The sequence below is a fragment of the Bos javanicus genome, chromosome 5 (assembly GCF_032452875.1).
Source record: "Bos javanicus breed banteng chromosome 5, ARS-OSU_banteng_1.0, whole genome shotgun sequence".
Classification (NCBI taxonomy): Eukaryota; Metazoa; Chordata; class Mammalia; order Artiodactyla; family Bovidae; genus Bos; species Bos javanicus.
In genome coordinates this window covers 103,621,908-103,758,329 of record NC_083872.1, presented here as the reverse complement: position 1 = coordinate 103,758,329, position 136,422 = coordinate 103,621,908, and the positions used below count along the sequence as shown (strand labels likewise).

At 48.8% G+C, this 136,422-nt stretch overlaps 4 protein-coding genes and 1 pseudogene across 23 annotated transcripts; 3 read left to right on the top strand and 2 right to left on the bottom strand.

Moving 5' to 3' along the window:
* Nucleotides 1-15,035: 15,035 nt before the first annotated feature.
* C1RL (complement C1r subcomponent like) lies at nt 15,036-34,711 on the bottom strand. 13 transcript variants are annotated; one of them, XM_061418041.1, is made up of 12 exons: nt 34,172-34,709; nt 33,397-33,477; nt 32,973-33,252; nt 28,815-29,058; nt 27,281-27,406; nt 27,071-27,145; nt 24,675-25,433; nt 21,035-21,186; nt 19,684-19,754; nt 17,026-19,012; nt 15,393-15,561; nt 15,038-15,117 (listed from the first exon to the last, which is right to left on the bottom strand). In XM_061418041.1, the coding sequence occupies exons 1-10, from the start codon at nt 34,252-34,254 to the stop codon at nt 18,985-18,987; spliced, it is 1,899 nt and encodes a 632-aa protein (XP_061274025.1). In that variant the 5' UTR covers nt 34,255-34,709; the 3' UTR covers nt 15,038-15,117; nt 15,393-15,561; nt 17,026-18,984. The 13 variants fall into 13 exon arrangements, with proteins under 13 accessions (XP_061274026.1, XP_061274025.1, XP_061274024.1 ...); XM_061418040.1 differs by having other exon boundaries at nt 15,050-15,561; nt 17,026-17,239; nt 18,915-19,012; XM_061418042.1 differs by lacking the exon at nt 15,393-15,561 and having other exon boundaries at nt 15,036-15,117; nt 18,915-19,012.
* Nucleotides 34,712-51,293: 16,582 nt separating this feature from the next.
* On the bottom strand, nt 51,294-56,724 carry RBP5 (retinol binding protein 5). Of its 3 annotated transcripts, none has more exons than XM_061418034.1 (5): nt 56,415-56,724; nt 55,832-55,954; nt 55,349-55,527; nt 52,115-52,216; nt 51,294-51,660 (listed from the first exon to the last, which is right to left on the bottom strand). In XM_061418034.1, the coding sequence occupies exons 2-5, from the start codon at nt 55,902-55,904 to the stop codon at nt 51,607-51,609; spliced, it is 408 nt and encodes a 135-aa protein (XP_061274018.1). In that variant the 5' UTR covers nt 55,905-55,954; nt 56,415-56,724; the 3' UTR covers nt 51,294-51,606. The 3 variants fall into 3 exon arrangements, with proteins under 3 accessions (XP_061274018.1, XP_061274019.1, XP_061274017.1); XM_061418035.1 differs by having other exon boundaries at nt 55,832-55,912; nt 56,387-56,723; XM_061418033.1 differs by having other exon boundaries at nt 55,832-55,912; nt 56,415-56,716.
* An 889-nt stretch (nt 56,725-57,613) lies between these two features.
* On the top strand, nt 57,614-87,517 carry CLSTN3 (calsyntenin 3). The gene is made up of 18 exons (XM_061418032.1): nt 57,614-57,969; nt 60,338-60,460; nt 60,897-61,092; nt 62,531-62,739; nt 62,996-63,145; nt 63,612-63,797; nt 64,936-65,217; nt 66,008-66,120; nt 69,205-69,367; nt 70,231-70,287; nt 70,974-71,131; nt 71,257-71,405; nt 78,084-78,310; nt 78,592-78,762; nt 79,753-79,898; nt 80,178-80,313; nt 86,347-86,549; nt 86,643-87,517. The coding sequence occupies exons 1-18, from the start codon at nt 57,630-57,632 to the stop codon at nt 86,781-86,783; spliced, it is 3,150 nt and encodes a 1,049-aa protein (XP_061274016.1). The 5' UTR covers nt 57,614-57,629; the 3' UTR covers nt 86,784-87,517.
* Nucleotides 87,518-92,586: 5,069 nt separating this feature from the next.
* On the top strand, nt 92,587-93,357 carry LOC133248957 (TP53-regulated inhibitor of apoptosis 1-like; annotated as a pseudogene).
* A 19,758-nt stretch (nt 93,358-113,115) lies between these two features.
* PEX5 (peroxisomal biogenesis factor 5) lies at nt 113,116-130,638 on the top strand. Of its 6 annotated transcripts, none has more exons than XM_061418026.1 (16): nt 113,116-113,223; nt 114,751-114,913; nt 115,214-115,249; nt 115,562-115,694; nt 116,129-116,260; nt 122,222-122,327; nt 122,848-122,938; nt 123,331-123,441; nt 123,693-123,785; nt 124,536-124,655; nt 127,173-127,316; nt 127,503-127,573; nt 127,920-128,132; nt 128,360-128,525; nt 128,840-128,997; nt 129,281-130,638. In XM_061418026.1, the coding sequence occupies exons 2-16, from the start codon at nt 114,767-114,769 to the stop codon at nt 129,480-129,482; spliced, it is 1,923 nt and encodes a 640-aa protein (XP_061274010.1). In that variant the 5' UTR covers nt 113,116-113,223; nt 114,751-114,766; the 3' UTR covers nt 129,483-130,638. The 6 variants fall into 6 exon arrangements, with proteins under 6 accessions (XP_061274010.1, XP_061274013.1, XP_061274011.1 ...); XM_061418027.1 differs by lacking the exon at nt 113,116-113,223 and adding an exon at nt 114,048-114,128 and having other exon boundaries at nt 124,560-124,655; XM_061418025.1 differs by lacking the exon at nt 113,116-113,223 and adding an exon at nt 114,048-114,128.
* Nucleotides 130,639-136,422: the final 5,784 nt, after the last annotated feature.

The window sequence follows — 136,422 nt, the reverse complement described above, 5'->3', positions numbered from 1 at the left end:
TGGAATCAAGATTTCCGGGAGAAATATCAATAACCTCAGATATGCAGATGACACCACCCTTATGGCAGAAAGTGAAGAGGAACTAAAGAGCCTCTTGATGAAAGTGAAAGAGGAGAGTGAAAAAGTTGGCTTAAAGCTCAACATTCAGAAAACTAAGATCATGGCATCTGGTCCATCACTTCATGGCAAATAGGTGGGGAAACAGTGGAAACAGTGTCAGACTTTATTTTTTGGGGCTCCAAAATCACTACAGATGGTGATTGCAGCCATGAAATTAAAAGACGCTTAGTCCTTGGAAGTAAATTATGACCAACCTAGATAGCATATTGAAAAGCAGAGACATTACTTTGCCAACAAAAGTCCGTCTAGTCAAGGCTATGGTTTGTCCAGTACTCATGTATGGATGTGAGAGGTGGACTGTGAAGAAAGCTGAGCGCCAAAGAATTGATGCTTTTGAACTGTGGTGTTGGAGAAGACTCCTGAGAGTCCCTTGGACTGCAAGGAGATCCAACCAGTCCATTCTAAAGGAGATCAGTCCTGGGTGTTCTTTGGAAGGAATGATGCTAAAGCTGAAACTCCAGTACTTTGGCCACCTGATGTGAAGAGTTGACTCGTTGGAAAAGACTGATGCTGGGAGGGATTGGGGGCAGGAGGAGAAGGGGATGACAGAGGATGAGATGGCTGGATGGCATCACCGACTCGATGGACGTGAGTTTGAGTGAACTCCAGGAGATGGTGATGGACAGGGAGGCCTGGCGTGCTGCGATTCATGGGTCGCAAAGAGTTGGACACGACTGAGCAACTGAACTGAACTGAAGTGGAAGCAATGAGTCTTAACCACTGGACCACTGAGAAAGTCCCATGTTCATCCCCAGTGTTTTAAAGTAAATAGAATTCCCTAAAAAATGGGACTGTAAACTTAATGATTACACACATCACATACTGTTTCTCTTTCATCACCTCACCAAGACACTAGATATGGTATGGCACCATTTTATGCAAGTTTGAAGTAGCACAACAAAGTCTCAGTTTAGATGCTAATTACAAATTATTTTTTAAATATCAAGAATTGTGTCATTATTAAAAGTTGAATAATTTCTGAGTTGGTGAGCAAGTAAGTCTCTTTATGTTTTTGTCACCACAGCTGCTCAACAGAAATGCTGACCCAACTTCCTGATCATTCCACTTGTATGGCTTGGAATGGAATAATTTTCGTGACTATTTTTCAGATTTACACTTGCCATTATTTTAATGTAAAACTATTTTTAATAGCTCAAACCATCCATCAAGTACTGACATTTATATTTAAAAACTCTCTCCCAGGGACTTCCCAAGCTGTCCAGTGGTTAAGACTTCACCTTCCAGGGCAGGAGTGTAGGTTCCATCCCTGGTTGAGGAGCTAAGATTCCAGATGCCTTGTGGCAAAAAAAAGCCCCAAAACATACAACAGAAGCAATATTGTAACAAATTCAATAAAGACTTAAAACGTGGTCCACATCAAAACAAACAAAAAAACCAAATGAACAAAAAAACACAGCTCACTGCCATGTCAATAACTCTGGAATAGATGTTAATGTAATAAATTGCTCTGAAGAAGGCCAAACCCCACAATATCCAGCATTGTTTGTTTAGAACACTTCTGAATTTGAATGCATCTTGGAATCAATGATATGGGACAGTTTATTTGGCAACTTAAAAAATTCCTAGGGGTATGTCAAATAAGGGGGCATTTTCAGTGGATGAAGTTTCCTTTTCATTGGAATGCAGTCCCTAAGACAGGGGTAGAAAGTGACAAAGGACAGGAGGAGAGCTGGGGGAGTCGGGAGGCTCTGATGAGGAGGTGAACAGGTCCACCACCCCTTGTTCCCTTATCTGAAGCTCTAAATTCCAAAAGGCTCTGGAATCAAAGTGTTTCGTTTTTGTTTTTTTTCCCCCATGTTTGGCACCAAAACCTAACCTAAACTGACTTAAAGTAATTTATAAATAGAATGTGTAATGATAACTAATTGGTAATTTAATTCTACATATTGTGAGGATCAATCTGTTTAGCTGCAGAGATATTAATGTTTGATGATGGAGCATTATTCCAGCCCCTTGGGAGGAAGTGCAGGAGGAGATGTTAGCTATTGGGTCTCTATACCCGGGGGAGTCTTTTTTGGGGGGGGCATGTTTTGAGGCTTGGGAATCTTAGTTCTCCAACCAGGGATTGAACCTGAGTTCTCAACAATGAGATCTGGGGTCCCTACAATGAACTGCCAAGGAATTCCCTGCACTGGTTTTTCCAAAAGCCACAAAATCCTGAGTTTTGAAGCATATCTGGACCCAAGAGTTATGGGTAAAGGACACTGGATTGTATCTGAATCTCGCCTTGGTGGGTGGATATAATTTGGATGTGTAGCGACGTGGAGGGGATATCAGGAAGAGGACAAAGCATCATTTCACACAGTCTCAGTGTAAGTCAGTGTAAGTCAGTATCCAGTGTCCAGATCTCAGTGTAAGTCAGTATCCAGCCACTACATTTGCTTTAAAGGCGGAGATGGCCTGCATTTCTTTCTTTCTTTTTGTATTTCTAATTCTGTGTATTTTTCTTTTTTGGGAAAACTATTTATTTTATTTGTGTATTATTTATTTCCTTGGCTGCTTGGGGTTCTGACTGTGGCAGGCAGGGTCTTCCATCTTCGTTGAGGCATGCGGGATATTTCATGTGGCATGCGAACTCTTAGTTGTGGCATGTGGGATCTAGTTCTCTGCCCAGGTATGGAACCCGGACACCCTGAATTGGGATCAAGATCCCAGGGAGATGTTCTAGGGGTGGGTGCGGTGGGTGGAAGGGGCGGCTGCTCTATGCAGCCACTGAACTGGGGGCTCCTCCCTGGGGCGGTGTCCAGTCCAGAGGTCATCACACTCTGCCCACCTCTCTCCCCAGCCTCCTCCCTGCTCTGTCCCCTCACTCCGTCCCCTTCGGGGATTGGGCTGGCTTGGGACCAGTTAACTGAAGGTAAGGGTCTCCAGTCATGGTCTCTGAAAGGGCTCCCATGTGCTCAGCAAGGCCTCTGGGAGAGACCACCTGTGGAAGAGGGTCTCAGGCACAGAGGCTGACCCTCCAGGCCGAGGGACCCCCCGCCCCCACCTTGCTGCTCCCTATGAGCTGGAGGAGGAAGGCAGTGTGGCCTCACCTCCTGAGTCTGAGTCTCCTTTCTCCCTGGGAAAAGGGATGGGGCAAGCGTTTGTGAGTGTGCATGTGTGTGCACACGGGAGGAATAAGGTGTATGGGGAGGGGCAGGGTGCTCCCACCTCGCTGAGTAAGTCTGGGCACAGTGGTCCTCCCGTGCCCAGGATTCTTCCCTCTGGTGTCTCCCTCCCTCCTTGGTCCCCATCAGGCTTACTCACATTTCTCAAGGCCTGTTGTTGGATCCCTGACTCTTGTGACAAGGTCTTCATCCACTCTGCATCCAGGGAGAGCAGGGTCATGCAGAGGAGGGAAGGGGGAGGGACGGACTTTGGAGAAGGAAGGGGGGAACCATTCTGGAAGGAAGATTGTAGGGAATGAGCTATTTGCATCCAGAAAACCCCCCAAAATTTTTCCCTGTTTAATTTAGTTTTGAAATCCCTGATTGTGCTGCCACCTGCTGGCCCACAGAGGGAAGGGCTAGAGATGCTTCCGCATTTTTAGGGACAGAAAAGCCTTGGGTTGGAGGACCGGATGTCCCTTTCTAAATCTGATGGGAATCCCCTCCTTCCTCAAGGCCCTTTCTGGTGACTGCGGCTGTGTTCAGGGTTCAGGCTATGTTCAGGGTTCCTACTCAAAGAACAGTGGAAATGGCAGTCTCTTCTCCCTTAATCCCATTCTCCCTGTCCTTAGTCTGCCAGCAGCTCTGGTCCAGGAATGACCAGGGTTCAATGCCCAGGATAATGGGACAGGAACAAGGACTAGAGACCGGGAGTGCGGGGAGTACAGGATGGTGCAGAGGAGAGAGAAACTTGGTTGACCTGGGGCCCTGCTCTGCTTCCCTCAGCAATGACAAGTTGAGGAAACTTACCTGGCGGTATAGTGGCTAAAAATCCATGTTTCCGATGCAGAGGGAACAGGTTTGATCCCTGGTCAGGGAACTAAGATCCCACATGTCATGTGGTGCTTCTAATAAAGAAATTTTAAAAAATGACATGTAGAACTGGGACTGCCATGACCCCAAAGCACCACTAGAGTCTATCTTAAGACAGGACTTCCCTGGTGGTCCAGTAAGAAAAGGCAAAGAGACATGACACTGAAAGATGAACTTCCCAGGTCGGTACGTGCCCAATATGCTACTGGAGAAGAGCGAATGGACAGCTCCAGAAGGAATAAGCGGAAGAGCCAAAGTGGAAACAGTGTCCAGTTGTGGATGTGACTGGTGGTGGAAGTAAAGTTCAATGCTGTAAACAACAATATTGCACAAGAACCTGGAATGTTAGTTCCGTAAATCAAGGTAAATTCAGTTCAGTTCAGTTGCTCAGTCATGTCCGACTCTTTGCAACCCCATGAATGCAGCACGCCAGGCCTCCCTGTCCATCACCAACTCCCAGAGTCCACCCAAACCCATGTCCATCGAGTCGGTGATGCCATCCAACCATCTCATCCTCTGTCGTCCCCTTCTCCTCCTGCCCTCAATCTTCCCCAGCATCAGGGTTTTTTTTCAAATGAGTCAGCTCATCGTAGGGTACTGGAATGCAAAAGTAGGAAGTCAAGAGATACCTGGAGTAAGATACAAGTTTGGCCTTGGAGTACAAAATGAAGCAGGGCAAAAGTTAACAGAGTTTTGCCAAGAGAAAGCACTGGCCTTAGTAAACACCTTCTTCCAACAGCACAACAGATGACTCTTGGACATCACCAGATGGTCAATAGTGAAATCAGATTGACTATATTCTTTGCAGCTGAAGATGGAGAAGCTCTATACAGTCAGCAAATCAAGACCAGGAGCTGAGTGTGGCTAAGATCAGGAACGCCTTATTGCAAAATTCAGACTTAAATTGAAGAAAGTAGGGAAAACCACTAGGCCTTTCAGGTATGACCAAAATCAAATCTCTTATGATTGATTATACAGTGGAAGTGATAAATAGATTCAAGGGATGAGACCCGATAGAGTGCCTGAAGAACTATGGATGGAGGTTCATGACATTGTACATCAAATCCATCCCCAAGAAAAAGAAATGTGAAAAGGCAAAATGGTTGTCTGAGGAGGCCCTACAAATAGCTGAGAAAAGAAGAGAAGTGAAAGGCAAAGAAGAAAAGGAAAGATATACCCATCTGAATGCAGAATTCCAAAGAATACCAAGGAGAGATAAGAAAGCCTTTCTCAGTGATCAATGCAAAGAAATAGAGGAAAACAATAGAATGGGAAAGACTAGAGATCTCTTCAAGAAAATTAGAGATACCATGGGAGCATTCCATGCAAAGATGGACACAATAATGGACAGAAATTGTATGGACCTAACAGAAGCAGAAGATATTAAGAAGAGGTGGCACGATTACACAGAAGAACTATACAAAAAAGATCTTCATGACCCAGATAATCATGATGGTGTGATCACTCACCTAGAGCCAGACATCCTAAATGTGAAGTCAAGTGGGCCTTAGGAAGCATCACTATGAACAAAGCTAATGGAGGTGATGGAATGCCAGTTGAGCTATTTCAAATCCTGAAAGATGATGCTGTGAAAGTGCTGAGTGCAATATGTCAGCATATTTGGAAAACTCCATCAGTGGCCACAGAACTGGAAAAGGTCAGTTTTCATTCCAATCCCTAAGAAAGGCAGTGCCAAAGAATGTTCAAACTAACACACAATTGCATTCAATTCACATGCTAACAAAGTAATGCTCAAAATTCTCCAAGCTATGCTTCAACGTATGTGAACCGAGAACTTTCAGATGTTCAAGCTGTATTTAGAAAAGGCAGAGGAATCAGAAATCAAATTGCCAGCATCTGCTGGATCATAGAAAAAGCGAGAGAGTTCCAGAAAAACATGTACTTCTGCTTTACTGACCACGCTAAAGCTTTTGACTGTGTGGATCACAACAAACTATGGAACATTCTTAAAGCGATGGGAATACCAGACCACCTTACCTGCCTCCTGAGAAACCTGTATGCAGGTCAAGAAGCAACAGTAAAAACTGGACATGGAACAACAGATTGGTTTCAAACTGGGAAAGATGTATGACAAGGCTGTATATTGTCACCCTGCTTATTTAACTTATATGCAGAGTATATCATGCGAAATGCTGGGCTGGATGAAGCATAACTGGAATCAAGATTGCTGGGAGAGATATCAATAACCTCAGATATGCAGATGACACCACCCTTATGGCAAAAGCAAAGAGGAACTGAAGAGCCTCTTGATGGAAGTGAGAGGAGAGTGAAAATGCTGGCTTAAAACTCAACACTTAGAAAACTAAAATCATGGCATCTGGTCCCATCACTTTATGGCAAATAGATGGGGAAACAGTGACTGACTTTATTTTCTTGGTCTCCACAATCACTGCAGATGGTGACTGCAGCATGAAATTAAAAGATGCTTATTCCTTGGAAGAAAAGCTATGACCAACCTAGACAGCATATTAAAAAGCAGAGACATTGCCAAAAAAGATCCATTTAATCAAAGCTGTGGTTTTTTCCAATAGTTATGTATGGATGTGAGAGTTGGACCATAAAGAAAGCTGAGCACTGAAGAATTGATGCTTTTGAACTGTGGTGTTGGAGAAGACTTTTGAGAGTCCCTTGGATTTCAAGGAGATCCAACAAGTCCATCCTAAAGGAAATCAATCCTGAAAATTCACTGGAAGGACTGATGCTGAAACTGAAGCTCCAATACTTTGGCCACCTGAAGAAGAGCTGACTCATTAGAAAAGACCCTTGTGCTGGCAAAGATTAAAGGCAGGAGAAAAGGGGATAACAGAGGACGAGATGATTGGATAGCATCAGCCACTCAATGTATATGAGTTTTAGCAAGATTGTAGATGGTGAAGCACAGGGAAGCCTTCCTTGCTTCAGTCCATGGGGTCGTGAAGAGTCAGATATGACTGAGTGGCTGAACAAAAACCAATGGTTAAGACTCTGAGGTTCCAATGCAAGGGATATACGTTTGATCCCTTGTTGGGGAAGTAAAATCCCACATGCAGTGCAACTGAAAAAAAAGAAAGAAAACTTTCCTCCTCCTCACGATGGACTCAGGCCTGCTGATGAACTTGTCCCTTAGGGAAACAAGGGCAGCGGAGGACGGGTTGGAGACATCCTGTTCTCCTCAGCATCTGGTCCAGAGTGTGAGCCCCTGAGGGTCACGGCACCTGGGGCTGTGCAAACACTGACTGTGAACTACCATGACTTGGTCTTTTCCGAGCAGAAACCAGGCCCTGGGAGGAGAATGGGCTCCTGTCTCCCTTCCTCCAGGCCATCGTGTTCTGTATTAAATGTCTGCTCTTTGGGGAAGCCTTCCTTCAACTATCCAGGCCTCTGGGAGAGACCACCTATGGAAGAGGGTCTCAGGCACAGAGGCCGACCCTCCAGGCCAAGGGACCACCCCCCCACCACCTTGCTGCTCAGTATGAGCTGGAGGAGGAAGGCAGTGTGGCCTCACCTGAGGTCTGAGTCTCCTTTCTCCCCAGGAGGAGGGATGGGGCTTGTGATTGTGAGTGTACATGTGTGTGCACACTGGAGGGATCAGGTGTATGGGGAGGGGCAGGGTGCTCCCACCTCTCTGAGTAACTCTGAGCACAGGGGGCATCCCATGTCCAAGATTGTCTCGTCTGGTGTCTCCCTCCTTCCTTGGTCCCCACCAGGCTTACTCATATTTTTCAAGGCCTGTTGTATCTTCGACTCTCATGACAGTGTCTTCATCTACTCTGTGTCCAGGGAGATCAGGGTCATGCAGAGGAAGGAAGCGGGAGGGAGGGACTGTGGAGGGGGAATGGGCAAACCATTCTGTGAGGATGATTGTAGAGAATGAAATATTTTCAAAAAGAAAACCCACAAAAAAAAAAAAATCTGTTTCCAGTTTATTTTAGTTTTGAAATTCCCGATTGTGCTGCCACCTGCTGGCCTGGATGGGGAACTGCTGTGCTGTGCTTAGTCACTGGTGTCTTTGCAACGCCATGGACTGCAGCCCACAGGGCTCCTCTGTCCATGGGGATTCTGCAGGCAAGAATACTTGAGTGGGTTGCCATGCCCTCCTCCAGGGGATATTCTCAAACCAGGGATAGAACCTCTGTCTACCGCATTGCACGTGGCTTCTTTACCCTCAGAGCCACCCTGGTAGCCCAGGAAGGGCTAGAGATGGGCTTTTGGGGACAGAAAAGCCTTGGGTTGGAGGCCCAGATGTCCCTTTCTAAATCTCATGGGAATCCACCCTTCCTCAGGGCCTTCCTGGGAACTGTGGCTGTGTCTTCAGGGTTCCTACCCAAAGGACACTGGAAATCGCAGTTGAGGGGGGTTGTTTCCTGGCCTTCTCTTCTCCGTTAGCCCTGTTCTTCTTGTCCTTAGTCAGCCAGCAGCTCTGTTTCAGGAACAACCAGGGTTCAATGCCCAGAATAATGGAACAGGAGCAAGGATTCGAGACAGAAGTGCATGAGGGTGCAGAGGAGAGACAAGCTTGGTTGCCCTGGTTCCTCCTTCAGCAATGACATGTAGAGGAAACTAGCCTGAAGGTCCAGTGGTTGAAACACCATGTATCCAATGCAGGGGGTGTGGGTTCCATCTCTGGCCAGGGAACTAAAATCCCACATGCCATGTGGTACAGCTAATAAAGAAATTTACAAAAATGACCCATAGAGCAGAGGCTGCTGTGACCGCAAAGCACCACTAGGGTCTGTTTCAAGACCCTCCCAGGACTTCCCTGGTGGTCCAGGGGTTAGGACTCCCAGCTTCCAATGTAGGGGACAGGGGTTTGATCCGTGGTCGGGGAACTAAGATCCCAGCAAGAATTAAAAAAAAAAAAACAAAAACCCTTCCTCCCCCCTCAATGGACTCAGGCCTGCTGATGAACTTGTCCCTTTGGGAAACAAGGGCAGCTGAGGATGGGTTGGAGACATCCTCTTATCCTCAGCATCGGTCCAGAGGGTGAGCCCCTGAAGGTCACAGTGTCAGGGGCTGGGCAAACAGGGTGGCTGTGGACCACCGGTGACTTGATCTTTTCTGAGCAGAAGCCAGGGCCCTGGAGGAGAAAGGGCTCCTGTCTCCCTTCCTCCAGGCCATCGTGTTCTGTATTAAACATCTTCTCTTTAGGGAAGCCTTCTCTCCAGGGCTCAGAGACCCCACGACAATGTGTTCCCCTGGGAGGCTCAGATCTAGAACGGCCTCTGAGTGCTCAGGCCTCTGTCGTCTACCCTGCTTGTTTTCCCTATTGGATGAGTCCCTCCATCTGTCCACCTGCCCGCTCACTTATCCATTTGGAAGCTACCTATTTAACGTGGCAGGCGCATTCCCAGGCCCTGGGGCAGCTCCCTGTGAGGCAGTGAGCAGGTCATCACTGAATGTAGTCTGAGACCAGGCACATGCAAGAGGCCAGGTGGTTCCAGGTTGGAGGGTTTCACTAGCAGGCTTGTATGTCAGAGCCAAGGAGTGAACCTGCTGGCAGGGCTGATCCATGACATGACTCACGACATGATCTGTGCCCTTGTCAGCTGAGGAAGGACAGAAGATAGGGAAGAGTGGGTGAGGGCCAGATCCGAGGCAAAAAGAAGGGCCATCTAGGGACTTCCCTGGGGGTCCAGGGGTTAAGACTTCACCTTTCAATGCAGGGGCGAGGGTTTGATCCCTGTTTATGGATCTAGGATTTCACATTCCTTGCTGTCAAAAATCCGAAATATAAAACAGAAGCAATATTGTAACAAATTCAATAGACTTTAAAAATGGTCTACATAAAAAAAAAATTCTACAAGAAAGAATGGGCATCTGGTCTAGCGAATTGCACATTAGTATCTGGATGGCAGTGTGGGTATATGTATGTGTGTGTGTGTGTGTGTTGTGTGTGTTTACCATGGAGGTAGGATGGCAAGCCTACAGGTAGGACAGGAGGTCCAAGAAGGTAAGTCTTGGCAGGAGCGCTCCCATGTGGCCTAGGGGATCCGAGTTCTGTCCTGGTAGCATGTAGCATGACTGGACCTCATTAGCTCAGCCCCAGCCTGACCCCCTCTCTGCCCAACCACACACGACAACCTTGACTTATACATAGTGTTGGGCTTCCCTGGTGGATCAAATGGTAAAGAATCTGCCTGCAGTGCACAAGACCCAGGTTCTGTACCAGGGTTGGGAAGATCCCTTGGAGAAGGAAATGCAAACCCAGTCCAGTATTCTTGCCTGGAGAATTCATGGACAGAGGAGCCTGGAGGGCTACAGTTCATAGGATTGCAAAGAGCTGGACATGATTGAGTGACTAACACTTTCACTTCCTTTATACTTTGTGGTATACCCTTGACTTACATCCTGGGCAGAAAGAAGAAATGGCTATGTGATGATTTCTCAGACACTTGTTTTGAAACCAGTATTAAAGACATTGTTACATTGATCATGACTTTTAAGATTTGATTCTGGGGAGAAAAAAGTATCTCTCTTAAGGCAATGGAAGTTTTCCTTCTGTGGATATATTTATATCTATACACCTGCACCTATATCTGTTTTTACCTCTATCTATATCTAGACATATAGATACAGACATATAGATTCCACTATTTGCTAAATTTTATTTAATGAGTATATCTTACTTTTATCTTATTTATTTTTATTATTGAAAACAAGATGTAAGTTTCTCCCTGCCAAGGTAAAAAATATATATCTAGATGTGTGTCTAGACATAAAAATAAAGATAAATAAAACTAATATATTCTCATTAAATAAAATTTAGCAAATAATGCAGAATAGAGGAAAACAAACAGCCAAACTACCACTAAAAGTAACTCAGTTTAATATTTTGAGTGTTTGGTACCACGTATAGTTTTAAGCTATCTGTGGCTCTGGAGTAAAACCTGATACACGAGTAAGACTGGGTTAGAAAGGCAATGTTTGACTCAAAAAACATGGGCTGTTTCATTCTCTAGGTGTGTGACTCCATTCCTGCCCTGTACCATTTTCTAGATTCCACATGAGTGTTTTAATATATGCCATTTGTTTTTCTCTTTCTGACTTACTTATCTGCATTCTTGCAGGGTGCTGCCCTGGATGCTGCTGTAATACACTGATACTACATCACACAGACAGTATACCGCATTTCTGAAACCTGTAAAATGATGAACACTGAAAGCCACTTGGACTTGAGGGTGTCAGATAAGGGATTGTGGACCTACATTTGGTCTTACAAACCCATCATTTCTTGGGAATGTTTTAACTCTGCCTTGATATTCTTAATTTCAGGCCTGTGTGAGTCAACTTGAGTAAAGTTGTTCAGACAAGTCCAGCAGAGTTGGTTGTGCAATAATATCATGATAATATTCTAGCATAAATACTTATAATGCTTATCCCAAGCTTTGGGCCCTTCTCTGGCCTTTAAATATATCTTAAAGAATATGAATTATTTGAAAATATTGTTAATGCACTTCCCCAGCTGTCCAGTGGTTAAGACTCTGCACTTCCACTGCAGGGGGTGCAGGTTCCATTCCTGGCTGGGGAACTAAGATCCCACATGCTGCCAGGAGTGACCAAAAAATAAATACATACATATGTAAATAAATGATTAAAAAGATAAAAGTCCTATTAGTGACTCAGTTTGGGAAAAACATTTCATAGCATTTTTCTCTTAAGGAATATTTAGAGGTTGGACAGTGAGCTGTTAAAAAAGCTCTTATATCTGCAACTATGTATGTGGGAAAATAAGGATTTTCTTTGTAGTGTATAATCCAAACAAAATACAGAGATAAATTATCTGCAACTCTAATGGTAAATGTGGGCAGCACCTTAATTGTTCTCATTGCCTTCCTAAGTAAATATTTCACAGATACTCTCACTAAATATTTTTTTGAATTAATTAATTCATTTTGGGCTACGCTGGGTCTTTGTTGCTGCCTGGGCTTCTCACTGCGGTGGCTTCTCTTGTTGCCCAGCACAGGCTCTAGGGGACGCAGCTTCAGTAGTTGTGGCTGGAAGGCTGTAGAGCGCAGGTGCGCGGGCTTAGCTGCTGTGCCACACGTGGGATCTTCCTGGATCGGGGATCAAACCCTGCATTGGCAGGTGGATTCTTTATGGCTGAGCCATCAGGGAAGTCCTGAACTCACTAAATAATTTATATTTATTAAACACTCCTTTTAATTCATTTTACACCATGGGCTTTCTCATAAAACTTTATCTGGAAGGGCCCAGGGTGACGCTATTTTCCAGCTCCAGGAGGGCGATGTTCCCCTCGAAACTGTGGGACTCTTCCTGGCAGTAGTCTGGGTGGATTATGACCCTACGGACCGGGTGGTTGGACAGCTTGGTGATATCTTCCACATTGATGTGGCCCAGGAACACGTCTAAGTTGGGGCTGCCCTGCGCCTCGTGGTCCTTGGGGTTGATGGTGTGCGCGGCCGTGAGGATCCAGCGGTCCCCCAGCAGCGCGCCACCCCCGGGCCCGTGGATGTTGGTGTAGGCCTGCCAGGGGAAGTTGCCCAGCTTGGCCTTCTGGCTTCCAATGATGCGCTGCCTCTGTTTGACAGGGTGGATTGGCTCCCCGCACACTGGGGAGGAGAAGATGGGTTCAGGGAGAGAAACGTCAGTGTCCGTCTGCCCACCTCCCACCATGGCCTTTCCCTCCCCTTTGCCCCTCTTTTGGCTCAGGGCCCTTTCCTCTCCCTTCATCCTCCCCAACCCACCATCTTTGGCATATTGTCACCACCTCTCCTCGTTCTTATTTATTCTTTCCTGGGGCTTTTCTTGCCCTTTTTATTTATTCTTGGTCTCCCATCTGCTCAGTGAAAAGTCCAGGACTGTCAGGACAGGGCCAGCTCTCTGGGTCCCTCTGCCCTTCTCCTGGGGCATCTCCTCTCCTTTCATCAGATGCACCATGTCCGTCTTCAGCTTCAGGCTGGACTGTCTCTCTCTTGTCTATGCCACCCCTCCTCCAGGCCCTGCTTGGCTGCCAAGGCCACAGAGGACAGTGGCGGGCTTCCACTCACCTGGCAAACACCGAGGCATCTTCTCTCCTACCAGCTCGTTCTTCCAAATGCCCTGAGCCGTGCAGGTGTACAGCCCTGAGGGGAGAGGGGGCTGAGCTCAGGCTGGGGGGGTGTGGGCAGGAGCCAAGAGCACCAAAGCGAGGACAGAATGGAGGAGGAAAAAAGGGAAAGGTTCGAATATCTGCAGGTGGGATACTGAAAGTCTAAGGGGCACCATGTGTATGCTTTTGTTTTGATGCTAAATGGAAAAATCAGAATACTTAACTCATATTCAGTGTGATCCCTGTGTTTGAAAGTTGACACAAAAACTGGAAGGAACTTATCAGGAAGATCTCATCAATGATTGCATCTTGGTGCTGAGTTGTGGATGATAATGGGAGCTATTTTTTGTTTGTTTGTTTGGAGCGGGGAATTTGTTTGGCCGAGCAGTGCAGATCTTAGTTCCCCAACTAGGGACTGAACTTGAGTCCTCAGCAGTGAAAATGTGGAGTCCTACCTGCTGGATTGTCAGGGAATTCCCCGTAGCTATGTCTTCTGATTGTGGACAATGAACCCTGCTTGATGCTCAACACTTTATCTGTGTTATGTCATTGAAGCACCACGGTGATGCTTTTCAGCTTCCCAGGCGGAGCTAGTGGAAAAGAACCCTGCCAATGCAAAACACGTAATAGACACAGGTTCAGTCCCTGGGTTGGGAAGACCCCCTGGAGGGAGATATGGCAACCCACTCCAGTATTCTTGCCTGGAGAATTCCATGGACAGAGGAGCCTGGTGGGCTATAATCCATGGGGTTGAAAAGAGTCTGACACAACTGAGTGACTAACACTAGAGACGAGGAAACTGGGTTTAAAGTTTTTTGCACAAGGTCATATAACTTCTAAGTGCTAGAACCAAGATGCAAAGGGATGATTGTCTGACTTCAAAGCCTAGTTCTTATATAATACCCTATAGAGCATATAAGTAAGATTGTTTTTCTGTTTTGCACATTTCAAACCTACAAGGCATGTGATTTCTTTTATTTAAAAAAAGTTTTTAAGATAACCATAGATGAGTTTGAGAGTAATTTAGTAATGCAAAAAGTCACAACACAGCAACCTGAGAGGGGATGTGGGGAGAATGCTGAGGAAACCCCACTGATAAGCCTGTAGTACGGGTGCTGGAGAGGGTGCTGGCGGTGGTGATGGTTGTGACGGTGATTGTGACAGCGGTGTAATGACGGTGCTGGTGGTGGCGGCAATGCTGATGGCAGTGGTAGTGATGGTCGTGGTTTTGATGGTGATGGTGGTGATGAGAGAGCTGTTTATGAGATTCAGGTCTTTCTATCAGCTCAAGTGTCTCCATCTTCAACCTTATTAGAAGCCTCTTGGCACCCCCGAAACCAGTTCCCTGGCTAAATATCTTAATATTCCCTCCTTGGAGATTCTGTTGGAAGAAATCGCAGAAGATTCCCAACAAGAGGGAGAAGACAGCCATTTGTGTGGGTCCCTACCTCGCTCAGACTCGCTCGTGCCATCGTTGCTGTGCATCTTGTAGAAGGGCTCATGGCAGCAGTACTGGATACGGGCCTCGTAGGTGTTCACCCCCTCTCTGGTGGTGTAATTGAAGGCCCCGTTGGGCAGGCTTCGGGGCTGCCCGCAGTCCTTGACTTGGAGAGAACACAGGGCCATGTGAGAACTGAGAAGGACTGTACTGGAACTTCAGTGGGAGGGGTGGGAACCCGCAGGCCAGGCTTCCCGCTTCTTCGGATTCAAGAATCCCAAATTCTATCTTTCATTCAGTACGAGGCCAGGAGCCCAGTACAGGCACCACTCACCCACGGCTTGGTAGTGGGCCTGGAAGCCCTTGTAGAATATGTCAGTGCCGTTCTCCTCGTTGGAGAAGTCTGTGTGGAAGGTCAGCAGTATCCTGTTTCCTTGGGACACGAATTCCATCCTTTCAGGGGGGTTGCCCAGGGGAGAGCCCAGCTGCCCACAGAACGTCCCTAGGGTCTTCTTATCAGTAGAGATCTGTGGAGGAGGGACCGGGGGACAAGCTGTTGAAGGGACACGTCACACGTGGAACATCATGAAGGTCAATGAGGGTCATCCTTCTCCTGAACCACAGAAGTGATCCCGCCTCTTTCTGGACAGCCTCCAACTGCTCTCTACCTGATGGGCTCTGGCTGTTGCAACTTCCCCAGGGGCCTTTCCTCTGTCCTCTGCATCCCTACTGGCTGACTTTGCACATTATCCCGTGCCTGGGACATCGGCCCTCCCTTTTATGCCCCCCATCTGTGACAAACCTAGGTAGCATATTAAAAAGCCGAGACATCACTCTGCCGACAAAGTAGTCAGAGATATGGTGTTTCCAGTATTCATGTATGGATGTGGGAGCTGAACCATAACGAAGGCTGAGTGCTGAAAAATTGATGCCTTCAAATTGTGATGCTGGAGAAGACTCTTGAGAATCCCCTGGACAACAGATAGATCAAACCAGTCAATCCTAAAGGAAATCAACCCTGAATATTCATTGGAAGGACTGAGGTTGAAGCTGAATCCCCAATACTTCAGCCACCTGCTGCAAAGAGCTGACTCAGTGGAAAAGACCCTGATGCTGGGAAAGATTGAGGGCAGGAGGAGAAGGGGACGACAGATGAATGATGGTTGAATAGCATCACCAACTCAGTGGACATGAGTTTGAGCAAACTCTGGGAGACAGTGAAGGACAGGGGAGCCTGGTGTGCCACAGTCCATGGGTTTGCAAAGAGTCAGATACGACTTAGTGACTGAACGACAACGTGTGTCAGACCGTTCTTCACCCCCTACCTCCTCCTGTGTCCGCCTCCCACTGGAATCCTGGTTACCTCTTCCCGGTTTCTATCATTCCTTCATCCCTAGAGCCTTGATGGTATGCTTAACCCTCTGTCCTGTCCTTCCACCTTGTTTTGGTCAACCCATTCCTGTTCAGGCATGACTCCTGATATTCAGCTGAATGTGAGCATCTGGGACCTGCCAGCTTAGAAGGCATCACTGAGCTCTCCTTACCTCTTCCTTCACAGATTCCTTAACTCCTGCAAAGCAGAAGATGTCTCTCCTCCTATCTCATCCCCACTTTGCTTACTACCAGCACTGCGGACATCTCAAGTCCTCTGGGCTGGGAAGATATGGCATTTTCATGGTATTCTTTTTATACCCTCCAGGGGATCTCCTGGAAATAGTATTTATGGGTTGTGTGTAGGCTCTATCTGAATCCCGAATCAAGAGCCTCATTTTTTATTTTTTTTATTTTTAGGCTGTGCTGTGCAGCATGTGGAATCCTAGTTCCCCACCTAAGTTCCCCAGGAATCAAACCTGGGCCCCCTGCGTGGGAGCACAGAGTCTTAGCCACTGGACCACTGGGGAAGTCTCCAGGAATCTCATTTTTACTGGATGTAGAAAGAGGGACTGGGATGGGGCCCTTGGTCATGACAGAGGAGATGGGACTGAGCCCACTGTCCTGGCTAGATACCACCCTTGAGCCACCACCACACACATGCCGGTTCCCCACGTCCCTGTGTTCCTGGTGAGGAGGCAGCCATGGTGACACTCTCCATGGCAACAGGGAAACCGAGGCATAGAAGTTTCCAAAATCCTCCGGGCAAGTAAGCAGACAGGGAAGGTTTTTCTGATTCCTGTGGACAGTGCATTCCCCAAGAGCAGGGCCTGTCCCCTCCCTCTCTGTTTCTCCCCTCTGTGCTCCACGAGGGTCTCTCAGAGCAGTGGCCTCCCATCCTCGACACCCCTGGACTTCCAGAACCCCACCTGGCCATCAGCTTTCACCGGCTTGGGGCTGTGTCCCCAGGCAGGGTGTCCTAGCCAGGCCGGTCAGAACCCGGGTCCCCCGATTCCAGAGACACTCAGTTCTCCCTCTGCCCACCCCCCTAATCTGCCCCCTACCTTGACATAGTCATAGAAACAACCTTGCGAAGGCTCCAGGTCAAACTGCCAGAACTGAGTTTCACCCTGTACCCCATGGGTACTGTGACCACAGTGGTCCTCTCAATGCTTGGAGAACAGAGGGGATGTCACCTGCCCATAGAGCCTCTGAGGGATGGGGATGGCGCCTCCCACTCCCTAGAACAGGACTGGTGGCAGAAGGTATAAGAGCCACCTGCCAAAAGGAAAAAGGTGTCTGTAGGGCGGGAGGGGTGCAGACACTTGCTGTCTGGTAGGGGACAGGATTGCTGTACCCCCAGGCATTTTCCTCTCGATCCATTCTAGATCTCAGGGAGATGTCCTAGGGTGGGTGGGGAGCGTGCAGCGGGGAGGCTGGTCTCTGCAGCTGCTGCATTGGGTGCTCCTCCCCCGGGCAGTGTCCAGTCCAGAGGTCATCACGCTCCCCCCACCTCTCTCCCCAGCCTCCTCCCTGCCGTGTTGCATCACTCTGCTCACCTTCCAGGAATCGCGTGGCTTGGGACCAGTTAACTGAGGGTGAGGGTTTCCAGTCATGGTCTCTGAAATGGCTCCCACATATTCAGCAAGGCCTCTGGGAGAGACCACCTATGGAAGAGGGCCTCAGGCATGGAGGCTGACCCTCCAGGCTGAGGGACTCCCCACCTCGCTGCTCCCTATGAGCTGGAGGAGGAAGGCAATGTGGCCTCACCTCCTGAGTCTGAGTCTCCTTTCTCCTGAGGAGGAGGGATGGGCATGTGTTTGAGTGTGTTCCTGCGTGTGCACACTGGAGGGATATGGCATATGGGGAGGGGCAGCGTGCTCCCACCTCCCTGAGTAATTATGGGCACAATGGTCCTCCCGTGCCCAGGATTCTTCCCTCTGGTGTCTCACTCCCTCCTTGGTCCCCATCAGGCTCACATTTCTTAAGGCCTGTTGTTGGATCCCTGACTCTCGTGACAAGGTCTTCATCCACTCTGCATCCAGGGAGAGCAGGGTCATGCAGAGAAGGGAAGGGGGTGGGAGGGTCTGTGGAGGGGAAGTGGTGACCATTCCGGGAAACCATTCCCTGGAGGAAGGTTGTAGGGAATGAGCTATTTGCATAAGCAAAACCAGAAGGAAAAAAAAATTCTGTTTCCAGTTTAATTTGGTTTGGTTGTGAAATGTCTGATGGTGCTCCCAACTGCTGGCCCACATGGGGAAGGGCTAGAGATGGTTCTGCATTTTTAGTAGCAGCAGTGAAAGTCGCTCAGTCATGTCTGCCTCTTTGGGACCCCATGGACTAAAGAGTCCATGTAATTCTCCAGGCCAGAATACTGGAGTGGGCAGCCTTTCCCTTCTCCAGGGGATCTTCACAACCCAGGGATCGAACCCAGGACTCTTGCACTGCAGGTGGATTCTTTACCAGTTGAGCCACAAGGGAAGCCCAAGAATACTGGAGTGGGTAGCCGATCCCTTCTCCAGCGGATCTTCCCGACCCAGGAATCGAATTGGGCTCTCCTACATTGCAGGCAGATTCTGCATTTTTCGGAACAGAAAAGCCTTGGGTTTGAGGCCCAGATGCCACTTTCTAAATCTGACGGGAATGCCCCCTTCCTCAGGGCCCTTCCTGGGGACTGCAGCTGTGTGTTCAGGGTTCCTACCCAAAGGGCACTAGAAATCACAATTAAGGTTTTTTTTTTTCCTGGCCTTCTCTTCTCCATTAACCTGTTCTTCCTGTTTTTAGTCAGCCAGCAGCTCTGGTCCAGGAACGACCAGGGTTCAATGCCCAGAATAATGGAACAGGATCAAGAATCAGAGACGGGAAGTGCAGGACAACACAGAGGAGAGAGAAGCTTGGTTGCCCTGGGCACCCACCCTGCTTCCCTCATCAGTGACACACAGAGGGAACTTACCTGATGGTCTAGTGGTTAAAACATCATGTATCCAACGCACGGTGTGTGGGTTTGATATCTGGTCAGGGAACTACGATACCACATGCCATGTGGTGCGGCTAATAAAGAAATCAAAAAAAGTAGAGTGGGGGGCTGCTGCCACTGCAAAGCACCACTAGGGTCTGTTTCAAGACCCTCCCAGGACTTCCCTGGTGGTCCAGGGGTTAGGACTCCCAGCTTCCCATACAAGGGGCATACGTTTGATCCCTGGTTGGAGAACTAAGATCCCACACGCAGTGCAGGAACAAAACAAAACAAAACCAAACAACCCTTCCTCCCCCCTCAATGGACTCAGGCCTGCCAATGAACTTGTCCCTTAGAGGAACAAGGGCAGTTGAGGACAGGATGGAGGCATCTTCTTATCCTCAGCATCTGGTCCAGAGTGTGAGCCCCTGAGGGTTATGGCAACTGGGGCTGGGCAAACAGGGTGGCTGTGGACCACCAGTGACTTGGTATTTTCCCAGCAGAAGTCAGGCCCCCAGAAGGAGAAAGGGCTTTTGTATCTCTCATCCTTCAGAAGGCCACTGTGTTCTGTATTAAACATCTGCTCTTTAGGGAAGCCTTCTCTCCAGGGCTCAGAGACCCCACGACAATGTGTTCCCCCAGGAGGCTCAGACCCAGAACAGCCTCTAAGTGCTCAGGCCTCTGTCGTCTACCCTGCTTGTTTTCCCTATTGGATGAGTCCCTCCACCTCTCTACCTGCCCACTCACTTATCCATTTGGAAGCTACCTATTTAATGTGCCAGGCGCTTTCCCAGGCCCTGGGGCAGCTCCCTGTGAGGCAGTGAGCAGGTCGTCACTTGCCGGGGTCCTGCCCCGGCTGATCCAGGGTATTCGAAGCGGGGACGGCGTCGGCGACCTATTTATTTAAATATTTTATCAAAGATATAAAGAGTAATAGGATGAGGATAGCTCAGTAGGAAAATTCAGTGGAGAAAAGAGGCTGAGTAGCTTGGTTTACGCGGGAGACCAATAAAACTTCAAGACAAGAAGTTTGCACCACTTACGTAGGCCGCAGGCGTCCTTCCGTTCTCCCGAAGGAGAGGAGACACTGAGGCCTCCCCGGTCGGATCTTAGAAGCCCAGGCATAATTAGTAAGCATGGTGGGTTCCGCGCTCCAGATGGAGACTCAACCAGAGGGAGAGAGAGACATGGGGAGACCAGTATTTTGAGAAACTGATCCCCATTCTTTATTTTCCAGAGTCTGTTTTTATACACTGAGATGTTATACAAAAGTCACGTGGGGACAGCAGTCCTGACTTTTATTAAAGTCAGGTGCTTCACACAAATGTATACAGAGGTCTTAGGGGTGTTACATCATCTTCTGGCCAGGGGGCCTGCTGACAATTTACGACCCTCTCCTTGTGACAGCGGTCAGTCAATCAGGACACTTATTTCTCCAGGGCTGATTAGTCTCAAAACAGATGCCACCCAAATAAAGTTACATTCCTACAGGGTGAGGGTGTAGTGGGTTTTAGTTAAGGAAAGAATTTACTTAGCCTAAGGTCTAACGTGATTAATATCAAAGGTTAATACTTATTCCTTCTATATATTCATTAATGTGTGTAAGGGCAGGGGATATGGAGACTTAGCAACAAACATTGGCTCAACAAATGAAAAACCCTTCACCAACACAATTTCTAATTAGCCCACTATACTTATAGTTTTCTAACTTCTCTAAAGAACCTGTTTTAAGAGGGTTTAAAGCATCTTGTGCCTCTCACGGTTGGGAGGCTGTGAGCAATCACATGTGGCCGGAGGAGCCTGTCAGGCAGGCTAGAGAACCTTCAGAGGAGTTTGTAGGTTAAAACACTCTTGTCACACCCAAGAGTTTTTATTGACTGGAGCACTAGGTTAACTCCTTCTCCGAAAGAGGTGGTGGGGGACAGCCCCCTGTAAAGTCAGAGATGTAGGAAAGAGCACAAAGTAGTAAAGTAGGCAGGCTCTGGTTATGGGGGTAGACGCTCGAGGATTTCCAGGGGGACTTCTGAGGCTCGATCCCGCCTTTGCGTATGTCGAGCCTCCTTCCTCATGACCTTTGCCATGGGCGGAGTACCTCACTCTGGCCCCCAACAGTCACTGAATGTAGTCTGAGAGCAGGAGCACTGAAGAGGCCAGGTGGATCCAGGTTGGAGGGTTTCACTAGCAGGCTTGTATATCAGCGCCAAGGAGTGAATCTGCTGGCAGGGCTGATCCATGACATGACCCACGACATGATCTGTGCCCTTGTCAGCTGAGGAAGGACACAAGATAGGGAAGAGGGTGAGGGCCAGATCAGGGGGCAAGAAAGAAGGGGCACCTAGGGACTTCCCTGGGGGTCCAGTGGTTAAGACTTCACCTTTCAATGCAGGGGACGAAGGTTTGATCCCTGGTTGGGGAGCTAGGATCTCACATGCCTTGTGGTCAAAAAGAATCAAAATATAAACAGAACCAATATTGTAACCAATTCAATAGACTTTAAAAATGGTCTAAATAAAAAAAGATCTTAAAAAATAAAGAAGGTGTATCTGGTCTAGTAAATTTCACGTTAGTATCTGGATAGCAGTGTGTGTATGTTTGTGTGTGTGTGCGTGTGTGTGTGTGTGTGTTGTGTGTTTACCATGATGGTAGGATGGAAGACGTACAGGTAGAAGAGGTGGTCCAAGAAGGTAAGTCTTGGCAGGAGCGCTCCCATCTGGCCTAGGGGATCCGAGTTCTGTCCTGGTAGCATGTACCATGACTGGACCTCATTAGCTCAGCCCCAGCCTGACCCCCACTCTGCCCAACCACACACAGCAACCTTGACTTATATGTAGTGTTGGGCTTCCCTGGTGGATCAAATGGTAAAGAATCTGCCCACAGTGCAGGAGACCAGGGTTCTATTCCAGGGTTGAGAAGATCCCCTGGAGAAGGAAATGGCAACCCAATCCAATATCCTTGCCCGGAGAATTCCATGGACAGAGGAGCCTGGCAGGCTGCAGTTCATAGTGTAGCAAAGAGTCAGACAGGACTGAACAACTAACATTCACTTCCTTCATATACTGTGTTATACCCTTGACTTACACCCTGGGCAGAAAGAATGAAGATTGCTCAGGCACTTGTTTTGAAACCAGTACTGAAGACATTGTTATATTGATCATGCCTTTTAAGATTTGATTCTGGGGAGAAAAAAGTTTCTCTCTTAAGTTAATAGATGTTATCCTTCTGTGGGTATATTTATATCTATATAACTGTACTTATATCTACCTCTAGACATATCTGTCTAGATATAGATATAGAAGTATAGACTCCACTATTTGCTAAATTTTATTTAATGAGTACATGTCACTTTTATTTATCTTGTTTTTATTATTGAAAATGTGGTATGAGTTTCTCCCTACCAAGGCAAAAGATATATTCCTACATATTTTAACATTGTTTTGGTAGGGGGAAAACTCATATCATGTTTTCAATAATAAAAACAAGTAAGATAAATAAAAGTAACATGTACTCATTAAATAAAATTTAGCAAATAGTGGAGAATAAGGGAAACAAAACTGCCACAATCACTAAAAGTAACTCAGTTTAATATTTTGAATATTTTATACTATCTATAGATTTAAAAATGGAACTAACCACATGTATGTATAACTCTGAATTCTGCTATTTTTTCAAAGATAAATTCAACCTTTAACCATATAGCTAACTTGACCTTGAAGGCTAGCAAATTTGCTCTCTTCTGTTTTACAGTATTCATTTTCTATTTCCATGTGAAAAACTGCATTTTATTTGCTTCTTTTACTGTGCATCAGCTCAGTTCAGTTCAGTTCAGTCGCTCACTCGTGTCTGACTCTTTGCGACCCTATGGACTGCAGCATGCCAGGCCTCGTTGTCCATCACCAACTGGAGTTTAGTCAAACTCATGTCCATTGAGTCAGTGATGCCATCCAACCATCTCATCCTCTGTCGTCCCCTTCTCTTCCCACCTTCAATCTTTCCCAGCATCAGGGTATTTTCCAATGAGTCAGTTCTTCACATCAGGTGGTCAAAGTATTGGAGTTTCAGCATCAGTCCTTCCAATGAATATTCAGAATTGATTCCCTTTAGGATGGACTGGTTGGATCTCCTTGCAGTCCAAGGGACTCTCAAGAGTCTTCTCCAACACCACAGTTCAAAAGCATCGATTCTTTGGTGCTCAGCTTTCTTTATAGCCCAACCCTCACATCCACACAGGACCACAGGAAAAACCAATAGCTTTGACTATGGACCTTTGTTGGCAAAGTAATGTCTCTGCTTTTTAATACTCCGTCTAGGTTGGTCATAACTTTTATTCCAAGTAGCAAGCATCTTTCAATTTCATGGCTGCAGTCACCATCTGCAGTGATTTTGGAGCCCCCAAAAATAAAGTCTCTCACTGTTTCCATTGTTTCCCCATCTATTTGCCATGAAGTGATGGGACCAGATGCCATGGTCTTGTTTTCTGAATGTTGAGCTTTAAGCCAACTTTTTCCACTCTCCTCTTTCACTTTCATCAAGAAGCTCTTTAGTTCTTCTTCGCTTTCTGCCATAAGGATGGTGTCATCTGCATATCTGAGGTTAGTGATATTTCTCCCGGCAATCTTGATTCCAGCTTGTGCTTCTTCCAGCCCAGCGTTTCTCATGATGTACTCTGCGTATAAGTTAAATAAGCAGGGTGACAATACACAGCCTTGACATACTCCTTTTCCTATTTGGAACCAGTCTGTTGTTCCATGTCCAGTTCTAACTGTTGCTTCCTGACCTGCATACAGTTTTCTCAGGAGGCAGGTCAGGTGGTCTGGTATTCCCATCTCTTTAAGATGAAAAAAAAAAAAAAAAAACATCAGCTCAAGTCCTTATTAAAATTAAAGAGTTGGTCTTTTCAGGTGGAGCAGTGCTTGATGGTGGGGACAGGGCCCGGGCAGTCCAGCAGTGCTGGGAACGCCTACAGGAATGTCCACCCAGGGCTGGGCTCACCAAGGACTCTGCAGTAGCGGGGCCAGCAGGAAGGTGTGAGCACCTGTTGTGATCTTCACCAAGGGAGTGCCTGAAAGGATGTGGAGACTGGGGAGTGGGCGATACAGTAGGTTTTTAGGACACCTAGAGGTGTTGAGGTGTGCTGAAAAGCACGTCTTCACTGTCCTGTATCAGCTGTGGGGTTTGCAAAAGTCCCTTATCTCCCTGAGCTTCAGTTTCCTTTGTGGTAAAGCAGCGGATAACAACTCAACCTTTGCAAAGTTGGTGTGAGGAGTCAATGAAGTAACATGGGAAGCGCCTGGTTTTTTTTTTTTTTTTCTTGATTTAAAACAACAAAAAGAGCTATGACTCCAAATGCAGCCATGGGTTGTGCTTGGTGAAGCCAAGAGTTTGAGTATTTGAAGGTGGACTACAGGGGCTTCGGAATGTTCCAGAAATGAAATGAATTGAGACTACTCCTTCACAGCACTTGAACAGGGGGATGAGAAGGTGACTGTCTCCTAAGAGAGTACAGAAGAAGCTGCATCCGCAGGAGATGGAGTTCAGAGCAGAGATTAATGGGGCTTCCCGGGTGTGGCACAAGCCCCCTAGGAAGATGGAGGGTGAGGAGGAGGGGCTGTGGGAGGCAAGGATTTCTCTGGCTCTGTGGCCTAATTAGGTCTCCCTGCCTCCACCCGCCCACGCCCAGGGCTCAGTCCTGAACCCAGACCTCTCCCTGGGCTCTACAGTGGGCGCCCAGCCCAGCCCCTCGGGGTCAGTCCTTCTCACCCATCACTCCCCGGATCCAGTCCACATAGTCGAGCACTTTGGTGTAGAAGCCGTACCCCTCGCCACACCCGATGCCCCAGGACACGATGCCCGTGGCCACCCAGCGCTGGGTGCGATCGTCCCACACCACGAAGGCGCCGCCGCTGTCCCCTTGGCAGACACTCTGCGGCCGCGTCTGGTCCCCGGCGCAGAACATGCCATCGGTGAATGCCTCGGGCCTCTGCCTCTCCCGGAGCCAGGCCTCGCAGGCTGCCCTCGGGGCCACGGGCAGCCGTGAGTACTTGAGCTTGGTGCTCAGCCAGTCCATCTCCACGCCGAAGCCGCTGACGTAGCCCCACTGGCCGGGCCGGTACAGGGCCTCGCGGTCCGGCAGGCAGACTGGGAGGAGGTGGGGGCCTAGGGGAACGCTGCGCTCCAGCTCCAGGAGCGCGATGTCTCCGTGGAAGTCATGGGGCTCCTCCTGATGGTAGTCTGGGTGCACGACCACGCGGCGCACGGGGTGGCGGCCCAGCTCCAGCATCTGGTCTGTGTCCGTGTGGCCCAGGAACACCTGGGCGCTCCGGTTCCTCCCGAGCAAGATGCTGTCCTTGGGGTAGATGGTGTGGGCTGCGGTGAGAACCCAGCGGTCGCCCAGCAGGGCCCCGCCGCCCCTGCCATAGATGCTGGTGAGGGCCTGCCAGGGGAAGCTGCCCAGCTCAGCTCTGGAGGCGCCAAGGGACTCCCGGGTCTGGGAAATGGGGACCACCGGCCGTCCACAGACTGAGAGAGAGGAGGGGTAAAGTCAGCGCTGTATCAAGAGATGCTTATTGAAAACCTGCTTCTGCAACCTCCTCTTCCTCCTCAGGCATTTTTAAAGCTGCTTTTTAATTTTCACCTTTATTTATTTACTTATTTGGCTTCACCATGCAGGCATGTAGGATCTTAGTTCCCTGACCAGGGATCAAACCCGTGCTCTGTGTAGTGGAAGTGCAGATTCTTAACCAGTTGCACCCCTTTTTTCCTAAGCCACTGTTTTAGACTTCCTGCCACCTTCTTTGAACAATATCGTGCAGCAAGGAGCATTTGTCTGTGGTGTCTCCTGTCTATTTGTGTGTCATTTCTGTATTTTTGACATCTCCCCCTCCCAGAGCACGAGGTCAGGCTGCCCCTAGAGCTTTCTGTGGCTCTGGAGTAAAACCTGACAAAAGTACTAAGATTGGGTTAGAAAGGCCATGTTTGACTGAGTTTCAAAAATGGTGGATCTGAGGGAATTCCCTGGTGGTCCACTGGTTAGGCTTCTGTGCTTTCACTGCCATGGCAATTCCATTCGGTCCCTGGTCATTGAACTAAGATCCCACAAGCTGAATGAGTCAAAAAATTAAAAACAAAACCAAATAGACGACCAGCCAACAATGCTAGATCTGAACCGTCCTCTATTGCTGGTAGGAATGTAAAATGGTTCAACTGCTGTGGAAAACTGTGTGGCCATTCCTCAAAAAGGCAAACACAGAGTTAGTGTGTGAGCCAGCAATGCCACTCCTAGGTCTATACCCAAGAGAACTAAAGGTGTTCTCGCTGTGGCAATACCCATAAAAGGCAGAAAAGTGTAAATGACCCAAATGTCAACCCGCCGCTGAATGGATAAACAAAGTGGTTTGTCTGCACAGTGGAATTCTATTCAGCCATGAGGAGGAACGGGATCCTGACACGCGCTGCAGCGCGGGTGAACCTGGAAAGCATCACACTAACTGCGAGAAGCCAGGCACAAAAGCCATTATAGGATTCCCTTGAGATGCCATGTCTGGAACAGGCAAGTCCACAGAGACAGAAAGTGGTTAGTGGTTGCCAGAGGACTGGGAGAAGGTAGAGTTGGAGTCTCTTTTGGGGATGATGGAAACGTTCTAGAATAAGTGCTAACGGTTGCACAAATCATGAACATGCTAAAAATGACTGAATTGTGCACTTCAGTGATTTTTGTTATATGAACTTTACATTACACACACAAAAAATGCTTTAAAACTATGCTAGGCTTTCAGGCACTATAGCATCAAGGTAGGGAGATATTTGGGGGAAGAGAGCCTGTCGTGTATCCTTAAAGCAGACCATATCTGCTTTATGAAAACCCAATAGAGGGTTTTCTCTTATTTCAGCTCATCTGTTTCTCTTCCTCTTTCATTTTCCATCTGATTAGCTTATTTATGGCTTTTCCTTTCCGGGTTGTCCTTTGACCCTCAAGATTAAGGGGTGAGCTCCTTGCTTCTCCTTTTCTGGGCCTTCTTGGTTTCCCTTTCCTTCCTCACTTTCTGCTTTTCCTTCCCCCTTTCTATTCTAAGGCCGTCTGGCACCCACAGGCCCAAACGCAGCTGAGGCCCTTCTGGGAAGCGGCTGTCTTCATGGCACCACAGGTGCCCACTCACCAGGCACACAGCGGGGAGCCTCCTCCCTTTTCTGGGTCTGCTTCCAGGGCACCTGGGCAGTGCAAGTGAGTGTCCCTGAGGAGTGAAACGAGGGAGGCAGAGAATAGGCTCAGAGCTGGGAGGTAGGGGCTGAAAGAGGCCTCAGGTCTCTCAGGGGTGGGAGGGGAGTAAGACAGGTAGGAGCTGAATCCTCTGCAGATGGGGACTCACCTGAGGGCTTGGCCTCGTAATAGGGCTCCTGGCAGCAGCTCTGGATCTCAGTGGGGTTGTCTCCAGGTGTGGGGATGGCCTTGGGGCCCCCAGTGGCCTGGTTGATGGGCTGAGTATAATTCACAGCTATAGGAAAACAGCAGTCATTAGTACGGAGAACAGAATTGCAAACTGGCAACCCAGGGATTGAATCTGGTCTGTGGCCATATTTAGTTTGACCTGCACAGTCTTTTGGAAATTTTTATTTTTTTATTTATTTGGCATTGCATCACAGCTTGGAGGATCTTAGTTCCCCGACCCGGGATTAAACCCAGATCCTCAACAGTGAAGGCATCAAGTCCTAACCACTGGATCACAGGGAATTCCCAGCACAGTCTTTTCTTTTTTTAAACATTTGAATTATTTGAATTGTTTTTCACCAATCAGATTGTTAATGCTAAAAAGTTTGAAAATAACTGTGAAATTAGGGAAGGGGAAACAGACATTTTTCATATGTGGTTAGTGGGAGTGTAAATTAGTAAAACTTTTGTATATATAAGAAGATATTCAGAGCAGTACTCTTTGTAGGATCTAACTATCTATCAGTGAAAGACTGATTAAATATACTATGATGCATCAATAAAGGAATATTGTATGGTCTTTATAGAGAACCAGGCAATGCTAATTGCCTAAATCCTGGTGGTGCAGTGGTTCGGACTCAGCACTTTCACTGCCAGGGCCTGAGTTTGATCTCTGGTCAGGGAGCTAAGATCCCGCAAGCTACAAGGTATGGCATATATGTATATATATATATGTTTAATTGAATGAAAAAGGGCAAATTTAAAACATCGTGACTAGTATGCAACACACACACACCACAGTACTTGTATTCGAGGAGCCTAGAATGCCTTTGGAAGAATACCCAGGGAACAGAACAGGGTCATTTTTGGGCAAGGGAGCCAGGGACTAAGGGCCAGAGATCAGAGGAAGATTATTTTTATTGAAAATTTTACTCACGGGCATGTCTTATGTTTCAAAAAGCCTGAGGTTACCATTTGTAAATCTAGAATTTCACTTAAAAATCTGAATTTTCAGCTTCTGTTAAAATATGAGATGATCTGCCAGCACTGGGCCTGTCAATCTGCAAGGAAAAAATGGAGCTGAGCTGGTGCCCCAGGTACCAGGCTACTCACCAGAGGGCAGGCTGGGCAGCAAGGGGCTAAGCCCCAGTGTCCCAAACCCCCAGTCTCAGCTTCCACTGGTCACTTCAAGATACCAGGGAGGGCTTCCCTAGTGTTCCAGTGGTTAAGAATCTGCCTTACAATGCAGGCAACATGAGTTGGATCTCTGGTTGAGGAAGATCCCACATACCACGGAGCAACTAAGTCCATGCACCACAACTATTGAGCCCATGTTCCTTCCACAATAAGAGAAGCCACCGCAGCAAGAAGCCCAAGCACCGCAACTGGAGAGTAGCCCCCCTCGCTGCAACTACAGAAAGCTGGCATGCATCAGTGAAGACCCAGCACAGCCAAAAAAAAAAAAAAAAAGATACTGGGGCCAGGGCTGTGGGCAGGGACTTCCCTCCCTGCACCCTGGGGGGCACCCTCACCCACGGCTTGGTAGAGAGCCAGGAAGCCCTTGTGGAGGCCTGGGTTCTTGTCTTCAGAGGCTGGTGCACTGAAGGTCAGCCGCAAACTGTTCCCTGAGGACACAAACTCCCTCTGACCAGGGGGCCTGCCCAGCAGGGAGCCCTGTTGCCCGCAGAACTGGCCAAGATCCATCCCACTGGCTGTGAGCTGCAAGGGGAGGGGGTAGGCATGTGTGGGGTAAACCTGACCACCCATGGTCATAGGGTCATGTCAGAGTGTGGACCCCAGCCCCACTTTGAAGGTTCTGCACACTGTTGGGGTTTGGAAGCTGTATCACCTCCTGGAAACTTCCTTAACTCAGTTCCTGTTCCATTTCTGATTCCCAAGTTTCTTCAATCTATGATCATATATCTAGCCGATTTCTTTAGCCTGCCATAGTTACATCATACAGCCCACCTTATTTCAAGAATTGAAATGGAAACTTAATAACTGGATTGTACAATGTTATGGATGGAAGTTCATAACATTGTACCAGAGGCTGTGATCAAAATCATTCCCAAGAAAAAAAAATGCAAAAAGGCAAAATGGTTGTCTGAGGAGGCCTTACAAATAGCTGAGAAAAGAAGAGAAGCGAAAGGCAAAAGAGAAAAGGAAAGATATACCCATCTGAGTGCAGAATTTCAAAGAATAGCAAGGAGAGATAAGACAGCCTTCCTAAGTGAAGAATGCAAAGAAATAGAGGAAAACAATAGAATGGGAAAGACTAGAGATCTCTTCAAGAAAATTAGAGATACCAAGGGAATATTTCATAAAAAGATGGGCACAATCAAGGACAGAAATGGTATGGACCTAACTGAAGCAGAAGATATTAAGATGAGGTGGAAAGAATGCACAGAAGAAATATACAAAAAAGATCTTCATGACCCAGATAACCATGATGGTGTGATTGCTCACCTAGAGCAAGACATCCTGGAATGTGAAGTCAAGTGGGCCTTAGGAAGCATCACTATGAACAAAGCTAGTGGAAGTGATGGAATTCCAGTTGAGCTATTTCAAATTCTGAAAGATGATGCTGTGAAAGTGCTGCACTCAATATGCTAGCAAATTTGGAAAACTCAGCAGTGGCCACAGGACTGGAAAAGGTCAGTTTTCATTCCAATCCCAAAGAAAGGCAATGCCAAAGAATGCTCAAACTACCACACAATTGCACTCATCTCACACACTAGTAAAGTAATCCAAGCCAGGCTTCAGCAGTATGTGAACCGTGAACTTCCAAATGTTCAAGCTGGTTTTAGAAAAGGCAGAAGAACCAGAATCTGCTGGATCATTGAAAAAGCAAGAGAGTTCCAGAAAAACATCTATTTCTGCTTTATTGATTATGCCAAAGCCTTTGACTGTGTGGATCACAATAAACTGTGGAAAATTCTTCAAGAGATGGGAATACCAGACCACCTCACCTGCCTCTTGAGAAACGTATATGCAGGTCAAGAAGCAATAGAACTGGACATGGAACAACAGACTGGTTCCAAATAGGAAAAGGAGTACGTCAAGGCTGTATATTATCACCCTGCTTATTTAACTTCTATGCAGAGTACATCATGAGAAACACTGGACTGGAAGAAGCATAAGCTGGAATCAAGATTGCTGGGAGAAATATCAATAACCTCAGATATGCAGATGACACCACCCTTATGGCAGAAAGCGAAAATGAACAAAGAAGAACCTCTTGATGAAAGTGAAAGAAGAGAGTGAAAAATCTGGCTTAAAACTCAACATTTAAAAAAATTAGATCATGGCGTCCGGTCCCACTACTTCATGGCAGGGACTAAAAAGCCTCTTGATGAAAGTGAAAGAGGAGAGTGAAAAAGTTGGCTCTTTTTAAATGTTAAAGCTAAACATTCAGAAAACCAGATACCAGATAAGATCATGGTATCTGGTCCCATCACTTCACGGCAAACAGATGTGGAAACAGTGTCAGACTTTATCTTTTTGGGCTCCAAAATCACTGCAGATGGTGATTGCAGCCATGAAATTAAAAGACGCTTACTTCTTGGAAGGAAAGTTATGACCAACCTAGATAGCATATTCAAAAGCAGAGATATTACCTTGCCAACAAAGGTCCATCTAGTCAAGGCTATGGTTTTTCCAGTAGTCATGTATGGATGTGAGAGTTGGATTGTGAAGAAAGCTGAGCGCCGAAGAATTGATGCTTTTGAACTGTGGTGTTGGAGAAGACTCTTGAGAGTCCCTTGGACTGCAAGGAGATCCAACCAGTCCATTCTGAAGGAGATCAGTCCTGGGATTTCTTTGGAAGGAATGATGCTAAAGCTGAAACTCCAATACTTTGGCCACCTCATGCGAAGAGTTGACTCATTGGAAAAGACCCTGATGCTGGGAGGGATTGGGGGCAGGGGGAGAAGGGGATTACAGAGGATGAGATGGCTGGATGGCATCACCAACTTGATGGACATGAGTTTGAGTGAACTCCGGGAGTTGGTGATGGACAGGGAGGCCTGGTGTGCTGCGATTCATGGGGTCACAAAGAGTCGGACATGACTGAGTGACTGAACTGAACTGAGGCATCAACAGTATGTGAACTGAGAACTTCCAGATGTTCAAGGTGGAGTTAGAAAAGGCAGAGGAACCAGATATCAAATAGCCAACATCTGTTGGATGATAGAAAAAGTAAAAGAATTCCAGAAAACCATCTACTTCTTCTTTATTGACTATACCAAAGTCTTTGACTCTGTGGATCACAACAAACTCTGGAACATTCTTAAAGCAATGGGAATACCAGACCACCTTATCTGCCTCCTGAGAAACCTGTATGGAGGTCAAGAAGGAACAGTTAGAACTGGACATGGAACAATGGACTGGTTCCAAACTGGGAAAGGAGTAAGTCAAGGCTGTATATTGTCACCCCACTTATTTAACTTCTAAGAGTACATCATGTGAAATGCCAGGCTGGATGAAGCACAAGGTGGAATCAAGATTGCCAGGAGAAATATCAATAACCTCAGATATGCAGATGACACCACCCTTATGGCAGAAAGCGAAAATGAACAAAGAAGAAGCTCTTGATGAAAGTGAAAGAGGAGAGTGAAAAATCTGGCTTAAAACTCAACATTTAAAAAACTAAGATCATGGCATCCGGTCCCACCATTTCATGGCAAATAGATGGGGGAACAATGGAAACAGTGACAGATTTTATTTTTGGGGGCTCCAAAATCACTGCAGATGGTGACTACAGGCATGAAATTAAAATACGCTTGCTCCTTGGAAGAAAAGCTATGACCAACCTAGACAGCATATTAAAAAGCTGAGACATTATCTTGCCAACAAAGATCTGTCTACTCAAAGCTATGATTTTTTCCAGTAGTCATGTGTGGATATGAGAGTCGGACCGTAAAGAAAGGCTGAGCACCGAAGAATTGATGCTTTTGAACTGTGTTGTTGGAGAAGACTCTTGAGAGTCCCTTGGACTGAAAGGAGATCAAACCAGTCAATCCTAAATGAAATCAAACCTGAATATTCATTGGAAGGACTGATGATGAAGCTCCAATATTCTGGCCACCTGATGTGAAGAACTGACTCATTGGATAAGATGCTAATGCTGGGAAAGGTTGAAGGCAGGAGAAGAAGGGGACAATAGAGGATGAGATGGTTGGAAGGGATCACTGACTCAATGGACATGAGTTTGAGCAAGCTGAGGGAGTTGGTGATGGACAGGGAGGCCTGGCGTGCTGCAGTCCATGGGATCGCAGAGTCCGATGCAACTGAGCAATTTAACTGAACTGAACATCCGGCTCCTGAGCCCGACAGTGCAGGCACACAACATGCTTGATGATGCACTTTTAATGACTGATGTGTGAGTTCTTGCTTTCAACTCTAGGGATTTGCAGTGTTTGTGTGTCCCTTGGTGAGGCTTCCTGACCTGTGGCCTTCTCTCTCGTTGGTGGGGCCCAGATGGCAGGGTGCACAGGTAAGCATGGGCCCTCAGCTGGGAGACCCGGCCTCCTGGGTAAGCCTCGAGTTTCAGGCCCTGGCCCCCTCCCACTGCCCTGGGCCTCCAGCAGGGGCCCTCCCCATGTGGAGTCCCTCCAGAACCCCACCCAGCTCACTGTGACAGAGTCCCGCTCACAGTCCGGGGATGGCTCCAGGTCAAAGTCCTGGAACAGGAGCCTCACAACATAGCCCTCTGGAGCCTCGATGTCCGTGGAGCTCTCCTGGCCTTTGACGTATGGCTCCGGGTACCCAGGGGACGTCAGCTTCTGGGGCAGCCACTGGGCCAGGAGCACCATGGACCCCTGCGTGGGGAAAGCCTGGAGGACGCCCCAGAGGAGGAACCACCACTTGGGAGTGGGCCAGGGCAGATGGGGCTGCGTGCCTGTGGCCTGCGGCCTGTGGAGACATGAGGGGGCAGGCGGTGCTAAGAGCTGAGAGGCCTGGGCACCTCTGTCCACACTCTTACGGCTCCTCCTGCCCCAATTCCTTCAGCCCCTGGTCAGCCTGTACTTGGACTGTGGATTTTCCACTACTGCCTACCTCCCTGGAGAGGCCCATCCAAGCAGGGGCTGCTTTCTGTCTGCTTCAGCGAACCCCAGCCCACCCTGGCGTCTGATGAGCCTAGAGGTTACAAATGAGAGACATTTAAATATGATAGTGTCCTGGCTGGAGCTTTAGCCAGCACACCCCAGGGCAGGTTGCTGGAGGCTATATGTGTGTGTGTGTGTGTGTGTGTATGTGAGCATGCACATCTGTCCCGGGGTGCCTTGCCCATGTCCCCAAACTTCTCTCAGCCTCTCTGGCCTCCAATCTCCTCAGCCTCTCCAGCCTCCCCAGCCTCCTCTGCCTCTCCAGACTCCCCAGCTTCCTCTGCCTCTCCAGCCTCCTCAGCCTCCCCAGCCTCTTCTCCCTCTCCAGCCTCCCCAGCCTCCTCAGTCTCTCCAGCCTCCCCAGCCTCCTCAGCCTCTTCAGCCTCCTTAGCCTCCCCAGCCTCTTCTCCCTCTCCAGCCTCCCCAGCCTCCTCAGTCTCTCCAGCCTCCCCAGCCTCCTCAGCCTCTTCTCCCTCTCCAGCCTCCCCAGCCTCTTCTCCCTTTCCAGCCTCCCCAGCCTCCTCAGTCTCTCCAGCCTCCCCAGCCTCCTCAGCCTCCCCAGCCTCTTCTCCCTCTCCAGCCTCCCCAGCCTCTTCTCCCTCATCAGCCTCCTCAGCCTCTCCAGCCTCCCCAGCCTCTTCTCCCTCTCCAGCCTCCTCAGTCTCTCCAGCCTCTCCAGCCTCCTCAGCCTCCCCAGTCTCTCCAGCCCCTCCAGGCACACTCACATGTTGCCTGGGCAGCGGGTGGAGTGAGGCTTCCCCAGAGACAGTTCCCGCAACTTTGAGACCAGGCATCTGGAACTCGACATCTGAGCCCTGAGAGGACTTGGCCCGAGCCAGGGAACAGGAAGTGGGGCTTGAGAAGGCCTGTGGGGGAGGAGGGAGAAGTTACTGGAAATGAGTTGAGTAATTCTCTTCAGTTCCCTTTTCTCTAGTTCTCTGGGTTGAGCGCCACCTTCTGTCTGATTCAAGAATAGCTCACCTACCCCAAAGCAGAGGAAAAACAGCTACACAACCGCCCTGGCCCGGAGAGGCCTTCAGGGGTGGGTGGGTGCACTCACTCTAGTCTTTTTCGCACTGTTTAATTTTTACCGTGTGCGTGTCTCACACTCGGTAGGATGGCTCCTTCTGAGATAGCCTTTCGCCTTTAACCAGCAAGACTTCTCCCTCCCTGACCTCCTGCTCATTCTGTAACCAGCCAGCCTCTTGTACACATTGAACTTTATGACCGCCCTACCTCCCGCCTCCCCAAACATGTCTGGGCGGGGGGCGGCGCACTGAGGGAGTCCTTGAATCCCGCCCACAGGCCCCTGACACTGCTTGTCCAGCAGGCTCAGGCTGACGCAGGGCAGGGTCAGTTTCAGGCCAAAGTTTCTGTAGGGAGGTGGGGGCGGGGGTGGCAGGGGGCGTGTCTGTGGACAAAGGGCTGCCCTGTCTGAAAGCCCAGGGCGTGTCATAAAGCTGATTCCTGGTAGGTCACCGCGCAGGGATTCTTCCTGTTAATTCAAATACCTGCAGGCTCCAAAGCTCTTAAAAACTTGAGGGGGTGGGGCAAAAAAAAAAGTCTAGCGGAGTAATGGAATTTTACCTTTATGCTAGAAAGGAGAAGAGAGTCCCCAAAGTATCCGTCTGGTCTAACAAATAAACCACAGTCTCACAAGTACTTATGCTTTCTGGAAACGGAAGAGGTTAATTAGTTAATTTACTATTATTTTAGGGACCATTTTAAAAATCTTTATTGAATTTGTTACAATATTGCTTCTGTTTATGACTCAACTAGTAAAGAATCTGCCTGCAATGTGTAAGACCTGGGTTTGATCCCTGAGTAGTGAAGATCCCCTGGAGAAGGAGGCTACCCACTCTGGGATTCTGGGCTGGAGAATTCCATGGACTGTATAATCCATGGGGTCACAAAGAATCGGACACGACTGAGCGACTTCCACTTTCACTTTTCTGTTTTCTGTTTTGGTTTTTTGGCTGCAAAGTATGTGGGACCTTAGCTTCTGGACCACGGGTTGAACGTGCACCCCTTGCATTGGAAGGTGAAGTCTTAACCTCTGAACCACCAGGGAAGTTCCTGAAGAAGTTAATTTAAATATCGGTCTCAGAGGAATAAGTTATCAATGGCTGACCAGAGTTGCAGCCTTTCGTTTGTTTGTTTTGGGGCTGTGCTACACAGCAGACAGGATCTTAGTACCCCAACCAAGGCTTGAACCTGTACCCCAAGCAGTGGAAGCCTGGCATCCTAACCATTGGATTTCCAGAGAATTCCTGAGTTGCTGCCTTTTAAAGTTTATAGATGCCATTGCACTGTTCCTATTGCAATCATCTCTGAAGTCTGAATATCTTAAAAATATTCCTCCATACAAGTTACACTCCCAAAGATGACAGAAGTATAACAGAGAACAGGATTACCTATCTTCACTGAATGTTCTTGATTCACCCCTTTATCAGGATCAACTCTGTGAAGAAGAATCATGTCTGATTTTCTGCAACTCCAGGATAAGAAGGATTATACTCTCATCTTCCTGAGATTTATTTCATGAGCATTTGTGGGCTTGCTTTCTAAAACCAAGTACCAGCATTTCATTATAGAGTATTTAGAGGGGAAAAAAAGACAGCTTAACATGTTCAAAGGAAAAGAGAAAGTTAAATGGATATTGGACACACTGTGTTTTCCATCTTCAGGTGGGAGAATGGTCCTTTCCCTCCAAGCGGAATGTGAGGGCTTGGCCCAAGCGAGGCTGTGGGACTGTGTCTGGGGAAGGCTAAAGGAACAGGTACAGTGGAAAGTTCCTGGAAATATAGTGATCGTCAGCATGACCTTAAAAAAGTCTCTAGAGTAGATACTACTGCTGTCTGACTCAGGGGTAAATATTGGAGATGGTTTATTTTTATTCTCTTTTTTGGCCCTGCAGCATGCAAGATCTTAGTTCCCCAACCAAGAATCGAATCCTGGCCTTCCTGGGTTGGAAGCTCAGAGTCTTAACTGCTGGAGCACCAGAAAAGTCCTGAAACCTGCCCTTTTATTGATATATAACTCTTAGGGTTACAAGGAGCACCTGGGAAGCCAGAGACACATCCACAGGCATGAACAACAGTACCGGCCCATGAGCCATCTGGTGGGAAGAAACCAGCTGAGGCTCCCGTGGGGGCTGGGGATCCTCCTCTAGTCTTCCTTTGGAGCGTCATTCCCTGTTCCCTTGGACAGTCTGTGTGGGCTGGGTTGTACTCTGCTCCTAAGCTTGTGCTCCCTTCCTAAGAGCAAGATTTAGTGGAGTACCTTGGTTAGCCCATCGTTCCTGGAGACATTCTGGAGGAGAGGAGGACAAGGCCCTTGAAAGAAAACCCCAAAGCAGACAGAACGCCAATTTGCATGGGACTAAAAGCCTTCTTGGGATGTAGGGCTTTCAGTTTTAAAACTGGGGAAATTCTGGATGAACCAGGACAGCTGGTCACTCTAAATGGACAGGGGTAAAGTGCTGGGTGGAGACTGGGTGGGAAAGCAGGCAGGGGACCAAGAGGGTGGAGGGGAGTGACCTCTCCTGCAGCTGGAGTCTGGAGAGGCCCAGGGCCTGGACATAGTCCCCATTTTGGTGAATCTGACCCTTTGCACAGGAGAACCTGACCAGGGCCCACCTGGATAGTGCAGCGGTAGTGTGTGTTGGGGTCAGGGGAGAAAGCCACCAGGGACTGAGGACTGAGAAGGAGCCTCAGCTGGTGACTGCAGGCCCATGTGGGACTAGGGGGGCTAGTGAGGCAGGCCCATGTGGGGCTGTTGGGGGTCAGCAGTTCCCCAGTCCTGCTTCCAGGATCACCTCCCCTCTCTAGGGCCTCCTCTCTAGCTGGCAAGGAGATAGAAGCAGCTGTTGCTCTGCAGATTGTAACCTGGGCAGAAGAAGCAGAAGTAGCTGTCCCATCGATTATAGCAGAGATTTAGGCATGGGGGGTCCTCAGGGTTAGGAGTGGGGAGGTAGGGGAGCCTTGGGAAAGGGAGCAGGTCTTAGGGAGAGCAAGCATGTTTATCTTAATTTCTGCACCACTGGGTGCTTTTGCTCACCTTGACCTGCATGTGGGCACAGGCTGTGTGAGGATAAGAGGTGGGGGCCATAGCACTGAGCCTGACCCATCTTCCTGAGCTCCAAGCTCAAGTGCATCATTCTCTTGCTGTGTGATGCTTGGCTCATAATCTGGCTGTAAGCTACTTGAGTGTCTCAGATATTTCTACATCATTCCCCTCAACAATGGGTGCTTAGGGGCAGGCTCCAGGAAACCCAGCTAGGACTAAAAGAAGATGACTTAAATTTGGGCTATTGCTCATCTCAAGACAGTCTACAGGTTGAGTGAACCAAGTTAACTGCCTACTTGAAAAAAAATCAATAGTTTTTGGAGGAACATCACAGAACCCACAGACTTTTTAATGTCCAGTATATAATCCACTCCAAATAAGAAAAAACAGGAAAACACAAACTGCACTCTAAAGAAAGACAACAGACCAGCCACTGAGATGACCCAGATGGTGGAGTCAGAGCCCAAGGACTTCAGCACACAGAGATGCAAAGCTACAGTCCATTGGATAGCAAGCTATGCTCCTTTGAAAGAAAAAAGACAGGAACACAAGCAGAGAAACAGAAACTTAAAATATAAAGCCGCAGAGAGGCAGGATATGAAATTAAAAAAAAAATCACTGGCTTAATAGAAGGATGGAGATGGTAGAAGAGTCAGTGACCTTGAAGATAGATAAACAGAAATTAACAGATCTGAAGGACAGAGAGGGAAAAAAACTTTCAAAATGAGCAGAAACTCAGGGGGATGATATTAAAAAAAACCCTTTAAGATATATATTCTTGGAGTCCCAGAAGGAGAGGAGAGAGAGAGAGTGAGGCAGCAAAAATATTCAAACGAATAATGACTGGAACTTTCCGGCTTTTGTGAAAGGCATATATCTTTAGGTTCAAGAAACTTCAGAAACTCCAATCGGAATTGAAAGTAAACAAAAAGGCACATCAGAGTCAAACTGCTAAAAACCAAAGATAAGAAGGGAATCTTGAAAGAGGCTGGACAGAGATAAAGGACACGCTGCAAACAGAGAACAACATTCTCAATGTCACTGCTTTCTCATCAAAAACCACATAGAAGCAAGCAGTGTTGCAGCATCTTCAGAACACCAAAAGAAAAAAAGTCCTCAGCTCCAAGTTACTTTGCCAGTGAAAATGTTCTTCAAGATTGAAGATGAAATGAAAGCATTTTCAGATAAAAGAAAACTTCAAGACTTTGTCGTGAGCAGAGCTGCTGTAAGAGAGATACTCCAGTTTGTAGAGTTATGGGCAGGAATCAAGGTGAATGAGCTACTGGAGGACAGATCAGGAGAGACGCTACCCTGATGGCTCAGAGGGTAAAGAATTGGCCTGCAATTCGGGAGACCTGGGTTTGATCCCTGGGTCGGGAGGATCCCCTGGAGGAGGGCATGGCAACTCACTCCAGTATTCTTGCCCAGAGAATTCCGTGGACAGAGGAGCCTGGTGGGCTACAGTCCATGGGGTCGCAAAGAGTCGGACACGACTGAAGCAAGTTGGCACATAGTTGATTTATAGTGTTGTGCCAATCTCTGAAGAAATTAAGGAAGGCTATCAACAAGGAATGCTAGTACTGCAAAAAGAAACTAGAAACTATAAGGAGGAGTCAAGGAAAATTAGAAAATTCATTTGCCGAGACAGAAGCTGAGTTAAAGGCCCTGAATAGCAGAATGAATAATGCAGAAGAAAGACGAAATGATCTCAATACTTTTCAAGGGTACAGAGTTTGAGAAAAGTTGCCTAGAGCAACCACCAAAAGTAAATTTAAAAATAAGATAAAAAAAAAAAAGAAGGCAAAGAGGTAGAGCTGAGGCCAATCTATGGCTTGAAATGAAACTCTGAACTCTAACTCCATTTAGTTTGGGAAGACTTGCTTCTAGTAGGGTGACCTATTAGAAATCATCCTGGTTTGTCTGGGACATGGGGCTTTCAATCCTAAAACGGATTCAGTCCCAGGCAGACTGGTGATTTCTTGTCTTTCAATCATCTATTCTGTCCCCCTTCCCTTAGTCAAATGTGAGCCCCTGAAGAGTAGAAGCACATTTGCTCTGTGGAGGCCCCCTCCCTCAGCAGGAGAACTGAATAAAGAAAACAAACTATGAAATTCTAAATATACTATGTCCACAAAAATAGAAAACACAGGAACAGTCTAAAATAAATACCCTCTAATATACAGGAATAGTATATTAGAGAATAGGGCTATGGATGGTTTAAAAAAAAATGTTACTCTGTTTAGTGAAATTCTTGTAATGTTACTAAATGACTTTGATAATTACAAAAGGACTTGGTAATTATGGAAGGACTGATGCTGAAGCTGCAGCTCCAATACTTTGGCTACCTGATGCAAAAAGCTGACTCACTGGTAAAGACCCTGATGCTGGGAAAGATTGAGGGCAGGAGAATAAGGGAGTGACAGAAGATGAGATGGTTGGATGGTATCACTGACTCAATGGACATGAGTTTGAGCAAGCTGCGGGAGTTGACGATGGACAGGTAAGCCTGGCGTATGGTAGTCCATGGGGTTACAAAGATTCCGACATGACTGAACGACTAGACAACAAAAGTGATCATTGTGACCAGACAGCCCTTTCTAAGCCAGATGAGATTAGAAGAATGAGGCCATGGATCCTGAAGACAATGATAGACCTTGGCTCTGGGGGCATCTTGAATCCATGGGATTAATGGAGAAGAACTTTTGGTCCTTGGCTACCAGCTCAGGCCACACAGATCCTTTCAGTCCTGGGAGCTTATGCGGTATGTTCAGTTGCTTCAGTCGTGTCCTACTCTTTGTGACCCCATGGACTGTAGTCTGCCAGGCTCTTCTAGGTTTCTCCAGGCAAGAATACTGGAGTGGATTGCCGTGCCCTCCTCCAGGAGTTCTTCCAGACCCAGAGATAGAACCTGGGTCTCCCGCATTGCAGGCAGACTCTTTATTGCTGAGACCACCGGGGAAGCTCCTGGGAGTTTATATCGCAAGGCAAATCCTTGAGATATATCCTGCTGTCTTTACTCTGCCCTTATCTCCAGTTCTCACTTACACCTTCTGAGCCAACTTCTGTGTCTACTGAGTTGTGTTTCTCATTAACTGAGGAAGGCAGAGGGCTGAGGCAGGGAGGGGGGCAGTCTTTAAAGCTGTGGTGGGGGATGGAGACAGAGCAAGGGGAGAACATGGCCACCAGGGCACTAAGTACAGAGACTCATTTTCAGTTTGGATTTTTATTTTTGCTTTTATTTTTTTAAGTAAATAAATAAATTTACTCATTTTTGGCTGTGCTGGTTCTTTGTAATAGTGCACGGGCTTCTCATTGCAGTAGCTTCTCTTGTTGCAGAACACGGGCTCTAGAGCATAGACTCAGTAGCTGTGGCACAGGGGCCTAATTGCTCTGAGGCATGTGGGCTCTTCCTGGATCAGGGATCGAACCTGTGTCTCCTGCATTGGCAGGTGGATTCCTAACCACTAGACAACCAGGGAAGTCCTTTGGTTTTATTTTTGCAATTCCCGTTGGTGCTGCCACCTGCTGTCCTGTGTGGGGAAGGGCCCACGGGGGCAGGGATGGCAGGGTGGTGGGTGGAGGTGGGGTGCTGGGTTTTCCAGATCAGGAAGGTTTTTCTGCAGCCTTCATTAGATCTCAGAATTTAAAGAGGGTTTTGCTGTCTCTTGGACTCCAAACAACCTCAGAACACCCTGGGCTAAAAGGGTGGGGCAGTTTCCTGTCTTTAGACAGCTCGCCCTGGGTCAGGACAGGTTCCATGCCCAGAGTCAGGTGAGGAGAGGTACAGGAGTGAGGTGGAGAGCGGATGGGGCTAAGGAGGCTTGAGTCAGGGATCCTGGGCTTCTGCCCTTAATGGTCACTATAGATGTGGGCAGACCAGGGATTTAGAGGTAAGAGTGACTCTGCTGGACATGGCAAACCGACTTATGGACAAGGGTTGGGGGGAAGAAGGAGAGGATGAGATGAATGGAGAGAGCAGTGTGGAAGCATATACTCTACCATGTATAACAGAGATAGCCAATGGGAATTTGCTGTATGACTCGGGGAACTTAAACGAGGGCTCTGTAATAATCTAGAGGGATGGGATAGGGTGGGAGGTGGAAGGTGGGAGGTAGGTCCAAAAGGGAGGGGACATATGTACAGTTCAGTTCAGTTGCTCAGCTGTATCCAACTCTTTGAGACCCCATGGACTGCAGCACACCAGGCCTCCCTGTCCATCACCAACGCCTGGAGTTTACCCAAACTCATGTCCATTGAGTCAGTGATGCCATCCAACCATCTCATCCTCTGTCATCCCCTTCTCCTCCTGGGCTCAATCTTTCCCAACATCAGGGTCTTTTCAAATGAATCAGCTATTCGCATCAGGTGGCCAAAGTAATGGAGTTTCAGCTTCAACATCAGTCCTTCCAATGAACATTCAGAACTGATCTCCTTTATGATGGACTGGTTGGATTTCCTTGCAGTCCAAGGGACTCTCAAAAGTCTTCTCCAACACCACAGTTCAAAAGCATCAATTCTTCTGTGCTCAGCTTTCTTTATAGTCCAACTTTCACACCCATTCATGACTACTGAAAAAACCATAGCCTTGACTAGATGGACCTTTGTTGGCAAAGTAATGTCTCTGCTTTTTAATATGCCGTCTAGGCTGGTCATAACTTTCCTGCCAAGGAGCAAGCATCTTTTAATTTCATGGCTGCAGTCACCATCTGCAGTGATTTTAGAGCCCCCCAAAATAAAGTCTGCTACTGTTTCCTCATCTATTTGCCATGAAGTGATGGGACTGGGTGCCACAATCTTAGTTTTCTGAATGTTGAGCTTTAAGCCAACTTTTTCACTCTCCACTTTCACTTTCATCAAGAGGCTCTTTAGTTCTTCTTCATTTTCTGCCATAAGGGTGGTGTCATCTGCACATCTGAGGTTATTGATATTTCTCCCGGCAATCTTGATTCCAGCTTGCGCTTCTTCCAGCCCAGCATTTCTCATGATGTACTCTGCATATACATTAAATAAGCAAGGTGACAATATTAGCCTTGATGTACTCCTTTTCCTATTTGGAACCAGTCTGTTGTTCCATGTCCAGTTCTAACTGTTGCTTTATGACCTGCATACAGGTTTCTCAAGAGGCAGGTCATGTGGTCTGGTATTCCCATCTCTTTCAGAATTTTCCAGAGTTTATTGTGATCCACACAGTCAAAGGCTTTGGCATAGTCAATAAAGCAGAAAGACATATGTACACTAATTCATGTTGATTCGCAGAAATGAAACCATTGGCAGAAATGAAACCAACATTGTAAAGAAATTATCCTTCAATTAAAAACAAATAACATTTTAAAAAAGAGTGACTCTGTTGGAGTTGGATCTGTCCTTCTTGCTCCCCTACCCCTGAGTCATCTCTGGTTTCAAGCTAACTTCCATAGCCTAAGGGTATTTGGGTGGGATTGAGTCAATCTGAGAGCTTCCCAGGTGGTGCTAGTGATAAAGAACCAACCTGCCAATGCAGAAGACTTAAAGAGATGAGGGTTTGATCCCTGGGTCGGGAAGATCCCCTGGAGGAGGTCATGACAACCTACTCCAGGATTCTTGCCTGGAGAATCCCATGGACAGAGGAGCCTGGTGGGCTATAGTTTATAGGGTTGCAAAGACTTGGACATGACTGAAGTGACTTAGCACATGTGCACACACACACATACACACTCATGAAACAATCTCAAAGGCAGGTCTGCCACTAGCCTTGCCCCTCTTGTCCACCTTCCCTACTTTGTCAGCTGTCTGTCTACAGTATCCACTGATCACACTCCTCCCCAGTTTAAAACTTTTCAATGACTTTTCTCTCTGATCCTCAAGATGGAGACCAAGCTCTTTCTTTATCAGGGCACCTTCTTCATTACAGGCCCACAGAGGTACCTATCTATATATGTGGATGAGCTCTTGCTGGGGGGCAGAGCAGGAGAGCAGGCACCAGGTAGGTGTTGGAGTTTTCAAGGCAGGTGCCCAGGGAGGAAGGGAGGCCATGGTAGACAGGGGCGTCCAGGAGCTGGGGTTGGCAGTGGGGGCAGATGGTCAGGGAGAAGGTGCCTGAGCATCCTTCCTGTTCTGATCCAGCAAGGGAGGCTCACCTCCAGTGTAACCCCACGCCCTTCATTGCTCTGAAGTGAGAGTTCCAGCCTTTGTCATGAGACCCCACCCCTGAAGCTGTGTTGTTGTTGTGTCTAACTCTTTGCGACCTCATTGACTGCAGCACACCAGGTTCCTCTGTCCTCCGCTGTCTCTCGGAGTTTGCTCAAATTCATGTCCATTGCGTCAGTGATGCTATCTAACCATCCTCTGCCGCCTGCTTCTCCTACTGCCTTCAACCTCTCCCAGTACCAGCGTCTTTTCCAGTGAGTTGGCTCTTTGCATCAGGTAGCCAAACAACTGGAGCTTCAGCTTCAGCATCAGTCCTTCCAATGAATATTCAGGACTGATTTCCTTTAGGATTGACTGCTTTGATCTCCTTTCAGTCCAAGGGACTCTCAAGAGTCTTCTCCAACATTCCAGTTCAAAAGCGTCAATTCTTCTGTGCTCAGCTTTCTTTATGGTCCAACTCTCATATCCATACATGACTACTGGAGAAAACCATAGCTTTGACTAGATGGACCTTTGTCAACAAAATGATGTCTCAGTTTTTAATATGCTGTCTAGGTTTGTCATAGCTTTTCTTTCAAGGAAAAAGCGTCTTTAATTTCATGGCTGCAGTGACAGTCCGCAGTGATTTTAGAGCCCAAGAAAATAAAATCTGTCACAGCTTCCACTTTTTCCCTTCCACTGCTGGGTACCTTGCCCTTTGTTAGAGAGAGCAGTATTGTGGATGGAGGGTGTCGTTGAGATGGCTCGGCAGGTCCTTACCTGGTGGCCTGGCTAATATCCACTCTGAGTCTTCATTTGGTTGTAGCGCTCTGGCACCGTGGTGGATCTGGCCTGGTGAGTGTTCAGAAGTCACAGTGTGGCTGGCCAGGGGGCTGCTTGTAGTCTCTGACCTTTGGAGAGAATACAGGGAAACAGAGCCATTAAGACACATTCCCTAGTGACCTCCTCTTTCCTGTCATCAGATTTGGCTAAACCCACTGGCATCTGCTTTGAGTCTTCTTCTGCTCATGTTTCTCCATCTCACCCTCCCTCTTTTCAGCAAAGAAGTATCTGGCTCTAGGATCACTGTGCTGGCCCTTGTGGGCTGGGGAGGATCCCAGAGATTCCCTACTCGGCGAGGTATCCCGAGAGTCCAGGTGTAGGAATGGCTCTTCCCAGACATGTCTGCGTGGATACCACCCCCACCCCCACCCACATTGCTGCTGGCCTTCGGGTCTTTGCCTCTCTGTCCTCTGCAGAATTTGTCAATAAGCTTCCCACCAGCACAGACGTGACTCTAGCTGAGACCCCCTCCCTGCCTCTGGATGGGCATGCTTTCTAATGATGTGAGACTTACCAAGGTGGACTATGCTGTGCTATTGAAACCACAGAGGAAGGTCACACACCTGTCAAAGGGGCAGGGTATCACCTGAAGATGCTGGATGTTCTTTGTAACAATTACCTCTGGAAGAGGTGGGTTCTCAGATAGTGGTCCAGCAGGTGGGCCTCTAAGAGGAAGAACAGACAGGCAGGTCACCTACCTCCACTCTTTTTAGACTTCTGAGGACTGGACACTGAGATGTGGGCCCTGGTTCTGGGTGCTCAGGTGTCTGAGCTTAGGGCTAGGATGGAAGGGCCTATGACACTGGATATGGATATGGAGCCATAGCTTTTTGAGAATGGACAGGTTTTTATTGCCCTAAATCATCTTCCCCCAATTCTTTAAATTTTTTTTTTATTTTTAAATTATGAAAGTATGATAGCACATTTATAGGAGACTTGGAAAATACAGAACAATGTCAAATGTGTTGTTGTTGTTCAGTTGCTAAGTTGTATCTGACTCTTTGCGACCCCATGGACTGCAGCACACCAGGCTCCTTTGTCATGGGATTCTTCAGGCAAGCATACTGGAGTGGGTAGCCATTCCCTCCTCCAGGGGATTGTCTTGACCTAGGCAATGGCACCCCACTCCAGTACTCTTGCCTGGAAAATCCCATGGACGGCAGGGCCTGGTGGGCTGCTGTCTATGGGGTCACACAGAGTCGGACACGACTGAAGCGACTTAGCAGCAGGGATCGAACATGAGTCTCCTACATTACAGGTAAATTCTTTACCACTGAGCCACCAGGGAAGCCTGAGAAAGAGCAAAGTGGGGGCCCAAGTGGCTTAAATTAAAAAAAAATTATTACGGAAGAGCTCTTGACCTTAGATGTACCCTCTTAACAAAATTTTAAGTGTACAAGGGTTAGCTATAGGCACAATGTCTCACAGAAAATCCGAAATGTCTTTTATAATCTGGCCTCGGAAGTAACAGAGTATCCCCATTGCCATGTTATATTGGGCCCACAGACCAACTCTGATACAATGTGGGAAGAGACAACTCCAGGAAGGGAATTCAGAGAAGCAGGGATCCTTGGGGGCCAGACTGGGGGCTGGCTATCACACAAGTAGACAGATTATTTCATTTTATGCTGTTTCTTTTTTAAAAATTAATTAATTAATTAATTTTGGCTGTGCTGGGTCTTCCATCGTTGTATGGGGGCTTTCTCTAGATATGGTGCCAGAGGTCTACTCTTCTTTGTAATGCTTGGGCTTCTGCTTGCAGTGGCTTCTCTTGTTACAGAGAACGGGCTCTATGACGTGTGGGTGTCAGTAATTGGGGAGCATGGGCTTAGTTGCCCTGCAGTAAGTGGAATACTCCCCACCCAGGGATTGAACCTGTGTCCCCTGCATTGGCAGACAGATTCTTAACCACTGGACCACCAGAGAAGTCCAGAAGTAGACAGCTTATTTTAGTACAATAAATGCAGAGGATCACCTAGCAGGATGTCATTTTTGCTACATATGGTTGTATTTTACATGCGGTAACCTGAAGTCAGAGTGCCTTTCAGGGCTCTGACCCTTTCCTTCTCACCCTTAACAACCAAAACACTCTTTCATCCACCCCATCAAGGACTGCAGAGATCAAAGTATGACCTACAGGGACCAAACATGAGAGGAGACGGGGCTTTGGGAAGACAGCCAAGGGTTAAAAAAGGACCAAGAAGCTGTTTAAAAGGAAAGGGATGGGTAAGGAAAGAGGAGCCCCAGACAGGACGCCCTTTCCAACCTTGGGAGGGTAAACATAGCGAGAATCTAGGACTGCGGTCCCCCGCCAGCAGATCGTCCAAAGAGACGAGTTCAGAGGCTGGAGGTTTCAGTTCCAAAGCTCTTACCCCCTTGGGGGCTTTGTGCTGACTCTCAAGCCTGAAATAAAGTCCTTTAGTGAAGGACTCTTTAAACATAGTGTGTATGTGCCTGGGTTGCTAATGGGCAGGCGGTTCTGCTGTAGCCAGCGCCATCCCTTCCTTTGACAATAAGGAGTCTGTGGGCAAGGCTGCACTTGGACCTCAGATGATCCACTTCTGTCATACTCTCTGTCCTAGCTCCTTTTGTTTTCTCCAAGACTTTAACAAACCCTTATTCCAAACAGTGCCCCTTGTTGCATCTGTGCTGCTCACAAAGAAAGGAAGGGAGGGGAGTGGCAACAGAGGCAGGGGAGCCCTCCCCAGAGGAGTTGGGGAGTGCTCTGTGACCTAGCTGCCCTTCCCTTTTTGGGGTTCTCTCTCCAACTGGGACCTCACACATTAAGAATGACAACAGGTTCCTCACAGGTGGGTCAAAGACAGCAGTGGGCAAGGTTTGTCTGCAAACCGCTGGGAGGAGAGAGGAAGCCAAGGGGAGAGGCAGGTGTGGAAGGCAGGATGGTAGATGCTACAGAGCATGGAGGCTGAGCGGACAGGTCCTGTGAAGAGACCAAGGCTCAGCAGTGAAATGGTTTGCCCAAGGTCACACAGTGAGGCAGTGACAGCACCTTGGAAAGCCGTGCTTTTAGGTTTGTCTTGCCCAGAACATGGAAGAGAGAAGGGCTGGCTCCCAGCAGTCCTCTAGAATGTGGGTGACAGGCCACACAGATGGGAGTTCCCTGGTGACCCAGCTGTTGAGAATCTGCCTTGCAATGCAGGAGATGTGGTTTTGATCCCTGGTTATGGAACTAAGATCCTACATGCCTTGGGGCAACATGCCGAAGATACAGAAAACCCCCTGCCACAATGAAGAGCCTCACAGCCATCCTCCCCCACCCCCTACCAATGGAAAACACACATCCATGGCTCATCTGCCGGGCCTGAAGGACTGGGTAGGCCCAGCACAAATGGAGGGATGGCTGGAGCCTCCTTCCTTCAGAGGATAACATTTGAGGGGAGGGGATGGGGCTAGAACTCTGCTCTCTCTTTTGGGACTCCAGGGTTTGCAGTGGCCTCTAAGGGTCCCCTGACAAAGTAGGGGTCCCGCTGAGTTACGGGATCAGCTCCAGGTTGGGATGCCTTTGTGTTCTGCAGGTGAGGACTTTCCTGCTGCTCTTTAAACCTGCAAGTCTGGGCACATGGGGTAGCTGCATGGAGATGGTGGCTAAGGTGAGGGGCAACCTGGGAGATACACAGTTTAGACTTTGTCATTCCTGCCCCCTGTGGAGCCCCAACCAGAAAGCGGAGTCTGATTTCTTGGGCAACGTGGGATTGTCTGCTTCAGGGCACATGTCCACTCCTGACCTCTCGGCCAGGTTGGTCAGTTTCTTCTGAGCAGAGGGATCTGGACTGACCTAGGGTAGCTCAGCTGGTAAAGAATCCACCTGCAATGCAGGAGACCCTTGTTCGATTCCTGGTCAGGAAGATCCCCTGGAGAAGGGATAGGCTACCCACTTCCTGGGTTCAATCCCTGGGTTAGGAAGATCCCTTGGAGGATGGCAAGGCAACCCACTCCAGTATTCTTGCCTGGAGAATTCCCATGGACAGAGGAGCCTGGCAGGCTATAGTCCATGGGGTCACAAAGAGTCAGACACAACTGAATGACTAAGCATAGCACAGAGAATCATTTGGGGTTCAGTTGCTTGTGACCATTCGGTGCTATCTGGGTCTGGTGGATGGGGAGGGGTCAGGGGCCTGGCATGGGGCTGGGTTAGAAGGGTGCAGTCACTCTATGTCACATGGAGATAAACATCCTTGATTCCTGATCATTTCCCTGGGCGCTAAGACTCTGGTCAACAAAATTAAAGCTGGTCTTGGGATCCACAACTTTGTGATCCTGGAAAGGCTGGGGTGGGACCACTTGTCCATAGCTGTTTTGCCCGCATCCCAACCCTTGCCTTTGCATCACTCACCCATCAGCGCCCCTGGTGACTAACTCCTCCATCTGAGAGTGAGTGGTTCAGCCTGATTGGAATGAGGGGTAGGGCCTTGGCATAGTGAGCCCATGTGAGCTGAGAACTGGACTGCGTGTGTGTGTGTGTGTGTCTGGCCAGAGCAGGGATGGAGTGTCTATCCAACAGGGTGTTGGAGGAGGGACTGAATTTGGTGGGTAACTGGCTCCCACTGCAGCAAGCAGCGCCCCCTGCTGCCCACAGGGGAAATAGCAGCCCGAATCTGGGTGGATCCACTTCTACTTGGAGGTACCCCGAAGCCGCTCAGTCCATCCTCCTGTGGCTTGTGTTCCTTTGGTGTCTATAGGCCTCTTGTTACATTCTGGCTCCTGGAGGGGAGGGGTCCAGGGGAGGCTACAGACCCGTGGGTGGGGCGGGTGTGGGTGCTTGCATCATAGGAGTCCTGGGGGACGAGGCTGCTTCTGCTGGGGTCCAGTGGTCACTGGGGAAGCCAATGTGCTCCCAGGTCAGGCCCTCTGGAGAGACCCCAGCCAGGGACCGACATGCAGAGCACAGCGGGCAGTCCTGTGCATAGAGGCCTGGACATGCGCTGTGAGCTCCGAGTGGCGGGGACCTGGTGAATACACACCCAGAGCATTTTTCCCATGGCTTCCCTGCGCTCAGAAGGGAAAGGTAGGGTCCCCAGTTCTCGGAGGGCTCTCCGCTCCCCATTCTGCTGGAGGCCCTGCAAAGAGTCTGTGCAGGGAAGAAGAGGCTCAGGTCTGCTCTGAGTTCTTGTCCTTGTCTTTTCCAAATTTGTTCCAGGCTGGTGCGGGGGTTGAGTGCTGCAATCCTAGTTTGTGGCCAAGCCCCAGAGACCATCTTGAATGTGCAGGGGCCCAGCCATTGCAGGAAGAGGAGGCAGGGGTGGGCATCCAGTGAGCACTGGCCAGGGACTTTTCAGCAATCCCCTCCCCTGCCCCAGCCAGGCACTATCCTCACTCCACCTGAGCCTTCTCTCTGTGCTCTTGCCCCATGGGACTTTTATTCTGAAAGAGCCAAGGCCTCTGTAGGTAGGGAGGTGACCAGAGGCTGGAGTTGGCCTGGCCTCTGGACAGGCCCTACCCTTCTGGGCTGTTTTCTAGGGCAGTGATTCTGGGCCCCTATGGGAGGAGCCATGCTGTCTTCAGTTGTCCTTCTTACCTTCTGTCCCCAGCCTTGCTGGACTGTAGGCAGAGGGTCTTTGAGGCCTGTTGCCTTCACACCGACTATTGCCTTCACACCTTCATGTCCTTCATCTTTCAAGTCCTTGGCCTTGAACCCTCTGAGAATCGTAGTGCATGCCTGCTCAGTTGTGTCCGACTCTTTGCCACCCCATGGACTGCAGCCCACCAGGCTCCTCTGTCCATGGGATTCTCCAGGCAAGAATACTGGGGTGGGTTGCCATTCTTATCTCCAGGGGGTCTTCCTGACCCAGGGATTGAACCTGGGTCTCCTGCAGCTCCTGCTTTGGCAGGTGGATTCTTTACTACTGTGCCACCTGGGAAGCCCAGCCATATCATTAAACAAGGATGTCACGGCCAACATCGAGTCTGGCCCTCCAAAAGTGAATTTCTGAGCCCAGAGGGTACCCAGGAAGAACAATGCCTGCAATCCAGCAGCTGTCAGGCTGCAGTGACTCCTTACGGTCCATCAATTGAGGAACTAAGGATGTGAAAATCAAATCAAATCAAATCAAATTGCAGGATGTTGCCCCCAGATAGCTGAGCTGCATATGAAAGGAATGCTTTCAGTAAGCCCAGGCTCTTGCATCTTCCCATACATAGAAAAGGGCTAAATTCCTTAACTTGAGATATCTGGTTTTCCTTAATTAACAATAATCTTTTGATGTTCAGACTACCTGCCCCTTGTTGCAAAACTTCTACATAACCTGACTGACAACCCCCACACCCCAACAGTTCTCAGGGTCACCTAAGATGCTGTCTTTTGGGTCTGAAGTCTTAAGAATTCTCACCAAATAAAACATAACTCTGAACTTTCAGTGACTATTTTTAAGTGGACACCTTCATCTGTTTTCCTTTTCAGTCCTTTTTGACCCTCTTGTTGCCTGTCCTTCCCAAAGCAGACGTGGAGACCAGCTCACTATTTAGAAACTTTCCGCCTCCCCTGGCACCAGATAAAGGTCTCACCCTGACCCATTCCTCCTCCCCAACATGTAGGATGCAAGCATATGATTGGCAAGGCTCATTAGGTGTCAGTCAACATGTCTGTTGAACTCTGTGTGGCTGGGGCCATGCCTTGGGCCTGGTTCTATTCAGCCCAGGGAATTTCTCAAGAAGAAGGACAAGGAACTGGACAAGAGCCCCAATAGCTCCTGCTTAGATTCTTGAGAGTCCAGTCACTCTTTCTCAAAAGCTCCACCAGGATGGAGTTTCCACTAATGCTCCAGTGCATGAAGCTGAGTGCTTTCTTAGATGGAAAATAAGAGGCCAAATGAATGAAAGAGAGTGGAAGTCCGTTATTCTCAAAGGCCCTTTCCCTTTGTGTGTTTCTCTCATCCAGGAGGCAGACCTTGAGCTCGATATGAGGTCACTTTCGGGCAGTGGAATGTGAGAAGGAAAGTACTTTGGCCTGGGGGCTGCAAGTTATAGATTAACATGGGGCGGGGGAGGGGGACGCAGAAGCAGGGTGAGTGGCCTGGGACAGGGACTGCTGACCTGGGACCATCTGGGCTTGAAGGGGACACAGGAAAGAGGAATCTGGGGACTCTTGTGGTCCAGGAGGGGAGGAGGGCCCTCAGCTCCTCTCCGGCTATTTGACCTTCCTGAAGACACACTGGCACACTGCATCCCGTGCCGTCACTTCCTGGGGGCAGAGTAGGAATAATAAGGACAGAGAAGATTCTTACCAGCCACTCCCCTTTCTCAGTTTCTTGACCTCCACTGAATCCTTCAGGATACATCAGCTGGAGTGTGTGATATATGGGGAACTGTAACCTTTTTCCAAACCCTCAACTTTCCATCCCAGAGGAAGGAAGGGATCTGGTCAGGGAGCTGAAGTGGCTAAGTCTCCATGTCTCCGGTCATGATTTATGGACACGCATCGGACCTGCAGCCAGGGCCCACCATGGCCACTTGACTTCTTCCCCTCTCCACTCTTCCCAGGGCTCCCATGTTCCTTCCTTCCTTGCCTTCTTTGGCAGGGAGCGGGCTGGAGTAGTAGACTTACTTGATTTGGGCAAGGGAATGGGTCCTAGCTGGAGGCCCCCCTCCCAGACACACCCTCATGCATCTCCTCTCCCAGTCCCCACCCCTCTCACCTGATATAACATCTCTTCCTCCAGCCAGAGTCGCCAGCCCCGGTTAGGGACCTCTCCTTTCTGCACACAAACCAGCTGCTCCTCTTCCCAGGTGACTATGGTCTATGGAGAAAGCAGGAATAAAGGAAGACTGGGGGGGGTGTTGTAGGGTACCCCAAATGCATCGCCTTACTCTGCTGGGCTGCCCCCACGCCCTGCATCATAGCAGACGCTGTCTTGCTCCAGCCCCTTCCTTCTGAGTGACTCAGCAAAACTCCCCTCCCCTCCTACTCCTAAAGGCCACTGGAAGGGGCCCCACACTGTGTGACAGTGCCCATTTGGGTAGAGGGGGATGAAGCAGGATAATCTCGGGGTTGGGGGAGATGAAACTGGGGGTTCAGTGATGAAGAATGGAGAATTTGTCCTCTGATACTTCTGGCTGACCTGGAGGAGACTTTGGGAAAGAAGGGAGATTGGTTGGGAGACAACCAGGGAATCTCTTTTCTCCTCTTTCTCAGTCTCAAGGGCAGCTGCAATGTCCTTGAGAATGAAGGGTCAACTCCCCAAATCAGAGCTGAGTGGACCAGAGCTAGGCATTCCAAGCAGCGTTATTTGGACCCCCAATAGTCTATGTGTGTGCTTAGTTGCTCAGTCATGTCTGATTCTTTGTGACCCCATGGGCTGTAGCCCGCCAGGCTCCTCTGTCCATGGGACTTTTCGGGCATGACTACTGGAATGGGTTGCCATGTCCTCCTCCAGGGGATCTTCCCAACCCATGGATCGAAACCCCGTCTCTTGTGTCTCCTGCTTTGGCAGGTGGATTCTTTATCACTAGTGCCACCTGGGAAACCCCAATAGGATAGGCCCTACCCAAACCAGGAGTTCAGAATCTTATGTGTGTTTTTTTTTGCCATGGCTTGTAGGATCTTAGTTCCCCAAGAAGGGATGGAACCCAGGCCCTCAGCAGTCAAAGCTCGGAGTCCTAACCACTGGACCGCCTGGGAATTTCCAAGGAGCTCAGAATCTTGATCGGTTAGAGGAGAGGTCAGTAGGTATTATATCTGTGATGCCAACAAGACTGTTGGTGATGGGAGCAGAGAGGGAAGAGCTGAGTCTTCAAGGAAGGGAGTTAATTAGATTGGAGATAATGGGAACTTTCTAGCAAGTAAAGAAACAGAGGTAAGGAAGACGAGTAGATAGTTGTGAGGGGGCTCTAACCTAGTGTTTTTGTGGGGAGGCCCTTGGATGCTACATGGAGCGTGTGAACCTTACCTGGAACATAGCAGGTTGTCTGAAAGGGTTTAAGTTAGGGAGTGACATGGTCACTTTTACATTTTAAAAGTACTGTGGTTATGATAGGCAGAGTGGATTAGAGGAGAGTCAAGAATGGGAACCAATTTGGGGCACCAGATGAGAAATGAGGGCCTGAAATAAGGTGGTGTTAGAAAAGCTAGGAAGAAACAGATGACAGCTGTGTAAACAACTGATTCTCAATAGAAATGTAGTGAGACCTAAATGCTAGCCACATATATAATTTTAAAAATTTCTAGTAGCCACATTAGAAAAGCAAAAAGAAACAGGTGAAATTAATTTTAGTATTATATTTTATTCAACCTAAAATATTATAATTTTATTACATGTAATATATTATATATATTTTTAAACCTAAAATATTATAATATTTCAGCATGCAATCAATATACAATTTCTGATGTGTCTTATACTCTTGTTTGGTATTATCTTAAAAATCCAGTGTGTATTTCATACCGATAGCACATGTCAAATTTGGACCAGTTACATTTCAAATATCTTTATATGGTTAGTAGCTGCCATATTGGACAGCACAGAACAGTTATAAAGGCTTCTTGACTAATTACATGTGGTCCACATGTGCATGCGTGTGTGTGTGTGTGTGTGTGTGTGTGTGTGTGTGTGTGTGTATACACTCATTTGTTGGGAACACAGAGGTAAGGGAACATAAGGCAAAAACTGTGACTCCCAGGCTTTGTTCCTGCTGGTTGTTGCCATTGATGGAGACAGTAAATATAAAGGCAGGAAGAGGTCTGTGTAGGAAGATAATGACTTGGGCTTTGACCTTGGGGCATCCAGATGGAAACATTTTGCAGGCAGTTGAAACTTGGCCATGGAGCTCAGGTGGCACCTCTGACTGGAGAGTTTGTGTCTAGAGCAGTTTGTAGATTTCATTGAACACATGGGTGTATATGCTTTAGCCCATGGATAGTACACAGACAAGAGGGAGAAAGTCAAGACAAGATACTAGGGGATTGCAGCACTATTTGCAATAGCTAGGAAATAGAAGAAACGTAGATGGCCATCAACAGATGAATGGATAAGGAAGTTGTGGTACATATACACAATGGGATATGACTCCACTATAAAAAGGAACACATTTGAGTCAGTTCTAATGAGGTGGATGAACCTAGAACTTGTTATACAGAGTCAAGTAAGTCAGAAAGAGAAACACAAATATCGCATATTAATGCATATATAGAGAACCTAGAAAGATAGTACTGATGATCCTACTTGCAAGGCAGCAAAGGAGACACAGAGATTTTGGACACAGTGGGGGAAGGAGATGGTAGGATGATTTGAGAGAATAGCATTGAAATATATACATTGCCATAAGTAAAATAGATAGCCAGTGGGAGTTTGATGTGTGATGAAGGGAACCCAAAGCAAGTGCTCTGTGACAACCTAAAGGGGTGGGATGGTGAGGGAGGTGGGAAAGGGGCTTAAGAGGGAGGAAACATATGTTTACCTAATGTCGATTCATGTTGATGTATGGCAAAAAACATCACAATATTGTAAAGTAATTATCCTCTAATTTTAAAAAAAGATACTAGGGGAAAATCTCAGTTTAAGGGATTAATAGGGGAACGAGGGTCTGCAGAGGAGGTCAAAAGGAACACGAAAGAAGCAGAAAGGACAGCCTAGGAGCGGAGTTACAGAGGTTGAGAGAAGGGACTGTGGTGTCCACAGGGTCACAGGCTAGAGGGTGAGCACAGGCTTGCTCATTGGCCTGAGGGTAACCTGTTCCTGTTGCCCTTTTGGCTGGTGCTCAGAGTGGGCAGAGGAGACGCTGGAAAGAGTCAGGGATGGGTGGGTGACATCCCAGGGCAGGCTGCTGTAGTCATCGTTTCCTCTTGCTGCGACAGGTCATTTTATTTCACCCCCAGTTGTTGAGAGCCCCCATGCCCATCCACAGCCCCTTCCCACAGGCCTGAGAAAAGACACCTGGCATTTGCGTCCATCCACGGTCCTCAGGTCCTCCTCAAATTCCACTCCCACCTCGAATTCCAGAACGTAGTTCCGGAAGGTGCTGAGGGTTTTCACTGTCATGTGGTTGCCCCGCTGGTCAATCTCCTTGTCCGGCTTGAGCAGCAGGGCGATCTTCCGCAGAGCCATGTTGACATCTGTGGGGACCGTCTCTGAGCAAGGGTCTGAGTGAGGGTCCTTTTAGCGGGCCGGGGGCTTCCCCACCCACATCAGCAGCCTAGGGCTGGGAGCATCCCCTTGCCTGGGTCTAGGACTGTGGATTTACTCCCTCCTAGCAATGTCCCTGGCTAGTAAAGGGACCCAAGGCAGGTGCCAGCACCCCCTACCCCCTGCCTGTCTATAATGTCCAGACCCCAGCATCACCCCCTCCTCAATGGATTGGAGGCAGGAAGGGGGAGGGGAGGAGGGGAGTGAGAGGGTTGAGAGGGGCGAGGACATTACTCAGAGCTTGCAGGTAGTCCTCCAAGTTCTTCTGCGAGACAAAGCGGTAGTAGCCGGTGAGGTTGGGAGGCATGGTCCAGGCTGGCCAAGGTGGAAGTCAAGATTTCAGGAGAATGTAAGAGACTGGGGGAGGATGAAGTGGGTGTTGTCTGACAGGTGGGGCTGGGAGTCTCCCAGCCAGGCTCTGCACACATTGAGGCAGCCTGTGTAAGGTCCTAGCTACCAGGGTTTTTATAGCGCTGGGGGCCCTGCTGCAGTAAGAGCTCCTGCCAGACTTCCTCCCCCCTTCCCCCACGATGAGCGTGAGGCTGGTGTCCACAGCCCCAGAGATGGGCAGGGGACTTGGCAAGGCTGTGCTTGACCTCGGCTTTTCCTGAGGAAGGAACCTGGACCAGGACTGGGGGCTGTCAGTCAGGCAACACTTGAGCCTTTCCGAAGGTCAGTTCTGGCTTCCAGCCCAAGTGTGGAAGGCTTGGTCCGGAGGACCCCGGGGGCAGACTCCCCGGGGAGGGAGCCGACCTTACTGGATGGCGGGGAGGGACCTTTCGGACTCACCCAAGGATAAGTTCTAACAATGTCTCACCAAGGATTCCAAAAGGTATGAAGGGGAGGAAGAGGTGGGGAAAGAAGTGCAGACAGCCAGCTTGCCAGGAGCCCTAGTGAAGAAAATCCTCCAGCGCTGGCCCCCACAGCTTCGTCACACAGCTCTGCTGAGCTGGGGTCCCGACGCTGGAGCTCAGGACCCTGTCCTGCAGGACCGTGAGGAGGGAAGCAGAAAAACTGCAGAGGGGGCTGTCTGAGTTGCTGAGTTCAAAGTCTGGAGCAGAAGGTGAGGGAGGAGTTTGGCTGGCTGTTCTGGAGAACTCTACACTCTTTGGCTTGGGACCCAGGGATTTCCCCTCTCCCTCTGGAGTCGTGGATGGCACCATCAGCTACCCTCATTGCACAGTCCATGCTTCCCAGATGTGTTCCCTTGGAGGCGGAGGTGGTGTGCTCTAGCCTTACCCTCCCCCCTCCCCACCACACTACACCGCACTCTTCTCTGCCTCTCAGACCTACCAACTTTTCTGGCTTCTGAACCAACTAGGCTGGTTTGGGTCAACATGGTTTAAGATGAGAAATTTGGGGAGAGGGAGGCAGGCAGGGTAGACAGCAGGAAAAAATTCCACCTGGTGGTGAACTGTCCCGACAGGTGCCTGGGGGTGAGTGGGGGAGGTGGGGCACAGACATCTCGCTTTTCCTCGGGTCCCAGAGCTCGGTCCACCGACTTGCTGACCACCCCCTGGCTTCCTCAGAGACTCGGGGCTGGGACCTGAAAGGCTAGCATCTCTGGGGCTCAGGTTGTGGGTTTTACTTGGCGGTTCCCAGGAGGCACCCAGCAGGGTCCTGCTGATGGAATGGGCTGTGAAAAGAGGTTAATGCAGAGTTGGTGGTGGTGGTGGTGGTGGTGGGGTGACGTGGATACTTGTCCCTCCTCGCCTCCTTCAGATCTCCGTTTGACGTCTCCTCTTCCCACCCCCGGGCTTCTAGCTGCGCGATCCTCTCCCTGTCCCTCTTTTCCCCCACCTCCTCTACGGCTTTCCAGCTTCCTCCCCAGCCCCCGCAGTTCCCTTGCTCCCCCAAATTGCAGTCAGGGGAAAAAGCCCTAACACGTCCTCCCGCCCCTGCTCCCCAGTCCCATTGGCTCCCTCCCGCCCTGCAGCACCTGGCCCCCCCAGCCACCCGATTGGCCAGCGGCCCCATCAATCCTCGCCTGGCCGTGCTGACGTCATCCTGCAGTAGAGGGGATGGGGTGGGAATGAGAGAGAGAGAGAGAGTGAGGACGCCCGGCTCCAGAAGGAAGGAGCAGCAGCCACTGCCGGTTCCCCCCTGCCCAGCCGCCCAGGTTGGGGTCTGCCCGGGTCTGCCCTATGGACTAGGGTGGGCGGCAGGCTCCTTTCCATCTCTGCCCTGCTCTCTGCCCTCTCCCCTCCCCTCTTCGGAGAGCCCCTGCATCCCTTGCCCAAGGTGGAACAAGCAGGGCTCCAGGCTCTGGGGGCGAGCAATCGGGGCCCTGCCCTGCCTACACCACGCCATGACCCCCTTGCTGTTTCCCCTCTTGCTGGCCTCCCTGCTCCCCTCCAGCTCCTGTAACAAAGGTGAGTGTGGTGGTAGGGGGGTGGGGGCACAGAAGGAGGGGGTCTCAGGCCCCGCGATGTGGGGGTCGAGGCGGGCAGGCGCCCTTTAAGGCTCCCTGGGACACGACAGGTGGTTCTTCGCACCATCCCCCTTCCCACCCATTTTCTCAGACCTGTCCCCTTCTCTTCTCGCTGGCATCTCCAGAACCTCTCTCTGGTCCCTCCTCTCTGGTCCGTCTCTACCCATGTGCTTCTCTTGCTCCCAGGTTGGTCCCCATTCCCATCCTGGGGTCTGTATCTCCCCCCCCCCCCCACCATTGCTCCCTGCTGGAGCGATCTCGGGTCTCAGAAGGACCTGTTCCTGAGGGGGGTGATGGACCTCTCTGGGCGGGTCCCCGTTTCACGGGGTGTGCCGGCGCTGAGGGTGTGTGGCCACATCCATCTGATCCCTCTCCATCTCATCCCGGGGAGGAACTGTTCCCACAGTTCAGCAATTCGGAGCACGTATGTGTTGGCGTGTTCCTCTGCATCCATCCCCTTCCGCCTGCATACAGGGCTGGGCTGAGGGTTACCAGAGCTGCCCTCTCTGGCAGACGGCTGATAAATTTAGCTGGGTGAGGCTGTTAGAGGGGCCAGGAGAGAGGGAGGGGGTGAGGGCCAAGGGTTTAGGTAGGTGAAGACAGCAGGAAAGGGCAGAGGTGGGTGTGTGTGTGTGGGGGGGGTGCTAAAGAGTGGGGAAAGGGGAAGGGAGAAGGAGAAGGGAGGTGAAGCGTTGGAGGAGATGAGCAGGGGATGGACCAGGGTCAAGGTGGAGGCAAAGGAGAGGGAGAGAAATCAGGAAGAACAGGTGAGGAGAGGGCGAGGGGAAGAGCTCAGGAGGGAGGAGGTAGGGAGTCCAGGAGTCAGTGAGAGGAGATGGACACAAGGAGAGAGTCAGGGGTCAAGAGGAAGGAAGTGGGAAGACACAGGGCGAGGGTGCAGGGTGAGGAGTGGTGGTGAGCTGTGTGAAGCCTCTCCATCTTCAGCTCAGTCTCTGACCTCAGCTGGGCTTCTTAGCTTCCCAACACATCCTGTGCTGCCTTCTAGGCACCATCTGTGGCTTTCTCCTCTGCCCTAGGGAAGGGGGTTGTGGTGGTCCTCAGCGAGGAAGGGGCAGGCATACCAGATACCAGAAGGCTTTGGGGGTGTCACTGGAGGAAAGAATGGAACTCAGGATTTCTCGCTTACCATGACAAGCTGGGGATGAGTGTCCTTTGGGTGATTCAGTTTCTCTCTGATGATAAGTCTTCAGGTCTCAATGATGGGCCCTTGTGAATGTGCTTTGGGAGCTTGGTGCTTTGGCTTGATGGGATTCGATAGAGCAGGCAGTGGAAGTTGCGGTTGGGGGTGAAGTAGAGGGGGCTGGAGCCCACTGAGCCTTCCCCAGAGCCCCTCAGTGGTGAGTGGGCACTTGGTCCTGGGAGGAGACGGGATTGAGTTGAGTCTGGTAGTGGTTGAGGAGACATGGAGGCTGAGTGGGTTGCACTCCTGTCGTGGATTGGCTGGTGGTTGAAGGGAATAGGGGTGGGATAGGTGAGAATTAGGACTCAGCCGTGACTCTATAAGAAGGGGGTTCAGGGCGTGTGGGGTTTGGTGGCCTTCTGGGGGACATAGGAGTCAGCTGGTTATGATTATGAGTGTGTTCTTTTGGGTGTGAGGGCGAGAAGCAGGGAGGGGATTTGTCGAGTTTCTAGGCCAGTTCGATAATCCCTGAGGATGCCAGCTCTGCTGGGCCCCATCGTTTGGCATTGATTCCTCTGCTCCATCCCTGCCCCTCTCTGTCCCCCTCCCTCTGTCCTATATATCTCCCTTCTCCCTTCTCTCCTCTTTCCTCTCCTCTGGGAGAATGGCCTTAGGATGGGGCTTAGCCAGGAAAAGAAGGGAACAGGACCAAAATGGGGTGGTGGTCGTGGTGGAGAGGATCAACAACCAGGACCTCAGGAAACATCTAGTTTTCTTTTCCTAATCTCCACTCTGCCCTTAATCTATCCCTTCCCTTTCCCAGGGCCCTCTAATGGCCCATTGCTGCTCCCTGGAGGCCCAACAGCCACACTCCAGCACTTGAAATGCCTAAGAAAAGTCTCTATCCTCTGACCAGCTTTCCCAGGGGAGATGGCAGGACCTCTTCCTCCCCACAGGGCAGGCTGTTGCCATGGAAACTGTCTATCCAGTGACCTCTGACTCCTTTCATGGCTGATTTCTTGCCCTCAGCCCTTCCCGCTGTGGGTGCTTCTGCAGGGGCTGAAGAGGGTGGTGAGCCTGGAGTGTGCTGTCTAGGTCAACAGGGTTGTGTGGCCATGGAGGGCCAGCTCACAGGTGCTTCCTCTGCTCTCCCTGGGGGTGGGGTCAGCCAACAAGCACAAGCCATGGATTGAGGCAGAATACCAAGGCATCGTCATGGAGAATGACAACACGGTCCTGCTGAACCCACCGCTCTTTGCCTTGGACAAGGATGCTCCCTTGCGCTATGCAGGTAAGTGGGGCTGGGGCAGGGCAGGGTGGGTGGGACAGAGAGAAGTGGGCGGGAGGGCAGGGGCAAGGGAGGAGGGGGGAGGTCCTGGGAGGGAGAGCAGTACTTGGGCAAAGTGGAAGACGGAGGCTCCAGGAGGGAACCCGGCGATGGTGAAGAGCAGTCGCACAGTAAAGTGAGTCAGCGGAGGATGTGGGCAGGCAGGGGTTAACACACCCAGATTTTGCCAGCTCTCAGAGCTGGTGGCTCAGAGGTTGTGCTCAGGGAACCTGGGGTTGGAGTGAATGTTCGATAATTAGTGCTTTTCCATGTGCAAGAAAAAGGACTGGGTCTGGGAGGAGAGGTGAAGTAGGGGCCTGGGGGGAGGTTGGCGAGTGATGGAAGGAGACCCTGGAAGTGGAGCAGGAACCTCATCCTTGTCCCCCCCGCCCCCGGCCAGGTGAGATCTGTGGCTTCCGGCTCCATGGGTCCGGGGTGCCCTTTGAGGCCGTGATCCTGGACAAAGCGACAGGAGAAGGGCTGATCCGGGCCAAGGAGCCGGTGGACTGCGAGGCCCAGAAGGAGCACACCTTCACCATCCAGGCCTACGACTGCGGCGAGGGCCCGGATGGGGCCAACACCAAGAAGTCCCACAAGTGAGCACGCCCTGCCCCTGCCCTTGCCCTCTGCTGCAGGTCCCCCCGCCACGGCCAGGCCCCTCACTTCCCTCTGTCCTCACCATCTTGACGATCTATCCCCTCCCCTCTCTGTTCATGAGGTTTAGGAGCCTTCAGCCAAGGGGGATAGGAGCATGTGGTGAAGCTCAGTGGGACCAGTCTGGGCTCTGTCTCTTTTGACCGTGGACAGCTTCTTAGTCTTTCTGGATTTGCTTTCGCTTGTCTGTAAAATGGAGCAATGATGATGCCTGCTTCTTCAGGTCACTGTGAAGATGAAAGGAGATGGTTTGTGTCAAAAGCAGGCACCGCAGTGCCTGCCAGTTGGGAGAGGATCCAATACACAGAGACAGGATGCTAAGAGAGCGAGGAGGAGGATGGCACTTCAGTACACACCCGGATTCCTTCCCACTGCCCGGCACTGTGTGTACCACACTCACACACAGAATGTGCACTATGCACGTGCACAGCAGTGGGTGAGAGTGGGCAGGAAGGAGGCTGGGACTCGGGACTCCTACCTCTGTCTGCTCCCAGCTCACTTCTCACTTGAGAATGGTGGGAAGGTGGGCGGTCTGGTCTCCCGGGCCACTGTGAGGCGCTGGATATAAACTGCTTTACGTGATGACTCAATTTCCCATTTGGAGATAGGACCTTTGCCTCTGGGCTTTGGGTGCCTGGATCTGGGCTGGGGGCAAGGCTCAGCATGAAGGGTTTAGCCCCAGCCCCAGCTCCTCTGCTTGCCCCATGGGGGCAGGAGTGGGGAGTGGCCACAGCTCACTGCACACATCAGATGACTTGAGACTTTGGTACAAAACCACTTCCCTGAATATGTGTGTGTGCTCAGTTGCTCAGTTGTGTCCGACTCTGCGACCTTATGGACTGTAGCCCCCCAGGCTCCTCTGTCCATGGGGTTCTCCAGGCAAGAATACTGGAGTGGGTTGCCATGCCCTTCTCCAGGGGATCTTTCAGACCTAGGGATCGAATCTGTGTCTCCTGCTTCTCCTGCATTGCAGGCAAATTTTTTACCGCTTAGCCACTGGGGAAGCCACTTCCCTGAATATGGTTGGTTTTATTTTGGCTTTTACTCTGCATCTGCCTTGACTGGACCTGATTTCATGAAAAAACAACCTGCCGGATTCAGAATCCTGTCTTATGCATCTTGCCATCCTATCCTTTAATATTCTGTACAGAAGTCATCAAAACCAGCCACTGATGGCCCCCAGGGTCATTTTCACCCTGTACATCAGTCACCCTTTCTCCTGAGGTTCCTCTCCCTTTGTGGTACCTGGTACCCCTGAATGGGGGACGGATGAACGTGACCAGGCTCTGGGTCACACTGGTTCCATCTCCTTGGCTTCTGGTGTGGACTCCCATCTGTGGCTGACCCTTCCTTCTTCTCTTTTTGCTCTGGCACCCGCAGGGCCACCGTACATGTGCGGGTCAACGACGTGAACGAGTTTGCCCCGGTGTTTGTGGAGCGGCTGTATCGCGCGGCAGTGACCGAGGGGAAGCTGTATGACCGCATCCTTCGGGTGGAGGCCATTGATGGCGACTGCTCCCCCCAGTACAGCCAGATCTGCTATTACGAGATCCTCACACCCAATACCCCCTTCCTCATCGACAATGACGGTGAGTCCAGCCCCTGCCACCCCAGCTGCTCAGCCCTGGGCGCCCACATCCTTCGTGATGCCCTGGGGCTGCGCCCTCCACTTGTTCTGCCCCTCACCTCCTCATTCCTCACCCTGCTTCCCAGACATGGAACTTCTTTCCCCAGATTCTTTCCTGCCTGCTTCCTGCTGCCTAATTCACCTGCCCTAAAGTTAGCTCCTGAGTCCTCCCCCGGACCTCCTCTAGTGCCCCTGATCCTCTCTGTCCCCTACCCCAGGGAACATTGAGAACACGGAGAAGCTACAGTACAGTGGTGAGAAGCTCTACAAGTTCACAGTGACGGCTTATGACTGCGGGAAGAAGCGGGCGGCGGACGATGCTGAGGTGGAGATCCAGGTGAAACCCACCTGTAAACCCAGCTGGCAAGGTGAGGAGCTATGCTTTGGGGCCCATGATCCATCCTTCACCTTGGTTTCCCTCTTCCTCCCTTCTGACAAACCACAGGGGCCAGGCTAGGAGCTCGGGAGGGATATATGGGGGGCCACCTGATGCGAAGAGTTGACTTATTAGAAAAGGCCCTGATGCTGGGAAAGATTGAGGGCAGGAGGAGGAGGGGATGACAGAGGATAAGATGGTTAGGTGGCATCATCGATTCAATGGATATGAACTTGGGCAAACTCCGGGGGATGGTGAAGGATAGGGAAGCCTGGTGTGCTACAGTCCATGGGCGTGGACACGACTAAGCAACTGAACGACAACATTTAGGGGGCAGACTTGTAGCTGTCTCCCCTGGCTGGCCATTTTCATAGGAACCCAAGACCATCAGCAGAATGGGTAGGAGGGGCTGCCTTAACCGGCTCTGCTCCACTGCCTGCTCCCTCTCACCCCTGCAGGCTGGAACAAAAGGATTGAATATGCACCAGGCGCCGGGAGCTTGGCTCTGTTCCCTGGTATCCGCCTGGAGACCTGTGATGAACCTCTCTGGAACATTCAGGCCACCATAGAGCTGCAGACCAGCCATGTGGCCAAGGGCTGTGACCGTGACAACTACTCAGAGCGTGCACTGCGGAAACTCTGCGGTGGGTGTGATCCCCTGTGGCCCTCCCCCCATCCTCCCTGCCTGTGCCCATTGCCATTCCCCAGCCTTTTCCTGACCCTCCTCTACCTCTCTTAGGAATCTGTCGTGGGACTTCCCTAGCAGTGCAGTGGTTACAACTACATGCTTTTCATTGCAGAGGGCACAGGTTCAATCCCTGGTTTGGGAACTAAGATCTTGTAAGCCATGCCGTGCCACCAAAAACAAGAAGAATCTGTTTTACATCTTCCTTTGCCCATCCATAAGTGGAGTGAAAGTTGCTCAGTTGTGTCCAACTCTTTGCGACCCTATGGACTTTATAGTCCATGGAATTTCCCAGGCCACAATACTGGAGTGGGTAACCTTTCCCTTCTCCAGGGATCTTCCCAACCCAGGGATCAAACCCAGGTCTCCTGCATGGCAGGCAGATTCTTTACCAGCTGAGCCACAAGGGAAGCCCAAGAATACTGGAGTGGGTAGCCGATCCCTTCTCCAGTGGATCTTCCTGACCCAGAAATGAAACTGGGGTCTCCTGCATTGCAGACGGATTCTTTTTCAACTGAGCTATTAGGGAAGCCCATCCATAGATGTATATATATCAGAGCTTCCCAGGGAGCGCTAGTGGTAAAGAGCCCACCTGCCAATGCAGGAGACATAAAAGAGACTCATGTTTGATCCCTGGGTGGGGAAGATCCCCTGGAGGAGGGCACGGCAACCCACTTCAGTATTCTTGCCTGGAGAATCCCATGGACAGAGGAGCCTGGTGGGCTGCAGTCCATGGGGTTGCAAAGAGTTGGATACGACTGAAGCGACTTAGCATAGCACACAGAGACGTCTATATCTATGGGGGTTGTGGTGTGTGGTTGTCTCTTGTGGCCCAAAGAGCACATAAACATGTGGTTGGCAAAGATGCATGATTATGGCCCAAGAAAATCACCAGATACAATACGGAACAATGGCAGGGAGCAATGAAGAGCTGGAGGAGCTGAGGTCACTGGAGAGCTATTCCTAGCCCTTCCTTTCTCGTCTGAGAGGCCAGAGGAGGTGGTGGAAGTAGCTGTAGGGGGTCTTTTCCTGCCCGCATCCCGTCCCCCATCTGCTGCCTCTCGGCTCCGACACCTGTGCTTCTGGGGCTCCTGCAGGCGCAGCCCCCGGGGAGGTGGATCTACTGCCCATGCCTGGCCCCAATGCCAACTGGACGGCGGGCCTCTCGGTGCACTACAGCCAGGACAGCAGCCTCATCTACTGGTTCAACGGCACCCAGGCGGTGCAGGTGCCCCTGGGGGGCGCTGCGGGGCTGGGCTCCGGGCCCCCGGACAGCCTCAGTGACCACTTTACTCTGTCCTTCTGGATGAAGCACGGTGTCACTCCCAACAAGGGCAAGAAGGAAGAGGAAACCATCGTGTGTAACACCGTCCAGAACGGTGAGCCTTCCTCGGGGCGCCCGTCTGAGCATGGGGAGGACTGGCTTTGTGTCCGGCCTCTGTCACTGTCCAGTTGGTGGCTGTGGGTGGGTCATTTCTCTCTCCCTTCGTACGTAAGATAGCAGTGCTCGTTTCACAGTCCCAGTAGGACGAGCTGAGATCCTACTGCTCTCTGCGTGATAGGACTGCTCACCGCCCTTCTCATTTGTAGCTGCCCAATCGCTTTACATCCCCTGTGTAGTAGACTGCCCCCCAGTCTGCTCCCTATAGAGCCCCCTATCAGAATGGAAGAGCCTGAGTAATGCTGTGCTTCATTCTTTCCCTTCCACCACCACCCTGGCCTCCTCGTATAAGGGCTCATGAGCTCCAGCCTCCAGAACCCCCTTCTTTCTATGGCAGGGGGATGTCCCTCTCAGGGGGGCTCGGCCTTGACTTACTCTTTCATTTCTGCCTCTTCTCAGAGCTCATTTCTCTTGATCTGAAAAGGATCAGTACCCATGAAGTTTGTATTAACCAAAGGAACAGTAAAGATCTGGGTAGGGACAGGCTGGTCACTGTCTCACCTCAGCCAATCAGAGTGCCTGAGAAAAGCCCAACATTGGACTCTGTGTGTATGTGTGCGAGTCTCAGAGAGAGCTGGAGAGAGAGTGACAGATCCTGAAGAATTAGAGAGAGACAGAGAGAACCTGAAGGAATAAAGAGAATCCAGGGAGCCCTCCCTTCTGGCACTTTGAATCTGTTCTTGCCTCCAGTGCTGTGTTTGACTCCTGTCCCCATCCTCTGCCCCCAGAGGACGGCTTCTCTCACTACTCACTGACTGTCCACGGCTGCAGAATTGCCTTCCTCTACTGGCCTCTGCTTGAGAGTGCCCGGCCAGTCAAATTCCTCTGGAAGCTGGAGCAGGTGAGGCTGGAGCCAGGCTCCTGGGAAAGCTGGGTGGGTGTAACTTGCTTTCAGGGGAGGAGGTCCTAGGGCAGGGCTGGGCATTTTCTGGGTTGCCCTGTGCCCCTTTTTTCAATCTCCACTTTCAGTTCCTGACTATTCTTACATCCCCCTGCTCTCAGCCCCGGCTCCATTCTCTGGTTCTCTTTTCCTAAGGCTTGTCTCCTGCAGAAAGCACTCCTGGGTTAAAAGCACATAGGGAACAAATTACTACTAGCACCAAACCAACCAACCATCCATCTCGCTTGTTTTATTTCATCTCTTTCTTATCTGGAAACTTAGTAGTGTGGATTCCAAACTCTCAAGCAGTTAGCATGTTGTAATCAAGGAAATAAGTAACCTAGGGTACACAGATTGGGTTTTGGGCTTCCCTGGTGGCTCAGATGGTAAAGAATCTGCATGCAATGCAGGAGACCTGTGATCCCTGGTTTGGGAAGATCCCTTGGAGAAGGGAACAGCTACACATTCTGATATTCTTGCCTGGAAAATTCCATGGGCAGAAGAGCCTGGCAGGCTACAGTCCTTGGGGTCGCAAAGAGTAGACACAACTGAGCGATTGAACACATATATGTATATAAATTCTCACTATTATTCATGATTATGAGGGATAAATAAAATGAGCAAAAAAAGAAAAATCTTCTGAGCTAACAGTTGCAGCCTCTTCTTTATTCATCTCCAAGCTGACCACAGGGACCATAGGGACTAATTGAGTTTCCATCTCCTTCTGTTTTTCTTGTAAGCCCTGGTGGAGTGGCTGAGTAAGCAAATGGCTGAAAAAAGGCAGGAAGTGGAAGAGAGAGAAACGGGAATGAAAACCCACAAACTCAATAATTGAGGGCTACCTACAAAAGCTTCTGTTTTCTGTGGCACTCTTTTAAAGAGATAGTCTGCCATCTGCTTCTTCTTGATCTTTCCCCCGAATTGCTAATATTGGTAACATTCCTCTTTCTATTTTTATTTTATTTATCCTTATTTATTTAACAAAGATTTAGAAAATACAAGTACCTTGCCATTCTGCTAGGTTATGGAGATACAATGCGATCTAAGATGGAATGAAATCTCTGCCTTCATTGAGCTTACATTTTAGTTGGGGAGATAGATTTTTAAAAGTAAGAAGACATGTAGTAAGAGCTTCCCTGGTGGCTTAGATGGTTTAGAATCCACCTGCAATGCAGGAGACCCAGATTCAATCCCTAGGTTGGGAAGACCCCTTGGAGAAGGGAATGGCTACCCACTCCAGTATTCTGGCCTGGAAAACTCTATGAACAGGGAAGCCTGGTGGGCTACAGTCCATGGGGTCGTAAAGAGTCAGACATGACTGAGCAACTAACACTTTTACTTTTCAGACATAATAAAAATGATAAATTGTGCTAATGCTCTGAAAGAAGAAGCAAGGACCCGAGGTAGAGAATAGGAGGCAAGGAGAGGGGAAGTCATCTCAGACTGGACGTTCAGGGAAGGCCTGATGGAAGTGAAATGTAAGCTCATCCTGAAGAGTCCGGGTAGAGGGAAGAGCAGATGCAAAGGTCCTGAGGCAGAAAAGTGTTCAGCATGTTTCAAGCATGGGAAGAGGGCCAGGCAGTTAGAGCACAGTGAAAAGGGCAGACACCGGATTTGAGGCTGGTGAGTTGGGCAGTGATCAGGTGTACGGTGGACTTTGTTAGCTAAAGTCGTTTGGATTTTGTGCTATGAGAGATGGGAAGTCTTTTGAAAGATTTATAGCTGGGATGTGCCTGATCAGACTCACATGTTAAGAGGATCCTTTTGTATATGTATAACTACTTTACTTTGCTGTACACCTGAAACTGGGGCTTCCCTGGTGGCTCAGTGATAAGGAGCCTGCCTGCCAGTGCAGGAGACGTGGGTCCAATCCCTGGGTGGGGAAGAACCCCTGGAGAAGGAAATGGCAACCCTCTACATTATTCCTGCCTGGAAAATCCCATGGACAGAGAAGACTGAAGGGCTGCAGTCCATGGGTCTGCAAAAGAGTTGGACATGACTTAGTGACTAAATAGCAACATCACCACCTGAAACGAATGCAACATTGTAAACCAACTATTCTCCATATTAAAAAAAAGAGTTCTAAATTTTGAAGGTGTTGCTCCACCAAATTTGGGATGTATTTCTCAATTAAAGATAAATTTCTGTTGCAAAAATATTAATAATTTTTCTAATTATGCATCTGAAAAGATTGGTTACAAGTAATGTATTTAATTTGCAATTAGCTGTGATTTTTCTATAATTGTCATTTATATTTGGGAACATTTGTGAAGTGAGGAGAATCCAATCTTTTCAAGAATAATGACTTGTTAGTGAATACTGTTTGACAACATTAAATTTGGTAGTGATTTAAACGTTGGAAAAAGGAAGGCAATCCCTTTGGGAACTATGAGAGGAGGATATCAGAGAGAACTGAGTGTAAGTGCTCAGGTGAGGGTGTTGCAACAGTACACACGAAAAAGGTTGGGAGGACTTCCCTGGTGGCCGAGTGGTTAAGACTTTGCCTTCCAGCACAGAGGGTGCAGGTTCCATCCCTGGTGGAGAAGCTAACATCCCACATGCCTTGGGGCCAAAAAACCAAAACATAAAACAGAAACAATGCTGTAATAAATTCAATACAGAGTTTAAAAATGATCTACATAAAAAATAGTCTAAAAAGGAAAAAAAAAAGAAAGACAGGATGGGAATGATGTGTGGACATGGAGACTGAAGAAAACTGCACAGAAACCCATAGCTTTTAGTTCTGCTGGACTCGGGATGGGCAGCACCTGCCAAAGGACACTGTGGTGCTCCTCTTAGGAATGTTGATGGAGTTAAAGGTTTAGAGAAAGAGTGGAATTTTAGGTAGTTTAGGTATGAGGTTGAGCCTGGTCCATTCTGGGCAAGGATTCCTTGAGCTGGGTCTGCAGCAATTCACTGCAAGCCCTGTTGATAGACCAGGGAATATGAAGGACTGTCTCCTGCCCCCCAGGGGATGGGGCAGTGCCTGGGGCTCCTTCCTGGGGATGCAGTAACCGAGGGCTTCCTGCCCTTCCCCGTTCCCAGGTCTGCGATGACGAGTGGCACCACTATGCTTTGAATCTCGAGTTCCCCACGGTCACACTCTATGCAGATGGCATCTCCTTCGACCCCGCCCTCATCCACGACAATGGTCTCATCCACCCGCCTCGAAGGGAGCCTGCGCTCATGATTGGGGCCTGCTGGGCTGGTAAGTCCCCCTGCCTCAACCCCAAGCTTCTCCACGGAGGCGCTCATGGTAGAGGGGCCCAGTGGTTGGTGGAGGAGCAAGGGCAGCTTGACCTTATGACCTCGTCTCCCTGAAGTGGGGCAGGGAGGCTGGGAAAGCTCTCCGCTGGAGGAGACCACCGCCCCTCTGGTCTCCTGCCTGCTGGACTAGTCATCCCCTCTGACTCGGCCATCACCAGCATCTCACTTTCTGTACCTGCAGCCAATTCATACTATGATCCGTCCCCGTCATAATTTCACAGCCTGTTCCTCTGCTGGAGGAGGAACCCTGCAGAGAGTCAGCAACCTTCCAACTTTTAAGCTGTTTCTTTCATTTTTTTCCTTCTGGGATGGTGTGTGTGTGTGTGTGTGTGTGTGTGTATGCGGTGTGTGTGTGGTGTTTGTGTACATGTAGTGTGTGTATGTATGTAGTGCATATGGTTTGTGTGTATAGTGTGTGTGTGGTGTGAATGTAGTGTGTGTGTGGTGTGTCTGTATGTAGTATGTGGTACGTTTGTGTATATGGTGTGTCTAAGTGGTGTGTATGTAGTGTGTGTATGTGGTATGTTTGTGTGTGTGGTGTATGTATGTATGTAATGCATGTGGTTTGTATGGTGTATGTGTGTGTGTGGGGGGTACCAGAGCCCTTGTATTTCCTCAGCAGCATATTTGGGTTTTGTCTACAACAGAGGCCCGAGATAACCTCAGACAAGACAAAAGAAGGGTTGGGACTCAGTTAGAGGTTCAAGTCCTACATGGCCAGGGGCAGCCCGAGGAAGACCTCCCCAGCCTCCCTGTCAGTCTGGCCCCGCCTCCTTGGGCTCACTGGCACTCTTTCTCCCCCAGAGGAGAAGAACAAAGAGAAGGAAAAGGGAGGTGACAACAGTACGGACGCCACAGCAGGTACTTCCGTGTGAGACCCGAGGCCGCTGAGCTCGCGTCTCAGCCTGGCGCTCTGGGCTCCGCGTCCGCGCGGTCCTACCCGGCCTTGCGCTTCACCGCCTCGCGCGCCACCGGGGTTACAGCCTCCGAGCGGCGTGGCCAGGCGGAGAGAGTGCAGCCGGATGGAGCCGGCTGGGAGCCGGTGTCCTCTTCTGTCCACAGAGTGACATCCAGGGTTCCCGTGCTGGCTTTCCGCGTGGCAGAGCACAGGGGGCAGGAGACGGCCACGCGGCCGGGAGAGCTGGGCATCCCTGAAGCTCCCACGCATCCCTGCCGGCGCCCCCCGCATGCACCGTGGAGATCCTCTCGCTTACTCTCCTCTTCCGCCTTGGGTCTCTTTCCTCCCTTTGGTCCTGCTTTCCTTCTTCTCTTTATCCTGGAAGCCTTTCTCATTCTGTGGCTTCTATTTTTCGCCTTCCGTCCCTCTCTGCCCCAGTTTTTATTCGTCTTCTCCCTCTCCCATCTTCCCTTAGCCTCACTTGCCTCTCATCCATCCTTCTTTTAGCCCTATCTGGCTTCTTTCCGTCTTCTTTCCCCAGCCTGCTGCTCTTTTTCTGTCTTGTTCTCAGCCTCTTCTACCTGGGGCCTCCTCCGCCCTCCCCTCTGACACCTCTTACCTCCCGCCCACCCCTGTGTTCCTGCCCTAGGAGACCCCTTGCCGATCCACCACTACTTCCACGGCTACCTGGCTGGTTTCAGCGTGCGCTCAGGCCGCCTGGAGAGCCGTGAGGTCATCGAGTGCCTCTATGCATGTCGGGAGGGGCTGGACTATAGGGATTTCGAGAGCCTGGGCAAAGGCATGAAGGTATCGCCCCTTCCTCTGGCCCCCTCCCTCCGGGCATGCTCCCTGCCCCCGCCCCGCCCCACCCCACCCCCTTGGCTCCCTTCCTCTCCGTCCTGCTCTCAGCCCTGTCTGTGTCTGGGGCCCAGGTCCACGTGAACCCCTCGCAGTCCCTGCTCACCCTGGAGGGGGATGATGTGGAGACCTTCAACCATGCCCTGCAGCATGTGGCTTACATGAACACTCTGCGCTTTGCCACGCCTGGCGTCAGGCCCCTGCGCCTCACCACTGCCGTCAAGTGAGTGTCTGGTGGGTGGGCAAGTCACAGAACAGAGCCAGACAGTGTCAGAACTCCTTGGCCTTAGATGCCACCAACGGCTAGGCACATAATGCATCCCCTCCCCTCTGGTTTTAGGGATGGAACACTGACCTTCCCAGTTGACACAGCAATGCAGCAAGAAGAGTGTGGACTAGACTCAGATTTTTCAACAATGAGTTCATTACTCTTTCCACTTGTTAGCTCAGATGGTGAAGAATCTGCCTGCAATGCAGGAGACCTGGATTCAATCCCTGGGTTGGGAAAATCACCTGGAGTAGGAATTGGTGACTCACTCCAGTATTCTTGCCTGGAAAATCCCATGAACAGAGGAGCCTGGCAGGCTACAGTCCATGGGGTCACGAAGAGTCATACATGACAGAGCAGCTAACACATACTCTTCCCACCAAAGCACACTTCCAGCATTTAGGAGTTTTAATCTCTATACGTCTGTGCTGATATTCGAAAGGGGACAGAGGAAGGTCCTGGATTGGGCGCCAGGAGTGGTGGTTTGATTGCTCAGTCGTGTCCGACTTCTTTGCAACGCCCTGGACTCAACCGCCATGTTCGTCTGTCCATGGGATTTTCCAGGCAAGAATACTGGAGTGGGTTGCCATTTCCTTCTCCAAGGGATCTTCCCAACCCAAGGATTGAACCCATGTCTCCTGCATTGGCAGGCGATTCTTCACCGCTGACCCACCAAGGAAGCCCTTAAGTATATTAGTTATTTAAGAATACAGATTGATTTAGGCTCATGAAAACACTAGAGTTATAGATACAGAGTTTTTACTTACTAGCCTTTTTAGTACCGAGAAAGTACCATCAAGTAGAGATACAGTAGAATCTAACTCATGGAATTGTGAGAGTAAACGATACGAGTCCAGATCAAATGCCAGCAGAGTGCCTTTTCTGCACACTTAATGAAAGTGAAAGTGCTCAGTCAAGTCTGACTCTTTGTGACCCCATGGACTGTAGCCTACCAAGTTCCTCCATCCATGGGATTTTCCAGGCAAGAATACTGGAGTGGGTTGCCATTTCCTTCTCCACGAGATCTTCCCCACCCAGGGATTGAACCCGGGTCTCCCACAACGTAGGCAGACGCTTTACAGTCTGAACTACCAGGGAAGATTATTACCTGAAGACATTTTCACCACTTATTACCTGAAGGCATTTTCACCCTTTATGCTTGTAGGGAAGTTTTAAGAGCTACTGCCCTCTAGTGGCTGCATCACACAATGCAGGGGTCAGGGTTTCTGGGTTCCCTTCTCCACTGTTCTGCTGCTGCTGCTAAGTCGCTTCAGTCGAGTCCGACTCTGTGCGATCCCGTAGATGGCAGCCCACCAGGCTGCCCTGTCCCTGGGATTCTCCAGGCAAGAACACTGGAGTGGGTTGCCATTTCCTTCTCCAATGCATGAAAGTGAAAAGTGAAAGTGAAGTCGCTCAGTCGCGACCCATGGACTGCAGCCCACCAGGCTCCTCCGTCCATGGGATTTTCCAGGCAAGAGTACTGGAGTGGGGTGCCATTGCCTTCTCCGCTCCACTGTTCTGCGTTTGTTCAAAAGCTGTCTGAAGAGAAGCATCTCTGACTTGCCCTTATCCTGGCAGGAACGGGTTTGGAGAGAAGGCTCTGAGCCCTGGAGAGTGATGGGCATGGTTGTCAAGCCTCCCAGTTAAAGCTGTGGAAGACGGGGTCGGGTTTGGGGAATTGGACTACTGGTCCATGGTATGGTCCTGGTGTGGAGCTGAAGGCTATGGGCAGATGAGTTCTCGTGGACAACGATCAGCGCTCAGGATGGGCCCCGCCAGGTTCCAGTGAGAGCTCTAGCTGTTAAAGGGCTCTCAAGGTGCCAAGGGCTTCATCCCTCAGGGACCAAGAACTGATCTCATCTCTTTCATAGGCTTAGGGGCCATGTCAGAGGGAGGGCTCTGTCTTCTGGCTTAGGATGGAGCTTTGCAAGGGGTAGCCCTACAAGGTGGGAGTTGATGCCCTCTTTGTTGACTGGCTCATCTGGATTCCTCTGACTTATTACCTGCCCAGGGAAGAGACTTATCTGAGGGTTGGGAACCTGAGCTCTTCCTTTAGTAGAGGGGAGGGGCCTTCTTCCTTTGTGAGGTTAAGAGGGAGGGAGGTCTCATTTTTCCATTTCAGGGTTTCCATGTTGTTAGTTCTACACTAACACCTCACTGAGGGGCTTCCCTGGTTGCTCAGCTGGTAAAGAATCCTCTTGCGACCCTGGCTCCATCCTGGGTGGGGCAGATTCCCTGGAGAAGGGATAGGCTACCCACTCCAGTATTCTTGAGCTTCCCTAGTGGCTCAGACAGTAAAGACTCTGCCTGCAATGTGGAAGACCTGGGTTCGATTCCTGGGTCAGGAAGATTCCCTGAAAGAGGACATGGCAACCCACTCCAGTATTCTTGCCTGGAGAATCCCATGGACAGAGGAGCCTGGTGGGCTACAGTCCATGGATCCACAGAGTCAGACATGACTGAGCACTTTCACATGCAACTGTTCAGTCAATGCAGATTTTCCCTAAGGTTTTTTTTTTTTTTAACCTTTCTGGAATTCTTGGAAAGCCCATCTCCTCATGGCATTGACCACTGAACAGATGGGCACCACATCTTTTTCTCTAGCTCTGTTCGCTCTCCCTAGTTTTTGAATTTCTACGTGCTTGCTGTAATCTCTGTCTGGGAAGTTCTGCCCACACCTCAAACAAATGACCTAAAGCTTAATAATGAACTTCAGTGCCTGAACCAGCCCTGCCCCCGAATTCTCTGCCTCTGTGGCGGTGTCTCTGTCCTTGCAGTCACCCTGGCTTGCAGCCTCTGACCTGCCTCGGAGCCCTCCCTGTGTTTATGCGCCACGCCCTGTCAGTCATCCGGTCACCCAGACCCCTTTCACTCGTGTCTGGTGTCTGCTTCCTCTTTCCCCATGTCTGTGTTATGGCTCCAGCAGGCTGTCATGCCCACTCCTCTGGCCTCTTGAGATAGCCTCCAAACTAATGACTGTCTAGTATTCTAACTTCAGTTCTGTCCCCACCCAAAGGCTAGGTTAGTGATCCGAAATCCAAATGTCCATCCTCACACTTCCCTGCTGAAGAAGACGTCTGTGGTTCCCTCCTGCCACTCACAAAAATTGCACTCGGAGCCCTGAACCATCTGTCCCAGCCTTTCCTGCTTCGTGTTCCTCTACTCCCCTCCGTGTGCTCCTCACCATCCACTCTAGGGTCAACTTTCTACCTCCTTCAAAGGCTGGGTCACTTGCTACTTTTTTCCAGTATTCTAACTCTCCCTGACCAAATAACCCTACTCCCATCTTAGCCAGAATAACCTCTCCCACTTTGAACGCTCTTGGTTTTGTGTGTGCTCCATTTATGTGATGGTGACCACGTTGGCTCTTGTTTGAAGGTTTGTGTAGAAATTCTAATTTCTTGACCAGATCATCAGCGCCAGGGCCAGCCCCCTGGTCCCCTTTGGGCCTCTTTTGGATCACCCATCACAGTGGGAATATCTGCTGGAGGCTGTGCTTCCAGAGTCAGCTGGACTTATTTCCCAGGAGGCTTTGATTGGGGTTTCTCTGGGACTGTGCAGACTGTCTCAGGCCCTGCTCCTTAGGGCACAGAACTCAGCAGGTTGTGGGTTTGGTCCCTTCAGGGGCTCTGCATTCATGGTATCCGCTGAGATTATGCCTTCTCCCTGTTGGCTCCAGTAGTCAAGCTGCACTCAGTAACACAAATGACAATCCTTTTAGAAAAATAATTTCTCTTAGCTGAGGCAGGTGGACCACAAGCCCTGCTTTGGAATTACCACCTCCCCTGTGAAAACTGCATGTTCAAGGGGGCACTTTTTTTTTTTTTTTTGCTGCACCATGCAGCTTGTGGGATCTTAGTTCCTCAACCAGGGATTGAACCCAGGTCCATGGCTGTGAAAGTGCCAAGTCCTAACCACTGGATCGCCTCGGAATTCCAAGGAGACACTTCTTTATAAATAAATTTGATTTGTGCAAACCCAGGTTCCACATGGTGGCTGTGGGTTAGTGGGAAGGCGTGTACTTGGAATGAGAAGAATGGGTTCAAGCCTGGATTGGGATGCATATTTCTTATGCGGCCAAGATGCTTGACCCAGGAGCTTTGGCTTCTGCTGCTTCTTCCAACAGCAGTGAAAGAAGGTTAAGTGAAAGCATGTGGGCAAAATGCTTCACAAAGCAGCAAGTGCTCTGGGGATAACCCTCAGATTGGCTGGAGGAGATCCTGGGAGTGTGTTCTGGAGCGGCTGTGATGTTGGTTGGTCAGGACTTAGTCTTCTTGGGAGGGTTTGTCTGGCACCAAGGTCAGAGAGGTTTCATGGGATGGTGGATGCGGTCTGAGATGGTCAGATTAGCTTGCCTACCGAAGAGTGTTTCTCTGGTACTGGACGAAATGCGTGGAAGATGCACCTGGGAGGAGGATGTCCTTTTTTTTTTTTCTTTTTTTTATTGTGGTTGATTTACGGTGTTGTGTTAGTTTCTGCTGTACAGCAACGTAATTCAGTTATACGTATATACACATACCTTTTTAATATTCCTTTCCACTATGCTTTATCATAGGATATTGAATCTAGTTCTCTGTGCTATTCGGTAGGCCCTTGTTTATCCATTGTGTATATAAAAGCTTACATCTGCTAACCCCAGCCTCCCACTCCATCCTTGCCCCATCCCCTCTCCCTTGGCAACCGTCAGTCTGTTCTCTGTGTCTGCGATTCTGCTTCTGTTTGATAGATGGGCTCATTTGTGTCATATTTTAGATTCCACGTATGAGTGATGTGCGTGCGTGCATGCTCAGTCTCTTCAGTTGTGTCCAACTTTGTGCGACCCTATGGACTATAGCCCTCCAGGCTCCTCTGTCCATGGGATTCTCTAGGCAAAAATGCTGGAGTGGGTTCCCATTCCCTTCTCCAGGGAATCTTCCCAACCCATGAGTCAAACCCAGGTCTCTTACATTTCCTGCATTGGCAGGCAGGTTCTTTACCACTAGTGCCGCCTGGGAAGCCCATACATATAAGTGATATCATATGGTATTTGTCTTTCTCTTTCTGACTTACTTCACTTAGTATGATACTCTCTAGTTGCATCTGTGTTGCTGCAAATGGCATCATTTTGTTTTTTGATGACTGAGTAGTATTCCATTGTATATATGCACCACCTCTAATTTATTCATTCATCTGTCAGTGGACATTCAGATTGTTTTCACATCGTGGTTATTGTGAATAGTGCTGCTATAACACAGGGGTGTATGTATCTTTTGAATTATAGTTTTGTGGACATCCTTTGACACACTTCCCACTCCCACCCCACCTTTGTTGTTGAATATTTTTTGACACATATCTACCAGTCCAGTAGTTAAGACTCCGAGCTTCCACTGCAGGGGTCATGGATATTGATGAACCAGGATCCCTGCATGACTTGGTGTGGCCAAAAATATAAAAAAGAAGGTGATAGATTCCACATATAAGTTATATATATGGTATTTGTCTTTATCTTATTTCACTTAGCATAACACCTTCAAGGCCCTTCCATATCATCACAAGAGGCAGACTGAATAGTATTCCATTGTATATATGTCATATCTTCTTGATCCATTCATCTATGGATGGACACTCTGGTGGTCTCTGTGTCTGGGCAACTGTGAATAATGCTGTGGTGAACATGAGGGTAGAGCTAGTGCTCTGAGATAGTGATTTCATCTTTAGTATATACCCATATATACTCATACTTGTTTTCTTTAGATATATAACCGACTGTTTGTGGCCCAATGGACTACACAGTCCATGGAATTCTCCAGGTCAGGATACTGAAGTGGGTAGCCTTTCTCTTCTCCAGGGGATCTTCCCAACCCAGTGATCGAACCCAGGTCTCCCGCATTGCAGGCGGATTCTTTACCAGCTGAGTCACAAGGGAAGCCCAAGAATACTGGAGTGGGTAACCTATCCTTTCTCCAGTGGATCTTCCCGACCTAGGAATTGAACTGGGGTCTCTTGCATTGCGGGAGGCGGGAGGATTCTTTACCAACTGAGCTATGAGGGAAGCCCTCACATCCCCAGGAAGGGAATTGCACTGAATGTGTGCTCAATCACTCCGTCGTGTCCGGCTCTTTGTGACCCCATGGTCTATAGCCCACCAGGATCCTCTGTCCATGAGATTGTCCAGGCAAGACTATTGAAGTGGGTTGCCGTTTACTTCTCCATGAGATAGTGATTTCATTTTCTTTAGATATGTACCCAGGAAGGGAATTGTACTGAATACACTTCTTAAAAATCAAAGAAACAAAAAAGCTCTTAGATGAAGAGCTGTGTATGTATTTACATTTCTGTATGTTCAGTTTGTAAAATACAGTTCTATGGTCTTGGGATTGGGCATTGGTGATGTCATAGGTCAGGGTTGCCTGACCTTTTGCCCCTGCCCCTTCTCTGCAGTGGCCTCCTCCTGGGAAAGGGAATCTCCCCCTCCAGCTTTGCTGTGTGTGTGGTGGGGTGGTCTGCAGAGACACTGTCCCCCTTTCCTCCCCTTTTTCTCCCGACATGGGGGCTCTCTGCAGAGGTAGGGGTCCAGAGTGATGGCCAGACTACAGATTATCAGGGAGTGGTTGCTGGGCTCACAGGCTGCCTCCCTCCCCTCTCCTGATGCAGGTGCTTCAGTGAAGAGTCCTGTGTCTCCATCCCTGAAGTGGAGGGCTATGTGGTGGTGCTACAGCCGGATGCCCCCCAGATCCTGCTGAGCGGCACTGCTCACTTTGCCCGCCCAGCTGTGGACTTCGAGGGACCCGAGGGGGTTCCTTTGTTCCCTGACCTCCAGATCACTTGCTCCATTTCGCACCAGGTGGAGGCCAAAAAGGACGAGAGTTGGCAAGGCACGGGTAAGCATGCCTCTCAGGGAGGGGTCGGTGTCTGGAACCAACGTGAAGGAGAAAATCTGGAGCTGGACATAACAATGTCACCCCATATTCGCTTTTCGAGAATACCTGGCTATTGGGAAGGAGGGCCAGTGGGAGGCCCCCAGGTATAAGGAGGTTGTCAGGTAGTGACCTTCTTGACAGCAATGCTGGCAGCTCTCAGGGGATGACCTGGGAAGGGGAGGAGGAGTGGCCAGGAGGTGGGCCCTTCAGCTCTGACCCGGACCCGACTCCCTCCCGTCCAGTGACAGACACTCGCATGTCAGACGAGATCGTGCACAACCTGGACGGCTGTGAGATCTCCCTGGTGGGGGATGACCTGGATCCCGAGCGGGAAAGTCTGCTCCTGGACATGGCATCCTTGCAGCAGCGAGGCCTGGAGCTCACCAACACATCTGCCTACCTCACCATTGCCGGTCAGTGGAGCCCAAGAGCCGGTCCTCTTTTCTTGGGATGCCCCCGTCCACGACGGAGTCTCTGGGGAGCCCAGAGGGTCCTCCTTCCAGGCCCAGGAATGTGACCAAGTGTCCCCTTGCACCTTCTCCACCTGGGGTCCTCTGGCTTCCAGATTGTCCCTAGAGGCGGGGGCTGGGGCTTAGAATCCTGATGGTTCTTTCTCAGCGTCTCTGTCCAGCCCGGCTCACCTCTGCTCTGGGCTCCACTCTTCTCTGGCTCAGTCTCTGACTAGCTTTCTTATTCTCTGGCCATTTGCTACTCATTATCTTCTCTGTCTTCCATCTCACTGATCTCTGGGATTCAGCATAGCTTTTCTTTTGTTCTAATATTTATTTATGTTGCTGTGCTGGGTCTTAGTTGGTGGCACGTGGGGTCTTTAGCTGTGGCATGCAGACTCTTTAGTTGTGGCATGTGAACTCTTAGGTGAGGCATGTGGGACTTAGTTCCCTGACCAGGGATGGAACCCGGTCCCCTTCATTGGGAGCATGGGGCCTTAGCCACTGGACCCCCAGGGAAGTTCCTAAGTGCTCATCTCTTAATGTTTGGTGGTAATGACTTGGGAAGCCTGCTCCTCTCCAAAGGACCCTCTGTTGGGGAGAATAGAAGATGGGGTGGCCGGTCCCCTCCTGTTTCCATTCCCTTCCAGAGCCTCATGGAGGGCTTCTGTGTTTGCCCCTCACCATCTCCCCGCTGCTGCCTCCTCCCTCTGTCCTGCATGCGTCCCTGTTTTCCTTCTCTCCATCCCTCCTCAGCTTAAAGAGGAGGGCAAATGGAGCCTCAGTTTCTCTGTCCCAGTCAGGCAGAGCTGGCGGGGTGCTGGGGAGCCTCTCTCCCTCTGAGGACTCGGGTCACGCACCTGTTGAGTTGAGGGGCGTCAACAGGTGGGAGTTTGGGAGAGAGACCCCGGGCCTCCTCGCTGACTCCTGCTCTGAGCCGCCTCCGGTTCCCAGGGGTGGAGAGCATCACCGTGTACGAAGAGATCCTGAGGCAGGCGCGTTATCGCCTGCGACATGGAGCAGCCCTCTACGCCAGGAAGTTCCGGCTCTCCTGCTCAGAAATGAATGGGCGTTACTCCAGCAACGAATTCATCGTGGAGGTAACCCGAGCTCCCTCCCTTCCAACCGCCGCCCCCCCCCCGCCCCGCCCCCTCCCCGGGCGAGGAGCCGGGATGAGGGAGCGGACTGAGCCCCCTGGTGGTTGGGGATGGAAACTGCAGCCCAGGCAGGGGACTCCTGGATCCGAGCTGTGGGTAGAGGAGGGGAAGCTGAGGCGGGTGGGGGGTGGTGAGGGGGCAGGGGTGAAGAGATGGGCCTCCGAGGGCTGGAAGAGGACTGGGGAGAAGCGAGTGTGCCCACTGAGCCCGTCCTCGCCCCAGGTCAGCGTCCTGCACAGCGTGAACCGGGTGGCCCACCCCAGCCACATGCTCAGCTCCCAGCAGTTCCTGCACCGCGGTCACCAGCCACCGCCTGAGATGGCTGGACACAGCCTGGCCAGCTCCCACCGCAACTCCAGTACGTAAGGCTGGATGGGCCAGCGGGCAGGTGGGCACAAGCATCCTCCGCCCACCTCTGGGGTGGTGGGTGAGGAGGAAGGGATGGAGCCATGGATTCTGTGAAACCTGGCTTGGTTGATGGTTCCAGTCCCTTCACCCCTGGCTCATTCACTTTCCCTAGTGGAGAGTGCGAGCCCTGGGTCATCACAGGTCACTCATATCCCGGCTGATGGTCAGTGCAGGTTTAGTCTTTGTTGGTGCTGCCAACAATATCAAGTCAGCCCCGGACTTCGGGATCCTCAGTAGTGAAGCTATCACGTATTAAGCACCTGCTGCTGCTGCTGCTAAGTCGCTTCAGTCGTGTCCGACTCTGTGCGACCCCATAGACGGCAGCCCACCAGGCTCCCCCGTCCCTGGGATTCTCCAGGCAAGAACACTGGAGTGGGTTGCCATTTCCCTCTCCAACGCATGAAAGTGAAAAGTGAAAGTGAAGTCGCTGAGTCATGTCCGACTCTTAGCGACCCCCTGGACTGCAGCCCACCAGGCTCCTCTGTCCATGGGATTTTCCAGGCATTAAGCACCTACTGTATACTAATGCTGTCGACAATATCATTAAGAATACAAACAATTATAAGGTAGATACAGTTTCTATTCTAAATAAGGTTGGTGCTATTGCCTGTCAAATTATGTGCTATCTATAAAGTCATAAGGCTATTTCTGAAACAAAATATGCAAACATGTGAAGCGTTACATCCAAATGGACTGATGCCCTTCAGAGCCATCTTGTTCTGTGGCCAGGGTTGCTTACTAGTGATGCAATTTTTAATTCATAATTTGAGCTGCTTAATTATAGAAAAATTAGAAACTATAAGTGTAAAGAAGAAAAGTCATCCATAATTCCACCACAGTTGACCCATTGTTAATAGGGTCTCAACCCAGTTTTTGCCTATGTGACTGTTTTCTTTTCTTCTTTTAACAAACATGAGATCAAACTATTTTTTAACCTAATAGTTACACCTAATATTATAAATTGAGTCTTCACATTGTTAAAAACTGCAATGATTCTGATGTTGCTGGAAATGATTTTTGGAATGCCTTTTTTAGAATCGCTTTCGAAGTCAGTTCATGAGATGCATTTATTTTTGTTACTTTCAGGACATACCTTACTTTTGGCCTAGTTCAGTATTCCCCACATCAGAATCCACTTTTGTCAGAGTTGGCTCTGGATAGCATTTTGCGTTTGTACATGTAAAACCCACTCTGGAAAGGCAGAGAGGTGTCACGTATTAGAAAAAGTCAGGGACTTCCCTGGAGGTCCAGTGGTTAAGACTTTGTGCTTCCACTGCAAGGGGCACAGGTTCGATCCCTGGTTGGAGAACTAAGATTCCACATACCACATGGCATAGCCAAAATAAAAGAGATTAAAAAAAAAAAGTCAAAAGGCGAGTTGCAGGCTCTGAAGGCAATTCCCTAAGGCGTTCCAAACACGCTTTCTTGGAACAAGGTCATGGTCACTCACTGAGCCCTACCCTGAAAGGACAGCTCTCTTGTCAACCATGTAATTATTAAGAATAGTAAGCACATTGGTGTGCCAAGCACTTTGCCCGTGAATTTTACACCTATTAACCCAGTGAGTCATTACAGACAACAGATGAAATAGGCGCTAGAATGATTCCCTCTAAAGGCAAGGAAACAGAGACCAGAGAGGTTAAGTACCTTATCCAAGATCACACAGCAAAAATATGGTGGAACCAGGATTCGAGTCCAGCCAGCAGAATTCCAGAACCCGTGCTCTAGCCATCACACTTCATATCCTCTCCATGTTAGATGCTTAAACAAAAGTCTTATCACTTTATAGTTGCACCTAATTTGGGGGAGCCTTGAGGGCTTCCCAGGATGTCTCTGACTGAGACTGGCTCCTGGGTACCCCTTAGAATTTAGTCTGGTTTCCTCTCCTTGGGTAGCGGCCTCCACTGTACTGTCTCTTGTGTTTGCTTTTCCCTGGGACTGGCTCCCCTCATCCTTGCTCTCCCTGAAAACAACTGCAGACACCTTTTAATTGTTTTCCTGTGATGCCTACAGCAAAGCAGATGGAAGTAGGGGTGAGGAGGGAGTGTAAGGCATAAGCAAGTTGCAAGGTTCTAGGAAGCTTCACACAATCTTTAGAGACATGTGAGTGAACTCGACCTACTTTTGTTAAATAGACTTCTGAGGCCATGACTCCCTAGCTCTTCTTCCAGTTCTTTCCTTGGCAATCATTCCACTCAGCCTTGTTGGGGTTGGATACTGGGTCTACCACTCAGATTAGGCTCAAAGTGGGTCTTGGTTGGCATTGCTGTTGAGCTCGGTAACTCTCATCCTTGTTTTCTCTGCTTGCTCTGAGATCCCAATTGAGAGCAGCAGCCTGCTTTTCCTTTCCCCCGATTTTGGCCTGAGTAGGGTACAAAATTCATAGTTCACCCGAGGGCCTTGGTGATTGACATCTCCTGAACTTATCAGGAGATCCATTTTGTCCGTGTATCTTTCCTGACTCTTCAAAGTGTCCCCTTTCTCTCCCTTCCTTCCAGCCCTGAGAGTGGAGTTACAGAATTGTGGTTTAGCGATTTCAAAGTATTCTGACCATGCAAAAGAGGAAGAGATAGAATTCTCTCCAGTTGGATGGGAGGTTCATTTCTCTGTAGTGCCTAAGTGCACCAGGAAAGAGCTCAGTGTGAACTGGCACAGTCAGTCAAGGAAGGTCTGCTGGCACATTCAGACCTTGACCTTGAACTTGGAGAGTGAAGGGAGTCTGGATGGACATGAGAGAGAACAAGAGTGTGAGAACTGGGGGTGGGTGGGTGGCTCCGGGTATTGTGTTTGGAGAGAACGAGGCTGCCTGAGAAGGGTAAGATGAACGATGAAGACAAGATTTATCCAGTCCTGCCAAATTTTGATGCATATCAGAATCACCTAGGAGCAGTAAAAACCCTTAGTGCCTCAGCCACATCCCATACCAATTCAATCAGAAGGTCTGGGGTGGGGAGCCAGGCTTCAGTGGGTTTTTAAAGATCCTCAGGTGATTCCAACGCGCAGTCAGGTTAGGAATTATTTCCTTGCTTTGTTACCTACAAGTATTTGAGACTTTGTGGAGAGACCCACAGTGCAGTAGGATGAGAATAGAAAATGAAGTTGGACGTGAGGCAGAAAGGACAATGATGGAAGAAGATGAAGCCAGGGAATAAGTCAGTTCATAAAACACATGCTGTGAGATACTGCACAATTGCTTGAGTGGCCAGAATTTGGACCTGAGCTTCCTTGGAGCTGAAACGAGAAAAACTGAGCAGTTAGGAAAGTCATATGATAGGACCCACCAGTGCTTCCGGTTGGAGGTTTCTCCCCAGACTCTTCAGAAAGGGGGATCCACGCAGGGCTGTGGACAGGGCATCCACGGTGCCTTACACGAAGCCAGGAGTTTCACATGGGCTACTGGCTAGAACTCAAACACTCCTTCCTGGTGGCCTTGGAGGTCACTCGAGGCCAGAGTCAACTACTTGGAGCTAATGCAGTAGGAAAGGTTGATGATGTTCCCTAAACTCTTGGTTTCTGTCTGTAGCTAACTTAAAAATCCTCCCATCTCCCCGGCCTCCTGGCTCAGTTTAAACTAATTAACTGTACTTGTTTGCCTGCACATGCCGTGTCTGCACTTTGTCTTTCCTGTGGTCATTTCTGATGGCCGGCAGTCAGCCGGTCACTTCCTTCAACAGGCCAGGGGCTTGGAGGGACAAATGCATTTGATTAAGGCACAGAGCAGAAGCTCTGGCTTGTCATCATTGTGGCTGTGGAGCCAGTTCACCCGCTGTGGCCTCCACCCCAAGGAGGGGTTTCTACTTCTACAGCCTAGGCTTGACTACGGGGGCATTCTGCTGGTGGGGGTCACTGTTCTGGGATCCTGGCCCACCGACCTGGAGACCCAAGAGGGGCTTTTTCCTGCAGAGGAGCCGACAGGCCAGCTGGGCCTCCCCTCTCCTCCTCCTCCATCCCCGGCAGTTGAGAAACACTCTCATCTCTCCCCAGGCCCATTTCTCCCCAGAGCCGGCGCCCAGGGAGCCTGCCTCCCTTGCTCTGCAGAGTCAGTTGTCATTGGCCCCAAATGGGCTATGGGTCGGGTCAGACTGGGGACCGACTTGGCAGAGCACCATCAAGGCGGCCTTGGGGAGGCGTGAAGCCAGTGCGGCTGCTCCCACACCTGCTTATGTTTCCACACCTGGCTGGCTCTGGAGCGTGTGGCAGCGTGTGCATGCACTCTCTGCTGGAGGACAGGTGTGCACCAGGGTGTACCCCACGCTGTGTGCTTCCCTGTGCTCTGCTCCGTCTCTGGCCATGTGAGTCTTGGAGGCTGTGGGTAAATTCGTGTGTATGTGCGTGTGTGTGCGCGTGTGAGTGAGACGCATATACTAACAGCCCCTCAACAACGGGACTGCCCAGGGTGTGGGTCCCACACACCCTCTCTGGTCAGTGAGGCGCTGCTCCTACGTGGCTGGCAGGAGTGGGCACCCATGTGGGGTGTAGTCACCCAGCTGCCCATGAGGGCACTGGGCCTGGGGGCACGCCTGTGGGGTCTCTACCTCCATTTGCTGTCCGTGGGGCTGTGGGCTCCTCTGTTTTGCCTCCTCCTGCTTCTCCGTGTGCTGTCCGTGTGTGTGCAGGAGGTGGGCAAGGCTGTGCTCACGGCTGCTGCCTCCGTGGCCGTCTGGGTCCAGGTCTGTGGAGGGTACATTGTCCTGCAGGGGCTTGCCTGGACTGCCCAGCTGGTGGGGAGCTGGGTGGAGCTGCACGTGTGGCTCTGCTTTGCCTTGCTGGAGACTCTCAGGCGCGTCCTTTCCATCCTGCCGTGTGAGAAGGCTGTCGGGTGGCTGATGCGGGCAGGCGTGCTGGCCGGCAAAGGCCTGGCGCGGGTGCGGGGCGTGGTGACCCTGGTCCGGGTGTGCACCCACACACTCTTCCTGGGCGTGTCCCTGTGTCTGCACATGTGCTTTGCCGCCATCAGCTCCAAGGTCCGAGTGAGGGTGCACGCCCCGCTCTGGGTCTCTCTGCCTTTTAGGGTCCATGCCCCACTGAGCCTGGGCTTCAGAGTGAGGCTGCAGGCCCAGAGGCATGACAGGGCCCAGGGGACGGGGGGTGCATCCCAAGGGGAGCAGAGCCCCCCAGTGTCCAGGACGCCCCCGGTGTCCAGGACGCCCCTGGTGTCCAGGAGGCTCGAGCCCACAAGGAGACGGGAGGCATCACGGAGCAGGGGTGAGCTCTGTCCAGGTGGGTACTTGAAGGGGCTGCTTTCTACCTCTTGGTCCTGTCCCCAGCCTTGGGTGTCAGGCCACGCTTGGAGCCCACTTCTCCTCTTCAAATGAAGGAGAACATTCTCTCCTCTTGTATCATCAAGCCTGTGTGGCCACCTCTCTCCTTTCCCCTCTGGGCTCCCAGGACCTCCTTCCTGGGCTGCATGGTCCCTGGGAAAGGCGCAGGCAGAGGACCTGGGCAGAGTCCAGGCCTTGCCCTCTGTCTGCCGAGCACAGAACCGCTCAGGGCAACGTTGGGCTGAGGGCCCTTTTCCCCCTGCCCTTCCTCCTGTGCAGACCTCCTCCCTCCCTCAGGCTCTCAGTCCCTCCAGCCGCCCCCTTCCCTCCCCGTCTCTGCCCTTCTCTGGGTGAAAGTGAAAAGAAAAAGTGATAGTCACTTAATTGAGTCTGACTCTTTGCGACCCCTTGGACTGTAGCCTGCCAGGCTTCTCTGTCCATGGGACTTCCCAGGTAAGAATACTGGAGTGGGTTGCCAGTTCCTGCTCCAGGGGATCTTCCCGACCCAGGGACTGAACCCTGGTCTCCTGCATTGAGGGCAGATTCTGTACCCTTGGGACTCTGCTTCTCTTCCAGCTTCTACAGTGGAGACCTCTATTCCGGGCCATCATGGACCCTCTCTTTTGCTCAGGGATGCCCTGTTCCCAGGCCCCTGACCGCCTCCTGCCATTCCCCTCCCCCACCAGCAGAGTTGGCTCAGGTGTGCCTGGCTCTCTCTGCAGTGGTTCCCAGTGCGGCGACCCTCATCATCGTGGTGTGTGTGGGCTTCCTGGTGCTCATGGTCGTCCTGGGTCTTGTGCGCATTCACTCACTGCACCGCCGCGTCTCGGGGGCCAGTGGGCCTCCCGGGGCCTCCAGCGACCCCAAGGATCCCGATCTCTTCTGGGATGACTCAGCTCTCACCATTATCGTGAACCCCATGGAGGTGAGTGGGGGGCCTGGCAGAGTCAGGGTGCAGCTGGGACACACTCCCAGCAGGAAGACTCCCAATGAGCACCCCCTCGCCACCCTTCTCCAGTCCTACCAGAGCCGGCAGGTCTGCGTGGCGGGCGCTGCAGGCGGCCAGCAGGACGACGAGGACAGCAGCGACTCGGAGGCGGCCGACTCACCCAGCAGCGATGAGAGACGCATCATCGAGACCCCCCCTCACCGCTACTGAGGCCTCCGCCCCTCCCCAGACAGAGAATTCCATCCCGGTGAGACAGACACACCGAAGATACAGAAGGACCTTCTTAGAGGAGAGAGACCTGGTGGGGTGGAGGAGAGAGCTCTTAGAAGAGTCCTCTCCTAATCTCAGAATCGGGGGGCCCACCAGAGCCCGACCCTCCCCCTCAGCTCCCAGCCCACCCCTGCTCCATGCCTCTGGGCTCCTACTCCCGGGTGGGGGAGATTCTGGCTGCCTTCTCTGTCGCCAGGCAGCCACCCCCTTTGCTGACCCACATCTGTCTCTTCCCCCACCAGCCATGTGCTATATGGTGGGGGGGGGTACTGAAGGAAACCTGGTCCCCTGCCCTTACCTTCTCTCCTGTCCATGGAGCCCCCTGGCCAGGCATTCTCTGCTTCTCTTAACGAGCCCCCCCTTTCCATTTCACTCCGGGGATCCCCTCCTCTCCTGGCCCCCTTCCCTCCTCTTCCTCTCCTGTCCCCCCCTCTCCGAGGCCTGGCTGTGGCTGGGTTGTAGGGGTGGGAGTGGGATGGGGGCCCCGGCTGGATTATACATAATGTATATTTTTTCATGTCGTCGTGAGCGCAGCCCCTGTGTTCCGTGTGCAGCTCACAACCTTGTGTGCGTGTGGCATTGTCACGTCCTGGGGTGGGAGTGGGGGTCGGGTGGTGGGTGTGTGAGGGAGGGGACACACCCTAGGGTTTTCAAATAAAACAACTGGAAAAAAGCCTGGTCAGCTGCCTCTGGCCTGCTTGATCCCTGGTGGGTGCTCTGTGGGTGGCCGCTCTGGGGTCTCTGAGCTGAAGTGAGGGGCAGGGCTGGTTTTCTGGGTGCTGTCGCCAGGATCAGATGGCTTCCACTGCACCCCGGGAAGAATACAAACAATTGAGGGGATGTTGCATACGCCAGGGCTTTGTGGAGGACATTGTTATCACCCCCATGTCTTGAAATTTTTCACCTGGGGTGCCTGTGTGCCCAGCCCCAGGGGAGTCGAGGGGGAGAGGGCAGGCAACTCTGCTATTTGTTTTTTAAAAAGGGGTTTTCCTTTTAAAAATTAATTAATTGATTAATTATCGGCCATACCTTGCGGGATGTGGGCTTAGTTCCCCCACCAGGGATTGAGCCTGTGCCACCTGCAGTGGAAGCACAGAGTCTTAACCACTGGACCAGCAGAGAAGTCCCAGTCCTGCTGTTTGTAATAAGAGAGAACGGGCTCTGAGAGGTGTTCCCCAGGTAGAAGGGGCAGGAACCAGATGGGGTTATTTCAGAAGAGTACGCTGTAGACGGAGCATCCTTCCTATGGTGTCCTGGCCCCAGGGAATACCAGGGACCCAGGTCTTAATTACTGTGTGTGAGATGAGGGGCTTAGAGTATCAGTCATGTTACCTCAGGTGGCACAGTCAGTAAGGAATCCACCTGCCAGTGCTCTCGGGTTTGATCCCTGGGTTGGGAAGATCCCTTGGAGAAGGAAATGGCAACCTACTCCAGTACTCTTGCCTGAGAAATCTCATGGACAGAGGAACCTGATAGGCTATAGTCCATGGGGTCACAAAGAGTCAGACATGACTGAACACATACGCGTGTGCACACACACACACACACACACATGTTATCCCTACTTCTCGGTGGTCCTTGTGGACGCAGTGGGGTTGGGGTGGAGCTTACTGGCCCACTGCTCTGCCACCCATGCCTGGTCTTACCTCTGCCAGGCACCCATCCTGGCCCCTGGCTTCAGCTACCGGCCATGTGTTAATGTCCATGTAGACCTCCCACCCAACTACCTGTTGGCAGCTCCACTAGGGCATCCTGTACTTCAGATGCAACCTTGGCCCAGATTCTGCTCTGTGCATTTCACCTTTCTCCCCGTTACCTGAGCCAGAGACCTGGGAGTGGGTTGGGATTTCTCCCTCTCCCTTAACCTCATGTCCACATGGTGACTAACCCTCTCATTTTTACTTTTTACCCCTTAAAATCTCTCAAATGTCTTTTTCTCCCCAGCACCCCATTGCTGGTGCTGCCTTGGCTTATATCTTCAGTATGTGCCTGGTCTGTTGCAAGAACCTCTTATGTGTCGCCTACCTGTTGCCTACCTGTCACCTACCTGCCTCCTACCTCTCCTCCTTGCCCCCAGTGTTTTACTCCACTCCACTCACCTCTGGGTCGGAGTAGCTTTTCTAAAGTTCAGGTTCTCCTCCTGGAACCTTCCCTACTTCCAAATCACTGTCAGGGTCAAGTTTGGACACCTTGAGAGGCCCCCTCAACCCCCCTCCCCCACCTCCCTGGTCCTCCCTGCCACCACCCCTGCACACCTAGGTACCAGTCACACAAACCACTAGTCTTTCCCCAAACCTGCCCTGCTGCTTCTTGTCTCTGTCTTTGCACATACCGTTTGCTCTGTCTAGTGTGCCTAGCCATTTTGTCCTTATCACTCAGGATGCAGCGTTGCCTCTTCCAGGAAGTCTTCTGTGCCCTGGCACCTCTTGTTCACGCCTCCATCACAGCCTTCTTCACTACCTGATGGTTCACATCTGTCTCCACTACCAGACTCTCTGTGTCCTCAGAACTCACACAGGGTCTGGTGCGCAGTAGGGGCTCTGAAGGATGAATGAGATGCGTGTGGCTCTCAGATTGATTCTATGAGAAAAGATGAATTGGTAGGAGGGGAGAGGGGAGCTTCTCTGGTGGCCCTCTGGCCTGGGGGCGTCAGTGCACAAAGGACAGATGTGACCCAGCAGGTGCCTGCAGAACCCTCTCCTGGAGGGGCCTTTGTGGATGCCAAGGTCATGTTTCAATGTCTGTGGCAATAACACGTGGGAGGCAGCCTGCCTGTTCTCCCTGGAGCTGCTCAGAGCAATGGCTCAATGGGCAGAGCCTTCAGATATCGAAGCCTCAGTGCTAACAAGGTGTGAGAGTAAGATTTTAGTCTTTGGTCTTAAGCTTCAGGGAGCTCACCCCTCTCCTCTTACTGTCCCTCCTAGTCCTCACGCACCCCTGGCCTCAGGGTCCACAGCTTCCCACACAGAGCAGTGGAGCCAAGTGTTTGCCCTTGCGCTCAGTCACTCAGTCGTTTCTGACTCTTTGCGACCCCATGGACTGTAGCCTGCCAGGATCCTCTGCATGGAATTCTTCAGGCAAGAATTCTGGAGTGGGTTGCCATTTCCTACTCCAGGGGGTCTTCCCAACCCAGGGATCAAACCCGCATCTCCAGATTTTCTGCACTGGCAGGTGGATTCTTTACCATTAGCGCCACCAAATGGGAAGCCCATTTGCCCCTGGAGCCCCCACAGTGTGGCCAAGACTCAGGACCCGGGATCTTCATTCAAGTTCAAGCCCCAGCTCTTGGGAGCAGATGGGGCAAGTAAACACGTCGGCAGCACAGAGTCCATCTCTTAGCGTCTGCCCAGTCCCGGCCTCCCTGGATCATCCATCTCTGGGACCAACCAGGGTTTCTTCTGAAATGCACCTTTCTGCATTCGTTTCCTGGGGACTCTCCAGGGTCATGGATCACTGATTGTGTCTTACCGGTGCAGCCTTTCCTGTCCCTCCTGTTCATCCGTAGCGCTGACACCCCAGATGCCAGCCCATGGCTGCCGGAACCTCCTGACATGACAGCTGGGCAGGTGGCCATGTCACCATGGGGTGGGTGGGTCCTGGAGAAGACTTTGAAGCCCATGTGCCCCCACATTGCCCCAAGTGACCACACTTGCTTGTGGACTCATTCTCCTCTCTCAGTCTCTCTCTCTTTCTCTCTCTCTCTCTCACACACACATTGGAAATGGGAATCAGGAGTGAGGCAAGATGCTGACTCCCATTGTGCAGAGAAGGGGTGGCAGGCAGGAGTCCAAATGGGTTTCTATTTTGTTGCTCAAGATCTCCTGGAAAGTTCCCCAACCTCCCTCACAGAACCTCCCAAAGCCTCAGGACGCCAGGACTTGGGCAGGGCTTCCCATTTCTCTCCTCATATAATTTGATACAGCAAACATCTCCTTTGGCCTCATTTGGACCTTCTCTTTCACACTGAAAGCCTGTTTTCCTCTTAAGTCCATTCTCTGCAGTGAAAACTGATGAGCTTCCTGAAAAGTGCATGATGGAGAGCCAGACCCTTGAGAGAAGCTGTAGAGGCAGAGACAGTAACCAAGTGATCAAGAACCAAGTGTCTGTATCCTATTACTAGACCAGAGACCTGAATGCTCACCTTTGTGTCTTCTGGGAAGGTGGACATTCACGCACACACACACACCAGGGCTCTGACCACATCAGGATTCCACCACACTGCAACCTTTCCACGATCCTAAAACCTGCATTTCGGCAGCTGCCAGCCCCTGCCGCCTTGGGGGCTTTGCTGGGACAGGTCAGGCATGACATGTCTGCTCCCAGTCTCCTAGCACCCGTGGAAGAGCTCATATTACCTTCTCTGCATGTTGTCCCCCCAAAATATGTCCTCTGGTTCCCCTCGGGGTTCCTCTAGACCAGTCGACTGGTGAATCACCTAGACCCTGGCCTTTCCTGGTGGCTCAGATGGTAAAGAATCTGCTTGCAATGCATTAGACCTGGGTTGGATCCCTGGGTTGGGAAGACCCCTTGGAGGAGGGAATGGCAACCCACTCCAGTATTCTTGTTTGGAGAATCCCATGAACAGAGGAGCTGGTGGGCTACAGTCCATGGGGCTGCAAAGAGTTAGAGACGACTGAACGACCAACACACACACACCCAGACCCTAGGACCTTTCCAGGGTGCCTGTAGCATGAGCTGAGCTTGCATCCTCTGTGCTCCTCGGTGCACTGTGGGCTCCGGGCGTCCTGGACTCTGCCTCCCCTGAAGCCCTCTTCTCACCCAGCGACCTGCTGAGGCCTCCCGCTCCGGGGCGCCCCCTCCTGGAAAGACAAGGAGCGGCAGGAAGGGAGCTGGTGCGGAGGGAGATGGGTGAGTCCAGGCCGGCAGGCAGGCGCATCTGAGAGACGGGAGGAACTGGCACGCTTATTTTCATCGCGCTGGTGTCGCTGCGTCTCCCGCGGCACCACGCTGCTGTCGCTCCCTAAAATAACCTCGTTCTACAGGAAAAGGACAGATGAGGTTTAAATTTAGCAACGGTGGGTGGGAGGGGGTGGGGGAATGCAGACTCTGGGATGTGATGGGGCTGGCTTTGTCATTGAAGGAATTGGAAGCCGGTGATGCCTGCCTGAGGATTCTCACCCACAGGATAAGGGAACGTCCAGCCCGAATATAATGTCCAGTCTCGAAGACCTGCCCTAAATATCCGAGGTTCTCACCCCAAGTCTTCAGTCCCACCCACCTCCCCACCAGACATGATCTTTTCCCTTAAACAACTGAGTTGGGGTTACGTTGCCATTTCTCCATGGGCTTCTGCGTGGCTGGTTCTTTGGGAAGAGGCTAAGGGCAAAAGCAGAAGTTGAGAAAACCCCTGATTTTCAGTTAGCCTAATAAAGGGAGAGGAGTCTTCCTGTCCTCAGGGCGCCACAGACAGGGAGAAGTCCAAAAGGCACAGGAGCTGTGGAGAGACGGTGACGTCACTTGCAAACGACAGAAGGGCAAAGGCCCAGGGTACCAGGCCCAGGCGACTCAGCTGCCTAGTCCCCCTGGAAGTCCGGCGGCCCCCCACAGACCACCCAGCCAACGACCCTCCACCTCGGGGCCCTGCTCTTCCTGCATCATCTTGCTGTTTTGAGGAAATTCCAAAGCACAGGGGGCACTCCTGCCAGGGATTGGATGGGGAGGAGGAGTAAGGGAGGAGAGAAGAGGGATTGAGGAACCCCCACCCCCACCTCCCACCCCCATGTTCACATCTCAGCAACTTAGTGTTCAGCCTTGGTCTTCAGCTTCTCTAAGTGATGGCTCATTGGCTGTCAAAAGAATTGCTTACTCCAAGGGTTCAGTGAGGCTTCAATAGGATCACTTTTTCTGGCCCACGCCATGAACAGCCTAGGGGAGGCTTGCACCAACATGAAATGCGTGCACCCACCAGTGCTTCAGTCACTGGTTTGCCAAGAAGTTCCTCAGGGCGCACTGCTCCAGGGACCCATGCATTGACCTCTTCAAGCACTACCATCAGTGTGTTCAGATCAGAAAGCAATAAAGGAGAAGGAGATTCCTGCTGAAGGACTGGAGTTCATGGGTCATGGCAAAGAAAAGCCTGAAAGCTCTTCTTGACCTTGACAGTCACCTTGAAAATGGACATCTCAAATCAGGAAATTGAGGACTCTGGTTCTTGTCAGAACTGAAGATAGCATTGATTTGATTAATTTAGGAGGGAGGAGTTTCCTTTCCTCCTTGATATTTTTCTCTCACTTGTAAAAGATGATAAACTGTCACTCTTTGCTTTGAGATTTCTGGCTTTGGCATCTCAGCAGGAACTCGGTGTTCTAAATAATGGGATTTTGGGGGATTATGGTTGTAATACTTGGTCTGGGGTTAGTTTTAAATATGTCTTGTATGAAAAGACTCGTAACCTTATCAGGATGTCTAAGATTGCCTGACCCTGAGTCATTCTTTGAAGGACATTACAGACACTCTACTGGGGTTATTTGTTCTTGGAAGTAACTGGTTAAGATCTCTTTTCTATGAGAGAACTAGTGCTCCAGAAAGGGTTCCCAGCACAACAGTTGCAGTCAATGCTTGGGAGCGCCGTTTTATTTTTATATAGTAATTTAACTGTTAAGGTTGCTGGTGGACTGGGTTAGCCAAGAGGAAGATGGATTTCAGTCTTCCTGTTAAGACAGTTCCCTATCTTAACAAGAGGTGTCAGAGCTCATATTAAGATGTAAAAGCTTCATGAATGCTGCATTTCAGAGTTCATGGTGTAGTTCAGGAATTAAAATTCTTGAAGTGGCTATGGAGAAAGATCCTAAATTACAAAGATTTGGTGCTGCCAGCTTCCAACCTATGTCAATGAATTAAGTCCAGCTGTATATCGTAAAAATGCCAAAATGCTGCCTATGATTAAATGGGGGTGGGGCGGGATGGAAAAGAGGTTGCTTTGTTTGCCTTGTTTATTCACCCTGCCCTGTAATGCCTGTAATCATGAAAATTGAATAAATTGTAATATTTAGTTTAAAAAAAATCACTTTTTCTGACGCAACTCAGAATCAGCATAATATACATGAGCTATCATTATCATTAATTATTGGAAGATGGGCAGACAATGAAGGGGTCTTTGAAACATGGCCTCTAGGGGATGGCAGGATCGCTGAAGTTCCTTGCCCCTCTGCCACCGCCCCCAGACTCTGGCAGCATGGCTTGTAGAAAAAAAACAAATGGTGATTGTATTTATTTCTAATGTGTATTTATTTATTTTTTTGACTGTGCTACGCAGCATGTGAGATCTTAGTTCCCCCGACTATGGATGGAACTCGAAACCCCTGCATTGGAATCTCAGAGTCCTAACCACTGGACTGCCAGGGAAGTCCCCGGGCTTGTGGTTTTGAACACGTGCTTTGGAGCTAGACATGCCTGGGTTTTTCTTCACTTGGCAGCTTACAGAAGGTTATTGTGGCCAATGCCCATGGGAGAGTGGCTATTTTCATAGTTTTCAGGCTGATTTAAATAAGCACAGAGTTTTTTTTTTAATAGGTGGCGGATCTTAGCCACAGGAGTGGCTAAGATCTCTATAAGCAAGAGCTCACTGGCTTTCAGGTGCTGACTTCATGGTCAGAGGTGACCTGGTACTATAGTAAGGCAAAAATAGAGGTTAGTTCACCAATAGACGGTCTTTGCTCAAAATGAGCAGGATCTTAGCTATAAATGCTTTCCAGGTAAGACTGGTGGATGGAATCGCTTTTTGTTCTGTAGTGGTTTTCAGTCAGAATTTAGGTTGAGCTCAGACCTCAAAAGGAGCTGAGTTTCATGTTCACTCCTGACTCTGTGTCCGTGAGCCTTGTGCAGGCCCAGGTAGGCCGTACCTGTCCTTGTGAACTGTGTCAGTGAAGGACAAGGGAGTGAAATGTGGAGAGTTCAATATCTCAGGTCATTAGGCTTATCCACAAGCTCTCAAGAGATACCCACAACTATCTCCAGGTAGCTCTGGAACTGTAGCCTTTATCATCCTTTGGTCAAGTATATAGTCCTTGGCCAAGAATTTGAATTTTGGACTGTGGTTTTAGCTACCAAGGGTGGTATATTTTTTTCCAATGAAGATATCAAAAGGAGTGAAGATCGCTTATTTAACAGAGGATATGCCATTTTCATGGAGAATGTGGCTCAGATGATAAAGTGTCTGTCTACAATGCGGGAGACCTGGGTTCGATCCCTGGGTTGGGAAGATCCCCTGGAGAAGGAAATGGCAATCCACTCCAGGACTAGTGCCTGGAAAATCCCATGGACAGAGGAGCCTGGTAGGCTACAGTCCACGAGATAGCAAAGAGTCGGACCCGACTGAGCAACTTCACTCACTCACTCATGCCATTTTCATGTGGACATAGAAAAATAATTGAACTTATTACCCTTATATACAAGGGCTTGTGAAGGCAATTCAAGAGGGCAGTGTCTGGAATATTCTGAGTCTAAGAAACATGCTTGCTCAAGGAGTCAAGAAAGAACTGCTTAAAAACAGCAACAACAAAATAACAATATAGGATTTGACCTTTCTCCTGGAATAAGAAAGGTGAAACTTTTGAAGGAAAAATATTGGGTTGGCCAAAAAGTTTATTCAGAGTTTTTGTATAATGTTACAGAAAAAATTCGAATGAACTCTTTGGCCAATGCAATGCAAGGCTGATTGAGCTGGAGGAAGATGTCGATTTCTTTGGAAGAAAGGTCTGTGGTTTTTAAAGACAGGCTAGGCACATATGGGAGGAGTGTGAGGTCTTAGAGGTCAGGCAGGTTTGAAAAGGAATAGGAGGTTTATGTGGGTGGGTCTGATGACCCTTAATTAGAGGCTTAGAGAAAAGAGGCCATTGACAGGATCAGGTTAAAAAAAGGGTGCTCAGTTGCATCTGACTTTGCAACTCCATGGACCTCAGCCTTCCAGGCTCCTCTGTCTATGGAATTTTCCAGGCAAGAATCTTCCCCACCCAGGGATCGAACTCATGTCTCCTGCATTGCAGGCAGATTCTTTATTGCTGAGTGACTGGGAAAGCCCCCCAAAGAAAAATACAGTGGATTTAATAAGTGAAGGAAATTAGCTGACCTCTAGGTGGGAGTGTGGTAGCAGTCCATCTACCCAAGGTGGGATAAAGATGCCCTGCTGCTGTGAATGGAGAAGGCAATGGCACCCCACTCCAGTACGCTTGCCTGGAAAATCCCATGGATGGAGGAGTCTGGTAGGCTGCAGTCCATGGGGTCACAAAGAGTCGGACACGACTGAGCGACTTCACTTTCACTTTTTACTTTCATGCATTGGAGAAGGAAATGGCAACCCACTCCAGTATTCTTGCCTGGAGAATCCCAGGGACGGGGGAGCCTGGTGGGCTGCCGTCTATGGGGTCGCATAGAGTCGGACACGACTGAAGCGACTTAGCAGCAGCAGCAGCAGCAGCTGCTGTGAACTGTGAGCTAGTCCAGCTGAAAGCTCACCCTGCGGTCAGCGGAGGTAACTCCACCTGGAGAAGTCTAAGTTCACAGGGGTGGAGGTAGGGGGTTACTGTGACTGCCTATAGCCCCCTAGCTCTCCTGCTCTGCTCTTCAATCTGACAGCCAATTGTTTACGGCACTAATTTTTTGACCTACTAACCTCAGCCTTTCCAACAAGGTCAAACTGGTCTCCTGAGGAGGTGTAGAATTTAGTATAGAGACTGTGAAGTAATTGTAATATCTTGATGTTAAGGTAAGCTTTGTGTTTCCAACTTGAAATATCCGTTAATTTCAGAATTATGATTTTTAGTTGAAAGGTGTAAGACACTGCTCAAGTTTATAAACAAATAAATAAATAAACAAATTTAAACAAACAAAAAAATAAATAATTAGAACATTTAAGAGAAATCAAACAGCAGAACATAGTGAATTAAGTAATTAGATTTACAAGAGCTGCATATGTTATAAGAATGATTTTGTGAGTATTTTTAAGTCTACCTTGTCAGGCAATTGAAGTGCACAAGGGGAAAAAAAATCCGATATATCAAGCATATGAATATGGTGTAAAACAGTTATGGAAATTTTACTGACTTTGTAGATGAAACTAATTGCTAAAGAAATGTAAATCTGTTCAAGTTGATTTAAACATCAATCAAAGAACAAGTGGAAGCAATTTAAAAAAAAATTAGTACATTTAGAAATAGAATTTCAAGATTTGTAAGTTGAATGTCAAGGTTTGAGCAAAACTGTGTTTTATACTCACAATTTTAATAAATTAAACATTAATTTAAACCCCAGGTAACTGGTAATAGACTTTTCTATGCACATCAGACATCACAAATATTCACAATTATGGGGTATTTGTGGAGCTGGTATTAGTGATTGGGTCAGAAACTGATTGGAGAAGGCAATGGCACCCCACTCTAGTACTTTTGCCTAGAAAATCCCATGGATGGAGGAGCCTGGTGGGCTGCAGTTCATGGGGTCGCTAGAGTTGGACACGACTAATCGACTTCATTTTCACCTTTCACTTTCCTGCGTTGGAGAAGGAAATGGCAACCCACTCCACTGTTCTTGCCTGGAGAATCCCAGGGAGGGGAAGCCTGGTTGGCTGCCGTCTATGGGGTCACACAGAGTCGGACATGACTGAAGCAATGCAGCAGCAGCAGAAACTGATGGACCCAAAGAAATCTGTGGAGATGGAGAAGGCATGGCCCAGACAAGACAGGGTGTGCCAGAAGGGCGCTCCCAGCCAGGACACAGCCGAGTGCTGTGCTGTGCTGTGCTAAGTCGCTTTAGTCGTGTCTGACTGCAACTTTATGGACTGTAGCCTACCAGGCTCCTCTGTCCATGGCACTCTCCAGGCAAGAATACTGGAGTGGGTTGCCATGCCCTTGTCCAGGGGATCTTCCCCATCCAGGAGAGGGTCCCTCAGATCTGCAGTATAGTTCACAAGGGAACAACTGAAAACTAGATGATCAAAACAGCCCTACCAACCTCTTGGTTGGAAAATCCTTTCAATGGAGTTTAATTTCATCATCTTTGGTACAGCCTCACAATGGTAACCAGAAGCATGGACTGTTGTAGAGATCGTCAGCTTCTCAACAAACCTTAGTCCAGCCCACTGTAGGCATCAGCTAAATTATATTTCCCAGCCTCCTCTGCTACTAAGGTGGCCAAAAGGCTGAGCCAATGGAGTGTGGGCTTGACATCACATCAGCCTCCTGATTGGAGAATCCCTTCAACAAAGTTTAATTTCATTGTCACTGGCATAGCCTGACCCTGAAACCAATATTTCCCCCATTATTTATTTTCTCTTATTACTTCTAAACCTTTATTTTACTATGGGATTTGGCTGCATAGCCACAGAGTCTCTCACCTGCAATCCTGAAATCCACAAAATTTTGAAAACCAAAAGTGTTTTTAGGTAGTCTAATGCCACAATTCATCCTGTCCTGAACAGGTGAAACTATTCATAGACTTCATTTCAAAGTAAATATTCATATTTTTCTGAAGAAGTATTTTAATTAATTAATTTGATGCTTTTGAACTGTGGTATTGAAGAAGACTCTTGAGAGTCCCTTGGACTGCAAGGAGATCCAACCAGTCCATCCTAAAGGAGAGTCCTGGGTGTTTATTGGAAGGACTGATGCTGAAGCTGAAACTCCAATACTTTGGCCACCTGATGCAAAGAATTGACTCATTGGAAAAAGACCCTGATGCTGGGAAAGATTGAAGCCAGGAAGAGAAGGGGATGACAGAGGATGAGATGGTTGGATGGCATCACTGACTCGATGGACATGAATTTGAGCAAACTCTGGGAGATGGTGAAGGACAGGGAGGCCTGGCGTGCTGCAGTCCATGGGGTCGCAAAGAGGACACAACTGAGCGGCTGAATTAATTTGACTGCGCCAGGTCTTAGTTGTGGCAAATGTGATCTTTAGTTTTGGCATGTGGGATCTGTTTTTTTTTTTTCTTCACTTGAGGCATGGAAACTCTTAGTTGCTACATGTGGGATCTAGTTCCCTGAAGGGATCAAACCTGGGCCCCCTGCATTGAGAACGAGAAGTCTTAGCCCCTGGACCACCAGGGAAGTCCCCAGAAGAAATATTAATGTGCTTGATTCTGAGAGGCTGTCCCAGAGCTGGTCAGGGAAGGTATGTAATTCACATAGACTGGTGTATAATACATAGCCTATGTTTACCTCAATAAAATCTCCAGAGATCGGGATACTGAAACATGTGCTGTGCTGTGCTTAGTCGCTCAGTCATGGCTGACTCTTTGCGACCTCATGGACTGTAGCCTGCCAGGCTCCTCTGTCCATGGGATTCTCCAGGCAAAAATATTGGAGTGGATTGCCATTCCCTCCTCCAGGGGATCTTTCCAACCCAGGAATCGAACCGAGGTCTCCCGAATTGCAGGCAGATTCTTTACCATCTGAGCCACCAGGGAAGCCCTACTGAAACATAACTGGTCCCAAGAGTTTAAGATGAAGGAATGTGGACCTGAGCAAATATACGTATCTGGATTGTATTATGTATTGTTCCAAATTCTGGAATACTGCTTTGCTTGGTCCAATCATTTTGAATTAGAGACCCAGGCTGTATCCATCTGTGCCTCAGCCGTTTCCAACACAGGATTTCCAAGGTCACCGTGTACGGTTGGCTGTACCAAGCTGGAAAGAGCAAGTATCAGAGGATGGCACATTGGGGGATTTCACAGACCAGGCCTGGAAGGGGTGATTATCATTCTGCTCAGTTTCCATTAGCGACTATCCAGTCATTTGGCCACCTACACAGCTGGGGAGGCTGGGAAATGTAGTTCAGCTGTGTGGCCAGGACGAGGTGGAGTGTTTCAGTAATCAGCTGGCAGTCTCTGCAGCAGTCCATCCTCCTGGTGTTTTGGGCGCAATATCCATTTCACCCTTCTTCCCACGTGGAGAATACACACCCCTCCTTCCCAAAAGACACATTCGAGTCCCATCCAGGATTTCTGGATCGTGTATAGTCTTCTCCATATGACTCTTCATTGCCTGGTGACTTATGAGCTGAAGACACAAGTGATCTGAACACTATCTCCTCCCCACAACCTTTGCCACGACTGCATTGGAGTTCAAATTTTTTGTTTGTTTGTTTCCAATTTGGGAATATTATGGCCTTCCCAGGTGGTGCTAGTGGTAAAGAATGCACCTGCCAAGGGAGGAGATGCAAGAGACTTGGGTATGATCCCTGGGTCAGGAAGATCCCTTGGAGGAGGAAATGGCAACCCCCTCCAATATTCTTACCTGGAAAATTCCATGGACAGAGGAGCCTGGCGGGTTACAGTCTATGTGACCACAAAAAGCCAGACATGACTGAGGGATTGAGCACTACTTGGGAATACTATAGGCAATGCCATTGTGTACATTTTTATACCTGTGTACCACCAGACATATATGTGTAAGAGTGTTCCTAGGTAAGCACGATAGAAGTTTGGTCATGTATGCCTTACTGTGTAACGATAAACTGACTTTTTTTTTTTGTTTGTTTTTTGGCCACACCATGTAGTATACAGGATCTTAGTTCCCTGACCAGGGATTGAACCTGTGCCCCTTGCAGTGAAAGAGTGGAGTTTTAACAACTGGACCGCCAGAGAAGTCCCATGACAAACTGATTTCTGCTCAGTAAATCAATTTATCTGTTTGTTAGTACATTAATTTATCTGTTCTTGTATCAAATACCATATTGTTTATAACTCTTGATATCTGGTGAAGCAAATTCTCTCACCTTGTTCTTCCTTGTATGTATCTTTATTACTGGTTCACAGGGTTAGAGTATGCTTAATTTTGTCTTCCAAAGTGACTATACCATTTTGCATTTCCACCAGCTATGAATGAGAGTTCTTTTTGCTCCACTACCTCAGCAGCATTTGGTGTTCTCAGAATATTAGACGTTGGCCATTCTAATAAGTGTGCCAGTTCAGTTCAGTTCAGTCCCTCAGTCGTGTCCTGACTCTTTGCGACTCCATGAATTGCAGCACGCCAGGCCTCCCTGTCCATCACCAACTCCCAGAGTTTACCCAAACTCAAGTCCATAGAGTCAGTGATGCCATCTAGCCATCTCATCCTCTGTCGTCCCCTTCTCCTCCTGCCCCCAATCCCTCCCAGCATCAGAGTCTTTTCCAATGAGTCAACTCTTTGTATGAGGTGGCCAAAATACTGGAGTTTCATAAGTGTGTGGTAGTGTATTATTGTTTCAATTTGCATTTCCCTAATGACATTTGATGTTGAGCATCTTTTCACATGCTTATATTCCATCTGTATATCATCTTTGGTAAGGTGTCTCTTCAGATCTTTTGCTCATTTTAAAATTGGGTTGTCATCTTCCTATTGAGTTTTGAGTGTTCTCATATCTTAGATGCTTCTGTTCTGCCGCTTAGTCCTGTCTGACTCTTTGAGACCCCATGGACTGTAGCCCACCAGGCTTCCCTGTCTGTAGGATTTCCCAGGCAGGAATACTGGAGTGGGTTGCCATTTCCTTCTCCAGGGGATCTTCCTGACCCAGGGATCGAACTCAAATCTCCTGCATTGACAGGAGGGTTCTTTACCACTGGATGCCACTCCTTTATCAGACATGTGTTTTGCAAATCTTTTGTTCTAGTCTGTGGCTCATCTTCTCATTTTCTTGAAGTGATACTTTTTACAATCAGTGAATGCCTTAGGGGCCTCGATGGAAGTCAGGTTGGGAAGCTGGGTGGGAGCAGCCTCTTTTAGAATGCTTCTAAGGGCAGGAAGTGTTGTATGTGGTGCTGGTGGTGGGATAGGAAAGGTTAATGCCCGGAAGCAGGATTTAAAGGTGATGTAAGTATCTGGTCAAGGCCTTTTACCAGTGTAAATAATAAGGAATTAGGGAATTAGCATAGGGGCTTGTGTTTGATGCATATTTACTGAACTACTGAATTAAAATGGACTATCACACTGGTTTTTAGATAGGGCATTTGACATTATTCACTGAATGACAGTCACAGCCTAACATCACAGATTTTCTAGATGGAGGCCTTTTAGATATCTAACGAGTTCTATCTCCCCCAGGTTGTAAACGAGAAAATGAGGGGTCAGGTCAAAGTTATTGCAACTCATAGACAGTGAATATGACCAACCAGCAGGAGAATTGTGATTCAAATACAAGTTTCATGCTTTTAGCTAGTGCTTATTCCAAACAGCAGTGCTATAATTTTGTTTCAACTGTCAAGCACATTTTAGAAAACCCAAGCCTATTGTATTGATCCATATTTTTGCTTAGTGTATTCTTTCTTCTTTTATGATGTTCCAAGAGTTTTTCTTAGAGAACTCCTTTTAGCCCTTCATTTAAGGCAGATCTGTGGTGACATATTCTCTGTAGTTTTCCTTTATTGAGGTTGTCTTGATTTTCCCTTCTTTAAAAAAAGAATGTATGTATTTATTTAGCTGCTCTGTGCCTCGGTTGTGGCCATGTGGGGCCCTTCACTGTGCTGCATGGACTCTCTAGTTGTGGTGCCTTGGCTCAGGAGTTGCAGCACGTTGGGCTCAACTACTCCATGGCATGTGGGATGTTAGTTTCCCGACCAAGGGATCAAACCCACGTTCCCCGCACTGCAAGGTGGATTCTTAACCTCTGGATCACCAGGGAAGTCCTGATTTTCCCTTCATTTCTGAAGGATATTTTCAATAGTGTGGTGCAGAATCATGTCCCCTGAAAGATGTCTATGTCATAATCCCTGGAACCTATGGATATTTTAGGCAAAAGGGGAATTAAGTTTGCAGAATCATTAAGGTTGATAATCAGCTGATCCTAATATGGGGAGATTATCCTGGATTATCCAAATGAGCCCATGGCATTCACAGAAGTCTTTATAATTAGAAGAAGGAGGCAGAAAGGAGGGAAAGAGGGGTGGTAGTGTGAGAAGAACTTGGCATGGGCTTGCTGGCTGAATGGAGGATGGAGGGAGGAGGCCATGAAACAAATCATATGGGTAGCCTCTAGTGTCTTGAGAGACAGGAAACAGGCTTTCCCAAGAAGGACTAGAGCTCTGTTGCTTTTGGCTTAGTGGTAAAGAAAACACCTCCAAGGCAGGAAATACACAGAAGATGTGGGTTCTATCCCTGGGTCTGGAAGATCCTCTGGAACAGGAAATGGCAACCCACTCCAGGATTCTTGTTTGGAAAATTCCATGGACAGAGCAGCCTGGCAGGCTGCAGCCCGTAGAGTCTCAAAGAGTCGGACATGACTGAGGATGCACGCACAAACATTCAGATTACCTTAATTTGATCCTGGAGAGACCCGTTTCAGGCTTTTGACCTCTAGGATGGTAACATAATTTCTCCTATAGGCAAGATGTCATTTTCCTCTGGTAGTTTTTGAATAATTTTTCTTTGTCTTTGGTTTTCTGAAGGTTAATTTTGATGTATCTTGGTATATTCCTGTGGGTTAATCCTGTCAGGTCTTTGCTTCGTTTCATAATCTGTAGGATTATGTTTCTTGGCAAATTTGAGTTTTCAGCCATTATTACATTGACTATTTTTTTCAGCCCTGCCCTCTTTATCTTCTGGGACTGTGATGATACAAATATACAAACGTTAAATCTTTTGTTACAGGCCCAAAGATCCCTGAGGCTGTTTTTTTTTTTTTTTTTTTTCTTTTATTTTCTTTTTGGTCTAATTTTTTTCTGTTGTAATTTCTATGTTTTATCTTCCAGTTAACTGATTTTTCCCCCCTCTGTCCTATCCATTCTACCATTGAGTTCATTTGCTCAGCTTTTAATTTGGTTACTGTATTTTTAAGGTATAAAAGTTTTCATTTGTAATTTGTATGTATTTGCTTGTTTGAGCATATTTATCATGGCTGCCTGAAAATAACTGTAATATCTCTATCATCTCAGTGTTGGCATCTATTGGTTGACATTTTTCATTCAGTTTGAGATCTGCCTGGTTCTGGATATGATGAGTGATTTCTTACTGAAACCTGGATAATTTTGCCTTTTGTTATAGACTCTGGATCTTCACTTTTTAAAGACTGATTTATTCATTTTTAGCTGCGATGGGTCTTCATTGCTGCGCACTGGTTCTAGCTGTGCTACTCTTCCTTGCGATGTGCTGTCTTCTCACTGCAGTGGTTTCTCAACAGAGCCTGTTGTGGAGCACAGGCTCTGGGTGGTGAGCTTCAGTAGTTGTGGCACATCAGCTCAGTAGTTGTGGTGCAAGGGCTTACTTGCTCTGTGGCATGTGGGGTCTTCCTGGACCAGGGGTTGAACTTGTGTCCCCTACATTGGCAGGCGAATCCCCAACCTTTAGTACACCAGGTAAACCCTGTGTCTTCTGTTTGACTGGGTTTGAATGGGTTATTTTTACACCACTTTTGCAGGGAGAGGAGGGGCACTGCCTTATCATTACTACTTGGAGATTGAAGTCCAGAGTCCCCATTTGGCTTTTGTTGACACCTGAAGGGCTGGGGCTTCTCCTACTGCTGGGCAGACCATCCCACGGGTCCCCACTGACACTGCAGGGAATGGGGAAGAGCCTAATGACTGGTCTGTGGGAATGGGCTCCCTACCTGGCCTCTCTGACATACCCCAGCGTGGGGTGTCTTGTTACAGTCTCATGAGGTTGGAAGTCTAGGCTTCCCTCTTGGCTTTTGCTGGTGTGGATGTGAGTGGCTCCACAGTTTTTCAGTGGGCATTTGGCTGGAACAGAGTGTTTATTTTCTGTTGTGTGTGTGTGTGTGTGTGTAGACTACCCCTTTTCTGGTTTTTTGGCTAGATGGCAGACTTTATCAGAGCTTAGTTTTTGGTCTATCCATGCTAGTGCTTCCAGGTTGCTGACCTCCCTAGCATCGAGTCTGGGATGCACAAGGTAAAAAAAAAACCCATGGAATTCACTACCATCTTGTTTAGTGGGTCCTAGCCAGTCTGCTTTCTTTTTTCCACCTTTCAGAATTCTTCTTATGTTTGTTCTACATATAATATCCAGGGTTTTCAGTTGTATTTAATGGGAGAAATAGAGAAAAGTATGTCTATGTCATCTTCTCCCAAACAGAAGTCTTCCTCCAAACAAACAAGTCAACATACAAACATATTATGTATCTGTGTATGCTATAGATGTTTAGGAAAAATTCTGAAAAGGGAGCAAAACCACTAATTTGGGGAAATACTCCTAAGTCAAAAAACCTTGAACTGTTTTTTCCTTCCTTCCATTCTTTGGGGGAAAAAGGATCAAAGATTTTCTAATTGGATTTTGGCAAAGGTGACAGACCTCTTGCCTGGTGGCTCAGATTATAAAGAATCTGCCTGCAATGCGGGAGACCTGGGTTCAATCTCTGGGTTGGGAAGATCCTCTGGAGAAGGGAATGGAAACCCACTCCAGTATTCTTGCTTGGGAAATTCCATGGACAAAGAAACCTGGTGGGCTACAGTTCATGAGGTCACGAGAGTTGGACATGACTGAGCAACTAACACACATACACACACACACACACACACACACACACACGGGTGACAGATTGAGTCCTCCCTGTGTTGCTAAAAATCATAAGATTCCGCTCCAAGGAGAGATAAAGGGAATATGCACAGTCCTTATTGCTGTCTGAGAGGAATTCCCTGTCCAGGCGATGGAGTTAGGTATCCAAATGTACATTGGGTTTATACCCAAACTTAAATTGGTAGTGCTGGCTATATCTAGATTTCATTACTTGGAACACTTTTAAAGCAAAGTGAGCTTTGTCCAGGTATATTAGATGGAGACAGATAAAGCTTAGATGAATCCAGGTTTTTGATTGGCTCCATCTACACAAACAGCTTTCTTCCCTTGCCCAGTTGTCTCCACTAGTGATGTCAACTGAAGGAGAAAGGATCATGGGTAAACACACTCAATAGGCCCTTCCAATTGTACATATGTGAAGGCTGTACCTCGATTTGCAACTTCCAGAGCATGGACATTTCCATTACACAGCATCTTATGTCATCAAGCTGGTTTTAAAAAAGGCAGAGGAACCAGAGTTCAAATTGCCAACATCCACTGGATCATTGAAAAAGCAAGAGAGTTCCAGAAAAACATCTATTTCTGCTTTATTGACTATGCCAAAGCCTTTGACTGTGAGGATCACAATAAACTCTGGAAAATTCTGAAAGAGATGGGAATACCAGACCACCTGACCTGCCTCTTGAGAAACGTGTATGGAGGTCAGGAAGCAACAGTTAGAACTGGACATGGAACCACAGACTGGTTCCAAATAGGAAAAGGAGTACGTCAAGGCTGTATATTGTCACTGTGCTTATTTAACTTATATGCAGAGGACATGATAAGAAACGCTGGGCTGGTTGAAGCACAAGCTGGAATCAAGATTGCTGGGAGAAATATCAATAACCTAAGATATGCAGATGACTACCCTTATGGCAGAAAGTGAAGAAGAACTAAAGAACCTCCTGATGAAAGTGAAAGTGGAGAGTGAAAAAGTTGGCTTAAAGCTCAACATTCAGAAAACTAAGATCATAGCATCCGGTCCCATCACTTCATGGGAAATGATGGGGAAACAGTGTCAGACTTTATTTTTCTGGGCTCCAAAATCACTGCAAATGGTGATTGCAGTCATGAAATTAAAAGACACTTGCTTCTCCTTGGAAGGAAAGTTATGACCAACCTAGACAGCATATTAAAAAGCTGAGACATTACTTTGCCAACAAAGATCCGTCTAGTCAAGGCTATGGCTTTTCCAGTATCATGTATGGGTATGAGAGTTGGACTAAAAAGAAAACTGAGCGCCGAAGAATTGATTCTTTTGAACTGTGGTGCTAGAGAAGACTCTTGACAGTCCCTTGGACTTCAAGGAGATCCAACCAGTCCATCTTAAAGGAAATCAGTCCTGGGTGTTCATTGGAAGGACTGATGTTGAAGCTGAAACTCCAATACTTTGGCCACCTGATGTGAAAGCATCATTTGAGGGTCATTTGAAAAGACTCAGATGCTGGGAAAGATTGAGGGCAGGAGGAGAAGGGGATGACAGAGGATGAGATGGTTGGATGGCATCACCGACTCGGAAATGGGTTTGGGTGGACTCTGGGAGTTGATGATGGACAGGAAGGCCTGGCGTGCTGCAATTCATGGGGTCGCAAAGAGCTGGACACGACTGAGCAACTGAACTGAAGTGAACTATGTCATCAAAAAAACAAAGAATCAAACCAGATAAGGAAATTCCTCTTTTCCAACTTTTCTCTTAACAAAAAGCTACAAAGTAACTCAACACCTACAAAGTAAGGACATTCATATACCCAAGCATCAATTCTTTGGCACTCAGCTTTCTTTATAGTCCAGCCCTCACATCCATACATGACTACTGGAAAAACCATAGCCTTAACTAGACAGACCTTTGTTGGCAAAGTAATGTTTCTGCTTTTCAATATGCTGTCTAGGTTGGTCATAACTTTTCTACCAAGGAGTAAGCATCTTTTAATTCATGGCTGCAATCACCATCTGCAGTGATTTTGGAGCCCACCCCCCCCCCAAAGTCTGACACTGTTTCCACTGTTTCTCCATCTATTTGCCATGAAGTGTGGGACTGGATGCCATGACCTTTGTTTTCTGCATGTTGAGCTTTAAGCCAACTTTTTCACTCTCCTCTTTCACTTTCATCAAGAGGCTCGTTAGCACTTCTTCACTTTCTGCCATAAGGGTGGTGTCATCTCCATATCTGAGGTTATTGATATTTCTCCCAGCAATCTTGATTTCAGCTTGTGCTTCAACCAGCCCAGCGTTTCTCATGATGTCCTCTGCATATAAGTTAAATGAGCACAGTGACAATATACAGCCTTGACGTACTCCTTTTCCTATTTGGAACCAGTCTGTGGTTCCATGTCCATTTCTAACTGTTACTTCCTGACCTCCATACAGGTTTCTCAAGAGGCAGGTCAGGTGGTCTGGTATTCCCATCTCTTGAAGAATTTTCTAGAGTTTATTGTGATCCACACAGTCAAAGACTTTGGCATAGTCAATAAAGCAGAAATAGATTTTTTTTTGGAACTCTCTTGCTTTATTGATGATCCAACAGATGTTGGCAATTTGAACTCTGGTTCCTCTGCCTTTTCTAAAACCAGCTTGTACATCTGGAAGTTCACGATTCATGTATTGCTGAAGCCTGGCTTGGAGAATTTTGAGCATTACTTTACTAGCGTGTGAGATGAGTGCAACTGTGCAGTAGTTTGAACATTCTTTGCCATTGCCTTTCTTTGGGATTGCAATGAAAACAGACCTTTTCCAGTCCTGTGGCCACTGCTGAGTTTTCCAAATTTGCTGACATACTGAGTGCAGCACTTTCACAGCATCATCTTTTAGGATTTGAAATAGCTCCACTGGAATTCCATCACCTTCACTAGCTTTGTTCATAGTGACACTTTCTAAGGCCCACTTGACTTCACATTCCAGGATGTCTGGCTCTAGGTGAGTGATCACACCATTGTGATTATCTGGGTCGTGAAGATCTTTTTTGTACAGTTCTTCTGTGTATTCTTGCCACCTCTTCTTAATATCTTCTACTTCTGTTAGGCCCATACTATTTCTGTCCTTTATTGACCCCATCTTTGCATGAAATGTTCCCTTGGTATCTTCTGATTTTCTTGAAGAGATCTCTAGTCTTTCCCATTCTATTGTTTTCCTCTATTTCTTTGCACTGATCACTGAGGAAGCCTTTCTTATCTCTCCTAGCTATTCTTTGGAACTCTGCATTCAAATGGGTATATCTTTCCTTTTCTCCTTCGCTTTTCACTTGTCTTCTTTTCACAGCTATTTGTAAGGCCTCCTCAGACAGCCATTTTGCTTTTTTGCATTTCTTTTTTTTGGGGGGATGGTCTTGCTCCCTGTCTCTTGTACAATATCATGAACCTCCATCCATAGTTCATCAGGCACTCTGTCTTTCAGATCTAGTCCCTTAAATCTATTTTTCATTTCCACTGTATAATCGTTAGCGATTTGATTTAGGTCATACCTGAATGATCTAATGATTTTCCCTACTTTCTTCAATTTAAGTCTGAATTTGGCAATAAGGAGTTCATGATCTGAGCCACAGTCAGCTCCCAGTCTTGTTTTTGCTGACTGTATAGAGCTTCTCCATCTTTGGCTGCAAAGAATATAATCAATCTGATTTTGGTGTTGGCCATCTGGTGATGTCCATGTGTAGGGTCTTCTCTTGTGTTGTTGGAAGAGGGTGTTTGCTATGTATCAGTGTGTTCTCTTGGCAGAACTCTATTAGCCTTTGCCCTGCTTCATTCTGTACTCCAAGGCCAAATTTACCTGTTACTGCAGGTGTTTCTTGACTTCCTACTTTTGCATCCCAGTCCCCTATAATGAAAAGGATATCTTTTTTGGGTGTTAGTTCTAGAAGGTCTTGTAGGTCTTCATAGAAACATTCAACTTCAGCTTCTTCAGCATTACTGGTTGGGGCATAGACTTGGATTACCATGCTATTGAATGGTTTGCCTTGGAAACGAACAGAGATCATTCTGTCATTTTTGAGACTGCATCCAAATATTGCATTTTGGACTTTTTGTTGACTGTGATGGCTACTCCATTTCTTCTAAGGGATTCTTGCCCACAGTAGTAGGTATAATGCCATCTGAGTTAAATTCACTCATTCCAGTCAATTTTAATTTGCTGATTCCTAAAATGTCAACATTCATTCTTGCCATCTCCTGTTTGACCACTTCCAATTTGCCTTGAATCATGGACCTAATATTCTAGGTTCCTATGCAATATTGCTGTTTACAGGATTGGACCTTGCTTCCATCACCAGTCACATCCACAACTGGGTATTGTTTTTCCTTTGGCTCCATCCCTTCATTCTTTCTGGAGTTGTTTCTCCACTGATCTCCAGTAGCATATTGGGCACCTACTGACCTGGGGAGTTCCTCTTTCAGTGTCCTATCTTTTTGACTTTTCATACTGTTCATTGGTTTGTCAAGGCAAGAGTAATCAAGTGGTTTGCCATTCCTTTCTCCAGTGGACCACATTCTGTCAGACCTCTCCACCATGATTTGTCCATCTTGGGTGGCCCTACATGGTAGAGGATGAAATCGTTGGATGGTATCACTGACTCAATGGCCATGAGTTTAAGTAAACTCCAGAGTTGGTGATGGACAGGGAGGCCTGGTGTGCTGTAGTCCATGGGGTTGCAAAGAGTCGAACACGACTGAGTGACTGAACTGAACTGACTGAATGGAACTGAAGTTTTGTCTTGGTCTCACATCTGACCTTTAAGTACCTGTACAGTGGTTAAAATTTAACCCAGTAATTTTGACCTACCTGAACTAGTAAATTTGCTTTACAGATATATGTGACATTATGAATTTAAGTGTTTGATGTATAAGAGAATCTAATGTATTAACCTTCAATGTGGGAAGTAAAGTTTTAGACTTGAGATTTTCAGATGACTAAGATAATTTGAAAAATGTTTATATGTGATCTATTAGACTTACAAGGTTGACTATGGGTTTGGAAATTTTGCCTACAGGGTTGTGTGAGCTGTCAGGCATTTAAAGTGCTTAAAAGGGACTTGCTTGGTGGTTAAGACTCTGCCTGCTAATGCAAGGGACATTGTTTTGATACCTGGTCCAGGAAGATTTCTCATGCCTCGGGGCAACTTGGCCTATGTGGCACAACTACTGAAGCCTCCACACCCTAGAGCCTGTACTCCGCAACAAGAGAAGCCACTGCAGTGAGAAGCCCATGCAACGCAACTGGAGAGTAACTCCCACTTGCTGAAATTGGAGAAAGCCTGTGAGCAGCAACAAAGACCCAGAACAGCCAAAATTAAATACAAATTTTAAAAAAGTGCTTTAAAATATGTATATTAAATGCCATGTAATTTAAAATATTTAAGGAAACAATTGAATTTTTTTTCCCAAAGGGTAAGTCTAGTACAATGCTTAATAGCAGGGATTCTGGGAGCAGGTTTGTAGGTCAGGGATCATCAAACTATGTCCTATTGTCTGTTTCTGTACAGTCTGTAGGCTAAGAATGGTTTTGACATTTTTAAATGGTTGAGAAAAATCAAAAGAAGACTAATATCTTGTGACATTAAAAAATAGTATAAAACTCAAACTTCAGTGTCCATAACAAATTTTATGGGATTATAGCCACTTGTTGTTCAGTTGCTAAGTCATGTCCAACTCTTTGCCACCCCATGAACTACAGCACTCCAGCCTCCCTGTCCCTCACCATCTCCCAGAGTTTGCCCAAGTTCATGTCCATTGAATCGGTGATGTCATCCAACCATCTCATCCTCTGTTGCCCTGTTCTCCTTCTGCTCTCAATCTTTCCGAGCATCAGGGTCTTTTCCAATGAGTTGGGTGTTTGCGTCAGGTGGCCGAAGTATTGGAGCTTTAGCTTCAGCATCAGTCCTACCAGAGTATTCAGGGTTGATTTCCTTTAAGATTGACTGGTTTGATCTTCTTGCAGTCCAAGGGACTCTCAAGAGTCTTCTCCAACATCACAGTTCAAAATCAATTCTTCAGTTCTCTGCCTTTGTGATGGTCCAGCTCTCATACCTGTACATGACTACTGGAAAGACTAGATGGACCTTTGTCAGCAAAGTGATGTCTTGGCTTTTTAATACACTGTCTGGGTTTGTCATAGCTTTCCTGCCAAGAAACAATGGTCTTTTAATTTCATGGTTGTCACCATCCATAGCCATTCCTTTATGTAGTGTCAATGGCTGCTTTCATGCTACAACTGAAGAACTGAATAGCTGTGACAGAGACATACACCTGCCAAGACGAACATATTTTCTGCTTGGCCCTTTACAGATAAACTTAGATGACCCTGGTGTAGGTTCAAAGCACAGCTTTGCTGCTTACTAGTACAAGCTTGGCACGTCACCTAACTTCTCTGTGCCTCAGTTTCCTCATCTGTAAAATGGGGATGATAATAGTCATTATCATGAGAATTAAATCAATCAGTATTTGAAAAATGCTTCAGAATAATGCCTGGTGCATAGTAAATACAATGTAAGTGTTTAAAAATTGGATAAAATTTAGCTGTGTGTTTTTGGCCAAGTCTTATTTGTGAAGTGAGATCACAGTTCTTACTTCATAGGGGTATTATGCAGATTAGAAGTGTTAATGCACATAAAATGTTTAGTGGGATGCCTGGATTTTAGTAGACATTCAGTAAACATCAGTAATTATCATTGTTACCATTCTCCTGCAAGTGGCATACACAGTGAGTTATTGCTAATCGGTTACTAAATGCCTAGCAGAGCTCAAGGTTATGTGTGTGCTATGCTTTGAATGGTACTGGGGTCTGGTTGCCTTGATTTTCTGACATTCTACTGTATCAGTGTGCTTGCAGTTAAACATTGCTCTGTCCAGGGATCCTCTTTTTTTTTTTTCTTATTTATTTTTATTGAAGTATGATGGCCTTTCCTGGTGGCTCAGTGGTAAAGAATCCACCTGCCAATGCAGGAGACATGGGTTTGATCCCTGGGTCGAGAAGATCCCCTGGAGAAGGAAATGGCAACCCATTCCAGTATTCTTGCCTGGGAAATCCTGTGGACAGAGGAGCCTGGCGGGCTGCAGTCCATGTGGTCACAAAGAGTCAGACACGACTTAGTGACTAAACAACAACAGCAAGATTGAAGTATAGTTGATTTACAATGCTGTTAATTCCTGAGTGATCCTCTTTTTAAAGTATGCACTTTTCAAAGGGGCATCCCTTCCTCCTTGGCATGGTTTAGTTTATTTAGGTACAGGTATTTTCTTTACAGTGGCAGCCTGAGAACAGAGTCCAGGCAAGGGTTGGGATCTCAAACAGGTAAGGAAAAGGAGAAATTTTTCAGTCTCAGATTTTCCCTGCCATTCTGTTTCCCTGAGGTGTCAGAGCAGCTTCTCTACCATCAGGGACATGTTTACACAGCCTTGCCCTTACGGTCCCTTGGGGCTTCCACCTTTGAAATCTACGGAGAAGGCAATGGCACCCCACTCCAGTACTCTTGCCTGGAGAGCCCCATGGACGGAGGAGCCTGGTGGGCTGCAGTCCCTGGGGTCGCTAGAAGTCGGACACGACTGAGTGACTTCACTTTCACTTTTCACTTTCATGCATTGGAGAAAGCAATGGCAACCCACTCCAGTGTTCTTGCCTGGAGAATCCCGGGGACGGGGGAGCCTGGTGGGCTGCCGTCTATGGGGTCGCACAGAGTCGGACACGAATGAAGCGACTTGGCAGCAGCAGCACAGCCAGGAAGCAAGCCTGGCTCAGGGCGCCACCTGCTGATAACCTTCCTCTCCTGCACCCTAAGCTGGGATGGTACTCTTTTTTTTCCTTTTGGCACAAACTTGTCCTTGCTCAACTGTCCACAGCCCTGAGCACCTCCTGCCCTTCTTCATGACGTCAGGACACCCTGGGACTTGGAAGCCGGTGAGATTTCAGGGTTTGTCTTCCAGTGTCCTTGAGGTTTTGACACCAGGGTCAATTTTGTGGCAGATGGTGGGACCTGAGGGTTATTCTGTGATTAAAAATCGTTTCTTGCATTGATAGTTGTGCTTTCCCAGTCTGGGACCGTGGGAATAGGGTCACCACGGTGACCTTGACAGGTGGCGACGGAGGAAGGAGGGGAGAGAAGTGACTCACTGTGCACCTTCCCTGTAGGTTACCAGCTTGAAGTCTCAGGATGTGTTGGACCCTATTTTAGTCACCGGAATTTGTCATTTTGTGCTATTTTCCCCAATACGCAGATGTGGCTGAGGGATTCGGGGGCAGGCCTCTGTCACCATGGAAACTGTGACGCTGTCCTGCTAGGGGCAGTTTGGAAGCGGGGAGGCCTGGAAGGCTGGGGAAGGCCTGGAAAGCTGGGGAAGGCCGCTGATTTGACCTCCACCATTCCTGCGTTAGGGCCTTTCTCTAAAACCGAGACCTAGAAAGGGAGGGAACATGCCGGAGTCACAGTGCGCCCCCCGGGAAGAGGCAGAACGATCTGAGTCCACGATCCGCGTGCTCGGCTTCCCCACAAAGACCAGGAAGCCCGCCTAGCTCCATTCTTTAAGATTTACATCAAATATGTCCTAGCGTCCACGATCTTTTCGAACACTCGCCTAGTCGACGCTCCAAGACTTCCCCTTTAAGACCCATGACTCCGCCCATTACGCTGCGCCGCATACTTAAAGCCCCGCCCACTTCAACAGCTTCCGCAGGGCAGCGGCGGCCGCGCGACGGACACTGCCCCTTTAAGCCCTAGCCCCGCCCCTGGCTCCCCGCCCCCTCCGCTCCAGTGCTCTCCGGCCAGCACCAGGTGCCGGGCCTGATCGGCGGCTCCGCGCGCGGCGGTGAGCTCTGGGCCCCGAGGGGCGCGAGGACACCTTCCTGGTCTTCCCCCCGCCCTTGCGGTGTCCTCGCAGGGAGCGGGGGCGGGGCTTGAGCTGCTACCGGGGCGGGAGAGATGGGGTGCTAGGAGCGCTGGAGGGGTGGGCCACGACCGGCCGAACAGGGGGTGGGGCCCAGGTGACTTAGGGGGCGGGAATGGCCCCCCTGCGGTGCTCGCCGGGCGACAGGGGTGTGGGGGCCTGGACTGACTGCCCCGCGGCGTGCCCCCTCTTCCTTGCCCGGCCAGTGTCCGCGTACAGCTCAGCTGCGGAATGGTCCCCCTTGGTTCCTTGGGGTCCAGGCCCGTCTGTGGGCGGGCGGTCGCCGTCTGTCCCGCTGCCTGAGACCGCAGTCGTGGAGGCCGCTGGAGAGGCCCCGGCGGAGCGCGGTAGCCTTTGAGGGGGGCGGCAGGAGGGCACCGGCCCCCCGACTCCTGGCAGAGGTGGGGGCAAGCCGAGAAGGCGCAGTGGCCCGCGGCCAATCACCTGGGACGGACGTCTGCCTGCCTCCCCCAGATACGGGCAGAGTTGTGGGTTGGGGAAGGGTTTGGCTCTTGGACCTCAGTTCCAAACCTCTGCCCATCAGAGAGCCGGCGGTCACCATGGCAATGCGGGAGCTGGTGGAGGCGGAATGTGGGGGTGCTAACCCACTCATGAAGCTGGCCGGGCACTTCACCCAGGACAAGGCCCTTCGACAGGAAGGCTTGAGGCCCGGCCCCTGGCCTCCAGGAGCCCCAGCCTCGGAAGCGGTGAGTGCTTTTGAGGTGGAAACCTGGGATGGAGGGTCCAGATGCACGCTTTGGGATAACTGCTTGCTTTATTGTGTTTCAAATAATAGCAGTTACTGATGAGTCAGCTTTACTGTATTAGGCATTGAACGACTTTGTATAGAGGAAGGCAACCATTTTGTGGATGAAGAAACTGAGGCTCAGAGAAGTTTTGTCACTTGCCCAAGGTCATATGAATGGAAGAGCTGGAATTTTTACCCAGGGCTGAGTTAGGGTCTGTGGTCTTCACTACTTTACCATATCATCTCTCTTTTGTCTTAGGTCTCTAAGCCTTTGGGGGTAGCTTCTGAAGATGAGGTAAATATACCAGTCTCTCCTGTCTCATTTTTTGTTTGCTCATACTTTAAACTTGGCTCACTCTTTTTTCAGTCTGCAGGCTTCCCTGATCCAATGAGAGTTGCCTCAGCTTTCTTGTTTGTTTTTTTTAACTTATGTATTTTTTAATTGAAGGATAATTGCTTTACAGAATTTTGTCGCTTTAAGTATTCTTTGAGCGTTTCCAAATCTATGGGTTCTGGGTTTCCCTTTCCTTGTGTTTGACGTTTGTGTCCCTCATGGAATGGGCCCCTGTTTCTTGCTGGGTTCGCTTTACCATCTCTCTTCTGACAGTTGGTGGCTGAGTTCCTCCAGGACCAGAATGCACCTCTCGTGTCCCGTGCCCCTCAGACCTTCAAGATGGATGACCTCCTGGCCGAGATGCAGGAGATTGAACAGTCAAACTTCCGCCAGGCACCCCAGAGAGGTGGGTCCAGGGTCTGGTGTTAGGGAGGGGAATCACTGTTTTCTGGGCAGATGGAGACAAGGGGATTTTGTATTTGGAAGCCGCTGATATTGGGGAGCTGAGTTATAGAAGGAGACAAATAGAGTAGAGTGTTTTCGCATGTACTCAGGGCTTCCCTGGTGGCTCAGACAGTTAAGAATGTGCCTGCCAATGCAGGAGATGCGGGTTTGATTCCTGGATCTGGAAGATCCCCTGGAGGAGGAAATGGCAACCCACTCCAATATTCTTGCTTGGAGAATCCCATGGACAGAGGAGCCTGGCGGGCTACAGTCCACGGGGTTGCAAAGAGTCGGACACGACTTAGAGACTAAACAAGAGCAACAACAGGGTTCCTGAGGCCTGATGGAATGATGTGTATTTTCCTCAGTTCTCTCTCTCTCTCTCTCTCTCTGAAGCCCCTGGTGTGGCAGACTTGGCCTTGTCCGAGAACTGGGCTCAGGAGTTTCTCGCAGCTGGAGATGCTGTGGATGTCACTCAGGAGTATAATGAGACTGACTGGTCCCAAGAGTTCATCTCTGAGGTTACAGGTGAGGCTTGTCATGGGAAAATCTAAAATGGTTCCTATGGGGCAGAGTTCTACACTGTTATCCTCATTCATGTTTTTTTTTTTTTTTTTTTAAACCCTCAGCTATATAGAGTGATTTCAGCTGCTTATGACCTTTCTGAACTCGACTCTCTTCTATAGGGCACTGAACCAGGTTTCTCTTAGATGGTAAAAGGGAATTGAAACTTATATTATGCAGAGGGGTAGGTTTGAACTGGTTAAGAGACTGGGAGGAGAGAGAGAACATGAGGAGTTAGGTTTTCTTCTTTGTTACCTGGAACTTTATTATTGTAGTTTGGTGGAGAGGATCCACAGATTGGATGGGTGGCAGTGTTGCCTAGGAAGAAAGAGCTGTTCACGGCATCCCTGGGGATTCTGGCATTAAGTCGTCCTGAGCAGGGTTGGAGCCTTGGAAAGTGGAATTGTGGAGTTCAAAGGCTTGAAGTGTACGGTCTTGGTGATGATAATAAAAATTAATAATATGAGCTAATGTTTACTTCGCCATGAGCTAGGCTTTGTTTCAGTGCTTTAAATGCATTGTCCATTTAATCTCCCCGAAAACCCTTGAGGTTGTTACTGTTTTTATTCTTAGTACATAGATAAGAAAACTGAGGCTGAGGGATTAAGTAGTTTGCCCAGGGAATCATGGATTTGTAAGTGGTGGAGTTGGAATTTGACTCTGGGTTTGAATGATTCCAGAGTTGGTGGGCTTAGCCATTATGCTGTACTGCCAGGCCTGCATCTTAAGCTCTTCAGGGTCCCAGCCTAACTTTCCATTTTTGAGTTGTCCAAGGTCATCACACCCCGTGGGACTGCTTCTTCTCCCCTCAGCCTGTCTGAGGACAGGCCTGAGCAAGGGCCTTCTCTTCAGCTTTGCTTTTCCTGATTGCTCTCAAAGTGAGCACTGTTAGGCTATTTCCACTTAAGAAATCAAGAATAACAAGAGAGATAAAGGGAGAAAGTCACAAAGATCCTGGCCTCTCAGGGTCCTCCTGTCGTCATAGTTACTGAATTTTCATGACACGATTAATGACCTAATGGGTACCTCCTGCCCCCAGTCATTTTTATTGTCCTAAAGATAGGCCTTCCTCTACACACAGGAGAAAACCCCCAAAATCTAGCAACTAAAATAAAATAAAGCTGCTGGTCTCTTTTATCATGACTCCCTTTCCCTCTTTTAAATTGGAGTTTAAGGAAGAACAGTGAGTGTTCTTGGTTTCTGGGCACTTCATATTCTCAAAGCCAGTTGAACTTCACAGTGACAAAAGGTAGATATTCTGCCCGCATTTTATAGACACGGAAATTGAGTTTTGAAAGGGTTAATATTTTGTCTGATTATCATTCAGTAACAGAGATGATATTCAAACTTATGTCTGACTCCAGGCTCCGTACTTAGAACCATTACACTATCATTGAGAATCTTCTTTGGAATTGCCTCAACTGGAAAATCTGAGCTTTAACCACAAAGTTCCCTCCACCAGACTAGTACTCACCTTTTTGTACACATTTTAGCTTTAAGTGCTCTTATTTCAGAGATACTTCTGTTATAACTCATGAGCATCAGTCATTTTTGATAACTCAGGATGAGTTTTTAGTTATTATTGATGAGATTTTTGTTATTACAATTACTCAAGTGCTTGGAGCCATTGAAATCTTCCTTATCCTGTAAATGAAGAGCTACTTTAGAAAAATGTATTGGACCTGTCTTACGTGTTAAATTCTCTTTGGGAGATCTCTCTCTTCCTCCTCTTGTTTCCTGGAGGCAAGGATGTGGAAAACTGGAAAGGAAAGTTGAGCTGTGTGGGATCTATCTTCGTATAAATGCTCTGTTGCAGTAATATATTGCTTTGTATGTAATGGCCCTTCAGGATTTATTGAATGAAAAAGTTGAGATCTGGCAGAAAGAACTAGAGGGAACTGACTTCTTAGTACAGTCCTTTGTGGTATCTGCAGAGATTTGGTTTCAGGACCCCTGTGGATGCTCAAGTCCTTTATATAAAATTGCATCATATTTGCATAGAACCGAACCTCCCATATGCTTTAAATCTCTGGATTAATTATTAATATCTAATACAGTGCCAGTGCTTTGTAAATAGTCGCCAGCATGGGACAAACTCATGTTTTGCTTTTTGGAACTTTTTGGAATTCCCCTGCCCCACCCCCTCTGAATATTTTCCATCTGTAATTGGTTGAATCCGTGGATGTGGAATCCCTGGACACTAACCTCATAGCATTTATGGCTGATATTTTCAGAGTAGTGACATAGCCTGTTTCTTTGTGGATAAGTAGACTTCAAGTTGAGAGAAGGTTATATTCTTTAAATCTTTAATATTTTTAAGTCTCCATTATAAGGATTCCAGAATTTAGTAAGAAACCATTTTTTCTTGTTTTAATGTTGTATTTGGAAATATAGTGCCTATGGAAGTTGCAAAAAACATGTACAGAAAGTTTCTGTGTGTCTTTACCTCTGTTTTCACCATTGGTCATATTTTGCATTTGTTCGTTATGTACAATATCAAAATCAGAAAATTGCCATGATCCATGTTTTGAACTGTGGTGTCGGAGAAGACTCTTGAGAGTCCCTTGGACTGCAAGGAGATCCAGCCAGTCCATTCTGAAGGAACTCAGCCCTGGGATTTCTTTGGAAGGAATGATGCTAAAGCTGAAACTCCAGTACTTTGGCCACCTCATGAGAAGAGTTGACTCATTGGAAAAGACTCTGGTGCTGGGAGGGATTGGGGGCAAGAGGAGAAGGGGACGACAGAGGATGAGATGGCTGGATGGCATCACTGACTCGATGGACGTGAGTCTGAGTGAACTCCGGGAGTTGGTGATGGACAGGGAGGCCTGGCGTGCTGCGATTCATGGGGTCGCAAAGAGTCGGACACGACTGAGCAACTGATCTGATCTGATGTATCTTATTAGATTTCACCAGTTTTATGTACTTTTATTTGTGTGTTTATAGTTTCATGTAGTTTTATCACATGCAGATTTGTGTAACTATCACTGCAATCAAGATTCAGAATTATTCCATTACCACGTGAAGCTCATTTTTGAGTCTGATGTATTTCCTGACGGAACTCCAACCCTCCCCCCTTATTTAGCAATCTTGTGGGCTAAATAACTATCCATCTTGTGATTGCTCAGCTCTAGAGAAGAGAAACATCTTTAAGGGGTTTTGAGTTTAGATTGCCTCAGGTAACATGGTATGTGGGGTTTACATGACAGTCATGAGAGATAAACCTGCTCTTCATAGGAAGACCAGTGGCCAGAATTAGCAGATGGTGATTGGCGATAGATCTCCCCTTGATGGCAGCAGAAAGGCTGTGGAATAAAAGGAATAACAATCTCATTGTGATGTTTCCACTTTTGTATGGCTTTGCCTTGAGCCGACAGGAATGATGATAGTAGCTAATACTTGTTACTCTGTGCTTTACACTGGCATTATCCCATCTGGTCTTCACAAGAATCCTGGTGAGGTAGCTATTATTATCTCCATTTCACAGATAAGGACTTAGAAACTTAGGGGGTTGACTGATTCGTGGGGAGGGAGACTTGGGGCAGGAGACGCACAGTGAGTCAGTGATAGAGTTGGGATCCGTGTGCAGGTAGGCTGACCCTAGAACCTGCCTTCTTTCTTTTTTTTTATTTTTTAAATGTAATGAATTAATTTGGCTGTGTCAGGTCTTAGTTGCGGCACACAGGCTTCTCTCTGGTCATGTCAAGAGGGCTCCAGAGTGCGGGGTCTGTAGTTGTGGCACGTGGGCTTAGTTACTGCGTAGCGTGTGGGATCTTCGTTTCCCGAATCAGGGATCAAACCTGTGTCTCCCGCGTTGGAAGGCGGATTCTTAATGGACCACCAGGGAAGGCCCTAGAACCTGCCTCTAGACCACTGTGTTATTTAGCAGATGTGGAAACTTCCACAGATAGAGGTAGGAAATTCTGAGTTTTTGACTGTTGAGTTGGTGTTCATGTTTCTAGATGAGATGAACACACACTGAGAATTGAAGTGAGGTGGAGGCTCTGAGTCAGATGTCTGGTATCTAGGTTAGGTTGCTGGGTATCACTCTAGGATCTCCTGACTTTGGATAGTCCCTCCCACTCAGCAGGCCTTAGTTCCTTCAATCTCACAGGCAAGCACATGGATCTGGATTTCTATAAGATTTTCTCAAAAAGCATTGAAGGCCAGGTAGTATTTTTTTGATTATTTTATTTTACATCCTTTGTTGGAGTAGATTCCCAATGCCAGAAAATCCTGAATCTCATGGCCAGTATGGTTAAATACCAAATTATGGCTCTTTGATGGTGATGCATCTATGGGATTTTTTTTTTTTTCCTAAACTACTTCTTGTCCATTGTAGAGCCTGGGTCATTTCGTACTTTTTCTGTCGCTTCTTGTCCTGTAAAGGAGGATTGCACAGAACTGGTGTTCTCTGTAATTCGAGGGGTATTTGTGGCCAGAATATGCTTTTGCGAAACATTCCAGCTGAAGGCATGACTGGAGGGTAAGGAGAAGGGACTGGTTATTTTTCAACAGAACAGGATAGGGGTATTAGGCATTTCCTTATTAGGTCTCCAGACTTGAGCCAACAGTCTAGCTGGGGCAAAGGAAAGAGAAATGTTGCCTGTAAAAGCCAGTGAGGGAAATCAGGATATAAATGTTAGGAGCTCTTGAAATTAAGAGACCAAGTCCATGATCAAAAAAGTTGTCAACTGTATCTTTCATTTTATTGTTAATAAGTCACTCATTATTTATGATTAGGTGATATCTGTGTCTTGATTTTTTTTTTTCTTTTTCAGATTTTGGCATTGTTTTCTCAGATGTTGAGATTAGCTTGTTGAAATTATTCAGACAGAGTGTCAGTTCAATGGAATAGAAAGTTCTGTTATAAATCAATACTGAGAAGGTCAACTTGCCTCCTTGGTATTAAAAGTGGTGACAGAGCTTCCAAAGACAGGATGACCATGTGTAAGGGCAAGAGGACCGAGCAGGAAGGAAAGAAGACCACAAGCCCATCCTTCACTTCGTGTACTAATTCCTTAGGGCCCCTTTAAATCCTTTAATTTGTCTCTCTTTTTATTTCTGGCCTCAGAATAGAAAAGAGCAAAGTCCTGCAGGTTGAGAAAAGTTCAGCAGCCTCATTTGTTATGTTTATTCTGAGATTGCCTTGGTGCAACCTTTGTCACGAGAGCTTCTAAGACAATTTCTGGAATTAGACTGAAAAACATAGCTCTCAAAACCAGTCAGACGTGACAGAAGTCAGAATAGTGTTTATCCCGGGGTGGGGTGGTGGTGGGGGCCTGCGAGAACCCGAGAGGGAACAGGAGACAGTCCATGCCGTCCATGAACACACATCTGGAGTGTGTTCATAGGTAGAAATTAATGAAGCAGCACACCTAAGTCTGGCCCACTCTACGTACTTTTGTGTTTGTATGTTACATCTCAAAAAAAAAAAGACCCAGTGGGCAGAGTGGGCCCATATATCTCTAGGTCTGGCTCAGCATTCTGCTCCTCAGATTCTCTTGGTGGTACATTATGTTAGGATGAAATACGAGCCTCCTGTGCCCTGGAGGGCGTGAACTGTATAGACAGGACAGACAGAGGCTTGATTAAGGAGTGGGAGCGCTCATGTCTCCCTGGTCCCTGAGGTCCCCGCATCACCTCTGAGGAAGCTGGAGGCCCGGTGCCTGCTGTCTTAGTGAGCACTCTTGTATTTCAAACAAAAAGTGTTTGGTCCATACCCCTCTCCTGAGCCGCCTCATTTGGTCTCCTGTCCCCAGCTCAGTACACTTGTCCCCCAGGCCCCTGGGGAGTAGGTTGGATATTGAAAACTTGGTAGTGTTTTCTTTTGACCAGGGGTGTCTGTGGGATTCTGCCTTGACTTGGTTTGTGTTCTCCCCTCCCTACTCCCTTGCTGACTGCCCACCTCTCTGCTCCTTGCAGACCCTTTGTCTGTGTCTCCGGCCCGCTGGGCTGAGGAGTACCTGGAGCAGTCAGAGGAGAAGCTGTGGCTGGGAGAGCCGGAGGGAACGGCTGCCGCTGATCGCTGGTGAGTCCAGCCTCTTCTCTCTGGATGGGCCCCGTGGAACGAGCACTGGACAGTCCCCTCCCTCAACCCCCTGTCTGCTCCTGTGCCCCGCAAGCTCCTCCATCTACATCCTCAAACCTACTTGCAGCCCCTTCATTACCTACTCTAAGGCTTCCACTTGTACAATTACCCCAGTTTATTTATGTTTCAAATGTAACTGAATCAAGAACCCTAACTATTGTACCAATAATTCGTAGCTTTATCTGACGCACCTGTTTCCCTTTAATTTGGAGCCTGCTACTGTCTGTTCCTTCTCTCTGTCCCAAAGATGGTTTGGGGAAGAGAGAGGTAGAAGCACGTAGCTAGTGCTCTGCCCCTCCTGCCCAGAGGTCCTTCTTTAATGTAAAGTGGAATTTGTGGGAGTGTGGACACCCTCTCTCTTCCCCGATGAGAACTCTACTGCAGGCGAGGAGTGGGGAACAGTGAGGGCAAGGTAGTGGCAGACCCACGTGTACAGTTAGCACATCCTCGCCTGTTCCAGGTATGATGAATACCAGCCTGAGGAGGACCTGCAGCACACAGCCAGTGACTTTGTGGCCAAGGTGGATGACCCCAAGCTGGCTAACTCTGAGGTGAGCTGCATCTCACCACTGCTGCTTCATCTGAGAAGTCAGGGGAACCCTTCCCTTACCCCCGTTTAGTTTAAAGAGAAAGAGCTGGGACCCGGGGTCCACTCCTTCCTCTCTGGGGCGCAGAGACTTAGGGCCTTGCCTCTTCCCCCAGTCTTGTTGCCCGCACTTCCTTGCCTGCTAACCCTCTGTCTTTTCTGTGTCTTCTCCTATCTTTAGAGCCAGAGATCCCCCTCTCTTTGCTCTCCGCTTTTTCCAGGGTCCTTAGCATACCTTGTCTGAAGCTAGAGGTGGTCCTCAGGGGGAGGGGTCAGTGCAGGCTCCTCTGGGCATGGTCGAGAGGGCACACCTGCAAGTCCTCTCCCAAGTGGCCCGTGTATGTCTCTGTGCCCCAGTTCCTGAAATTCGTGCGGCAGATTGGCGAGGGGCAGGTGTCCCTGGAGTCCGGCGCAGGGTCAGGCCGAGCTCAGGCAGAGCAGTGGGCGGCAGAGTTTATTCAGCAGCAGGTAGGCTCCTGTCACCTCCCAGCCCCACCCCAGAGCTGCTGGTGCCCCCGGCCGTGGGCTCAGGGGTCCCAGAGGGTGAAGGGAACCTATTGCCAGCTTGTTTGGTAGCATCCAGGTCCTGAGTGGGCGGGAAAGAGATTCTGAGAATGTTCTCAGAAGTGCCCAGGTTGGTGGTATCTAATGGGTGTTCACTGGGCATTTAGTGGGTAGAAAATCGGTGGTGGTGCTATGACCAGCCTGCTTTGTTACAGGGTACGTCAGAGGCCTGGGTTGACCAGTTCACAAGACCAGTAAACACGTCTGCCCTCGATATGGAGTTTGAACGAGCCAAGTCGGCCATAGAGGTGAGAACAGCTGGCGAAGTGTGACCAAGCCAGGAGGAAATGCTCCTCTGGAGAGAGTGGGTGTCCCAGCATCAGAGATGATGGAGAAGGCAATGGCACCCCACTCCAGTACTCTTGCCTGGAAAATCCCATGGACGGAGGAGCCTGGTAGGCTGCAGTCCATGGGGTCGCTAGAGTCGGACACGACTGAGCGACTTCACTTTCACTTTTCACTTTCATGCATTGGAGAAGGAAATGGCAACCCACTCCAGTGTTCTTGCCTGGAGAATCCCAGGGACGGGGAAGCCTGGTGGGCTGCCGTCTATGGGGTCGCACAGAGTTGGACACGACTGAAGTGACTTAGCAGCAGCAGCAGTAGCAGTATTTCATAACATTCTGGATCATCTGTGTCAGAATTACTTGGGATGGGGTGTGAGTGTGAGTGATAGTCACTCAGTCGTGTCTGACTCTTTGCGACTACATGGAATGTAGCCTGCCATGCTTCTTTGTCCATGGAGTTCTCCAGGCAGGAATATTGGAGTGGGTTGCCATTTCCTTCGCCGTGGGATGGTGTGGGTGCCTGTCGAAAACAGCACTTCCTGGGCCTCCCAGCCCACTGAGTCAGGATCTGGGAACAGCATCTGGGAAGAGCAGCAAAGGAAAGCTTTCCGGTGATCTGAGACACGTGGGAAAGGAAGAGCTACTGCACTGAGAGCGGGCCGGGGCCGTCACAATGGACCTTCTTCCCTATCTGCCCTCCCTCCCTTACAGTCTGATGTCGATTTCTGGGACAAGTTGCAGGCAGAGTTGGAGGAGATGGCAAAGCGTGACGCTGAGGCCCACCCCTGGCTCTCTGACCATGACGACCTCACATCCGCTTCCTATGACAAGGTGAGAAGTGGCTGTTTTCACGTTGCAGGGTTTCCTTCTTTTATTGTCTCTCCTTTACTCCTGAATTTGAAGGGTACCCACATTTAAATAATCATTTTCTTGAGCCCCCTTCCATGAAAAGGAAGCCTGGATTACTCCCAGTGTGCTAAGTCACTTCAGTGGTGTCCAACTCTGTGGCCCCATGGACTATAGCCCTCCAGGCACCTCTGTCCATGGGATTCTCCAGGCAAGAATACTGGAGTGGGTAGCCATTCCCTTCTCCAGGGGATCTTCCCGACTCAGGGATCGAACCTGTGTCTTTTAAATCTCCTGCATTGGCAGGTGGATTCTTTACCATTAGGGTCACTCCGTGTTCTTCTCCAATCATTGAAAGTATTCTTTATTCTTGGGATATAAAAGTTAATAACAGTAATAAGTGACATAGTACCTGAAATAGGGGTTTGTACATGATGCGTTAAGAGCACAGAAGAAGGAGTTCTGCTTTGGAGGTTGGTTGAAAGCATTTTAAGAACATTGATAGCTCCTTTGGTAGAAAATGTTAGGAAGTAGGCCATCTCTGCACTCTAACGTAGTATCTATTTACTTATTGTTTTAAAAATTAATTTATTCTTTTGGCCATGCTGCAGGGCATGTGGGATCTTATTCCCTGACCAGGTGGTCCCCTGCACTGGAAGGCGGACTCTCAACCTCTGGACTGCCAGGGAAGTCCCTGTTTTTAGATTCTTGAACCCTGTTTTGACATCATTGATACCTCGGGTGGGATATTGCAAAATTAGGATTAGAAGCATTTGAATTAATGTTCCACAAAAATATGCTAAACTTTGTTATCACATATGAACAATCCGGATTTTATCTCCCTTTTGCTGTTGAATTATATGTCAGTAGTAGCGTTTTTTTTTTTTTTTTTCAGATGTGGCTCTGACTCTGTCAAGTAAATTCATGGGTCTGTGAATGTAAATTTTTTTATTTATGGTCCTTAAATTGCAAGACTGCAGCCATACCTTGAGCAGCTATTGTAGACTGTTAAAATGAAGGAGAAAATTCTGTGATGGGATATACTGTACTTAGTAGTGATCCTGTTTTTGCAGTATGATCCTATGAAAGTTTGAGCAGACCAGACAGTGGATCAGGCCTAATGATTAGACTTTTTAGGCTGCAACAGTGATCCCAAGCTTATCCTGCATCTGTAGGTTGTTATGGGCTTCCCTGGTGGCTCAGACAGTAAAGAATCTGCCTGGAATGCAGAACCAGGCTCGATCCCTGAGTAGGAAAGATCCCTGGAGAAGGGAATGGCTGCTCACTCCAATATTCTTGTCCCTGGGAGAATCTCATGGACAGAGGAGCCTGGCGGGCTACAGTCCATGGGGTCACACAGAGTCGGACATAACTTAGTGACTGAGAAACAACAACATCCCAAGTCCATCTCCCGTATGTCGTGTTTCTTAAATCGCCATTGTAATTATTTAATTTTTATCTGTCACAAATAATTTGCATCTGATGGCTTATAGTGGTTTAGAACTTTGCTGGCAGGATTTAAGCATTTCTGGTTCTTGATCTCTTTCACAATTATAATGAAGAATGGCCTCATCTATGTTCTTATTTCGTAGTTTTATTCTGGTTTGTCCTTAACTGTACTTAGAAAGGGCCTTGCCCTGTGTCTTGTATCTTGTTTTCATTCTGGTGTGTTGTTTTGTGGTGGTGACCCCTGCTCTCCTCAAAGGAGCGTTTTGTTCCCTAGTCACAGTCACATGCTTACTAGGAATCCAGTTTACCTAACACCTCTCTGCTGCGTGGACGGCCCCGGGACAGAACTCAGCACAATAGCATCCTAACCCCTCAAATGAGAACACCTCCACTAGAACAGGACGTGACTCTGAAGCCTTTTCTGCCCGCAGGATTTTGGAATTTAGCTTTCATTTATTATCAGATACAGATTAATACTAATAACTTTTAAGAATGAAACTGGAGAATAAATTAAGTTTTTCAAAGTGCTTGAATACTATCCTGTCAGTACGCACGGGACTCTGCGAGCTGGGTGAGAGTTGCAATTGAATAGCAGAGCCTCAAATCACATTTCCTTTATATATTATCTCACTATTGCAAGATAACAAGAAATGCCCTTTGAATAGCTAAAGAGAGCTTATCTCATACCCTAAGCAGATCCTGTTAAGAAATGTGCTCTGTCCAGTGCTGAGGAGTCAAGGATGTGGAAATATCAGCCGATAAAGACTTCCTAAAAATAAAGTTTAATTGCAGTGTGGATCAGAGTTTGCCAGGCTTTCCAGCTGCTGGGAGCAGGGTAGCAGCGTGGGCTGACTTCACTGTGGTTGCGGACAGTCTCCTTCATGACATGAAGTGTTTGCCAGCATTTCTCCGATCCCTTTGTGGAGGCCCTCCACTTCCTCTCCACCTCTTGCCTGTCTTGGTTGTCATCTCTCATTCCCACTGCTCCATAGCAGCTCCCTCTGAGATTCCACCTTCTGAGACTGGGTCTCACCTGGCTCCTCTTCCTTGTAGGGGTACCACTTTGAGGAAGAGAACCCCCTGCGGGACCACCCCCAGCCTTTTGAGGAGGGGCTGCGGCGGCTCCAGGAGGGGGACCTGCCCAACGCCGTGCTGCTCTTCGAGGCAGCTGTGCAGCAGGACCCCAAGCACATGGAAGTGAGTGGCTCCTCCTTCTGACCTGATTAGAGAGGGCTCCGCCAGTCTTGAGGGAGGCCCTGAAGTGGGTAGTGCACAAGGGTTAGGGTCTGGGTGGGGGCCTGGGAGTGAGATGGTGAGTCTTTGGGGAGCCAGAGGAAGGGATGATGACTACACGGGTGATGAAATCTGGCACCTTCTCTCTAGGCTTGGCAGTATCTGGGGACCACCCAGGCAGAGAACGAGCAAGAACTTTTAGCCATCAGTGCGCTGCGAAAGTGAGTACTCTGAAGAGGGGGCACGGGTCGGGGAGGAGTGAGGTGGTCTTGGAGCTCTGCAAACAGTGTTTAGAACGACATGTCCTGGTCTTCTCTCTGGCCACTAACAAGTGTTTTCTCATGATGAAACACTAAGGTTTGGAGTGAACTTGGGAATAACTGTCTCCATACCCTGGCTGATTCCTCAGCTGCTGAAATGTCCCCTTTCTCAGATCTGTGACTTTATTAATGACCCACCAGTAGGGGATTCCTCTGTATCTGGATGGAGGGAGTTGGCAGGTAACTCTCGGCTTGGATTGCAGGGTGCTGCTGCTGAGACCAGCCCTGTCCCTCTTGGTCCAAACAGGTGCCTGGAGCTAAAGCCAGACAACCGGACGGCCCTGATGGCACTGGCTGTGAGCTTCACCAATGAGTCCCTGCAGCGGCAGGCCTGTGAGACCCTGCGAGACTGGCTACGCTACACGCCGGCCTATGCCCACCTGGTGGCACCCGGGGAAGAGGGGGCCGGTGGGGTGGGCCTGGGCTCCAGCAAGCGCATCCTGGGGTCCCTATTGTCTGAGTGAGTCAGGGGCTCCTGGGGTGGCAAGTGGTGACCAGGGAGAGGGAGGACCTGAACAGTGGAAGTTGGGGTAGATTGCCGCTCAGTTCTGGAGGGTTGGGAGACTCAGGGTTGGAAGGAAGGAAGGGTGCAGGTGGACAGATGCATCGTGGGTTAGTGAAGGGAGTACTGGGAATATAGACGTATCCATCCACCTGCCTTTCTGCATCTTTGTCTTCCTCACCCAGCTCCCTATTTCTTGAAGTAAAAGAGCTCTTCCTGGCGGCTGTGCGCCTGGACCCGACATCCATCGACCCTGACGTGCAGTGTGGCCTGGGGGTGCTCTTCAACCTGAGTGGGGAGTATGACAAGGCGGTGGACTGCTTCACCGCTGCACTCAGCGTCCGCCCCGACGTGAGCATCTGGGGAGGAGGGGAGAGAGGCCCTGACTCCGTGTCCCGGGGAGAAGTCCTTTGATGGGACCTTCAGTGTCACGGGGTGTTTCCTTCCAGTTCTGCGTCCTGGTTTCCTTGGGAGAATTGGGAGGGGAAGGGCGGGAGTCCAAGCTCATCTGGGCTTAGGGGAGTCTGCAAGGGTGAGTGGTAATGTCGTGACTTGTGGAGACAGGAATGGGATCGTAACATGCTAGAGAAATAGAGTGGGGAGATGGGGCAGAGTTGGATGTGAGCCTGGCTGGTGTTTCTAACCCTTGGCCATCCCTGTCTTAGGACTATTTGCTGTGGAATAAGCTAGGGGCCACCCTGGCTAATGGAAACCAGAGTGAAGAAGCAGTAGCTGCGTACCGCCGGGCCCTTGAGCTCCAGCCTGGCTATATCCGGTCTCGCTACAACCTGGGCATAAGCTGTATCAACCTTGGGGCCCACCGGTAAGAGTGTCTGCTGAGGAGGGAATGAATGAACGAGTGAACGAACAAATGAATGAATGAATGAATGAGTGACTGAGTAAATGAATGAATGAGTGAACAAGTGAATGAATGAATGAGTGAACAAGTGAATGAATAAATGAATGAACTCCTCCCTGCCATGGGCCCTGGCTCCTCCTCTGATCTGTTACTTGACCACCAGGCCCAGCTGCTTTCTCCCCTCGCCCACTGACTTGCCTCCTTCCCTGGGTGTCCTCTCACCAGCTCTCATGCTTCTGCCCTGCAGGGAGGCTGTGGAGCACTTTCTGGAGGCCCTGAACATGCAGAGGAAGAGTCGGGGCCCTCGGGGTGAAGGGGGCGCCATGTCAGAGAATATCTGGAGCACCCTGCGTCTGGCCTTGTCCATGTTAGGCCAGAGTGATGCCTACGGGGCAGCCGATGCCCGGGACCTGCCCACCCTCCTGGCGATGTTCGGCCTGCCCCAGTGACAGTGGGATGAGCTGCCCTGCGAGTGTCTGCTTGGAGGGGTCCCTGTGCTGGACATGATTCCCTCTCCCCAAATGGGCCTACCAAGGGGGCGGGCTGATGACCACAAGCGGTACCGCCTCTCAGGGGCCACCTCCACGTAGGGGTGGGTAGTCTGCATTCTAGTTCCTGCATAATTGTGGGAAAAGGAGCCGTGTCATCGGAGCCCTTGGTAATTCAAGGGCTGTCCGTCCAGCTCCCTATCTGCTCATCATGCCCTTTCTTGGTGCTGCTTTTTGGTTAGGACCCAAAGATAGAGGGTAACTGTTGTCATCAGCTGCCGTTTCTGATGGGTCTGCCACATTTGTAACATCTGTCCTTCCCCGACCTTTCCCAGGAATTGATAATCACACAGCCTCCTCAGGCAGTGGTGTGGGGCAGGTCCTACCGAGCACCTCTGTGATGACCGTGTCTAGGGTGGCATGTGAGATTGAAGTGTTGATTTGGCTCAGTGGAGCCGGGTTTTTAGGGGTACTTGTGGTTCTGTCATCCTTGGACCTCCCCTGGCTGCAGCTTGGGTTTCCTGGTTGCTGCTGCACACAGTGATGGGCATCATTGCGGGAGGGGTCTTCAGGGGCTACCGGGGTCAGTTGCTGCAGAGTGTTTGGGTGGGGGGAGTGGGGAGGAAGGCTTGTTGTGGACTGAGCCTCGAAGGAACAAGATGGGCTCAGGTCCAGGGCTCTGGTCTGGGGCCTGTGGAGGGAGTACAGAGCAGGGACGAGGACTGTCCCTAGTGTGGCCATCCCCCTCCGCTTAGAACGACCTGCGAGTTCTTCTGGAAAGCCGGTTCAGAAATTGCCACCATGCCAGATCCCCAACAAAGAGGGGGTTCAGCTTTACCTTGAGCCTCCTTCTTCCCCCTCACCACCTCCACAGGGGGAGGGTGAGCATGGGTTCTGCCAAGAGACACACTCACCCCCAAAATGCCTGAGGTGGCCATGAAGCCGCTTGCCTTGTCTTCAGTAGCTAATGACCAGAGAGATTTTGTTTTTAAACTACCATGCTCCCAAGGTTCCATCCTGAAATTTATTTTTCTTTGTATGAATATGTGTAAATGATTTAAAAAATGAAGCTGTAAAATATTTGTATGAAGAATAAATGAAACTGACATGGCTTTGAGTCCTGCTTTTGGGTGTGCATTTGGTGTGCTGGGAAGGGAGTTGCTGTTTGGAAGTTGGTGTTCAACAGTTTTTCTCTCTTTATCTTTCAAATTCTCAGTGGAACATCGATTACCCAGCATCTACCCAGTAATTATTCAGCACCTAGTACACGGGAGGTACACGAATGAGATGGTCAGGGTCCCTGTGTTCGTGGTGCTGATGGTTTAGCAGGAGAGTCAGGTGTTTAGCAATTTTTTACTTGTGTTACTTCAATACAGAAAAATATGGGGTACAATATAATTGCTTGGTATTTTTTATTACAAATTATCACATGGAAAGACTTCAGTAGTCTTTTTCAATACTTAGGGCATTGAGATGCCAGCATTTCAATGCTGGCTCTGCTGGGTTTTATCAGAAACTAGAGACATATCAAGATGGGTCTCTATCCTAGGGAAAAATTTTAAAATATGCATATTTATATTTGGAGGTAAATGTCTACGGCCATGTTAGAATTTGAAATGTCTAAAAGAGAACTGGTTCAGTAATCCAGACAGCGAAATATTATTTAGCTATTTAGTTATATTTAGGGAACAATATCCAATGACAAAGCTAACAATATAATGAGAAAAGGTTAGCAAACATTTTACAAGTTATCTCAAGAAGAAAATGCATTGAAAAGAAGAAATTCCCAGTATGTTAAATGTGTCAAGATTGTGAGCAACTTTTGCCCTGCTTTGTCATACTTCTCTGTAATTTACAAATTTCTTTAGTGCGTGTGTAATACTGTTATAGAAAAAAAAAAAAAAGAACATTGTGGGGAGGAGAGCATCTGTTGCTGGCACCTGGGTCTCTGAAGGGCAGTGGTGCAGGGCCCACAGTCCTGGGAGTGGGCTGGGCAGGCTGATGCAGAAGTTTGTGGTGTGGAGATAAGGAGAAATGTCTGGCAGAGTAAATAGCCTAGGAGTTGAGTTGACTTCTGGTTTAAGTAAAATCTCCAGGTTGATCTGCTCTGCCTTGTGTTTGGCAGCATGAAGATGTCCAAGTGGATGCTTTTATCATCAGGGCCAGATGCCTGAGGCCATGTCAAATTCAGCCAGTATTTATTGAGCCCCCATCATGAACCAGATGCTTTTGGGTACCAGGGATGCAATTCACAAGGCAGACAAGGCCCCTGCTCTCATGGCTAATGTACTAGTTGAAGGAGCAACAGAATAAACAAGTAAATAAAACCTCAGGGACCTCTCTGGTGGTTCAGTGGCTAAGACTCTATGCTTCCAGTGCAGGGGTCTTGGGTTTGGTCCTTGGTCAATGAACTAGATCCCACAGGCTGCAACTAAAGATTTCTCATGCTGCAGCTAAGACCCAGGGCAGCCTAATACAATGTGCAAATAAAAAGAAAACCTCAGTCAATGTGTTTTGAAGAAATAAAATCGCACATTGCACTAGAGAGTACAGTGGAGGGTTTGTGGGGGCAATGTTAGATAGTGTGGTCAGAAAAGGCCTTTGTCGTGAGGTGGTCTGAGTGGGAGGAGCCAGCAGTGGTGGGTGCGGGAGGAGCCAGTGATATGAGGGGTTCTGGTGGGAGCCTGGTCGAGGTCTCAGGGGGAATGACAAAGTCTCTGATCTGAGGCTAGAAGAGCCCATGCAGTCCAAGGGGAAGGAGCTGGAGTGCAGGGAGAGGAGGAGTAGCAGACAGGGTGGAGGTGGTCAGGAGCATGATAGCTGGGCTCTTTTTAATTATGGTGGAGAATTTCAATTTTATTCTAAATTCCACAAGAAAACACTAGAGAGTTTGAAGCAGAAAAGTGACATGGTATGATTTAGTTTTAAAATCTGGGAGCTTCCATGGTGGCTCAGTGGTAAAGAACCCGCTTGCCAATGCAGGGGACACAGGTTTGGTCCCTAATCTGAGAAGATGCCACATGCTGCAGAGCAATTAAGTCCTTGCACCACATCTGTTGAGCCGGTGCTCTAGAGCCCAGGAGTGGCAATTACTGAGTCCACGTGCAGCAACTACTGAAGGCTGCGTGCCCTAGAGCCCATGCTCCCCAATAAGAGAAGCCCCTGCAATGAGAAGCCCGAGCAACAGTTAGAAAGTAACTCCTGCTCACCACAACTAGAGAAACCCCGTGCTGCAAGGAAGACCCAACACAACCAAAAATAGTAAATAAATAAAAAAGACAGCTCTGGTTGCAGGGTCTAGGCTGGAGATGGTGTGAGGATAGGGATGGGTGGCAGAGAGATACAGGAAATGGGACGGATTTTGTAGGTACAGCTGTTAGAACTTGCTGCTGGATTGGATTAGAGGGTGAGGGCAGGAAGTGAAGGCTGACTCCTCGGTTTTTGGCCTCAACAACTGCAGGAATGGTGTTGCCCTCAACAGAGAAAGGGGAAACTGGGTGGAGCAGGTTTGGGAAGGAAAATAGTAGGTTCTATACGAAACACGTGAGATGGGAGGCAGAGATCTCTCCAAGTATAGACATCAAGTATCGATAGATGAATTGTATATGTAAGTCTCGGGAAAAGTCAGGGCTTGGTATATAAATTTGAGAGTCTTATTTATATAGATGGTGTTTAAAGCCCCAAGACTGGATATATTTGCCTAAAAAATTCATCTAATTTCTCCCTCCCTACTGGCTCTTTTAGGCTTTCCTGGTGGCTCAGTGGTAAAGAATCACCTGCCAATGCAGGAGATGTGGGTTCAATCCCTAGTCCAGGAAGACCCTCTGGAGAAGGAAGTGGTGACCCACTCCAGTATTCTTACCTGGGAAATCCCATGGACAGAGAAGCCTTGAGGGCTAAAGTCCATGGGGTTGCAAAAGAATCAGACACGACTGAGCAACTGAACAACAACTGGCTCTTTCATTTCATTAAATAAGCATGCACAATTATTTCTCATGCTAAATGGGACAGAAGTCGAACCGATCCCCGGATCAATCAGCCAAACAAAATAATCTTTTCTCAGCCATGAATACCCCCACCCCTAGCCTGGCCCCTATCTCAAGAAGCCAAGCTCCTTCAGGATCCATGCTGAATCTGATGGAGCAGGGTTTGCCTTGACCATCAAAGGTGTTGCAGAGGACACTGACAGATGACGAGTCGCTCCCTGGTGACTGGGGGTGTTGCATGCTTGTTGGCCCTGCTTTCATTTACATGGGCTAGGAGGAAGGGGGAGAGTATTGGAACAGAGCTTGTCCATGGCCAACTGATAAGAGACTCAGAAGAGAACTTCACAAACCACACACAGGATTCTCAAGAAAATGTCAATAGAGCACAAAAGGACTTCTTTGGACTAAAAAACATTATTATTTTTTTTTAAATTATTGAGGTATAGTTGATTTACAACGTTGCCTTAGTTTCTGCTGTACAGCAAAGGGAATCATTTATACATATATGTATATGCATTCTTTTCTTTTCCCGTGCAGGTCATTACAGATTATTGAGTAGAGTTCCCTGTGCTATACAGTTGTTTAGTTGCTCAGTCATGTCTGACTCTTTTGCAACCCCATGGACTGTATCCTGCCAGGCTCCTCTGTCCATGGGATTCTCCAGGCAAGAATACTGGAGTGGGTTGCCATTTCCTTCTCCAGGGGATCTTCCTGACCTAGGGCTTGCACTCATGTTTCCTACATTGGTAGGCAGATCATTAACCACTGAGCCACCAGGGGACCCCAAATACAGTAGGTGCTTATTACTTAACTATTTTGTATATGGTAGTGTGTACATGAAGATCATGGCATCTGGTCCCATCACTTCATGGGAAATAGATGGGGAAACAGTGGAAACAGTGTCAGACTTTATTTTTCTGGGCTCCAAAATCACCACAGATGGTGACTGCAGCCATGAAATTAAAAGACTCTTACTCCTTGGAAGAAAGTTATGACCAACCTAGATAGCATATTCAAAAGCAGAGACATTACTTTGCCAACAAAGGTTCGTCTAGTCAAGGCTATGGTTTTTCCAGTAGTCATGTATGGGTGTGAGAGTTGGACTGTGAAGAAAGCTGAGCGCCGAAGAATTGGTGCTTTTGAACTGTGTTATTGGAGAAGACTCTTGAGAGTCCCTTGGACTGCAAAGAGATCCCACCAGTCCATTCTGAAGGAGATAAGCCCTGGGATTTCTTTGGAAGGAATGATGCTAAAGCTGAAACTCCAGTACTTTGGCCACCTCATGCGAAGAGTTGACTCATTGGAAAAGACTCTGATGCTGGGAGGGATTGGGAGCAAGAGAAGGGGATGACAGAAGATGAGATGGCTGGATGGCATCACTGACTCGATGGCCGTTAGTCTGGGTGAACTCCGGGAGTTGGTGATGGACAGGGAGGCCTGGCGTGCTGCGATTCATGGGGTCGCAAAGAGTTGGACACGACTGAGCGACTGATCTGATCTGATCTGACATGTCTATCCCAATCTCCCCATTTATCCTCCCCCTTTGCCCCTGGTAACCATAAGATTAATAACACGATTTTCTAAGTGAAAATGCAATAGAGAAACAAAGGAGGACGATCACTACTGAGAACCAAACTAATGGTCTGAAAAGCAAGCAAAAACGGTAGACAGTTATAGAAAAGCAGACATAATAATGAGGGGAAAGACAAGGGATTGGGATGACAGATCTAGGAAATCTAATGTGTAAAACTTAGAAACTGCAAAAGAAGAATAAATAAATAAGTAAATTAAATGAATAATGAAAATTGTCCTGGGGCTCATGGCTCAATTAAAAAGCTCTTACAGCATCCTACCAACCCAACTGAGACCAGGAAGCACAATTTTTAATTAATCTTAAAAGCTCTACTGAGCCCCATATAAGATTAATTGAAAACTGTGTTTCCTAGCATCAGTTGGGATGATGGTAGGATTCTGAATAGCAGAGGCTGTTTGGAAACAGTTAATCATAAGAGCAAGGCAGCCATAATCACTGTAATAGATGGCAAGGTTGGAGTGGAAATCAGATGACCCTGACCCATAGGAAACTAGGGCAATGACTAACAGACCGTAGCGTTCCATGGAGTGAGTGGTGGATAGTCAAGAGAGAATTGCAACGTGCTGACGTCAGTTGCTGCGATGGAAAAGCATGATCCTGTGACCAGGTTCAAGGTCTTAGTTATTGATTGAAAGGAAAGCTACTTTCTTTTGAAAGGAATCCTGCAATGCTACCACAAATATATTCAATAAATATTATCCAAATCCTCTCTGAAGAGACCTATGGCTGTATATCAGAGTACTCATATACTAGACAAAGGAGAACAGCCAGATTTTCAAGGGACCTACAATGCCGTCAGTGACCTTGCCTGGTAAACTGAGGAGTGAATGGAAGCTGGGAGTAAATACAGCTGGGACCCAAATCTTTCTCCTAGTGGGTCTAATGTGTTTCTTTCAGCATCTACCTTTTCCTGACTAATGCAATTAGGTAATAACTAAAACCATCCTCCCCTCTGGTTTCCCAGATTGGAAACCTTTCTTCCCAACTCTCCCTCTCTCCCACATCCCATCAGTTACTAAATTGTAACTGAGCCTTCCTTATTCATTGTTTAAAATGATCAGTTATGTAACTCTTGCTACAAAGACTTCATTCAATTTAACATATAATTTATGAACACAATCAAAAAATTCCTTTTAACTTCACAAGAATGCTATCAATGACATTGAAACTCTGTGCCTCCCTTTGTTTTATCTCCCTGCCTTTTCCTCTGAAGTAACCACTATCCTACTTTTTACAAAATACTTTTATCACACATTTATGCTTCTCTAAACAGTAATGTGTTTATTTTAGAGTTTTCTAAAAATGATATTCTGTTGTAGTT

Bases quoted from the DNA above. Each gene is read 5' to 3' on its own strand.
- C1RL (XM_061418042.1), bottom strand. From the start codon at position 34,254: ATGTCGAGTTCCAGATGCCTGGTCTCAAAGTTGCGGGAACTGTCTCTG. The intron at 33,478-34,171 runs GTGAGTGTGCCT...TGTAACCTCTAG, and splicing joins ACCCGCTGCCCAGGCAACAT to GCTCATCAGACGCCAGGGTG. The intron at 21,187-24,674 runs GTGAGAAGGACT...GTCCTTCCTCAG, and splicing joins CTGGATCCGGGGAGTGATGG to CTGACAAGGGCACAGATCAT.
- RBP5 (XM_061418034.1), bottom strand. From the start codon at position 55,904: ATGCCTCCCAACCTCACCGGCTACTACCGCTTTGTCTCGCAGAAGAAC. The intron at 55,528-55,831 runs GTAATGTCCTCG...CGGTCCCCACAG, and splicing joins GGACTACCTGCAAGCTCTGA to ATGTCAACATGGCTCTGCGG. The intron at 51,661-52,114 runs GTGAGAGGGGTG...CTCTGCCCCCAG, and splicing joins AGGAAGAGATGTTATATCAG to GAAGTGACGGCACGGGATGC.
- CLSTN3 (XM_061418032.1), top strand. From the start codon at position 57,630: ATGAGAGAGAGAGAGAGAGTGAGGACGCCCGGCTCCAGAAGGAAGGAG. The intron at 63,798-64,935 runs GTGGGTGTGATC...GGGCTCCTGCAG, and splicing joins TGCACTGCGGAAACTCTGCG to GCGCAGCCCCCGGGGAGGTG. The intron at 65,218-66,007 runs GTGAGCCTTCCT...CTCTGCCCCCAG, and splicing joins GTGTAACACCGTCCAGAACG to AGGACGGCTTCTCTCACTAC.
- PEX5 (XM_061418026.1), top strand. From the start codon at position 114,767: ATGGCAATGCGGGAGCTGGTGGAGGCGGAATGTGGGGGTGCTAACCCA. The intron at 115,695-116,128 runs GTGGGTCCAGGG...CTCTCTCTGAAG, and splicing joins CCGCCAGGCACCCCAGAGAG to CCCCTGGTGTGGCAGACTTG. The intron at 127,317-127,502 runs GTGAGTGGCTCC...CCTTCTCTCTAG, and splicing joins AGGACCCCAAGCACATGGAA to GCTTGGCAGTATCTGGGGAC.